The sequence below is a fragment of the Bubalus kerabau genome, chromosome 3 (genome assembly GCF_029407905.1).
Source record: "Bubalus kerabau isolate K-KA32 ecotype Philippines breed swamp buffalo chromosome 3, PCC_UOA_SB_1v2, whole genome shotgun sequence".
NCBI classification, from domain to species: Eukaryota; Metazoa; Chordata; class Mammalia; order Artiodactyla; family Bovidae; genus Bubalus; species Bubalus kerabau.
In genome coordinates, this window is record NC_073626.1 from 24,113,155 (window position 1) to 24,232,933 (window position 119,779).

General features: G+C 45.6%; 6 protein-coding genes and 1 pseudogene across 14 annotated transcripts; 5 read left to right on the forward strand and 2 right to left on the reverse strand.

Moving 5' to 3' along the window:
* Nucleotides 1-1,559: 1,559 nt before the first annotated feature.
* LOC129645688 (BOLA class I histocompatibility antigen, alpha chain BL3-7-like) lies at nt 1,560-39,879 on the reverse strand. 4 transcript variants are annotated; one of them, XM_055571006.1, is made up of 8 exons: nt 39,546-39,879; nt 11,240-11,536; nt 8,998-9,273; nt 7,903-8,106; nt 7,691-7,786; nt 7,240-7,290; nt 6,841-6,879; nt 1,560-6,336 (listed from the first exon to the last, which is right to left on the reverse strand). In XM_055571006.1, the coding sequence occupies exons 1-7, from the start codon at nt 39,652-39,654 to the stop codon at nt 6,875-6,877; spliced, it is 1,038 nt and encodes a 345-aa protein (XP_055426981.1). In that variant the 5' UTR covers nt 39,655-39,879; the 3' UTR covers nt 1,560-6,336; nt 6,841-6,874. The 4 variants fall into 4 exon arrangements, with proteins under 4 accessions (XP_055426981.1, XP_055426979.1, XP_055426982.1 ...); XM_055571004.1 differs by having other exon boundaries at nt 7,903-8,178; XM_055571007.1 differs by having other exon boundaries at nt 7,903-8,178; nt 39,353-39,879.
* LOC129645690 (mitochondrial import receptor subunit TOM20 homolog) lies at nt 15,315-15,951 on the forward strand (annotated as a pseudogene).
* A 228-nt stretch (nt 39,880-40,107) lies between the features above and the next one.
* Nucleotides 40,108-55,712, forward strand: TRIM39 (tripartite motif containing 39). Of its 3 annotated transcripts, none has more exons than XM_055571001.1 (7): nt 40,108-40,246; nt 42,382-42,841; nt 44,743-44,838; nt 50,761-50,991; nt 52,176-52,198; nt 52,771-52,886; nt 53,701-55,712. In XM_055571001.1, the coding sequence occupies exons 2-7, from the start codon at nt 42,389-42,391 to the stop codon at nt 54,246-54,248; spliced, it is 1,467 nt and encodes a 488-aa protein (XP_055426976.1). In that variant the 5' UTR covers nt 40,108-40,246; nt 42,382-42,388; the 3' UTR covers nt 54,249-55,712. The 3 variants fall into 3 exon arrangements, with proteins under 3 accessions (XP_055426976.1, XP_055426977.1, XP_055426978.1); XM_055571002.1 differs by having other exon boundaries at nt 40,241-40,354; XM_055571003.1 differs by lacking the exon at nt 40,108-40,246 and adding an exon at nt 40,438-40,807.
* A 1,439-nt stretch (nt 55,713-57,151) lies between these two features.
* Nucleotides 57,152-59,280, forward strand: RPP21 (ribonuclease P/MRP subunit p21). Of its 2 annotated transcripts, none has more exons than XM_055571009.1 (5): nt 57,152-57,309; nt 57,380-57,480; nt 57,576-57,658; nt 58,873-58,998; nt 59,141-59,280. In XM_055571009.1, the coding sequence occupies exons 1-5, from the start codon at nt 57,253-57,255 to the stop codon at nt 59,236-59,238; spliced, it is 465 nt and encodes a 154-aa protein (XP_055426984.1). In that variant the 5' UTR covers nt 57,152-57,252; the 3' UTR covers nt 59,239-59,280. The 2 variants fall into 2 exon arrangements, with proteins under 2 accessions (XP_055426984.1, XP_055426985.1); XM_055571010.1 differs by having other exon boundaries at nt 57,162-57,309; nt 57,404-57,480.
* An 18,330-nt stretch (nt 59,281-77,610) lies between these two features.
* GNL1 (G protein nucleolar 1 (putative)) lies at nt 77,611-89,550 on the reverse strand. The gene is made up of 12 exons (XM_055571011.1): nt 89,412-89,550; nt 88,825-88,990; nt 88,330-88,466; nt 88,012-88,163; nt 87,824-87,895; nt 86,665-86,872; nt 86,412-86,507; nt 85,821-86,015; nt 83,299-83,477; nt 83,060-83,222; nt 82,680-82,820; nt 77,611-82,296 (listed from the first exon to the last, which is right to left on the reverse strand). Exons 1-12 carry the CDS (start codon nt 89,482-89,484, stop codon nt 82,055-82,057), a joined length of 1,824 nt encoding a protein of 607 aa, XP_055426986.1. The 5' UTR covers nt 89,485-89,550; the 3' UTR covers nt 77,611-82,054.
* Nucleotides 89,551-90,533: 983 nt separating this feature from the next.
* PRR3 (proline rich 3) lies at nt 90,534-95,662 on the forward strand. The gene is made up of 4 exons (XM_055571012.1): nt 90,534-90,748; nt 91,451-91,513; nt 93,806-94,096; nt 94,375-95,662. Exons 1-4 carry the CDS (start codon nt 90,646-90,648, stop codon nt 94,479-94,481), a joined length of 564 nt encoding a protein of 187 aa, XP_055426987.1. The 5' UTR covers nt 90,534-90,645; the 3' UTR covers nt 94,482-95,662.
* Nucleotides 95,663-102,705: 7,043 nt separating this feature from the next.
* ABCF1 (ATP binding cassette subfamily F member 1) lies at nt 102,706-115,594 on the forward strand. 3 transcript variants are annotated; one of them, XM_055571018.1, is made up of 25 exons: nt 102,707-102,939; nt 106,594-106,640; nt 106,833-106,916; nt 107,078-107,204; nt 107,352-107,389; nt 107,475-107,585; nt 108,295-108,369; nt 108,448-108,561; nt 109,364-109,465; nt 109,700-109,822; nt 110,179-110,279; nt 110,380-110,465; nt 110,767-110,906; nt 110,992-111,140; nt 111,417-111,500; nt 111,646-111,770; nt 111,955-112,067; nt 112,190-112,361; nt 112,463-112,537; nt 112,651-112,721; nt 114,041-114,073; nt 114,156-114,324; nt 114,526-114,590; nt 114,678-114,750; nt 114,892-115,594. In XM_055571018.1, the coding sequence occupies exons 1-25, from the start codon at nt 102,867-102,869 to the stop codon at nt 115,056-115,058; spliced, it is 2,517 nt and encodes an 838-aa protein (XP_055426993.1). In that variant the 5' UTR covers nt 102,707-102,866; the 3' UTR covers nt 115,059-115,594. The 3 variants fall into 3 exon arrangements, with proteins under 3 accessions (XP_055426994.1, XP_055426993.1, XP_055426992.1); XM_055571017.1 differs by having other exon boundaries at nt 102,708-102,939; nt 107,075-107,204; XM_055571019.1 differs by lacking the exons at nt 114,041-114,073; nt 114,156-114,324; nt 114,526-114,590; nt 114,678-114,750; nt 114,892-115,594 and adding an exon at nt 113,668-113,957 and having other exon boundaries at nt 102,706-102,939; nt 107,075-107,204.
* The last annotated feature ends 4,185 nt before the right edge of the window (nt 115,595-119,779 follow it).

Consider the following 119,779-nt stretch of genomic DNA (forward strand, 5'->3'; position numbering starts at 1 on the left):
AAGAGATTTTCTTTCCCCCAATACTACGACCAGTATATTTTTCCTTATACTGACAATATCCTCCTCATTCACTTTGATCTCTGACAAACTAATCTATTTTGTTTTATTCCATTTCTTAGTCCACATTTTCATTTTTGTTCACATTTGTTGCTAATATATTTGTTTGACATTTAACCTATGTTACATGTCAAAGAATTTACACAAATAATGGTGCAAGATAAAGGAACAGCTGGGAGCAGATGTGTAAGTACAAGTGGGCAAAAGACAATATGATTGAGAACCGCAAGAAACAACAGATAGTACATAAAACTTCAATATTTTAAATTGTAAAACATAGAAAATAAGACAACCCAGATATTTTGTGTAAAGAGAAAAATGACAAGCTTGAAAATGCCATCATGGAGCATTAAGAATCAGATTTACTCTCTTGTCTTACACAATGACGAATTCAGATAAACATATGAAACAACAGTATTCAGACCCTGGACATCAGGCAGCACAAGCACTGTGGCTTCTACAAATAAGAAAACGAAAGCGGCAAGGCCTACAATTGTCCAGTTTCCTTCCTGGAGAGAGCTTCCAGGACACAGTGTGGGAAGGGAGGAGCCCTAAGAGAGCCTAGCAGTCCCAGTGAGTTAAGGGGACAGAGTTGAGAATTGCAGAGACCAGGATGTTAGAATTAGCAGAAAGTGACAATAAAAGTTACTATAGATTATTATAGGACTTCCCTGGTGGTCCAGTGGTTAAGACTCTGCCTTCCAATGCAGGGGCCATGGGTTTGATCCCTTGTCAGGGAACTAAGATCCCATACATTGCACAGTGCAGTCAATTAAAAAAAATTACTATAAATGTATTCCTTATGTTCAAAAAGTTATACCAGAGACATGAAATATGTTTAAAAGATCACAATTAAAAGTCTAGAGATGAAAATGTCTGAGATAAAATACACTGGATGTGTATTGGTAGACTGGTAGATTATGTTAGATGTGTAATGGTAGATTTGACATTGCAGAAGAAAAAATCAGTGACCTTGAAGACATAAACATAGAAACTTCCCAAAATTATATGAAGTAATAATTATTAAAGTGTATTATTAAGTTTGGAACATACGTTCAAGCAACATTATTCATAACAACCAAAACATAGAAATAACCTAAATGTCTATGAACACATGAATGAATAAATAAATAAAAGGTGATATGTCCACATAATGCAATATTATTTGACCATGGAAAGGAATGAAGTACTGATTCATGCTACAAGGGGGATGAACTTTTAAAGTATTTTGCTTTGTGAAGGAAGTCAGTCACCAAAGACTGACATTGTATTATTCCATTTATCTAATGGGTCCGTTTCTTCGAAGAGTCAGACACGACATGGTGACTGAACAACAATGGGTCCTTAATAAGTGAATCTATAAAGACAGAAAGAAGATTTGTAGTTGCCTAGGGCTCAGGGAATGCTGGGCAGAAATGGGGATGACTGCTGAGAAATAATGGATGTGTGGTGATGAAAATGTTTTTGAAAATGTTTTTCAAACATTTGTGATGTTTGAATGTTCTAAAATTGATGTGTGGTATTTGTTGCATTAGCTCTATGAACATAGTGAAAACTACTGAGTTTAAATGATTGAATAATATATGTGAATTATATCTAAAAGAAACTGTTCTAATGAAAGTGATGGCTCAATTAAATGAAATACAAATGCCAGAACTGCCATGGCAGTTTGTAGAAAGAAAGATGAAAAGGTTCAGAGAAGGGGGCATGCTAGTCTGAATCTACGCTATAGAACTGGAAAACACACAGGTGACTGTTTCCTTGGAGAGACCCAAAGGATACTGTTTATCAGGCAATAAGGAATGCACACTTAAGGGGAGTATCAAGCTCATTGTGTCTGTCCTTGGCGAGCTGGGGCTGACTCTAGGAGATAATATCACAGAACTTAGCATTAATGTCTCCTTAGCATTAGTGGGGATAATAAGATCCCAGAAGCCAGAGGACAGGTGACAGCAAGTAAGAAACCAAGTGAGCAGAATCGTCAAAATAGCCATCATTGTCAGAATTGAAACCAGAGAAATTCTGACTGTGAGGAATTTTGGAAATGGGTAACAGACCATTATACTCCTTGGGGCAAGATAGAAGGGCAGCTTACAAGAGTGTTGCCTAATATTTGAACCAGTAGAAGAATGACAAATAAGCTGAAGGCTGAGATAAACGGCCTCAATAGAAAGTTATGATTCCTTGACCAGTTTCCAGATCTGAGCCAGATCTCAGACCCAGAATCCATTAATTAGATAGTTTCTGTAACACTATAGCAGGTGTGGTACATTAGTAATTCCCCAAGTCCTTCACTAAAGGAATCAACGGCCACAATACACTGAAAAAAGAAAACGCCCAGATCTTTGCTAGGCTTATTAGACACAGAGTCCAGTTTGACACTCTTAGAGAACCAAAGCACCGCCATGGACTCCCATTAGAAGAGAGGTATGAGGACTCAATGGACTTGAGTTTGAGTGAACTCCAGGAGTTAGTGATGGACAGGGAGGCCTGGCGTGCTGTGATTCATGGGGTCCCAAAGAGTCGGACACGACTGAGCGACTGAACTGAACTGAACTGACTGATACGAGGACCAGGAAACAGTTTGTGTCCTGTCTCAGGTCCACCCATGTCTCAGTGGATTCTCTGTGTCCACACACACACACACACCCCTCCCCCCGCGTTATTATTTCCCCAGTTTCCAAATGCGCCATTGGAATGGCCATGTTTAACAATTGCTGGAACCTCACATTTGTTTAACCTGTGCAATAAAAGCTTGGTGATAATATAGGCCAAGTGGAAGCCCATGAAATAGCCTTTGAACCTTAGCCAGGATAGAAAATTAAAACAATTTTATATCTCAAGGGTAATGAAAGCGCTTAATACCTCTCTTGAATACATAAGGGATGTGGGGTGGAGTGTGGTCCAAACATACTACAAACAGTGAATTTGCCAGTCTGGTTCCAGCAAAAATTGGATGGATCATGGTAGATGACAGTGAACTTCTAAGAACTTAACTCGAATTAGCTTAATTGCAGCAGATATGCCAAATGTGATTTTTTAAATTAATTTATTTTTTACTGCACTGCTGGGCTTTTCTCTAGTTGCGCCAAGCAGGGCTTACTCTCCATTTGTTGTGCGCGGGCTCCTCATTGAGCGGGTTTCTCTTGTTTCAGAACACAGGCTCTAGGGGGCGCAGGCTCAGTAGTTTTGGAGCATAGGCTTAGCTGCTCTGCACATGTGGGATCTTCCTGGACCAGAGATGGAACCCACGTCCCCTGCATTGGCAGGTGGGCTCTTAACCACTGGACCACCAGAGAAATCCTGCAATTGATTATACTGTTACTCTTCCATCCTGGAAATATAACGGATTGATCTTGATCTGGGCTGACTTGTATTCCAGGTAGGATTCTTTCTGCCCTTGCTTCCCACAGAGCATCACTCAGAACTATTATCCAAGGGCTCACATAGTAATGTAAGTATAGATGTTATACTTCTAGTCATTGGAGCTGAGCGATGGAAAGAACACTAAATTCTACTGGGCCCCCATTAAAAATAACAATATTTGCCTTTTTGGAGGTTCTAGCAAGGGAGTGCAGCTACTCATAATATCCTTGACCAAAGACCAGCCCTCTTCTATCAGGGACGGTCATCCTGTTTGGCCATGCATGCAGCTTCGAGAGGGATACACATGGAGCAATGAGGGGGGAAGGGGACTCCTGCCTAACCAGCCAGATCAGCTGAATCAACCCTGGCGATAAACGAGGTGACAGATGTTGGAACTGGATTGCCCTCACATCCAAAATAATATCAATATTCACATTATTGTGGTAGGACTCTTTCAGTCACAAGTTAACAGTTTTAGCAGAAGAGATTAAATGTGTTGATTTACCTGAGAGGGCAAGGATGGGGCTGACTTGAGACATGACTGGATCCAGGGACTCCAACTTGTCGTCAGATCTCTTTCTCTCTGTTCTTAGGGAAAGTACCCAAGGTCGTCTCTAACCTGCTTCACACTGCCCCGCTTAAACAACTTAAGCAAAAAGATAAATCTCTTTCTCACTGTGTCCATACATAAAGGACCAGAGACAGTTATCCTTGGACCAATCCCTGTTGCTAGGCAGATGTGGTATAATGTGGTTACACCCTGATTGGTCAGGTCTGGGTCATGTGCATCCCTTGGTACATAATAATACTTTCTAAGTTATTTAAGGTCATACTGATTATTAAACCATGTCACTATTAAATAAAAATACCCTTGAGAATTCTTTGATCCATGAGAAAAATGAGAGAACATTAACTATTAACAAAGTTAGCTTTCTTTTCATTTCTTTACCTTTAGTTTCTAGCTAACAACATTTGACTCTTTTCATCACAAAAGTACTGGGTGGTAAATGGACAGACTCTTGGGTCTCCTGCATTGGCAGGCAGATTCTTTGCCACTGAGCCACTTGCACAGCCTGAAAGTCTGGGTGTCCTCTTTCTCACAACTCAAGACTTAATCCTTTAGGAAATGCTGTAAAGTCCATCTTTAGATATATCCAGTTCTAGTTACTCTGTAATATTTTTCCCTGCCCACATGTGATACAACCACCAACATTTCCAACCTGGACACTGCACTATTTCTACAGTCTCTACTACCGCCTCGTTCACTCTTCACTTCTCAGCTCTGTCCCCAGCACAGCAGCCAGACTGATGCTTCTAAATAGAAGTCACACCGGTCCCTCTTCTCCCAAAACTGTCTCGGAGTGCTACGTCTTCCTCAGAAAAAAGTCAATCCAATATTCTCAAAGCCACATGATCTGCGCACACATGAGACCTCATCTCAGTTCTTCGCTCCACCAGCCACACCTGCGTCCTCTTCACTCTTCCTTGAACACAGATGCTCTCCTGCCCTTGTGCATTTTCAATGAAGCACCTCTGCCTGGACAGAACTTCGCCCAGACCTCCTTGTGTGCATTCCCTCATGTCCTTCACATCTTCACTCAGAAGTCACCTTCTCAATGAGGTCCACTGACCACCCTAGTAACACAGCCACCTTCCCTGTCCCCACACACTCATACTCTGGGTCACCTTCCTCAGAGCACTCACCACCTCGAAGGGAAAACACTCCCTCACTTACTAGGCTCATAATGCACACTCTGCCTCTTCTCACTAGAACAAGCTCCACAGGCCAATAACTTTGCCTGACTTTGGTTTTCTGAAATTTCTTAGATGCAAAAATAATGTGTGATGTATCTGACACAACACATAGATCAGGTGAATGAATGATAAGTGGACAGCACCTCTGTATTCTGTTGGGCTCTGTGCAACCTCATGGACTGTAACCCACCAGGCTCCTCTGTCCATGGGATTTTCCAGGCAAGAATACTGGGGAGTGGGTTGCCATTTCCTTCTCCAAGGGATCTTCGTGACCCAGGGATCAAACCCGGGTCTCCTGCATTGTGGGCAGACTCCGTACCATCTGAGTCACCAGGGAAGTCCATATTCTAAAGGCAGTATCTTTATTAACGTAGCCAGGGCCACATGCTGTCTTGCGGCAGCTACAGCACAACGTTTACTCTGACTGGTGTCAGTGCTGCCTTGCTTTTCTCACAAGTGCTGCTCTCCCTCCCTCCCCCAGCAACCCTCCTGCACACCACAGCACACAAACTCATGTCCCACTCGAGAAAGCGATGGTCCTTGACCTATGGGTCCTATTTCCCAAACCACGGCAAATCTAAATTAGACTCAGCTTTATAAACCCATGAGTCTGGATTTGAGCCACCACTAGCACTTCTAGAGCTAAGAGCACAGAAAACAGCCCTGGAAGAGGGGTAAGAGCTGGATGACTCATTTCTTTAGACCACAGACACTACAGTGAGCAGGGGCCCCCTGAGCCTTGTGGGGACAATGACAGGCAAAAATTACTCCTGCTCCTGTAGCGATGGGGGACACCTAGAGGAAATTAAGACTAGAATCCATATGCAAGAGCAAGAAGAGTAAGGCTCTATAGAAATAAAGAAGAAAAAAAAAATCAACACCTAAAAGATGAGGACTGAGGACCAGACCCAGTCCTGAGCCCTGGTTGACCCGGCCACATAAGGTCCTCACTGGCCACAGTCCAGAAGACAAGACAAGGTTCAGGTGATGTCTCAGCCCTTGTGATCACGGGTCCTGGTGAGACAAGGTTCTACTGAAGAGACAAGGACAAAGGAGTTGAATGATGAGAACAGCAGCGACCATATCAAAGTCCATGATGCTCTGACTGGGCCCAGGCCCCGTCCACACTCAGCTCCTCACAGCCTTCTCCTGCCCCACCTGCAACAGAGTCAGCATAGCAAACACTTAGATTTTAAAAGGTTCTCAGCACTTCCAATCATTTCTCGCACAATTTAAGAATCTTCCTAGCCTTTAATTAACCCACCAACCCCACCTCATGACAAGAATCAGAAAAAACAAATTCAGGACTCCCCTGGTGGTCCAGTGGTTAAGAATCCGCCTGCCAATGCAGAAGACACAGGTTCGATCCCCGCCCCGGGAAGATTCCACACGCAGTGGAGCAATTCAGTCTATGCGCCACTACTGCTGAACAGAAGCCATTGTAACGAGAAGCCCCTGCGCCACAACTAGAGAAAGCCAGCGGCAGCAACAAAGACTCAGGGCCAAAAATAGATAAGTAAATAGAAAAAATGAATTCATATCCAGATTCCTACTTTCAATAAGGAGTAAGAAGTTGCAACTCAGTGTAACATGGAGTTAAGACAAGGATAGAGACTGCCCAGCCCCACCTCGTCACAAAGGAGGGTGGGGGCATAAACAAACCTTGTATCACTCAGTTCCAGACAAAGCCGTTCTCTTAGACTGTGAAAGAAAATAATCATGAACAAATTCAGGTCAGTCATCACAAAAGGTCATTCCCAACAGCCCCCCATGTTCTCAAACGTCTCATCAAAGAATCTCCATCACCCAGTGTGTCCCCTCTGCCCCAAGTTCTCTCCCACGGTGGGTCCCGTAAGAGCCTCACTTTTAGGATCAGTGAGAGCATCAGAGCCCAGAGCACTGTTGCTGCCTGGGGGAGAACAATCCAGAACCTGGCGGAAGTCCAGAGATGGGGCTAAAGAAGGAATCACGGGGTGGGTGAGCTCCCCCATTGGCTCCCATCTGCACTATTCCAAGGGTCTCAGGGTTTGCCACCAGACCCTACCTATGCTTGGTACTTACTTGCAGTCTGAAAGTAGGTTCTATTTTTTCCATTTGTAGACTGATAATATCCTGTGAGAAGCCAGGCAGAAGACAGGTCATGAGCCACTAAAGAAACCACCTAGTCCCACACCCCAGGGAAGTTTCCCAAACTGTGACTGAAAACCCAGGGCGGGACCAAAACCATGAAGAAAGTAGGTATGCAGGGCCTGAACCAACCACCTGCCCAGAGGCCTGTCCTCACAGTGACCTTCCCTGACCTTCAATGTCCCCATCACCAGATTCATCACGTTGATACTGGTCACTATTTTCACATGTGCCTCACAAAGAATAAGTGCAAGCAAAAAGCCCCAGACTTACCAAGCACAAGTGTGTGGAGGTTACTTTCCAGTAACGAGGCAGGCAAACTTCTACCTGGGCTTGAAACCCCCAGTGAGACAAGAAAACTCAGATCCCTCCCTCCCTTCCCTACCTGAGAGCTTCTTTATCCAGATCACAGCTCTAGTGACCACGAGGAGAACCAGGACAACAATGATGCCTGTGATGGGGACGGAGGTCTTCAGAGGTTCTGTGGAAGAAAGGAAAGGGGCCCTGACCTCAGGCATGAATCCTAACCTTGCTGAAGTTCTCCTGAAGGCTCCTGATTACCTGATAATAAGGTTGACCATCCATCCCCCTCCTTACCCCATCTCAGGGTGAGGGGCTCCTGAAGCCCCTCGTGCTGCACACGGCACGTGTATCTCTGCTCCTCTCCAGAACGCACCACCAGGGCCGCCCACTTCTGGAAGGTTCCGTCTCCTGAAGGCCTGGTCTCCACAAGCTCCATGTCCTGCGTCTGGTCCTCTCCCTCACGTTGCCAGGTCAGTGAGATCTCCTCAGGGTAGAAGCCTAGGGCCCAGCACCTCAGGGTGACCTCACGGTCAGAGATGCGGTGATGAGTCATGTGTGTTTTGGGAGGCTCTGTGGTACACAAAGCAGGGAGGGCACAGGCCAGGTTTGTTGAGTAGCATCGACTCCAAAGACCAAGCCACCACAACTCCTGATGGCTCATCTGCCAACCAGTGGGAGAAAGGGAACTTCCTCTATCTGAGGGTAGAGGGACCCACAGTAAGCTGAGCCAGCTTCAAGTCAAGGGTGTGGGAACTCAGTCTAACGTTATCCTCCAGGATAAGAACCCCTTCAAAGGCTCTCGACTCGTTTATCAAGTCTTTGGTCAATGTTTTCTAGATACAGGTGTGTATCTAGTGGGAAAGTGCCAAAAGGATGAGAAATCTTCAAGACTCTATGAAGCAGCTCTGTGTCCTCCTGAGAGTAGTTTCCTTGGCACTAATAAGAATGAGTGGCTCAGGGAACCTCCCTGGTGGTCCAATGGTTAAGACTCCATACTTCCACTGCAGGGGGTTTGGGTTCAATTCCTGGTCAGGGAAGTAAGATTCCACATACCGTGAGGTGTGGTTAAAAAACAGAAACAAAAATCCAACATTGTGAATCAACTATACTTCAGCAAAATAAATTTTAAAAAAATTAAAAAATAAAGAATGGGTGGATCAGATGGCACTGCCCAGGAGACTCAAGATAGGAAGTCCCCCCACCCCACATCTGTGGCTTGTAGGGAAGTCATCATCAGCACATTGGCCCTAGCCGTCCCATGTTAAATATCTCACACCCCTGTGCTGGGTCAGTTCTGGAGGAGACACCCTCACCCACACTCTGCAGAGAAAATGGCCCAAGCCGGGGATGGGGGAAGGGCTGAAAGGGTGGGCTGTGGGAAGTCATTACCAGTGCGGTTCAAGCTCTCCCCTCCAAACTTCAAGTATCTCCGCAACCACAGGATGCATTCCTTCTCCAAGTAGTTCCTGTCTCTCTCTATGAAGTTCCCACCGGCCTCCCATTTTTGTTTGGTGTACTGAGCAACGAATGTGGCTGCTGTGTATTGCAGAGGGTCCATATGCAAGCTCAGGTAGTCCTCACCATCATAGCCATACTGCCAGTGCCACGCAGTCCTGCCATCCTCCAGGAGCTCACAGCCGTAGGTGAACTGGAGGGTGTGGGGGCCTGCCCAGCCCCAGGACAGTGGTGTCAGCCAGTGTCAGTTGGGCACAGTCTGCCCCCAAGGCCTCCCACCCAAGGTTCCAGCCCCCCCATACCTTCCCATCTCTTATCTTCTCCTTAGAGGACATTCAAATTCCATAGACAAACTAGTTTTGCCCTAATAACGATCTCTTTTCATTATAGTCAGTTCTGCTGTGAGGAATGGTCTATGGTTGGTTCCAGGAGGTATTGAAAAGGCCATGGATTGGGAGTTACAGATTTGAACTCTGCCATGAACTGTGTGATCTGGGCAAGTTATTCATTCTACATTTATCTTGTATAAATGGAGGGTTAGATTGTGACCTAACAGGTCTCTTCTAGGCTAACAGCCTCAGAGTCTAAGCTCAAGTTCCTGAGAACTGGACCACACTTCACAGCATTAACACAGGAGGGGACAATGTACTGAGTAGTTTTCCTTGACAGCTATGGACCAAATTTTATCCCTCCAACATTCACTATGTTGAACCCCTAACCCTTGATGTAACTATATTCGGAGATACTAGGAAGTAATTAAGTTTAAATGAAGTCATGAGAGTGGCGCCCTAATCCAACAGGGACAAGAGGGGTTAAGGAGCTCTCTCCCTCACTCCATGGGCACACACCAAGGAAAGCGAGAATGTGGCTGACTGCAAGCCAGGAAGTGAGCCCTCACCACAGAGAACCCTGCTGAATCTTGCCCTTGGACCTTCCAGTCTCTAGAACAGTCAGAAGATAAATTTCTGGTGCTTAAATCATGCGGTCTGTGGTATTTTGTCATGGTAGGCCAAGCAGACTAATATTCATACTGTTGTTGTTTAATCGCTAAGTCAGGTCACTTGCTGTTTAGTCACTAGGCTGTGTCCAACTCTTTTGCAACCACTTAGCGACTAAAGGACAACAACACGAGACACTAGAGAAAGCAAATAGCATCAACAAGTCCAAACTGCTGAAAAATTTCTCAAATGAATTTCAAAGTCAAATATGAATAAATCTGAGATCACTGCAGCCTGGGTTCAGCACACACGCTTCTAGGTTTCCACAGATTCCCAGCTCAAGTTCCTAGTCTAACAAACTTGCATACTCTAACTTTATTGTGTACCATCACTCTCTTCTTATACTGTGAGCCCTTGAAAGGCAGAGTCTACATCAGTGCCTGTAAAGTAACCATCGGATAAACCTTTGTTGAATTCATGTTCCTAGAAGGATCAACTGGTAAAAGCTGAGCAGCCTCAGTATTCAGCTTGAATTATACTTCTCACTGGCTTATGCCTTGATTGGGCTTCAAGGCCCTTTACAAACTTGTTTCAACAGACCTAAACTCTCAAGAGCCATTAACTAGAAATGATTAAATTTCAGTCCATCCCTTGAGCTAAGACAAATCCTACCCCATGACTTGCTCCACCCTAATTTCCTACTGCTTGGAACATCTTTTATGTTCTTCATAGACCTAAGTAATACATATCCACCAGGTTCTATATAAAGTTCTGCCTCATTCATGAAACTCTGACCACTGGGGTATCTCATCTATGAATCTCAGTAAACTATGGCATTCAAAGAGGTTCCTGTTTTTGACATCTCTGGGTATGCAGTGAAGGGTCAATAAACTTTTCACAGAAGTGTGAGTACCTTCCCATATGAATTATAAGCTCTTTGAAGACAAACATCAGTTTATACTTTTCTGGGTCCCCATTTCTAGCACTCAAAAGATGTTCAGCATATATCCATGACCCAATAAAACTGCTTAATTAATCTATTAATTATTAATTCTCGTCACACAGACCCTACACCATTGTGATCAGACCAGCTCAGCTTTCATTCTCAAGTGATAACTTGTACATGTTCTTCTGCCCCAGCCTGACCCTATGGGAACACTTGTCAAGAGCCTTTCACCCCTGGGGATTGGTACGAAGTGACAAGCACCACTTCCCTCTGCTTTCTCTGAGGCACCTACTTGTTTGCTTTAGTGCCAGCGCTCTGTTCAGACCATCCTCCTTGGTTTGGTTGTAATATTGCTGCACATTCCTCAGATTTAAGTTGAAAATCTTCATCCGACTTGTGAAGATCTTGGTCTCATCATCAAAGTAACTTGGCTCCTCCCTCAACCAATGAACACAAGACTTTGCCTTCATCTCTTCACTATCATAGCGAATGAAGGGCTGGTTGTCCACGAAGCCAAAAGCCATAAATGAAGAGACTCCTGGACCCGGTTCAGACACAACTGAGTAGAAATACTGCAGAGAGTGTGATCCTGAGGTGAGAACAAGCGACAGTGGGTCAGAGCGAGCTCCAGAATTTACCGTGTGAGGATCTAGGGAATGAGCGTGTGTCTAATAGGAGACATGGCCCACAACATAAAACAATGAAAAGACAATTATACTCCTCTGCATAAGTGAATATATACAGGGTAAGATTGATTTACTTTAAGGAATTAGCTGGCAAGCCCAAATCTGCAAGGCAGAGCTGCATGTTGGATACCTAAGGAAGACACGATATTGCAGCTTATGTCCAAAGGCAGTCTGAAAGTAGAATTCACTCTTCCTCAGACCTGTCTTCCCCTTAAGGCCTTCAAATGATCAGATAAGGACTACCCACATTACCAGCTAGGGCAGTAGTCCAGAACCTTTTTGGAACCAGATTCATAGAAGACAGTTTTTCCATGGCCCCATGGTGGGGGGGATGAGAGCGAAGTGCAAATTTTTAAAAACTGAAGTACAGTTGCTTTACAACATTGTGTTGGTTTCAGGTGTACAGCATAGTGATTCAGTATTCTGAAAAATTATATTCCATAACAGATTAAAGATCATGCATATAATTTCCTGTGCTGTACAACAAATCCTTGTTGCTTATCTACTTTACTTAGTTTGTATCTACTAATCCCGTATCCCTAATTTGTCCCTCCTCTGTTCTCTCCTCTTTGTAATCTCAAATTTGATTTCTATGTCTGTGAGTCTGTTTCTGTTTTATAGGTACATTCATTTGTATTATTTTTCAATTCCAAATATAAGTAATCTCAAATAGTATTTTTGTCTGACATTTCACTAAATATAATATTTTCTAGGTCTAGTCACACTGCTATAAATGGCAGTTAAAATACATACATTTTAGTTTATACATTAATTTATGAAGTTATATTGAACATAATTCCATGTTTATCTGCCAGTTGAATTCATTCTTCTGTAAATTATTCATAGCGTTTCTGTTTTTAACAGCATTGTTCTTTTTTCAGAAGAACCTCTGCACTTCTACCCCTTGACATGGGCTCCTCCTCTGATGAATAAAGTCCCTCTCACTGTGAACTGACTCTGACCCCACTCAGATCTAGACTCCATTGAGAAGCACCTACTGAGTTCAGAGGTCGTTCCTGAGGACCCAGTGGACACGCAAGCCAGCAGTCCCTGTCTGCTCTCTGCTGATCCCTACTGTGACCCTGCACCTAACAGGGGCTATGCAGGGAGCAAGGCTGTGGTTAGATGTTCGGAGACACTGAACTCCAGGGAGTGATTGTGGAGAGGGAAAACAACAAAAACAAAAGCAAAAGGAAGACACTGAGCACAAACTCCCCTTTATTCTAAGGCTCAGCCAAGCAGCCATAGCTGGATGACTTTCCATTCAGGCAGATAGGAAATGTATAAATATGGAAATGTTTACACCATAGTCCTATTAAAGCACTCACACCACTGAACGCCTGTTTCCTAAAAATTATCATTGTGCTGGAGCATTTCCTCTGTGATCTGCCGTTATTTAATTATTTTAATGACTGTATGAAGTAGCTGCTTAAATTCCATGTTAGAGGTGAGAAAACTGAAGCTTAGTAGCAAAGCTTTATTTAGAACCCATTTCTCAAAAAAAAAGAACCCATTTCTCCTCCTCTCTTGCTCATAAATAGGTAAGACTTAAAAAAATTCACCCTGCCAGATATGTTTCAGATATGTCAAGAATTTGTTTCATTTTCCATGAGTTGTTACTTGTTGGTCTGGAAACATTTTACCCAGTAATTAAGTCATGAGTCTGGCTTTCCTTCTGGCTTTCTTGGTACACTTCTAGAGTCTGGAGCGCAATAATAGCTGCTGAGAAACTGTGCTAGGAGACCTGTGGCTGGGAACAATGGTTTTGCAAATAACCTGCATGTAGGAAAATGCAAAAATTGTAGCTTAGTGGGTGGTGAGAGTTTTGCATACTGTCCCTATGGGGTTTTCCTGGATGAGCCATATTTAAACAAACACTTCAGTGAAGCCCTTTCGCCATATGAATAAAAGATGAATGTGTGTGCTACGTTATTTTCTTTCAGTTCTGTCATTAATCAAGCTTGTGATCAATTTTTTTAAAGTTATTTAAAATATTTTATCTCATCTTTTTGGATTTGTTTCTGTAAATTCGTATACTCAACATAATGTACGGCTATAATGGAATATGCACATACTTTGTAAATAAATAAACACACTCTAAATTGTAAAGAAAGATGATCTAAAACCTTGAATACCATCCATCCCAAATTTTTGCTTCTGGCTGTGCCTTTGCCCTTGCAAAGACTTCAAAAGTAAAAGCGCAAGTGTTAGTCGCTCCCTCCTGAACGACCGCATAGACTGTTCAGTTCAGTTTAGTTCAGTCGCTCAGTTGTGTCCGACTCTTTGCGACCGCGCATAGACTGTAGCCTGCCAAAATCCTGGGGGATTCTCCAGGCAAGAATACTGGAGTGGGAAACCAGGAACATCTATTCTGAGCAAGACTACAGAATTATGACTTCTGACCTGGTTCAGAGATCTGCCAACTTCTTTCTTGTTTACGCTGCTGCTGCTGCTGCTAAGTCGCTTCAGTCGTGTTCGACTCTGCGACCCCAAAGAGGGCAGCCCACCAGGCTCCTCCACCCACGGGATTCTCCAGGCAAGAATACTGGAGTAGGTTGCCATTTTTCTCCTCTTGTTTACACTAGCTGCCCTTATTGACAGAGCCCGCACAAATAAGCCAGTGACGGCCTGCACCAAGATTTTGGAAAGTCACCACTAAGCTTCCAGTGATCTGAAAAATTCCACTCTCGGCCGGTTTCAGCTTCTTCCACTCTCCCAGCCCGCCACCCCTCGCTCCCAACTCACGGGTTTGTGTCTCTGGCAGGTATGCTAGGAAGAAATGCAAGAGGACAGGGCCCCACAGCATCGCCTTGGCTGTTCCGATTGGCCCCAAGACTTCCGGGCACGGCTGTGGCACACAGCTCGGAGACCACAGGCTTCACTCGAGCTCTGGACCGCATTAGGGGTGGCGCCTTACGGGAACTGAAACCGCTTGAGAGCGCAAGAAATAGTCGCGGTGGGAGGCGGAAACTACTACAGAGCACCAGTCACTCAGCGATAAACTGGTCAGGAACACATGTGCGGAACTGAAGCTGAATTTGGAGAAAACGAAAGCCCCAGCATATGGCATCCCGCATAGCCAATGCCACAGCAAGTCAGCCAGTAGCCCAGGACAGGTCTAGATGGGACCCACCAGCTTGGACTTCAGATCCTAGCCGGGCCTCTCCGCTTCGGAGCCTTGGTTTCTTCCTCATCCAAATGCAAATAAGGTTAATCTGTATTTGGAAAACTAGGGAGAAGTTAAGAGTGACTAGCAGGACTGAAGCGACTTAGCAGCAGCAGCAGCAGCTTGGAAAAATGTAGCCATATATATGTTAAGTGGGGGAACGTGATAAACAAATAATTAAAACTGAATTGATAGCCATGTCAAAAAAAAAAAAAAAAAACAAGGAGCATTAAGGCATTCCCTGGCGGTCCAGTGGTTTGGACTAGGCGCCTTCCCTGCTGAGGACCGCGGGGCAAGGAAAAAAACAATTACGTGTTTAGGGAGGAAATCGACAATAAAGACACAAAAATAAGGTTCTCACTTGGGGCGATTTATGGTGTGAACTGCCACTCATTTAAAATGCCCCATTAGGTCCCTCGCGGCGGGCGGCGGGCGTCGGGACTGAGCCGCGCACTCGGATCCGAGGCTTCGCGGTCAACGGCTTCTTTGCGGGCCCCGCCGCAGCCGACCCGGCTCCTCGGTAGAGAGAAGATGGTGGGCCGAAACAGCGCCATCGCCGCCGGCGTTTCCGGGGCCCTTTTCATCGGTTACTGCATTTACTTCGACCGCAAGAGACGAAGTGACCCCAACTTCAAGAACAGGCTGCGAGAACGAAGAAAGAAACAGAAGCTTGCCAAGGAGAGAGCTGGGCTTTCCAAGTTACCTGACCTACTAAAGATGCTGAAGCCGTTCAGAAATTCTTTCTAGAAGAAATACAGCTTGGTGAAGAATTACTAGCTCAAGGTGAATATGAGAAGGGTGTGGACCATCTGATAAATGCGATTGCTGTGTGTGGACAGCCACAGCAGGTGCTGCAAGTGTGGCAACAAACTCTTCCACCACCAGTGTTCCAGATGCTTCTGACTAAGCTCCCAACAATTAGTCAGAGAATTGTAAGTGCTCAGAGCTTGGCTGAAGATTATGTGGAATGAGAAACAAATGTCAACATAATGATCTCAATTAAAACATATTTTTAAAATCTTAACTCAGAAGATGATCGGCTCTGGGGGAGTAAGGGCAGATAAGCTTGTTATGGACTGTCCTCCACAGTGAAGTCTACCAAAGTTAATTTTTACTTTGTGTAGATCCATTTGTCTGTTTTATTTATTTTTCCCAGTGAAAAGTGTATTTTGATAGCTTTTCATTTTATAAATACACTACGAATTACTGAAATATGCATTTTGTTTATTCTTAAAATGTGTGATTAGAATGTACATATAACATCCCGTCACTCACATTAAAAATACCCGGTGCTTAGTTTTGAAAGATAGGCCCCAAAAAATGTAGAAGAAAACTGAAGAATATACTTGTTTTGCTCTACATCAGAAAGTTGGCTGGAAACTTGTGATCACAACTGAGCATTAAGAGATTATTTCTTTCCATTTAATCTCTTAAATATGTGTAATGTGCTGCTATGCTATAATAACAACTTCACCCCCTCCCTTGAAATGTTTTCTTTAAATCAATGGGTTTGATGTATTCTGGATATTTACCTCCTTGTATTTTAGATACATGTAGTTGCGGATAGCACCAGGAATTGGATGTCTATACCTTAATCTAGCTGAGTAAGCTTTACGTTAATGTCTGCCCACTTGCCTCATATATAAACTGAGGAAATGAGTGTGCTAATTCAGCTTCTAATTCCTTTGGTTCTGTGCAGCATTTTCAAATCCCTCTTTCTGACGGAAATACCTGTTTGGGTAGCCAGCCCTTGCGTTTTTTTATACTCTGAATTTCGCATGCTTGCCTGACTTAATATTTCTGGTTTTTTAAAAGGTATAACGTGTTGATTTTCACTGAAATCATGGTTCTGTCACTACTTTTGTAAATTAACCTGAAACGTAACCTTCACGGTAACTGGGACAATATGCTTGTAAAAGTGTTTGTTCCCTTTTGCTTTTATCCTCAGTGTACCTCCTTAATCCCCTACCAACCCTTATCTTGTATGAGAATAAGGTGTAACTTTGTGGCTGAAGACTTGAATGAAGATAATGGGACCTTTTATTCTCTAAATAGTGACATATTATCTGCAGCCACAGATTAAATATCAGACCTAAGAATAAAGATCCTTGATACCTAAAATAAAATAAAAAAATAAAATGTCCCATTAGTCACACTGGCAGTCCTGTTATCAGTACAAACATATATCAAATCATCATTCCTCCACGTTTAATGAATATGTTATACGTTAATTTTATCTGAAACACTGGAGGGAAAATAAAATGTTCAATTAAAATAAATCCAGCAGGATTACTGTTTAAGCCAGAAACTACTAAGAGGAATTTGGAAGGGGCGGTTCCTTCCCCTGCTCTGGAGGAAATGAGACCACCACTGAGTCAGAGTTGCCTCAGAGTAAGCTCTTTTCCATGGCTTGGCAGTTTAAGGGGAGAAGGTTCAAACCCCCACATTAGGGTTGAGGCAAGGACGTGGAGCCAAGAGAAAGATGAAAAAACAAAGTACATCGCCTTTCTATCTCCTCCTGGCTTTTTGTCATCTGGAGAGAATTTTTAAAATAAGCCAACCCTGGTTCCTCTTTATCTCTTTCCTCTCATGTTCCTGTAACATAAACAGGAACAAGCAGCACCAACTGTGCTCAGAAATCTCCTTAGCTATATAACCAGTTTCATTTCTTACAAATTCTCCAGGAGATAATTTAGCTAAGCTTTCCACTACTATCAATACTTAACAAAGATTTCCCCCTTTTCTATTTTCCAATAAGATGTTCCTCATTTTCTTCTGAACTCTCACTGGCAGAGTTCTCAAAGCCCTGGTTTCTACCAAGTCTGTTCACAGAAACGTAGGCTTTCTCCAACAGGCTTTTCTTTTGGCAGCACAGGAAGGCTTGCAGGATCTTAGTTCCCCAACCAGGGATCAAACCCAGCAGTGAAAGCACAGCCAAAAAATAAAAATGTTAGAAGTCTGTCGTGCTTCAGTCCATGGTGTCCCAGAGCTGGACACAATTGAGTGAGTGAACAACACGATATTAGTTATAGGTTTTTCATAAATGCTCTTTTATCAGGTTAAGGAAGTTCCCCCTGTGGCAGACAGACTCTAAGATGACCCCCAACGATCTTCTTCTAATAGTTATGACCTTTTATCATCCCCCACCTTGAGACTGTCTCTGGGACCTTTGAATTGTTTCTAACCAAGAGAACGTAGCAGGGACTTCTCTCATGGTCCAGTGGCGAAGACTCAGAGCTCCCAATGCAGGGGGTCTGGGTTCCACTCCTGGTCAGAGAGCTGGATCCCACATGCCACAACTAAGACCACAGGCAGCCAAATTTAAAAAAAAAAAAATTTGTTTTTTTAGAGAATATGGCAAGTGATAGGATGTCATGCCTATTATCACATGACCAGAGTCTGTTTTGCTAGTAGACTTTCTTAAGATATCCTGCTGTGCTGTCTTTGAGGAAGTAGCCATGTTGAGAGCCCCATGTGATAAGGAACTGAGGGGTGGCCGATAGGAGCTGAGGCAGCCTCCAGTCAACAACCAGTCAAGTCCCTCAGTCTTATGATATAACCACAGGGAACTGAATTCTACTGATGTCCTTAGTGAGTGTGGAGGTGGATCTTACAGTCAGTCCTCCAGATAAGAACACAACTGACATCTTAATTGAAAAAAAAAAAAAGGCTTGCAGAGACTCCAGTTAAGGTATGCTTGAAGTCCTGAGCCACAGAAATTATGAGATAACAAATGTGTGTTGATTTGGGGTGCTAGGTTTTAATCACTTATTATGTACCATAGAAAACTACGTTTAATCCATTCACATTTATTATGAGTGGATATGTTTACCATTTTTCGTTTTTTCAGTGTGTTTCACATCTTTTTCTCTATTCCTTCCCTTACTGCCTTTTATTAAGTATTTGCTATGACCCATATAAATTATTTTGTTCAATCTCAGTGTAATTTTGAATTATAGTGATTTCTTTAGAAATTATAATCCTCACCTTAACATATCATGATATACTTTGGAAAAATACTAATTTAATTCCAGTAAGCACAGAAAACTTGCTCTGATAAAGTTTTGTCTCCTCTGTGTTATCATATATATTACATCTATGTATATATTATAAAGCTGACAATATAGTGTCATAAATACTGATTTATATCAATTTCTTTTAAAGAAGTTGAGAAAAGAAAAAAAACACACTTGAGACTTTCATTTTAAACTTTGTATTTAGCATTTCCAGTCCTCTTTCTTCTTGTGGATTCAAATTAGCACTTTTGTCATTTCCTTACTCCAAGAGTTCCATTCCCTCCCCCATCCTTTGTCCAATTATTCACATGAATATATATCTGTAGGTGTTATAAGCTCAATACAATAAATTCATTGTCTTATGTAATTTAAGTCAGATAAGATAAAAATACATTTATTTTTCATAATTACCTTCATCTTACCTTTCCTGGTGCTTTTTTTCATGTGGATTGGATAATCTGGTGCCATTTCTTTTCAGTCTAAAGAACCTGACTTTAATATTTCTTGTTAAGACAGCTCCATTTTTTGAATTAATGTAATTGGAGGATAATTACAATATTGTGATGGTTTTTGCCATACACCAACATGAATTGGCCACAGGTATACATATGTCCCTCCCATCCTGAACCCCCCTCCCACCTCCCTCCCCACAGATCTGCTATTAATACCAATAAATTCTCTCAGGGTCTTTATCTGGGAATGTCTTTGTCTTCAGTTTCAAATCATAGTTCTGCTAGATATAGGATTCTTGGTTACCAGGTTATTTGGTGGTTTCTGTGTTTTTAGCTTTTCACTTTGAATATATCAATGCTTTCTGGCCTCTGTTTTTTCTGATGAGAAGTTAGCTGTTATTCTTATTGGGCGTAGGTATGTATATGTTTAATATGCATGTTTTCCCTTATTGCTTTCAAATTTTTCTTTGTCTTTTGTTCGTAATCTTTTGACCTTAATGTGTCTTCGTGTGGATCTCCTTGTGTTTATCTTACACGGAGTATGGTATGTCTCTTGGGTGTACAGATTAATATTTCTCATCAAATTTGGGAAGTTTTAAGCCTTTATTATTTTTTTTCTGCTCTTTTTTTTTTTCCTTTCCTCCTTTTCTGAGACTATTATGCATATGTTGGTATACTGATGGTGTCCGACAGTATCTGAGTCTCTGTTCGTACATTTTTTATCCTTATTTCTTCCAGTTCTTCATACTGCATAAACTCTTTGAACTATTTCAAATTCTTTCTTCTGCCAGCTCAATTCTGCCATTAAGTCCTTCTACTGAACAGGTTTTGGTTTTTGCTTTATATATATGTATTTAAAGACTTCATTGTCTTAGAAAAGTTTTAGGTTTTCAACAAGATTGAGAGGAAGGTATGGAGGTTTTCCACACTTACATCGTCTCCCCCAATTATCAACACCATTCACCAGAATGGTACATTTTTTACCAAGGATGAACCCACATTGACACATCATAGCTACAAAGTCCACAGTTTTCTTTAGTATTCACTCTTGATGTTGTACATACTATGCTTTGAACAAATGTATAATGACATATATGTCTTCCCAGGTGCCACATGGGTAAAGAATCCGCCTGCCAATGCAGGAAACACAGGAGACAGGGGTTCGATCACTGGGTCCGGAAGATCTCCTGGAGTAGAAAATGGCAACCCACCCCAGTATTCTTGCCTGGATAATTCCATGGACAGAGGAACCTGGCAGGTTACAGTCCATGGGGTTGTAAAGAGTCAGACATGACTGAGCAACTGAGTACGCACGCACATGACATATGTTCATTATTATTACAGCATACAAAGTATTTTCATTGCCCTGAAAATCCTCTGTGTTCTGCCCGTTTATCTCCCTACCCACCCCACCAGCTGCCACTAGGTTTTCTTGTCTCTGTAGTTTGCCTTTCCCATGTCATATAGTTGCAATCAGCCCTGCATCGTTTATACTCCCACCTAGTTCCCCCCAGTAGGTGCAGAATATTTTAAACAAAATTATAAATATATCATTTCACCTGTAATATTTTTACTATATCACTAAAAATAACTTCATAAATTTCATAATTATAACATTTCTAAAAATAATAATTCTTACCATCATCAAACATCTAGGGCGTGTTCACACTTTTCTAGTTATATTATTATTTTTTCCTTAACAACTGAGGTGTTAAACCAAGATACAAAGAGACGTGCTTATTGATTTTGATTGCTTTGTCTCCTAACTTACTAATTTTCTCTCTTTTGCATTTTTCCCTCTTGACATTTATTTGGTTAGAAATCAGCCTTCACTCCTACTACAGCTTACCTACAGCTTCCTGTCTCCTCCCCTTTGAAGTCACAAAATTCTAAGTTAAGATACTAACATTTTCTTTGAAATTTTTTTCTCTAATTATTTGGTGCCTTTAACAACTCTGTCTTCAAAGTTAGGTTTCAAGAGTCTAGGAAAACATATCCCTTCATAAGGGGGTTTATAACCCACTATCCTAACTTCATTAACTCACTCTAGTGAGTTAATATTATCTTTGTATTACAAGAAGCAGAACTGTCTGAAAATAACACTGAGCACTCGTGGGTAGCCTGAATAATGAACCTGCGGTTCCTTCTCCCAGTGAGTGGAGCTGCAAGAAGTTACTTTCTGGGACTTCCCTGCTGGTTCAGTGGTGAAGACTCCACATTCCCAATGCAGGGGGCCTGGGTTCAATCCCTGGTCAGGGAACTGGATCCCACATGCCACAACTATTAACAAGATCCCACATGCTGCAATGAAGAACCAGTACAAATAAATAAATAAAAATAAATATTTATTTTAAAAAAGAAGTCACCTTCTAAGGGGATCAATGGTGTTTTTAACACTTGGCAGAGGAGACTGTAATTTGCCATGGGCCCCCAGGTCTCCAGTTATCGGGCAGTTAACATTTCCAAACACCTGCAACGTATTATCTCCTGCTGCTGCTGCTAAGTCATTTCCATCATGTCCGACTCTGTGTGACCCCATAGATGGCAGCCCACCAGGCTCCTCTGTTTCTGGGCTTCTCCAGGCAAGAATACCGGAGTGGATTGCCATTTCCATCTCCAGTGCATGGATGCATGCTAAGTCACTTCAGTCGTGTTCAACTCTGTGCAACCCAGAGGGTACCCCACCAGGCTCCTCTGTCCCTGGCATTCTCCAGGCAAGAATACTGGAGTGGGTTGCCATTTCCATCTCCAATGCATGCATACATGCTAAGTCGCTTCAGTCGTGTTCAACTCTGTGCGACCCTACAGACAGCAGCCCACCAGGCTCTTCTGTCCACAGGATTCTTTAGGCAAGAATACTGGAGTGGGTTGCCATTTCCTTCTCCTGTATTATCTCCCACTACATAACAAATTACCCCAAAACAAGAGGATTGAAACAACTCAAAGCATCTCAGAGTTTCTGTTGGTCAGCAACCCAAGCACAGCATAAGCTGGGTCATCTACTTTAGGGTGTCTACAAGACTGCAATAAAGATGTTGGCAAGAGTGGGGCTCATCCGGACTCAACTAGGAAAGGATCTATTTTCAAACTTACATTTTTTTTTTTAGCAGGATTCAGTTCCTTGAGGGTGGTTGTACTGAGGGCCTCAGACCCTCACTGGCTGTTGGATAGGGGAGACTTCTCAGTTCTTCACCACATAGGTCTCTCCAACATGGCAGTTTGCTTCATCAAAGACAGTAAAGGAGTTTCTTAGCAAGATGAAAGTCACAGACTTTTATGATCTACTCAAGGAAGTGATGTCTTTTCCCTTCACCATAGTCTTTTGGTTAGAAGTAAGTCACTAGATCCAGCCCACACTCAAGGGGAGGGGATTTCACAAGTCTGTGAATACCAGTGGGGGATCATTAGAGGACACTGCAGGAGTCTGTTCACCACATCCTGTCAACAGCTGACACTAACCCAGAGTGCTTGGTGCCTAAGCAGTTTGTGTCTCCTCATTGATAAGGTGGCTTCCCCCTCTCTTTTTTTTTTTTTTTTTTTTAAAAAAAAGGGGATTTGGCTGCACTGAGTCTTGGTTACAGCATGTGAGACCTAGTTCCCTCACCAGGGATCAAACCTGGACCCTCTGCATCAGGAGCCTGGAGTCTTAGCCAATAGACCATCAGGGAAGTCCTGGTAAGGTGGCCCTTGCACTGCTTGCCTTATGATGAGAGCAGTAATGTGGCAGGATCCCTCCACTATCCCATGCTCCCACCCTGCCTACCCAGAAGGGTGCCCAGTTTGCTTGTTTATGGAAAGAAGAGGAGGAATGGGACTTGTGCCCACTTTTTACTTGCTGACGCTGAATTGAAACCTATTTCTTAACCTATGGCATATGGTACTGTGGTTTTCTGTTGAGTCCTGGTGAACAGGTGGTGACCCTAAAGGGACCCACTCTGCATGACAATTACATCTGATTTTCCTCTCTCAGCCTTTTTGCTTCCTGAGTCGTTTCACCCCTGAACACTGCTTTCTGGCTGTTTTCATGGCTTCTGTCTGTAGCTTGAAGGACAGATTCTGCCCACCCTTTGCTCACCAGCCAATTCTGAAACCCTAGTCTAAGCACAAGATGTCTAGGAGCATGGTTCTGACATTATCAACTTTCTTCCACACCACCAGCACACACACAAGTGCGTGCATACACACACACCCACGCGTTCTAGTGGGAACTGATAGCTACAGTCCTATGTATATACCCCGTTAAGTACACACACATGTATCTAACAATATATACATCAAACAGTCTTCATGGTTCCCTATACTCACTATTAACACACAAACTAAATCAGGCATTCTTCCTTAAGATAAAATCTCCAGCTTTATTTTTCTATTGTGCACACCATGCAGTATTCAGAATCTTAGTTCCCAGACCAAGGATTGAATCTGTGACCCTGCAGTGGAAGCAGAGTCATTTGTTTGGGCAAGGGTGGGCCGGGGCAAGGGGTGGGGGGGGTGGGGGGGGAGGGGTCGATTTGTTTTCAATATGCTTTTTGTATTTTTATTTTTGGCCACCCTTCGTGCCATGTGGGATCTTAGTTCCCCAATCAGGGATCAAGCCTGCACCCTCTACATTGGAAGGCAGAGTCTTAACCACTGGACCGCCAGGGAAGTCCCTGTTTTGTTTTTTGGTATGAAATCTTAACCACTGGACCACCAGGGAAGTCCACTTAAATTCAGTACAGTACCTGACACACAACAAACACGGAATAGATGTTTAGCTCACTTAATGCTCACAACAACAGTAAGTAGTTACCGTTGTTCTGTTTCAGGGTGAGGAAAATGAGACATAGGTGGCAACTGAGGAACTGAGTACACTAATATATTTGACTTACTGGATTAAATATACTAAAATTATTTTCGCCTTTTTTTTTCCACTGAATAAATATGGCTACTACAAAATTTTAAATTGCACACATATGCATTCTACTTCTATTGAACTGTACTCATCTAGATAACACAAATTGCCCACATCTTTACGTAATTCAAAATTTTCAACTTTGATTAATTTCAATTTAAATTCTAAATGTATTAATAATTAGGGGTGGGTGCACTATGCAGCTTGTAGGATCCTAGTTCCCTGACCAGGGATCAAACCCAAGTCCGGCACTGGTCTAACCACTGGACCACCAAGGGATTCCCTAAATGTAAATTTTTAATTTTTTAACAGCTTTCTTGAGATGTAATTTACATACCATATAATTCACCCATTTAAAGTGTATAATTCAACACATTTTAATAAATTTACAGAGTTGTTTCAACCAGCACCACAATTTTTGAAGATTTCCATCAGCCCCCAAAGAAAGCCCTTATCCATGACCTTCCCCCACCTAAAATCCCCCAATCCTCTGGCAACCACTATTTCCTATTTCCATGGATCTGCCTATTCTGGACATTTCATAGAAATGTCATCATTTCTATGATCATTTGTCATCTTTTGTGTCTGGCTTCTTTTACTCAGTATATTTAAGACTCAACTAGGCTGTAACACTTATCAGTACTTGACTTTTTATTACAGAGTAATATTCTATTGTATGAATATATCATGATCATTGCTTAAAATTTATATTTTAAGGCAGGACAAGAAAAACTAAACACTAAATTTTGTTTGGATCTCCACCCTCCCCTCCCTAACCACATTCTAGAAGTGTGAGAGAACCTCCTCTCTCATAACATGCTATTTTCTAAGTGTGAAATAACTTGCAAGAATGACAGTGAATCCCAGTCTTGCACTAAGCATTTAATAACATCTAGCTGCAAAGAGGAGAGTGAAAAAGCTGGCTTGAAACTCAACATTCAAAAAACGAAGATCATGGCGTCTGGTCCTATCACTTTGTGGCAAGCAGATGGGGAAACAATGGAAACAGTGACAGACTTTATTTTCTTGGGCTCCAAAATCATGGCAGATGGTAACTGCAGCCATGAAATTAAAAGACGCTTGCTCCTTGGAAGAAAAGCTATGACCAGCCTAGACAGCATATTAAAAAGCAGAGACATTACTTTGCTGACAAAGGTCTGTCTAGTCAAAGCTATGGTTTTTCCAGTAGTCATGTATGGATGTGCTAGTTGTACCATAAAAAATCTGAGCGCCAAAGAATTGATGTTTTTGAACTGTGATGTTGAAGAAGACTCTTAAGGGTCCCCTGGACTGCAAGGAGATCAAACCAGTCAATCCTAAAGGAAATCAGTCCTGAATATTCATTGGAAGGACTGATGTTGAAGCTGAAGCTCCAAAGCTCTGGCTACCTGATGCAAAGAACTGACTCATTTGAAAAGACCCTGATGCTGGGAAAGATTAAAGGCTGGAGAAGGGGACGACAGAGGATAAGATGGTTGAATGGCATTACTGACTCAATGGACATGAGTTTGAGCAAGCTCCAGAATTGGTGAGGGGCAGGGAAGCCTAGCGTGCTGCAGTCCATGGGGTTGTAAAGAGTTGGACACAACTGAGTGACCGAACAACAACAAACAACAAAACTGCAAATTATTACATAACCACCAATACCCAGGCCACCTCATCTGACTTTAAAAATAAAGTGAAGACACTTTCTCATTTTTATTCAGTCTATCTGTTTATTCAGCTAAAAAGAATCAGAAAAAAACAGAAAGACCATACCCTCCCCTCACTCCACAAGAGCCATGCATTAAAAGCAAGTATCCTAACTCTTGAGGCCCCTTATTAGTGTAATTTCTAAATATGCCCCACCTGACTTCCAAACCTAACCAGCTCAATACTCAAAAGTCATGCTGTTGTTTAGTTGTGTCCAGCTCTTTTGCAACCCCATTGACTATTGCCCACCAGGCTCCTCTGGCCACAAGAGTTCCCAGGCAAAAAGACTGGAGTGGGTTGCCATTTCCTTATCCAGGGGATCTTCCCCAACCCAGGAATCAAACCCACATCTCCTGTATTGGCAGGTGGATTCTTCACCATGGGCCACCAGGGAAGCCCCTAAAAGTCATAGTAGCATATTAACTAATGTTCATAGCCCTCTAGAGTATTCTGCTCCATACCGGTATTCAGTTAGTATACACTAGTAAGCCATCAGAGAAGGCAATGACACCCCACTTCAGTACTCTTGCCTGGAAAATCCCATGGACGGAGGAGCCTGGTAGGCTGCAGTCCATGGGGTCGCTTAGAGTCGGACATGACTGAGCGACTTCACTTTGACTTTTCACTTTCATGCACTGGAGAAGGAAATGGCAACCCACTCCAGTATTCTCGCCTAGAGAATCCCAGGGATGGGGGAGCCTGGTGGGCTGCCATCTATGGGGTCGCAGAGTCGGACATGACTGAAGTGACTTAGCAGCAGCAGCAGCAGCAGTAAGCCATACTGCTTGCTAAAGAAAACAAAATAGCAACTGATAAACAGTAAAATAAGTGATATAAATCCCAACATATACTCATTAGCAATGTCTAGGTTAACACAGGATCTGTCAACAGAGGAGATCCTGTCATTGCAGGAGACACGTTCGTGGTACCAATTGCCAGTTCAGTCACAAGCTCTGTGGCTAGGGTTGTACATTCTTCATTCTACATTTATAAAAATCATCTTTGTTAAATCCTCATACTGCTAAAATTTCTAAACAATATATTTGTTTGGCTTCTCCTTTGTTCTTATTGTTACTGTACTGCTATTCTTGCAGTAAACAGCTGTGCAGTGTTTTCGTATCTATGAATGCCAAGAACTTAAAATATGAGGAATAAACGGAATGAAGCGAGGAAGTCTGGACACACTTTTTTGTATTTATTTTCATTATTTTTGTTTATTTGGCTGCACTGGGTCTTAGTTTCAACCAGGCATCAAACCCAGGCCCCCTGCATTGGGAGCCCCCAGGGAAGTTCCTGGATACATTTTTAACATTGCTTTTAAATCTTATAAACATTAATCTCGTGGATCTGAGAGGGAACAAGGAAACAATGACATGCATCACAGTCTGAAACACATGATACTGTACAAAAACTATGACAAGTAGTAATGCCTTTAATACTGTGTAAGATTCAGTTCAAAGTAAACAGTAATTGGCTTTTCTAATACCTAAAACAAATGATTTTGACAAAACTCACCTGTGGCTTATAATCGTTACCAATGTAAATACTGGTTCTAAAGCTGTGTGAAAGTTAAAAATACTCAACATATTGTCAGTGCTCAGAACTCAAAATTAGCAATGATCACAAAGAATTTAAAGAGTACTATGAATCAGATTCACACAACAAAGTATCTGCTCTAAAACTCTTGAAATAAATTTTATCATAAAATCAACAAAACATTGAAAAGGTGCCATAAGAGTCTTAGTCCAACTTTTTAACTTTACTGGAGTATAGTTGATTTATAGTATTTTATTAGTCTCAGATGTAAAATAGCAAAGTGAATCCAAGTGAAAGTGTTTTTTGCTCAGTTGTATCCAACTCTTTGTGACCCCATGGCCTGTAGCCTCTGTCCATGGAATTCTGCAGGCAAGAACACTGGAGTGGGTAGCCATTCCCTTCTCGAGGGGAATCTTCCTGACCCAGAAATTGAACCCAGGTCTCCCTGATTGCAGGCAGATGCTTTTTCTGTCTGAGCCACCAAAATCCCAAGCTCCTGATTTATCCTCCCACCTCTAACATTTCCCATTTGGTAACTATAAGCTTGTTTTCAATATCTGTGATGATTTTCGTTTTGTAAAAAAGTGCATTTGTATAATTTTTTAAAATTAGGTTCCACATATGACTGAAATCATCTCTGACTTATTTCACTCAGTATGATAATCTCTAGGTCCATCCATGTTGCTGCTAATGGCATTCTTTTGTTCTTTTTTATGTCTGAGTAATGTTTCATTAAATATACATGTACCACATCATCTTTATCTATTCCTGTCAATGGACACTTAGTCTGCTTCCATGTCTTGGCTATTGTAAATAGTGCTGCAATGAACACTGAGGTGCATGTATCTTTTCTAATTATGAGTTCTGTGGAAATATGGCCAGGAGAGGGATTGCTGGATCATATGGTAGTTCTATTTTTAGTTTTTTAAGGAACCTCCAAACTGTTCTCCATAGTGGTTATACCAATTTACATCCCCACCAGCAGTGTAGGAGGGGTCCCTTTTCTCCACTTCCTTTCCAGTATTTATTGTTTGTAGCCTTTTTTTTTTTTAAGAACTAAATAATTTGTATTTTATTGGGTATGTATTCACTTTTTTATTTTACCAATTACCCTTTATTGGCATCTTCTCTTTTTTCATGTCCCTACTTTTTTTTATTTTTAACTGGAGGATAATTGCTTTACAACACTATGTTGTTTTCTGTGCTTATAGACTTTTTGATGATGGCCACTTGTCAGAATGGTATGAGGGAGTACTTCCCTATAGGTTTGATTTGCATTCTCTGATAATTAGTCCTGTTGAGCATCTTTTCACGTGCTTTTTTGGCCATCTATATGTCTTATTTGGAGAAATGTTTATTTAGATCTGCTGTCCATTTTTTGAAAAGTACTACAGAAGGAGAAAGATGCTAGGTCTTATAAGGTAGGTAAATCCTTTGATTCTTTTGTCTAAACTAGGTATGAACCTTGGGATGGCTTGCTCTGTTACTTTTGCATAGTTACAGAAATATTAACTACTGTATTCTAAATACAATTTTAAATGCAACAAAATAGCTTTCAATCCTGGATTATGTTGCTAAGAATTATCTGTGAATGCATACTATAGTACTTCACTTCTAAAATTCCCAGGCACTAGAGAATTGAAATTTCTCTACATGCATGACACAGAAACATTAGTGTTACTGTAAGATTTCACATTACTCTCCAGAATCCTCTAGAGGATTCTGGGTGTGAAGAAAACATCACCAGACGCAAAGTTGAAAACAGCAACAAAGCCCTGAATAGATAGGAAGATTCTGTCAGAGGTTCACAGGAGAAGCAAGTAGGGTAGGGTGAGAGATGGTGGGGAGAACGGGAGAGACTGCGCAAACTGGACTGTATCCAACAGTGCTCTGAGACTACGGAGGGAGAGGCCTGAGTGGAGTCAGGCGCTGCAGAGAAGCCTAGGGAAAGGCCTCTGAGGACCCCTGGACGACAGTGTGAGAAGAGGGGCATTCAGTGGCGAGAAGAGGGATTGCAGAAGCCAGAGAGGTGAGAACTGAGGAAACTAAAACGTATACCATTTCTTTCATTGCAGCAAAGGGAAGACTGTTGCTACAAAGGTCAGCAGAGTCAATAAACGCTTTGTTAAATGCTGATTTGAAAGCAAAAAAGAGGAAGCACAAGAGGGACTAATAATCTTAAGAAAAAAGAAGACTATGAAGACAGTAACTCTAAAGGAGTTATGATCAAGACAAAAGATAGTTTGGAACTGGTTATATCTCCAGAGAAATACTTCAGAACTAGCTGTCTGTTTTCCAAGCTATGAGCACAGATTCCTGAAGGGAATATGTCTGTCTTGTTCACTGGTATCCACGTGACTGAGCACAGTGCCTAACATAGTCTTTTAATAAAAGTTTGTTTCTGATGGACTCTCTTTTCAGTATTTTGGGAGTACATGCTTAATGAGTGTCCTCAGTGGTCTGTGGCCCACCTGTTAGTACAAAGAGAAAGAGTAATTTCCATGAGCAGTTTGCAAAGATCTTGGTTTCCCTAGAAAGTACTCAGTTTGACAAAAGAGAAGGATCCCTTTGCTTCTTTCATCAGCTAAAAAGAAGACTGTAGAAAGACTTTCTCTCCTCACATTTTAACGGGATCACACATGGAATCCCCAAAAACCTAAGTGCACAAAGATGCAATTGTCTATTTCTCTGCAAATGGTCTGTTCTTCCTCACAAATCCCCCATCTATAAACTTAGGACCATCCACTGGACAAGATCATCAAGAGCCTTGTAAGCCATTCCAAAGAGATTTAGATTTTACCCAACAGGTGAAGGATAAAAGTCATCATTAAAATGACTGAGTAGTCAGATGACAAGAGTTTTGAGTCAGAAACATCACCAAAGACATAGTACAGAGGAAACACTGGGAGTGGGGCAACGGAGTGAGAACAAATGCTCAGATAAAGGTAGGGAGTCAGCGGCCACCATCTAGGAAAGACCTGAAATGGAACAAAGCGGAAATGGAAGGAGAAGGCTAAGATGTTTTAAAATGTCAGAAACTGGCAATTAATTAAATGGGAGGGATACAGGAGAGGAATAACATAATTAACAAAATAGTGAAGCACTGAATATCAATAGCAAAGAAAATACTCTTTAAAAGAAAAAAAAAGAAAAGAAAAAAAAAAATCTCATCCTGGTAGTTTCACATCCTAAGAGTCAGGCTCTTCATCTGAATCTTTCTGTGGTTCTCTGTGGGAACAGGGAGAAGACTTTAGGACTATCACTTTGGGGTCATTTCCTAAGCAGCAGAATTCTTAGGATGGGAGGGAAGACATTCTAGTTTCTCAGGGATTCACTGAGGTGAATCCTCAGGGTATGATCAATGACAACACTGTGTTGACCCCAGACCAAGGTCTGAGTATGAGAGATACAAGTTCTTAAGTCTCTCTGATAGATAAACCCATCAGCTTCTGGACCCTACCTAATCCTCCAGTCCTAATCTCCTTAATCCTACATCTGAGTTCAGTCATGCCAGCACCTGTAGAGTAAAGTCTGAGACCTCAGCAACAAGGGAAGCAGAGGTGGACTCACTGAGGCAGCCAAAGAAAAGAGGGAGAAGGAGAAAGACAAAACAACAGATCTGACTCTATCACCTGAGTAATGCCTTTTATTCTCCCGTGTTTTCCAATGATCAGATCATTTGTCATCTTCTTTTTCTTCAAGAACCAATCAGGGGATTTCCCTGGTGGTCCAGTGGTTAAGACATTGCCTTCCAACACAGGGGGTGCAGGTTCGATCCCTGGCTAGGGAGCCAAGATCCCACATGCCTTGCAGCCAAAAAAACAAAACATAAAGCAGAAGCAATATTGTAACAAATTCAATAAAGACTTTAAAAAAAAGAAGAAGAAGAAGAAGAAGAAGAAGAACCAATCAGAACTCAAATCTGCATTCCGGGAAACAGGAATTTTCAGGAAGCCCAAGGGTATCTTTTCAGGACCTTGGAGAGCAGAAGGCAGTTGCTCCTGAGGAAATCTCACATCTCAACATGCAAAGGAGATAAAGAATAAAGGGTAGTGGAGTCACCTATGGAGAGCATTCAGGTAAGGTACAAAGACTTGGAACATAAGATCCAAAAGCACCTGAACAACTCTCCTCAGCTGCTTAGCTTAAAATGAAGGAATTGAGACTTTTTCAATTTCCTTGGAAGAAACACATACAAAAAGTACCTTTGGTTGATGGTCCTAAAAAGAGCATTACAAACAAGAATCAAAATACCATAAAGAATCGCACCCAGGCAGGATAACACAAAGAGCTGCCAACTCAAGGTTAGTCCTTGGGTCTCCTGACACCTGTGCAGCGCTTTTTTCTTTATAGCTGTTGAGTGATTTAGGAGCTAGATTCTCCTTCTGGTGCTGCCATACAGCAGCTGTGTGACCTTAGGCAAATTACTCTTTCAAGCCTTGATTTCCTTCTTTGAACTAAGGCTTCCCATGTGTCAAGACACTATGAGGTGACGGGAAAACAAAGACAATTTCTGTTCTCAAGTAGCTCCCAGTCTAGTGGAGGACAGATATAAAAACATCAATAATTCAAGAACACTGTAAAAGTACAGAAATATTGCAGAGAAAAATGTTAATAACTTGGAGGTGGGAGCAAGATTAGGAGGAATCCAGAAGAAACAACAAATATCTAACTGCGAAGTAGGGCACTAGATTCAGGGAACTGCAAATAACTTAGTTCTGATGGACAGTACTTTGGCGGTGAGGAGAACTGGAGTAATAAAATCTTCCACATACTGCTGTTTTGGAAGTCAAAGGAGTCAAAGCACTATATAGGTAAACATTTAGCTATGTACTATGCCAAGAGCTACCCCATGAGGAAAAAATTCCTTAATTCAACACGCATTTATAGAATACCATCTATATACTCACTGTACTAGGAGCAGACTCTTCTTTTGGTCCCCTCCCTAAAATACAGCCAGCTTGAAAACCAAGTTCTGCACTCTTTCCTAGGAGGTAAAAGTGCCTCTTCTGTCCATATCAAGTAAGGGGAGTGGAGGAGCACTTGACAATCCCATGATTCGTCTACTGAAGTGTCACTCAGATTTGAAAAGAGGCTTTGCCTACCGACGGAAGGATGCCAGAGATGACCTCTGGTATGACCCCTTGGCACCAAGTAACCGAGCAAAGTGGTATGATGACACAGAGCCAGATGATCAAAAGTGGCAAATTTCCCAGGCTCAGCTGACAATGAGAGCATACATAAAAGTGGTTAGAAAAGTCATCTTTATGTCTATTTTCAACCTCCTCTGCTTAGTACCAATTCTCTTAGCTTCCCGCAACCAAATATGTACATATGAATGAGTAGCAGCCAAGGTTCTATTCTACAATCTGACTAGTCCACTGACCAACTCAATGTCTACACCAAGCACCTCTGGAAATTGTAATGTAGTGGAAATTTCTCTCTGGTGAAGTGTCTAGAGATACCAGTGAATTTTTAAGAGATTTATTTCTGTGTTTGGCTGTGCCAGGTCTTCACTGAGGCATGGGATGCTTTAGTCATGGCATGCCAACTCTCAGTCGTAGCAAACGGGATCTAGTTCCCTGACCGAGGATAGAACCAGACCCCTTGCAGTGGGAGCGCAGTCTTAGCCAGTGAGCCAGTGGACCACCAGGGAAGTCCCGACACCTGTGGATTTTATTTCTATTATACTGTACTGGGTTGAATAGTGCCCCCTCCCAATTCATGTCCACTAGGAACCTCAGAATGTAATCTTTTTGGAAATAGGATCTCTGTAGGTGTAATGAAGTTAAAATAAGGTCATACTGGACTAACACGGGTGTTAGTCCAAAGACTGACATTCTTATTAGAAGAGGGAGTTTTGGACACAGAAACACAAACACACACACACACACACACAAAGAACACCTTGTGACAGTGGAGAGAGGGAGACTGCCAGGGAACACAGGACTGCCAGCAAACCCAAGAGCTAGGAGAGAGGCATGGATCAGATTTTCCCTCAGAGCCTCCAGAAGCAATCAACCTGACCAACACTGATTTCAGTTTTCCTCCAGACCTGTGAGAGAATAAATTTTGTTCTTCTAAGCCACCAGTTCATGAAACCTTGTTAAAGCAACCCTAGGACACCAATATATACCCCCCAGAATACACGTTTTCCTCCTACATGCTCTAGGATTTAGGATATTTTCCATCTTCTTGGACAGAAAAGGATAGATATCAATGCTAGTAACTATCTCAGCACATGGAAAGGGGTACTGGTGAGAGCAGCAGAATGACTCAACAAATCAAAACAGCAACTTCACAGGTGACGTAATGGGCAAGGGAATTTATTTCTAAAGGCTCTATAGTGAGACATTTAATTTCTGCAGTATTTTTTAAAATATCTACAAATTCTTTGATACCCCAGAGAGGGAAAGAAGGACAGCAGTTAAGAATTTCTGGAACTCAGTAACACATTAGTCGTGAAAGAGAGGGAAAAACCTCAGGTTGTACATGTTGAGCTCCAGATGTCTTAGTTTCAGGAAAGCGAGATAAGCCAGAAACAAATTTTGAGAATCTTTAGCATACAGATTTGCAGATCTCAAATGAGCTTCTCTGGCCAAATGCATAAGAATGAGCTGGGGAAACACATGAAAACATGGAGTGCCAGTAATACTTAAACTCTACAGTTAAAAATTTACTATTAGTAAGAGACTATGATGAGGGGTCTAGATGTAAGAAATAGTCAAATATCAATTATTCCTTCCTTATCCAAGCAATGAAGCACGTGGTTTACTTATCAGAAATTGGGGGAGAAATCTCCATGCATAACAGCCAAAAAAAAAAGATAAAAGAATCTGTTTTTTAAAAATGAGGATCTTATTGGAGAAATAAAACAAGACCTGAATAAATGGAAGGCAAACCAAATTCCTGACTGGGAAGACAATACAAAAAATGCCAACTATACCCAAATTAAATTATACATTAAACCCCTTTCTGTTTAGAATCACAATAGGTTTTTTAAATTCCTTTGAGGGGAGAGAACTGTGAAAAAAAAAAAAACAAAACAACTGATTTAGAATTTATATATGGAATACATGTCCAAGAACATCTAAGAAAATTCAATGAAATAAAATCTGTGGTGTTGGTGTAAGAGATAAATAGATTAGAATCAAAAATCCAGAAACAGATCTCACTATGAAACAATTTCAGGTGTGACAAGTGTGAAATTTAATTCAACAAAAACAGGATGATTATTTAATAAATGAAGCTAGCACAACGAGCCATCCATCCAATCCATATAACACATGCTATTCAACAAAAGCCACTAGCCACACACGGCCACTGATCAACTAAAACGTGCCTAGTCTAAACTGAGATTTGATATAAGTGTAAAATACACACTGGATTTCAAAGACGTCGTTTAATAATTGTTCAAAATAAATTATATGTAAAAATAATATTTTTATATAATGGGTTAAGTTGGTGAAATAAAATGTACCATTAAGATTAACTTCACCTGTTTTTACTTTTTTTTAATGTGGCTTGACTGAAAACTTAAAATTACATAAGTATCTTGCATTCCATTTCTGTTGGACAGCACTGCTCTAGAGAAAAATAAAGATCTTCCTTTTACATCATATATTTTTAAAAATTTATTTAATTTATACAACTTTTTATTCATGGAAAATTTCAAGCTATATCATATTTTTAAAAATAAAGATCTAAATGTAAAAAATAAAAAAACATTGTAGGAAAACGTAGGAAAGTAAATTAGAATCTGGAGTCAGACCGGATTTCTTAATGAGGACAGTATGTCATGTGTGGTATGTATGTATAAATTGATAAGCAAAAGACAGACAATGCAACAGGAAAAACAGCCAAAGATTGGAAATGCACAGAAAACAAACCCCAGTAACAAATAACAACAAAAAGATACTCAAAATTACTAAGGAAGAAAAAAAATGTGATTCAAATAACCAAACATCTCTTTTCTGGCCAGAAAAAAATAAAAACATAGATAATAACCATCTCTTCTGGGATGTGGGAAACAGGAAAGCTCAAATACTGCTGTCAAGGTAAATGTAAATAATAATAGCCTTCTTAAAAATCAGTATGGAAATATTCATAAAAATTAGTACTACAGCTGTTCCCCATGGATACCAAAATCCACTGATACTCAAGTCCTTTCTAAAGAATGGCAGCTCTCCATATCCACAGATGAGGAGCCCACAGATACAGAGGGCTGATGTAAATTATAGCCTTCAACCCAACCTTTTTCACAGTAATAAATCCACTAGTACATAAGGACAAATGTTCAGAGAATCTTTTAACACTGTTTATGCAGAAGCAAAATTAAAAAAAAATTTTTATAAAGGAAATTAAGTAAATGCCCATCTGCTGAAAAAAAGGCTGGAAAATGTATTACCTACAGAACAAGATCTGTTATGCAATCATTAAAAACTTTTAATGAAATATATTAGCAAAAAATTTAAAATATGAAAACATCAACACAGGCTCCACTGTAAGCAAAGAGGTCATCTCATTACATGCTGGTGTGGGCATAAATAGGTACAACCTTATGGCAAGGAAACTGAAAAGACGATTAGGATTTTAAATTTCCATGCCTTTTCACAAAGAAGCTCAGTTTTCAGGAGTTTGTCCTACTAATAACAGATGTTATGACAATATAAAGATACATGTGCAAATATGTCAAATAATTATGTTGTACAACCTAAACTAATACAGTGTTTATACGTCAAGTATTATCAGAGTAAAAATGAGGGAAATATATATTACAAGTATGTCCACTATGGCCTTTATTTTTTTGTTTCTTTTTTTTTATTTTATTTATTTTTTTAATTGAAGGATAATTGCTTTGCAGAGTTGTGTTGGTTTCTGCCAAATATCAACATGAATCAGTCATAAGTATACATTATATGCCCTCTCTCTTGAACCTTCCTCCCACCTTAATCCTCATCCCACCGGGGCTCTGCTTTTTGTTTTATTTGTTTTTTTCAATTTGCATTTTATTTTGGACTTTAGGGCTTTCCAAGTGGCTCAGCGGTAAAGAATGTGCCTGCCAAGCAGAAGACATGGGTTCATTCGTTCCCTGGGTTGGAACGATACCCTGGAGAAGGAAATGGCAATTCACTCCGGCATTCTTGCCTTGATAATATCATGGACAGAGGAGCCTGGCGAGCTACAGTCCATGGGGTTGCAAAACAGTTGGACACGATTTAGCAACTACACAATCAACAATACACAGTGTTGTCTTAGTTTCAGATGTAGAGCAAAGTGATTCAATTATGCATACACATGTATCTATTCTTTTCCCAATTATTTTCCCATTTAAGTTTTTTTTTTGTTTTTTTTTTTTCAAACTTTACAATATTGTATTAGTTTTGCCAAATATCACACTATGGCCTTTAATAAGACTTGGGGGATATTCCCTGCCAGGCCAGAGGTTAAGACTTAGCGCCTTCACTGCTAAGGCCCGGGTTTGATTTCCAGTTGAGGAACTAAGATCCTGCAAGCCGCGTGGCCAAAAAATTAACACCCGGAAAGGCCCTAAATGTCTTATTTAAACAAATGGCTGAATCAATCATATGGCTACACAAAGAAGTAATAATGTAGACTTGAAAAAGAACAAAGTAACTCCAATGTTACTGAACTGGAAAGATAAAAGCCAATGTAACCTATAAAAAAAGACTGTAATTTAAATTTTTTATAACTAAAAAAAAAAAAAAGGTGGGGAAAAATTAGATGCTTTGCCTTTTTCTGAGTTAGAATTTCAGAAGTATGGACAGCTGAACTCTCCCTCCTCAACCTACCATATCGTATATCCGACCTCCACCAGTTTCCTACCTGCAGTGCTGCTGCTGCTGCTGCTAAGTCGCTTCAGTTGTGTCCAACTCTGTGCGACCCCACAGACGGCAGCCCACCAGGCTCCCCTGTCCCTGGGATTCTCCAGGCAAGAACACTGGAGTGGGTTGCCATTTCCTTCTCCAACCTGCAGTGCTAATACCCGCTTTTCCTCTATATGACTCAGCAGTTCCACAAGATTCTCTATATAAAAGATATTGCAGATATATCGTTCCCTGATATAAAAACAATATTAAAGTGTATATTTAAAATTTTTGAATTATCCTTCACATTACTATTATTTTTGCATAAATTATAATAATATAGTAATATTTACTATATAGTAATTATTTTTACATAATAGTAATAATATTTTACTATTATTATTCCAGCATATTCCTGTGCTGGAAATCCTTTGGTCTAAATCAACACCACAACTCGATGTTATTCCACCTCTCCTGAACTACAATCCCTTTTTTAGACAAGGAATACCTTTTCTTGTTTAAAGAATGTACTTGTATCTTATTAGTATATTCATAATTCTCACATGATCAAGTTTCACAGGTCATAACAAATACAAATTTGTGTTAAGATCTCAAATTTCCTTTATTATTTTGTGTGTTATCATATAGACAGATGAAAATAAGAGATCATAGCACTGGGATCACCCTCTTTCTCAATTATTCTCTCTTGAAAAATACCGAGTACTTCTTTATTGTTCTATGTAAGGCGTCAGCAAACTATGGTCTTCCACCTGTGTTTGTACAGCCCACAAGCTAAGAAATGTGTTTATATTTTTAAATGATTGGGGGTAAAATAAAAAAGAGAATAAAATTTCAAAACAAGTGACGAATTTATATGAAATTCAAACTTCAGTAATGCTCACCATTTAGTATAATCTGATGCAATTTTCATACCACAAAGACAGTATGGGCAATAAAGCCAAAAATATCTACCCCTGGCCTATGACATACTATAATGCCCTTCTAAACTGTATTTTTATAATATAATAAACTTCTAAACTATAATTTTATAGTTTCACCTATTCTTCCCCCCTTTTCTTCCGTATTTGGCATGAAAGTTAAGTAGCTCAGTCATGCCCGACTCTGCAACCCGTGGATTGTAGCCTACCAGGCTCCTCCCTCCATGGGATTCTCCAGGCAAGAATACTGGAGTGGGTTGCCATTTCCTTCTCCAGGGAATCTTCCCAATCCAGGGATCGAACCTGGGTCTCCCGCATTGCAGGCAGACGCTTTAACCTCTGAGCCCCCAGGGAAGCCCTATTGGGCATGAAGTCCCCTTAAAAATCTATTACTAGAGGCCAACACATTCTTCATACTCCTAGGCAATGTTCTTGCTCCTGATAATTTCCTTAGTACCACATCTGTTTTTACAAACAGAAAGCCAGAGTAAAGTGCTAGCCAACACCTTAAAAGTTACAAATCATAAACCAGAACCAAACCTCACCACTCTCCCCATAAAGCAAGGCTAAAGAGGCTGACCACCTAGTTAGTGGCTTTCACTACATTGGAATTGAGGCAGTCCGTAAAATAGAAAACGTACTGCTTCTAAAATTCCTAACAATCAAATAACAATGGGGGTGGAGAAGAGTTAATGTAATTTTATCGAATTTAATCTTCAACCACCGGCTACTGAAAAAAGAAAAGTGAACAAAAAGCAAAGAACAGTGAAGAAAAAAAGCAGATCAACTGTACTTAGCATGTCTGACTCTAAATCTTTATACCTCCCATATTAGATATTTTCTGCAAGTAAATAGTTCCTGGCTCCCAGGATGCTCTGAGGTTAAACACTGCACAGTGTTTGTAAACAGCATCACAACTTACACAGGAACAAGCTGGGCCATATGGCCATTTCCCCTCGAAGGGGACACCAAAATTTGCTTATTTCTTTCAGTCAGCAGTCTGTATGCCAAATATTGGGGGAAGAGGGGAAGTGGGCTGCCTTTTCTACCAGCCGTGTCTGCGCTTAGAGCACTAACTCCTACCCAGCCGCATCACCCATTTACCCAGCACCCACCCTCCGCAGCTCCATCAACTCCGCACCTCCTCCCAGTCTCATCACACCTCCATCAGCAGACTCTTCCAGCCTCATCAACTCACCCTCGTCCTCCAAAGTCACAGACCCGTGAAGCTTCCAGCAACAGGAGAGGAAAGTAAGGAGGTAATAACGCAGGAGTCTGGAGTCTCCATACAAGCACTATCTACTCTTGAGGAGAAACTCAAGTCATAGCTCCCAAACTGGAAAAAGACAGGATTCTCTCGCATTCAGAACCCGAGTTCAAGGCGCGCTCACCGCAGTCGGGCCCCGAGCAAGGAGCCGAGGATGCAAAGGTGAGCAGCAGAGTCGCAGTACTAGCTCTTTTGAGGCTCCCACTCCAACGGAGACAGCAGGTAATTTCCATAAAGCCCGCCTAGAAGGGACAAGGTAAGGAATATCCGAAGCCCACGACAGGACTGAGCTAATCCTTGAATGTTAAAAGCCTAAAACTCAACTAGTCGGAAATGACGTGCCAGCTGAGACCAGCAGGACCGCCACATTATTGGCCGCCGACTCGGCGAGCCACCTTCTCCCGCGACTGGCCAGGAGAGAGGAGAAGTGTAGCTCAAAATCCGCAACCCGCCCCTGCTCCGCCCTCGACGGCTCCCAGCGCCACCTGGGACCAACCGAGCCAGGCCAGAGTCCGGGCGCGGACCCTGGGCGGGATAGTACCGCTTGCCCCGGCGCCCGTAGGCGCCCTGAGGGCAATGGGCTTCAGCGCTCCACCACGCGCATGCGCTGCCGTCTTTCTCCAGCGGATTCCTCGGGTCACCTGGACGACCGCATTCCAGCCACCTGCCCCTCCGGGTCTCCTCTTGCCCCTGACTCCTCCAGCTGGTTCTCACCTCCAGCCCCCCGCCTTCTTGTTCGGCAGGCACCGCTAGGCCCTCCCGCTGTCGCCCGCCGACACGCCAGCTTCCACTGACACGAGCCTCTCGGCGCGGCTTCCGCTTCCGGCGAGTATTGTGTGTCGCGCTGCGGGGCGGGGGCGGGGGGAGGAGGAAGGAGGGAGGCAGCGCTCCGGCGGCTCCGCGCCCCGCACTCCCGGACCCGAAGCCGGGAAGGTAGGTGCTGTCCCGCCGCCGCGCCGGGACCCTGGGGCCTGCCCCTGCCCGCCGGCTCCGCACGCCGCGTCCTAGCGCCCCGCGACTGCGTCACCGGCCCCCCGCACGTAACCACAGCTGCCTCCGCCCGTTTCAGGCCCGGGCGGACGTTTTGCCGCCCCGGCGACGTCAGCGCGTCCGGCGTTGCTTGGCTACCCCGCCGTTACCCCGTCCCGCTGCCGCTCGCCTCCCCGGGTGAAACTGACGCCGTCACCGCGGGTCTCGGCTGCGTCATAGCGGCGGGCATCCCATCTTCACGTCACACCTTCTCACCTGGACACGCATCCCTCCCTCCCTGCCAACAACGACGTTTCCTCTCCCCCCTCTCCAGCCCCCCTGCGCCAGATCAGGCGGGAGAAGATGGAGACGGGGGTGGGACCGAGTTGTGGACCACGCTCAGGAAAGGGGCGCAAGGTGGGACCCCCCGACAGTGGTAGAAACACAATGAGGACCTCTCTGAAGTTTGCCCTTCTACTGAGACACGAGAAATAGGGGGGAAATGACCCAAGGCCTCACTAATGCTGTAGCTCCAAGCCCTCTCCCCATACTTCCCTAACCTTTTCCCCATCTCTCTCTAACGCTACTTTTTCGCCAGTCTAGATCCATCCTGGTCCCTAACTCAGCATACAATTCAACTCATCTCGGGTGAGGCGACCACCTAATTTCTAGATTAGGAAAAGGGAAGGGGTACTGGTCGAAGTTGGATTCCTGTAGGTAGAGAAAAATCATCTAACTGAACTTCTCTCGTGGTTGAGGGAGAAATTCAGGTCCAAATATGTTATCAGTTCCTACTCCAAATTAAACACTTTTCACGTTTGCCATCAGTATATACAGAAATAATCATTGTTAACCCAACTCACTACATGGCCACTTCTCTCCTAACACATAGATAGACCTATTAAATTTTCTTTTGTTGGGTTCCTTAGAAAGAGAGGTTAAGGGGTAGAGAAATGAAATATTTCATGGATAATAGTGGTTATGTTTTAAGGATGGAACAGAGGACCAACCTTCTGCTTTATACATCTCTCAGGGCATTTCCAATTCTTTTGAGGCTTCATTAGAGTTTTTGATTGCCACTTTACTTTTCCCTCTTAATTCCCGACCACCCCAGAACCTATTAGTTGGAAGTACAGTATATCCAAGGAATTAGTTATCCACAACTATTTCAAAAGACTCCAGTCAGCACTGAATACTTAGAATAAATTTGTCAACTCTTCTTTTCAAGAAATTATTGCCCTGGGCTCAGTAATAAACTCTTTGGTATAGCTGCTGTAAATTTATCACTTTAAAGCAGCTCCAAACAACCAAATACACACAAATAGGAAACAGTTGTGTGAATCGTTTCATTCCATGATAAGTGCACACTTCCTCTAGGCCTGGTAAAGGGAAGCATAATGTCACACTTTTCTGAAAAGAAGAGGTTGTAACCCTTGCCTAACTCATTCCAATATCTACCATTTGAAAGACTGAGGGAACAGTGGCAGAGAATCAAGCTTAGGCTTCAGTGGGCTATTGCAATAGAACTCTTCTGTAGCATTCAACTTAAAAATATACTTGATTTAAGCAATCTTAATGCTTTGACTCTTATGGCACTTTTCACTTTCCCATACTCTTTTTTCATCTATTAGAAAAAGATGTCAAACTAAGAATACATTTTTCTGAAACTGTTACAATACTAGTGGAATGAACCTGGATCAGGATGAATACTCTGGGCTAGACTTCTGCTTCTAACAAGAGAAGGCAGTGGTGAAAGACAAGACTGAGGGTTGTGTGTCAGTTTGCTCATAGCTGGGAGTCACAATTTTTGGAAATGGAAAAACCAAAGAGATTGACTGGTGGAACAGAAGATGTAAAAATACCAAGACAGTGCTAAATCTGGAGTTAGGATTTAACATGGGGTAAATGTCAGGCCAGGGATGCAAAAAAATTAACCCTCCCAACTAACTTTTTTTTTTTTTTTTTTTCTGTTCTCTCTTCTTAACCTCAAGTTAAATAATGGCAGAGACAAGTCTCTTAGAGGCCGGGGCCTCTGCAGCCTCAACAGCTGCAGCTCTGGAGAACCTACAGGTGGAGGCAAGTTGCTCTGTGTGCCTGGAGTATCTCAAGGAGCCTGTCATCATTGAGTGTGGGCACAACTTCTGCAAAGCTTGCATCACTCGCTGGTGGGAGGACCTAGAGAGGGACTTCCCTTGTCCTGTATGTCGAAAGACGTCCCGCTACCGCAGTCTCCGGCCTAATCGACAGCTGGGCAGTATGGTGGAAATTGCTAAGCAGCTGCAGGCCGTCAAGCGGAAGATCCGAGATGAGAGCCTCTGCCCCCAGCACCATGAGGCCCTCAGCCTCTTCTGCTATGAGGACCAGGAGGCTGTGTGTTTGATATGTGCAATTTCCCACACCCACCGGGCCCATACCGTCGTGCCACTGGACGATGCCACACAGGAGTATAAGGTAGGGAACCAGACACTTGATTTCAATGCAGGGCAAGAGGGAGGGGCCCAGAGAATGGGAGACTCCCTGGGTAGAGAGTCATAAGTTCCTGAGGGCAAGACAGTCTCTGGTCCTCACTCTGTAGTCCCCTTGGAGCAATGTACTGGGCGGGTGGGGGCGGGGGGTGGTGGGGGGAGGTGGGGGTGGGGAGGTGGGCAGAGCGCATAGTCCCGTCTGATTGGTTGTCCTCAGGCATGAAGAAGAGCAGTAAGAAGTACCCCCCAAATTTCTCTCTTGACTTTTGTAACACATTTGAGTATGTGTGGTCTTAGAATGTATCCTATTTTTCATAAATGAATGAAACCACACAGAGAATCTCAGACTTAAGAAGAACTAAAAAATGGTCTGGTTCCTTCATTCTGTCCCCCTGCTCAGCACACCGCTTATTTACCCACTGGTATTGGGAACAGGTAACATCATTTTAGAATGATCCCAACCAAGCTAAGCTAAACCAGCCTGTTTTCATCTTCCCCAGCTAATGGGTAACATGACATCTGGTTTAACTTACTGCTGAGACACAGGGTAAATGTTTGAGTAATAGGAACTAGAGATTTTACTGTCTTAGCACTTTATCAGATAGTTTGCCTAATTATGTTAATGAAGTCTTACAAACAAGACTTTATGGTAGTTCACAGAATAATCAAGATTTTATTTTATTTGCAAGTGGTTAGAGTTGTATAGGAAAACAAATTTAAAAGGATATCAGGGACTTCCTTGGCAGTCCAGTTGTTAAGACTCCATGCTTCCAGTGCTGTAGGAATTCAATCCTTGGTCAGGGAACTAAGATCCTGCATGCCATGCGGCCAAAAACAGAAGAAGAAGGATATCAGGGTACATAAGGTCACTGTCGGTACAGGCAGTTCCTTCAGTTAGAAAATGAATAGGGCAGGGAAGAACGGAGAGTTGGTGACAGCTGGGCACAGTGAGATTCAATGAAAGTTTTGCAAAAGCAGGGAAGGCTTGGCGACAGGCTGGTGGCAGGAGGAGGGACCTATAGGAAGTTGACACTTCATGAGCAAGGAACGGAGTTGGATTAAGAGGTGGTCAGATGAAAGAGGAGAGTGAAAAAGTTGGCCTAAAGCTCAACATTCAGAAAACTGAATGGCATCTGGTCCCATAACTTCATGGCAAATAGATGGGGAAACAGTGGAAACAGTGTCAGACTTTATTTTCTGGGGGCTCCAAAATCACTGCAGGTGGTGACTGCAGCCATGAAGTTAAAAGACGCCTACTCCTTGGAAGGAAAGTTATGACCAACCCAGATAGCGTATTCAAAAGCAGAGACATTACTTTGCCAACAAAGGTCCATCTAGTTAAAGCTATGGTTTTTCCAGTGGTCATGTAGGGATGTGAGAGTTGGACTGTAAAGAAGGCTGAGCGCCGAAGAATTGATGCTTTTGAACTGTGGTGTTGGAGAAGACTCTTGAGAATCCCTTGGACTGCAGGGAGATCCAACCAGTCCATTCTAAAGGAGATCACTCCTGGGTGTTCATTGGAAGGACTGATGCTAAAGCTGAAACTCCAGTACTTTGGCCACCTCTTGAGAAGAGTTGACTCATTGGAAAAGACCCTGATGCTGGGAGGGATTGGGGGCAAGGGGAGAAAGGGATGACAGAGGATGAGATGGCTGGATGGCATCACTGACTCGATGGACATGAGTTTGAGTAAACTCTGGGAGTTGGTGATGGACAGGGAGGCTTGGCGTGCTGCAATTCATGGGGTCACAGAGTCGGACACAACTAAGAGACTGAACTGAAATGAGATGAATAGGAAGCAAGTAGTTTAAAACAAATGGGTTAGGCTCTGAACATAGGCTGTACCAGCCAACCACAAATATTGTTCTCCTACTTCACACCTCTCAGGAAAAACTGCAGAAGTGCCTGGAGCCCCTGGAGCAGAAGCTGCAGGAGATCAGCCGCTGTAAGTCTGCTGAGGAGAAGAAGCCTGGCGAACTCAAGGTAAAGGCAGGCAGTCCCATTTGGCCTGCCCTACAGGCAGTTAACTGAACATTGTTAGTCACTCAGTCATGTCCAGCTGTTTGTGACCCTGTGGACTGTAGCCCACCAGGTTCCTTCTCTTCATAGAATTCTCCAGGCAGAAATACTGGAGTGGGTTGCCGTTCCCTTCTCGAGGGGATCCTCCCGACCCAGGGATCAAACCCAGGTCTCCTGCATTGCAGGCAGATTCTTTACCATCTTAGCCACCAGGGAATCCCTGAACATTAGCCACACATTATTTAACTGAACATTATTTAACTAAACATTAATGATGCATTATTTAATCCACCATTTTTGGTTTATTAAAAAATGCTCTTCTCTCAAAAATAATATTGTATTAAGCTTGATTGTCATTAAACATTGTACTTAAATTACTTGCCATGGATTAAAAATTGAGGAGAAGGATGTAAGGGGTGAAGGATTTGGCGAGTTGAGGGAGTTCATGGCCTCTGGTCTCCTTTTCTTTGTAGAGCAGGAAGGAGGCTCTCTGCTGGAGAATGTGGAAGGTGCACTGGGGAGGAAGGATGAAGAAGCTGCCTGAGAGCTCCCAGAACCCCCCAGCCACATTAGGACCACATTCTCTTAATTCACATAAGCTTGAGTATGCTAGGTAGTATGGTTTCCTAGAATGTTCTTCCCCTTCCCATCTTCTACCTATAGGACCCTGTCCATCCTAAAATGAAAACCATTTACTGTGTAGCCTTTCCTGACCCTTCAGAAATTCGCTTTCTTAATTGTCATACAATTTCACATCTTTTCTATAGTATTATCATATTTGTAGCCTGATATTTTGGTATCTTTTCATACTGTTTTCATACAGTACGAAAAGGCAAAATGATAGGATACTGAAAGAGAAACTCCCCAGGTCAGTAGGTGCCCAATATGCTACTGGAGATCAGTGGAGAAATAACTCCAGAAAGAATGAAGGGATGGAGCCAAAGCAAAAAGAATACCCAGCTGTGGATGTGACTGGTGATAGAAGCAAGGTCCGATGCTGTAAAGAGCAATATTGCATAGGAACCTGGAATTCAGGTCCATGAATCAAGGCAAATTGGAAGTGGTCAAACAAGAGATGGCAAGAGTGAATGTCTACATTCTAGGAATCAGCGAAGTGAAATAGACTGGAATGGGTGAATTTAATTCAGATGACCATTATATCTACTACTGTGGGCAGGAATCCCTCAGAAGAAATGGAGTGGCCATCATGGTCAACAAAAGAGTCCAAAATGCAGTACTTGGATGCAATCTCAAAAATGACAGAATGATCTCTGTTCGTTTCCAAGGCAAACCATTCAATATCACAGTAATCCAAGTCTATGCCCCAACCAGTAACGCTGAAGAAGCTGAAGTTGAACAGTTCTATGAAGATCTACAAGGCCTTTTAGAACTAACACCCAAAAAAGATGTCCTTTTCATTATAGGTGACTGGAATGCAAAAGTAGGAAGTCAAGAAACACCTGGAGTAACAGGCAAATTTGGCCTTGGAGTACGGAATGAAGCAGGGCAAAGACTAATAGAGTTTTGCCAACAAAATGCACTGGTCATAACAAACACCCTCTTCCAACAACACAAGAGAAGACTCTATACATGGACATCACCAGATGGTCAGCACCGAAATCAGATTGATTATATTCTTTGTAGCCAAAGATGGAGAAGCTCTATACAGTCGGCAAAAACAAGACCAGGAGCTGACTGTGGCTCAGACCATGAACTCCTTATTGCCAAATTCAGACTGAAATTGAAGAAAGTAGGGAAAACCACTAGACCATTCAGGTATGACCTAAATCAAATCCCTTATGATTATACAGTGGAAGTGAGAAATAGATTTAAGGGCCTAGATCTGATAGATAGAGTGCCTGATGAACTATGCAGTGAGGTTCGTGACACTGTACAGGAGACAGGGATCAAGACCATCCCCATGGAAAAGAAATGCAAAAAAGCAAAATGGCTGTCTGGGGAGGCCTTACAAATAGCTGTGAAAAGAAGAGAAGTGAAAAGCAAAGGAGATAAAGGAAAGATATAAACATCTGAATGCAGAGTTCCAAAGAATAGCAAGAAGAGATAAGAAAGCCTTCTTCACCGATCAATGCAAAGAAATAGAAGAAAACAACAGAATGGGAAAGACTAGAGATCTCTTCAAGAAAATCAGAGATACCAAAGGAACATTTCATGCAAAGATGGGCTCGATAAAGGACAGAAATGGTATGGACCTAACAGAAGCAGAAGATATTAAGAAGAGGTGGCAAGAATACACAGAAGAACTGTACAAAAAAGATCTTCACGACCCAGATAATCACGATGGTGTGATCACTGACCTAGAGCCAGACATCCTGGAATGTGAAGTCAAGTGGGCCTTAGAAAGCATCACTACGAACAAAGCTAGTGGAGGTGATGGAATTCCAGTTGAGCTATTCCAAATCCTGAAAGATGATGCTGTGAAAGTGCTGCACTCAAGATGCCAGCAAATTTGGAAAACTCAGCAGTGGCCAGAGGACTGGAAAATGTCAGTTTTCATTCCAATCCCAAAGAAAGGCAATGTCAAAAAATGCTCAAACTACTGCACAATTGCACTCATCTCACACGCTAGTAAAGTAATGCTCAAAATTCTCCAAGCCAGGCTTCAGCAATATGTGAACCGTGAACTTCCTGATGTTCAAGCTGGTTTTAGAAAAGGCAGAGGAACCAGAGATCAAATTGCCAACATCCGCTGGATCATGGAAAAAGCAAGAGAGTTCCAGAAAAGCATCTATTTCTGCTTTCTTGACTATGCCAAAGCCTTTGACTGTGTGGATCACAATAAACTGTGGAAAATTCTGAAAGAGATGAGAATACCAGACCACCTGATCTGCCTCTTGAGAAATTTGTATGCAGGTCAGGAAGCAACACTTAGAACTGGACATGGACCAACAGACTGGTTCCAAATAGGAAAAGGAGTTCGTCAAGGCTATATATTGTCACCCTGTTTACTTAACTTCTATGCAGAGTACATCATGAGAAACGCTGGACTGGAAGAAACACAAGCTGGAATCAGGATTGCCAGGAGAAATATCAATAACCTCATATATGCAGATGACACCACCCTTATGGCACAAAGTGAAGAGGAACTAAAAAGCCTCTTGATGAAAGTGAAAGTGGAGAGTGAAAAAGTTGGCTTAAAGCTCAACATTCAGAAAACGAAGATCATGGCATCTGGTCCCATCACTTCATGGGAAATAGATGGGGAAACAGTGGAAACAGTGTCAGACTTTATTTTTGGGGGCTCCAAAATCACTGCACATGGTGACTGCAGCCATGAAATTAAAATCGCTTACTCCTTGGAAGGAAAGTTATGACCAACCTAGATAGCATATTCAAAAGCAGAGACGTTACTTTGCCAACAAAGGTTCGTCTAGTCAAGGCTATGGTTTTTCCTGTGGTCATGTATAGATGTGAGAGTTGGACTGTAAAGAAGGCTGAGCGCCGAAGAATTGATGCTTTTGAACTGTGGTGTTGGAGAAGACTCTTGAGAGTCCCTTGGACTGCAAGGAGATCCAACCAGTCCATTCTGAAGGAGATCAGCCCTGGGATTTCTTTGGAAGGAATGATGCTAAAGCTGAAGCTCCAGTACTTTGGCCACCTCATGCAAAGAGTTGACTCATTGGAAAAGACTCTGATGCTGGGAGGGATTGGGGGCAAGAGGAGAAGGGGACGACAGAGGATGAGATGGCTGGATGGCATCACTGACTCGATGGACGTGAGTCTGGGTGAACTCTGGGAGTTGGTGATGGACAGGGAGGCCTGGCGTGCTGTGATTCATGGGGTCGCAAAGAGTCGGACACAACTAAGCGACTGATCTGATCTGATGTGATCTGATTTTGGTATCTGCCTTATTTCTTCTATTGGACAGTGAAACATGTATGAATTTTAACAGTAAAAATAACTAGTATTTATTGATTCCTTGGCATTAATTCGTTAGATGTTCATGACATTCCAAACTTCAAGTATTGTATTAGTTCTTATGCTTGGTTCTGCCCAGTTTTAAGTTCTAAGAGGTCAGGCTAGACTAGGCCCCAGTGGAACATAGAGAAGGTACAAGAAAAGGAGAAGGGAGTCCAGCAAAGCATAGTAGGCAAGAGTGACCTTAGATACCCTATAAGGTAAGTCTTGTTATCCCCAGTTTACACAGAAGGAAACAGAACTTGGATCAGTATCTAGTCCAAGATCATACAGCCATTATGTGGCAAAACCAGAGATACTAATTCTGCAGGAATCAATAAATATTTATTTAGCTTAATGGCACCCCACTCCAGTACTCTTGCCTGGAAAATCCCATGGATGGAGGAGCCTGGTAGGCTGCAATCCATGGGGTCGCTATGAGTCGGATACGACTGAGCGACTTCGCTTTGACTTTTCACTTTCATGCATTGGAGAAGGAAATGGCAACCCACTCCAGTGTTCTTGCTTGGAGAATCCCAGGGACGGGGGAGCCTGGTGGCTGCCGTCTATGGGGTCACACAGAGTCGGACACGACTGAAGTGACTTAGCAGCAGCAGTAGCATAGGCCACACCCTGTCTTTGACACCGGGCCATTGATGACCAAAAACACGGTCCTTGCCCTCCTTGAGCGTAATGTCAGGTAGAGAAAATAGAAACAACAGACACAAAAAGCACAGCTGCACATTCCCAAGAATATGGCAGAGAAACTCAATGTCATTAAAGCCTTCCAGAAGGAATAAAAGATTTAGGGATTACCAAAATCTAAACACAGGTTTGACATTAGTGAAAACACTAGTGTGTGTTTGTTTTTTAACAATGACAACATTTCAACAGGAAGCAAGTATTATTACCTTAGTCCTTTATGCATTTTAAAAACAAACATTTGAAATTTTTAAAAGTTGAACTAATTTTGATTGCAAAGGTAAACTTTAAAAAGTTATTGTCTTGAAACACTTAAAATCTGTGAAAATGAAGCTTATTCCTAATCATTAGCTTTTCTCTTCCTATTGATCACATTCTTAAGGGTAAAGGATGGAGAAGGAAATAAAAGGTTTAAAAACCTGCTAAATGCTTGAATAGAACTGTGGTGTGGGGGTTTTTTTTATGTAAATTATCATTTCAGTCTCAGAAACTGTCACCAATCACCAGCTTTGCTTCAGTGACCTTTTGAATTCTCTTTCTTCCCTCTCCCTCATCCCCACCTCCAGACCCAATGCCCCTTTTATTTTTTCACATCTATAACCCATTCCTGGGGTGTAAACTGTCAGTCTCTGAAGTGACTTGAAACTTTAGCAGGCTCAGCCCTGAAATCTAAATTTATATTTTATAACAGTCCATTACTAAAATCTTACTGATTCTGATACTTTTCCAGTTTTTCCATCTATGGTTTTTATCAAGTAGATGTCTTGCAGTGTACAAATTATGACAATCTCTAACTTTCCAGTATTTGTGCTTTCCTTATCTTGACAATTTGCGTTAGCTAGAACTTAGAGTAGGAGGTAGCAGAGGCATCTCTGCTATTAGTACTTGTCATATTATTGCAGCGGTATTACTGCGGTATCTCTGTAATAGTACTTGTCATATTATTGAGTTCTTATATCTTGAATTTTTTTACTACAACATAGAAGTATAGCTTTTTTAGAAGTTAATTTAGTAAATAAAATAATTTTTGCAGCATTGGTTTATTTTTTTATCTCAATGATCTTCATCCCAAGTTATCAGTAAGGGTGCTAATGGGGATGGAGCCGTTCTTTACAGAAGGAAATATCAATGGAGAGAAACATGAGTGTCCTTTTAAACTCTTTCCAATGACACTTGAAGTCTGTGAATTCATACACATGATGGGTGAGGAAGGTATCCTATGCCCCACTGACCCTGTTAAACATAACACCCACCCTCTGTTCTCAGAGACTGGTGGAAAGTCGCCGACAGCAGATCCTAAAGGAATTTGAAGAGCTTCACCGACGGCTGGATGAAGAGCAGCAGGTGTTACTTTCACGGCTGGAGGAGGAGGAACAGGACATTCTACAGCGCCTCCGAGAAAATGCTGCTCACCTTGGAGACAAGCGCCGGGACCTCGCCCACTTGGCTGCTGAGGTGGAGGGCAAGTGCTTACAGTCGGGCTTCGAGATGCTTAAGGTTCGACCTTTGCCCCTGCATAGCCACTCAGGCCGAGCACAGTCTAGCTTTGCACAGGTCATTCTGTCAGCCTGCAATGCTCACTCCTCCACTCTGCCTCTCTAAATCCAGTTCCTTCTTCCAGACATGCTCAAAGGATCTTTCTCTACAGAAAGCCTTCTCTGATTTCTCACATCCCCTTTTGATCACTTCTGTGTTCTTATGTCTTGTCAACAATTACGTGCTTAATTTGTACCAAAGAAAAAACTCACTTTTTTGAGAGGAGGGCAGTCTAGTCTAAATTAGTGAAAAATCTATGCATTAAAAATTGTGTAAAATGCAGTAACTGTTACTTTTAAGTCCTGGAACTTGATTTACCTAGTGCTCAAAGAGAATAGAAACATAGTGTGATGACACTTGAAATAATGTATAGTAACATGCTGCTTTTGATATGTAAATAGTGCCTCTAAAATGTTTGAAATAGTCTGTTTTCTTAAGCAAATGAATGGTGTTAGCAAGATTCCAGGAAACATATTTCTTATCTTAGAGATCACATTACCAGCATTTGAATCATTGAGGCTTCACTGTATATTTATCTGCATGTTATATATTGCTTGGTATTTATTCTCATGTCCTTTCATGTATGTGTGTTCTGCCTTCCACATTAAACTGGGAAATCCTTGGCGGGGCAGAGATTTGTCTTCTTTGTCTTCTGGACCCCAAGTATTCACAAATCAGGATTGGCACGCACTTATTAATATTTATTAACCAATACTAGACAAGGGATACCAAACCACAATGGGAGAGAGTGATTCATTCCTATGCCAGCAGTCTAGAACTATCTCTACTGATTCTCGAGGAGGCAGGTGTGTGGTTGGTACTTGGGGGACAGAGCAAAGAGCAGACACAATCCTATCCCTGGCATTGAGCTCCTGGTGTTCTTGAGGAACAAAGACAAACACACAGGAAACTATTTGGAAGTGACATCAATTACCAAGTTTCATGATGACTGAGAGCTGAAGATGGGGGTTAGGTTGGGAAAGATGTACTCAGATCCCTCTGGAGTTAGTCCCCTTTGCACTGTGACCCTTAGTTTGTCCTGTGCCTGTTTAATAGTTCTAGAACTTTGGGGAGGAGGGGAACCTTTTGCCTGTAGGGCCCTTGACTACCAGGACCAATATTGCTTTCTTTTCTCCTTCCTCTAGGATGTCAAAAGTACCCTGGAAAAGTAAGTGATTCTTGTATCTCTTCGAGTGAGTTAGGTCTTGGCTTAAAGAGTAGGGGTGCAGTAAGGAGCTGGGGGAGTAAGAATGAGAAAGTCATGCAGTGTCTGGGTAGAAAAAGGGACAAGGGTTTTTGCATCCATGAAGCCAATTACAGAGCAAATGATTGGGAGTACTAGTCTGTTCCCCTTTACCGTTTGAGCGTCAGGACTTCTTGGTAGGGTAGATACCAACATAATGTAATAGAACCAGATTCTGCCTGGGCCTGTGGGTAGAATCATGTCCAAACAAGATGGAAGGAGGAATGGGTTGGGGAGTAGGGGTGGTATCTCTTTGCATGAAATATAACAATACCTCCAGAAAGTTCTAAAACTCATTCTTAAGGATTTGTCCAAGGGACCATCTCTCTTTCCATAGATAGGCAAAAGAAAGCAGTGAGTACTTATCTTGAGAGAGGAGAAAGTACGAGGATGAATAATTTTAGTTTCTCCCTAAAGATGACAGCATCTGAATAGTGACTAAGCTGGAGCTTCCCCTGACCCTGCCCTTTCTTCCCCTATCTCCCCATCCCTCCTAGATGTGAGAAGGTGAAGACCATGGAGGTGACTTCAGTATCCATAGAGCTGGAAAAGAACTTCAGCAATTTCCCCCGACAGTACTTTGCACTAAGGAAAATCCTTAAACAGCTAATTGGTGAGTTGTTCCCAAAAGGAAACTAGCAAAGGGAATCAACAGAGAGAAGGAAGTCTTTAGGTCCTACTTTATCTGGACTTCAGTTATCCCTGCTGTCGCTTTTCATGCCTGTATCCACATCCACTCCTTTACCTGGCTTCTAATCTCACTCTGAGTTGCAGAACTCAAAGTGAGAAGCCTCAGGTGTCATCTGCTCTTGGTCCCACATTTTGTAAATAGGGACCCAGAGAGGTTAAATAATTTGCCAAAAACTGGTCTCCTCTTAGTCCCACACTTTTCTAAATAGGGACCCAGAGAGGTTAAATAATTTGCCGAAAACTGGTCTCCTCTTGAGAATGAAAGGGAGTCTCATTAATACTTACTCAGAAAACAGGCATAAGCCAGACTGTTACAGGAAAATAGACACATGGTCACCGTATTGCCAGACTGTAATGCTCTCTTGCTCTGTATCCTTCTTAACATTTTTCATTGTTTCTGGCCCTTGGTCTGTGCCTTGTACTTCTCCACCCAGTGAGATGCATGATGATATCAGAGGAATAGAGGGAGGACCAGGCAGGAGCCTCAAGCACCAGCCCTTGCAGAGTCAAGAGATCATTACCTGTTTATTTTAGGGCCAGGGTGAGAAGCCGTTGTTCCCTTCCCTCCCTACCTCTCCCCTCCCTTAGGTGACACTGAGGATTGAGAAGGTTAACCAAACCACGGGGTTCTAGGGGCTTTCAGGGGACAGGCTCTAAAGGCAGGCTGAAAGAGTGAGGCGGGGGCGTTTAGCTATTCCCATCCTCATCTAGCTCCCCACTGTGGCTTCTTCCGCCAGCGGATGTGACCCTGGACCCTGAAACTGCTCATCCTAATCTAGTCCTGTCGGAAGATCGTAAGAGCGTCAAGTTCGTGGAGACAAGACTCCGGGATCTCCCTGATACACCACGGCGTTTCACCTTCTACCCTTGCGTCCTGGCTACTGAGGGTTTCACCTCGGGTCGACACTACTGGGAGGTGGAGGTGGGCGACAAGACCCACTGGGCAGTGGGCGTGTGCCGCGACTCCGTGAGCCGAAAGGGTGAACTGACCCCGCTTCCTGAGACTGGCTACTGGCGGGTGCGGCTATGGAACGGGGACAAGTACGCAGCCACCACCACGCCTTTTACCCCTTTGCACATCAAGGTGAAACCCAAGCGGGTGGGCATATTCCTAGACTATGAGGCCGGCACACTGTCTTTTTACAACGTCACAGACCGCTCTCATATCTACACCTTCACTGATACTTTTACTGAAAAACTTTGGCCCCTCTTCTATCCAGGCATCCGGGCCGGTCGGAAGAATGCTGCACCACTCACCATCAGGCCCCCAACAGATTGGGAGTGACAGGTCGGGGCATGGGAATCATCAGGGTGAGGCAGGGTCAAGAGCTACAGGCCTTCCTTCCTGTGACCTGCTGGAATGTCTTCGTGTCTGCCTGGTTCTGGTTCTGAACCATGTGGGAGAACACCTTGGTTTCCCGAATGGTTTATGTGGAGGAGTAGGTAGGACTGGACTAGGTTGAGAGCACTGCAGTGTCTCCCTCCTGACAGGGTGGAGAGCTAGTCCTCAGGGGGTGGTCTCCCCTGAAGTCCATCGGGTTTGCTATTGCACAAGGACCGGTTGGGAAGGAAGGAGAGACTTTTCCAGAAACAACAAGTCTGTGGAAGGGTCTGACTCGCTCAAACCAGAGAAGGAAACAGAAACCCCTGTACAGCCTTTCAGGGGGTTCTTTGACCCAGAATAGACTTGTTTTGTTTTTTTTTTTAGGAAAATCACAGGGGTCTTTGTACCTCTAATTGAAATAAAGGTGAATGACAGTTGTTCTCACGGGTCTAGAAGTTGAGGAGTTATTTTCAGGGCAGAGATTGGGCATCAAGAAGTTTAGAACGAAGGTCAGGAAAGAGAGCTAAAGGAACCGATTCCTAGAGACTAATGAAAGAGAGAAGGGTTTCTTTGGTTCCATTATGAGTAGGATTGGCCAGAGGTAGGAATGTGAGGAGGAGGGAGTAGGAAGAAAGAGAACCCAGGTCCCTGCCTCCATCTTCAGCAGGCCTGGCTTATCGCCTGCCTTCTTGTAGTTGTTTGTCTCCAAGAGCTGTTACCTTGCTCATCTGGAGGGGCAAGATGCAAGAGATCATGCAAGACATGTCTACCCTCTCACTGCTTCCCCAAGGGAACTTGGAAAGGAGAGAGTCAGGTATTAGAGGAAAGAGAAAAGCATTCCTATCCAAAGCCCTGGCCTTAAAGAATGGCTCCAAGTAGCTGCTCCCAAGTTGTCAGCCTTGTTACCTGGCTAAGGTATCCAAGCCTGACAGGGAGAAAGAAACTGGTGTCTTCCTTACCCTGGGGACAGGGTAGAAGAGGGTAGTATGTTTAGGGGAGAGCCAGACAGGCAACTTCCTTTGGCCTGTGTGCATCTGGCCTGAAACTAGTGTTCATAAGAGCCGGTTTTTTGTTTGTTTGTTGCCATCCTTCACGTTTTGCCATTTCTCCTATCAGAGAATGTAAATCATTTTAATGTTAGGACAAAATAAACAATTTATAGGGTACATATGTTACAGAAAAGGTAACGCAATGCATGCCAAACCAAACTAAAATGACTGGATTATCTGCTACTGGCTAATCAGGGGTTCACAGAAGACTGGGACAAGAAACTGAAGTTTATTGAGGGCATTTCAGCTCCTCCTACCACCTCAACAGGACTTCATCCAGACTCTCCTCTTACCTTTGTGCCTTGACTGTGGTTCTTTGTGGCAAGATGCTTTGGTTGGTAAAACATAATATGGAACAAAGGATCCACTGAAGTAATCTTTGTGTCCTGTGGTAATTTGACAATAACCTCTGTTGATGTGTTAGAAACTTGAATGTTAAAAATGCATGTTCCTTGGAATTCCCTGGCAGTCCAGTGTCAGCACTCCACATTTTCACTGTTGGGGGCCTGGGTTTGATTCCTGGTGGGGGAACTTTAGATCCCACAAGCCTTGTAGTGTGGCCTCAAAAAAAAAAAAAAAAAAAATATTCCTGGTGCCTGCCCTCAGTGATTGATTGAGGTCTGGAGTGGGCCTGGGCATATCTGCTTTTTAAACATATACCTTATTTGAGTCTGGAGGCCCTTGTGAAAGTAATGAGAGGAAATTTCAGCCTTTTCTTTCAAACTGGAGTCCTGATTGGGGCAAGGTGTGGGGGGCGGTAGTTGAGAGAGGAGAGAATTCTCATCCTCTGCTGACATTGCTACTCTCTCCCCATCTCAGGGTTTATGCATATTCTGCCCCTCTACTTCTAACCTCAGGAAGGAGTGGTATTAATTATGAAGCAGAAGCAGGAGGTCAAACAGCAAAGGAGAGGCAGAGATCGAAGGGAGGGATGTGAAGTACTACAGGGGATGTTTCTTCAGGGGGAGGGGATGCTGTTGAAAGGTTTCTGTGCTCAGTTCCTAAGACTAGGGGTTAGTGAGGATCCCCTACTGTGGCCAGCACTGCATCTGGTAAGTGGAAAAGATTGGAAGGAAGCTGTGCTTTCTAAGGGCCAGGAGCCCTCTTCCCTCCCTCCACTATCCTCATGATCCTTTCCAGCGTCACTCCCACTGGAACCAGTGCCTTTTTTTTTTTTTTTTTTTTAAAAAGGGAGACCTGCTGCTTCTGTCTGTAGGTCTTCCAGGCATCTGCCTTTGTCTTCAGGAGCATAGGGCAGAAAGTCTAGCTGGGTATAAACTGCACCTAACCATCTCCCATCGGAGAAGGCAATACCACCCCACTCCAGTATTCTTGCCTGGAAAATCCCATGGACGGAGGAGCCTGGTAGGCTGCAGTTCATGGGGTCACGAAGAGTTGGACACGACTGAACGACTTCACTTTCACTTTTCACTTTCATGCTTTGGAGAAGGAAATGGCAATCCACTCCAGCGTTCTTGCCTGGAGAATCCCAGGGATGGGGGAGCCTGGTGGGCTGCCGTCTATGGGGTCACACAAAGTCGGACACGACTGAAGCGACTTAGCAGCAGCAACCATCTCCCAACCTATCTGCCTAAAGAAGAGTCTTCTGTCCTGACGATGTTTAGGGGTTTAAGACTTCTGCTCAACTAACTTCTCCAGTCTCTGCCTAATATAATTATTGGCTTGAGATAGACTAGGAGGAGGCCCCTGGGCTCTGCAGAGGCGGGGTGGATTTGCAAATAGTTGGGTCTGGGAGGCCACAGGGTGGCGCCAGAGAAAGGAAGGCTAGAAAGAAAGGAGCGCACATGGCTCCGGGAACTACAATTCCCAGGAGGTCTTGCGCGGACGCTGGGGGCGTGGCTAGCCTGGGGGCGGGGCCTGTGGACGGTCGCGTGTGGAGAGCTCGCGCGGCGCGGATGGCGGGGCCGGTGAAGGACCGCGAGGCCTTCCAGAGGCTCAACTTCTTGTACCAGGTGAGTCCACAGCGCACGCACGGCGGGGAGCCCAATGCGGAGAGCCCCCAGTGACGGCTCACTCCCCCAGGCCGCCCACTGCGTCCTCGCTCAGGATCCAGAGAACCAGGCGCTCTCGAGATTTTACTGCCACACGGAGAGGACCATAGCGAAGCGGCTTGTATTACGGCGGTAAGAGGGGTTATGGAGCCCGGCAGCGAGCGGGACGGGGGAAGGACTAGAGAGGGAGAGCGGGCGTCCAGACCACCACCTGCCTCCGCCCCCAGGGACCCCTCGGTGAAGCGAACTCTCTGCCGTGGCTGCTCTTCCCTCCTCATCCCGGGTCTGACCTGCACCCAGCGCCAGAGACGTGAGTACTCCCTCTTGCTGAGGTGGGATGTATGAGGAACACTTGTGGGCTGGGGAGGGGACGGGTAAGTGATCCCTTTCTCGAGGCAGACGCGTGCCAGGTGTGGGATTTGAGTCGGTGGCTTTCTCTGAGTTGTTAACTCTGCTTGGACAGACAGATCTGGGCAGTAGAAAAATGATGTTGCCCTGAGAGGCAACCTCGCCCGGCCATGATAATAGATGTTATTTGACATCATGGAGGATGATTCCCATCTTCATTCGTTCACTCAAGAATTATTTTTCTGAGATGTGTCAAGGATTTCTCTAGAATCAACATTCTCATTGAAATATGGTCTCATGGGATGGACTAAGACAGGAACAATTAGAATAGCCTAGAAAAATGCTTCGGAGAAGGCGATGGCACCCCACTCCAGTACTCTTGACTGGAAAATCCCGTGGACGGAGGAGCCCAGTAGGCTGCAGTCCATGGGGTCGCTCAGAGTCAGACAGGACTGAGCGACTTCACTTTCACTTTTCACCTTCATGCATTGGAGAAGGAAATGGCAACCCACTCCAGTATTCTTGCCTGGAGAATCCCAGGGACAGGGGAGCCTGGTGGGCTGCCGTCTATGGGGTCGCACAGAGTCGGACACGACTGAAGCGACTTAGCAGTAGCAGAAAAATGCTTCAGTTAGGGGAGTAGAATACTAAGTTATTTAAACCAGTGATGGTGAGGTTCATTATAAGGGCAGGGGAGTAGGAGATGGAAGTCTTTGCCATTTGTGAGGCCTCAGGAAAGAAAATGGCAACCCACTCCAGTGTTCTTGCCTGGAGAATCCCAGGGACGGGGGAGCCTGGTAGGCTGCTGTCCATGGGGTCACAGAGAGTCAGACACAACTGAAGTGACTTAGCAGTAGCAGCAGGAAAGAAAGCCTGTGGTGCTGTCAAGGAACTGAGAGTTCAGGAGGCAGGCTTTGAGGTGGGCAAGGGCAAGACCTGAGGTGGGAGAGGGAAACAGGGCAGATCTTGAAGAGTCTTGTTAAGGAGTTTGGACTTCGTCTTAAAGGGTGCCAGGAAAATGATAGACTTTGTTCAGGGACCTGACGCCATCAAATTTGCGTTCAAGATGGGGAGGGAGGAGAATCCCTACTAGAAAACAATGGAGGCAACACTGGGTTCAGGAGACCTTTTCTTCTCCTAAACCTGGGCACTGTCTTTCTCCCACATGCATTCCAGGCTGCAAGGGTCAGCGCTGGACTGTACAGACCTGCCTGACATGCCAGCGCAGCCAGCGGTTCCTCAATGACCCGAGGCATGTGCTCTGGGGAGACCGGCCCGAGGCCCAGCTGGGGAACCAGGCAGGTGAGAGGTGGTTGAGAAAATGGGGGTTAACCCAGGGAGTAGAGACAATGGGTAACGGAGAGCTGCAGAGGACAAATGGGTGAGTTTTGGGTTGGTGTGAAAAGTGCCAGTCTTCAAAAACTAACTCTACTCATCTACTTAGATCCCAAACTACCACAGCCCTTGCCAAACACAGCCCACCCCATTCCAGCCCAGCTTCCTGAGGAGAAAGTGCAGCCTCAGAGCTCCAGTCACCAATGATGGACTCACCCTGTCTTCCAAATAAATTTTAATTCTGCTTAATTTTGTGTAATTCCGTTCTGTGAATGTTTCAGCTCTTTCCTGTTTCTGTTGCATTTCTCTGTCACCAGTTAACCACTTCTTTGTCCTTTTTGTCTTTTGTTGTTGTCATCCTCTTAGTCCCACCATTCAGGAAGATCCCAGTTACCACTTGGCCCTGAGAAGTAGCTCTCGTTTCCAGGACCCTGCCTCCCAAGTGCCCCTCCACCCTTGCCTCCTTGGTGCAATACCATGGTTGGAACTCAGGCTCCAGGGATGTTTGCAAGGCCCTGAGCTTAAGATAGTCCATTTTCAGGTAGCTTTGACTGTTGACTAAAGGGCTGGACAGACAAACTGCTGATGCCACTGATGCTGTTTTTTGTTTTATTTTGTTTAATATCTATTTATTTGGCAGCACTTGAACTCTCTAGCTGTGGCATGCAAAGCTCAGTAGTTGCACCCAGGCGTGGTTTCTTCGTGGCATGTGGGATCTTAGTTCCCTGACCAGGGATACAACCTGCATCCCCTGCATTGCTAGTCAGATTGTTAACCACTGGACTACCAGAGAAGTCCCTGATGCTGTTTTTATTTTATTCTTTTTTAAATGTTATTATTGGAGTATAACTACTTTACAGTGTTGTGTTCGTTTCTGCTGTACAACAAAATGAATCCGCTATGTGTATACATGTATCCCCTCCCTCGGGAACCTCCCTCCCACCCCCTTATCCCATCCCTGTAGGTTATCATAGAGTACCAAGCTGAGCTTCCTGTGCTATACAGCAGCTTCCTCCTAGCTAGCTGTTTTACACATGGTAGTGTATATATGTCAGTGATGCTGTTTTTAACAGAAGAAAAGAAGTTAGGGTGGGGTTGGCGGAGGGAGGGTTCAGATTCTGAAGGCCACTTTGTGTTGGGTCTTTTCCCAATCTCTATTTTCTTCTATAAAATTCTAACAAGAGACACTGTTCAACCTGAACTAATTAAAGTCAAAAGTACTAACAGAAGGACATTGGCAGATATTATACAATAAGTTCTGTAGGTAAACCTTCAAGGTTTTGTTGAGAATCAGTAAACAACAAAAATTGTTTTATTTGATATCCCTGGACAGTTTACTTGAGGACAGAATATCAGACTGACTTCTTTGCTGGGTGCCAGCTACTCAGCTTACTCCGCTAAGCCGCTAAGTCACTTCAGTCATGTCCGACTCTGTGCGACCCCATAGACGGCAGCCCACCAGGCTCCCCTGTCCCTGGGATTCTCCAGGCAAGAATACTGGAGTGGGTTGCCATTTCCTTCTCCATTGCATGAAAGTGAAAAGTGAAAGTGAAGTCGCTCAGTCGTGTGCGACTCCTAGCGACCCCATGGACTTCAGCCTACCAGGCTCCTCCGTCCATGGGATTTTCTAGGCAAAAGTACTAGAGTGGGGTGCCATTGCCTTCTCCGTCATCATCTCCTAGAACCCAGCAAATCTCAGCGACATAGAGAATCAAACTCAATTCTCCATATAACTAAATAACTAATGCCACAGAAATCTCATTTTTCAGAACATCATAATGTCCCCTAGATGAGAGTAAATCACATGGCCAAGTCCAGGTTCAGTGTGGAAGGGGCTACGCTGGGGTGTGAATACTGGGAGGTTCACTGATTCCCTAACGACCACCAGTATAGCAATCTGCCACATCCTCATTTTGCCTTTGTGCCAAACTCATTCTCTCCACTGATTCCCTCACATGTGGATACATTATTTGCTTGGAAAATACTAATCTCGGTGCAAGTAACTATTCTGAGTTATTCTTTAACATTTATTTCTGGAGATAGTGCCCAAGGAGTAAACTGTAGCAGCCAACAGAAATGTGTAGCCTGAAGGTACACTCTCTGCAGGCCTGGACCCTTTGTGGCCTCAGCTCACCTTCCTTGGCTCCCTCCTTGTCATTTCTGAGCTGGTTGGTTCTGGCACACTAAATCTGACTCTTGGCCAAGTGATTTCAAGTGTGATTTATGAGGACACATGACTGAACATGTCCACAGTGAGATAGCAGTGGGGTCCCTCTCACTAGAGATCATAGCCTCGTCCTCCTTCTAAAACTCTGTCCTTTTTCATGTTTACTTATTATGACACAATAGTCAATATGTGCAAAAGTGGGTTTCCTGTAACAAAGAGGAAATCAAAGCCCTAGTATGCAGTAGTCAGCTTTCTTTAATGTGCTTTCTTTAATGTTTCTAAGCAATTTAGTAGTCCAAAATCTGTGCTCTTTTAGGACTTGTTAGATAAAATTAGAGGAGAGGAAACTTATATCATCACAATTGGTTCAAGAAAACAAGGTCTGAGAATTCCTTGGCAATCCAGTGGTTAGGACTCAGCGCTTCCACTGCAGGGGGCACGGGTTTGATCCCTGGTCAGAAACTAAGATCCCAAAAGCTATGCAGCACAGCTAAAAAATAAATAAGTAAACAAGGTCTTCCAAAAGCCATAGAAACTGAGACTTAATTATTCCTGAACCTTAGATATGCTTAGCACTTTTTAAAACTGGTAAAAAAAGAGTATAATTATTGTCAGGGGACAGAGAGGAGTTGAGAGACTGTTCTGAATTTAGAAGGGAATGCAAAAATTACTTAGATTCTCAACAAAGGGAATAGTAAATAATTTTAGCTTTATGTGACAAAGTTGCTTTACCTATCAGATGAGATAATATATGTGGTGACACCTTGAAAACTGAGTATTAAGGGGACTGCAGTAGAGTTTAATTAGTAATCAAAATTATACTATGATTGTAATAACAAGCAGCAAAGTATGTTAGAAAAGACAGGTCCTGGACATCAGTGAATCTGAGTTATTGTCCCCACAGTACACATTTGTACATGAGGCAGTTTGACTGTGTTCTTTTCCTAAAGCTTCTTCCAACACTGAAGACCAACAAATGAAGTTATCCAGTTTTCCCACTAGGTATCAAAAAGCCAGGATTTCCTGCATTTATTTAATAACTACTTTGTGAGGGCCTACTCTATGCCAGGCCATTTGGTTAGGAATTAGGATATACGTCAATGAACAAGAGTCGGAAGTAAGACAAGAAAAAAAAAAGCAACGTATGACAATAAATTATGTATTCTAAAGGGATACGTGCAACAGAAAAGGCCAAGAGAGCAAAGAAGCTATGGAATACAGGTTCCAGGTTCAGTTAGAGCAGCCCAGGCAGGCAGCACTGAGAAGGTGTCCAGCAGACTCTGAGGGTGCCTCTTCCATACCCTCTCAGACAACCTCAGACGAGGTTACCTCCGGCAGATCCTTCCCACCTATGACAGCAGCTCTGTCTCAGGCCGAGACTATTATCTGGAAACAAGCCATGCAGGGTAGGCCCAAACTGCCAGGGAGTAATATTCCAGGGAGCAACTCCAAACAGTGAGGGATGAGTATCGGTGGGTAAATGTTCTACATAGTCTCAGGGCCTCCAGCAGAGTGGAGCCCTGGTGGCACTATTATCTAGACATGCCCTCTATACACTTTCCTCCCTCTCTCCTTGTTTTACTCCCCACTCCCTCACCATAGTTTCTGGGATCATCTTCCAGGTAAACTACCTGCACCCAGGTCTTCGTCACTGAGTTTGCTTTGAAGGAATCACAACTAAGAGTGCCATTTGAAAAACAAGATTTGGGACTTCCCAAGTGGTCCGGTGATTAAGACTCCATGCTTCCACTGCCCAGGGCCAGAGTTCCATCTCTGGTTGGGGAACAAAGATCCCACATGCCATCAGCTGCGGCTAAAAGAAAAGAAAAAGACTTGAGGGAGGTGAAGGACCTAGTTGTTGGTTCAAAACCTCCAGGGCTTCCTCAGTAAACCCTGAAAGCAGCCCCCATTCACAGAGGGCAGGGAGAGATGAAAGAAAGGTAGACCACTCCAGGTTGGTAGGTGACAGGTTTAAAATAAGCAAGGGGACTTATCATAACAATTGAAGCTTATTCTGGACAGCAACAAGAGAAGTAGATCTCCCTACTCACCCACAAGAATCTTTATTCTATAGAGGCCTTGACAGGCTTCAGTCACGCCTTTAGTCCAGATGATCTCAACCACACCTCGCTCTCAAAGCTGTGTCCTCGGAACAGCTCCCACTGTGGGAACGGTGGGCAGAACCCACACTTGAAGGACAGGGGAGGGCTTCCCTGGTGGTCCAGTGGTTAAGAATCTGCCTGCCAATGCAGGGGACACGGGTTGATCCCTGCTGCTTATGCCACAGGGCAACTTAGGCCTCTGCACCACAACTACTCGGCTCGCGGGATCTGTCATAACACTGATGGGTATGTCATTTAGCATGCTAGTATGTTACAGTGAGTGGGTACTGAGGCTTAAGATCTACTGCAAGTTGACTTGTCTGCCATCTTGGACCTAGTTCGTTCTAACCAGTTTTTGTCATGTCCTATTGCTGTGTCATTTTTGTAAAGGTTGTGCCCTGCCCCCTTCCCTCCTGTTTCATATCCACTTGTTTCTCTCAAGGCCTCTTGCCTTCCAAGATGGCCCACACTCTGGGGAGTGTGTTTTTCTCTAAATAAATCCACTTCTTTGCTACCACTTTGTCAATTGCTGAATTCTTTCTGTGATGAGACATCAAGAACCTGAGCTTCATTACGTCCTCAGAACAGGTGTGTGATCTCCGTCAAAAGATCATGGTTTCAAGTCCCAGTCTGAGTTGCACGATTTCAGTTCCTCACAATCAAGCAGTGTTCTGGCCTCTTAAAACAATTGCTGGGACCTCCCTGGTAGCCCAGTGGCTAAGACACCACGCTCCTAATGCAGGGGGCCTGGGTTTCCCTGGTGAGGGTACTAGACTCCACATGCCAAAACTGAGAGTTGGCATGCTGCTGTAACTAAGACCTGACACAGCCAAATAAATAAATAAAATATTTTTAAAAACAATTGCTCATGTAAGAAGCACTCAAGATCTCAAAGTTCTGTCTTGAGTTTTGTTTGTCATTTCTTGCATCATTGCTGTTTTCCTGATGTGTTTCAGCACTTATCTCATTGTGTCTAGTTTAGTAAGCATGTGATTGATCCTTGAATTTCTGTCTCAGCTGCTACATTTGGGTTCTGCCCTTTCTGTTGTATTATACAAGAATTAGGAAGCATTCCCTGAATACAAGAATTTTCTGTCATCAGGATTGAATATGAATTGCTGTTAACATCTTGGGTGTTGTGCAACCAAGCCTCTTAAACTTGCAAGCTCTCCAAGGTTATCTAAACCACAGTGTCCAATTTCCTCCAGTGTGCAGGAGGAGCTGATAACATCCCATTCCAGAGATGTGTTTTTGCCAGAGTGAATGATCCTGAACTGTTTTGAGTTCTGATAAGCATATAGCCAACGTGGATTCCATACTGACTGCAGGAGTCCTGATCTCTTAATAGTCTTGCATGAAAAATCACCAGGAGCTATGACTTAGGCATTTACAGGTTTCTTGGGTGGCGGCCTGAACTTGTCTCAGACACCATCAGTTTCTTTCTTCTTCGGGCGTTGTTGGGGCTTCCACTTGGCAGAACCTTGCCAAAGCAGGCCAGGGCTAGGGACTGGGAGTGGCAACTAGGAGTGACTCCCCCACCCCCACCCCCCGCCGCCCCGGGCAAGTAGCAACGGAGCCCCGAGGTGCATGGGTCTGCTTGCAGCTGGCCGTGGTGCCAAATCCGTGTCACCAGATCGATGTCGCTGCAAGATTTCCTGAAGTTCTGTACCTGCACAGTCCAGCATTATGGCTGGTAGGTAGAGGATGTAAAATAACCATTGATGTAAGGAATAAGCGACACAGCAATGCATCTGAGCTGCACAGCCAGGAAGCTGCAAACACTCCCGGACCACGTCAGGGTCTGGCTCTTGCCCAGCTGCTGAGATTCTTACTTTCCATTTCACTTCACTTTCGCTTGGAGGTCCAGCTGACTCCCACTTGAGAGCTTCCACAGGTCTCTCCCTATTGTCATACTTCATAGACCCCGTACCATCCCTGCCACATGCACGGATTTGGGATCCTGTGTCTTGCAGTTTCTTGGTTCTCCCAGCTCAGATGTGTTCCCCAAACTTCGGTGTGCCCTTTGCTTCCCAGAGATGTAGGTGTAAAAGAAGAAATTCCACTTTATCCTTTGAGCTTCTTGTGTCTGGGAAGTGTGGGAAGCTGGGGGTTAGTGAGAAACGTGGAGATTCAAGGGACAGGATTCACTGCCCTTATTGTCCCTTAACTCCGGGAGATGGTGGAGGACAGAGGATCCTGGCGTGCTGCAGTCTATGGGGGTCGCAAAGAATCGGACATGACTTAGCGACTCAACAACAATTGTCCCTTATTGGAAATTTGCAATATCTCAATAGGAAGATTTTTCCTCAATATAAGAGAAAACGTCAAATTGTAGAAAGAACCAGGAGGAAGAAGAGAGGATAATGGGCTCCAATGGTTCACAAGAGACCTAATACAGTTGAAAAAAGAAAAAAAAAACAAGTAAAAGTGTCTTTCCTGAAGTTCCTCTGCAGTTGCGTTGGTCACAGGTTGTCAGCGTCCCTCGCCCAGAGTCCGCTCCTTTAGCGCCACCTTGTGGCAGCTCCATCCCCCGAGTATGCTCTTATTCTCAGCTGATGTGCATCCCTGCCTTCATTCCACCTAGCACCACTCATTCCAAGTCCACAAATACTTAGCACTCAAACCCAATATACCTAACAGTGCCTCAACTCAGGAGATCCATGTCCCTTGGAACCTCTGACTCAGCGTGGGCAGGCTTCTACCAAGTGCTGCCCTGGAATCTGGTTCAGCCTTCCCTCCCACCTTTTGTGGCTGCTTCGTCCCAGGCGTTTGACCCTGGCAGGGATGCCAGTCACAGTGTGTGGCCACTGCCCTAGCTGAAACTGTCATTATCTGTCCCTGAGATTCTGCCAAATTTTCCTAACACATTTCTTTGCTTCCAGTCTTCCTGTCCTCCAAAGGCACTGCCAACACACAGAGAGAGATTTGTAAAGCAAAATGTCATTTGGTCCTTCCTCTTACAATTTTCAGTGGCCCCCACAACCATTTCTAGAAAACATAGCTCCAAATTGCATAGTCTTGAATACATATATAGCAAAATCTATCGATATGTAGTATACATCTTTAAAGCATTTTAATTGCAGAAAATATATCCCGAAGTCATAGTAAATAAGACTGCACTGCAATAGGATGTCAATAATTCGCTTCCCTTTAACCATTTTACTTACAAATAATTAATCCTACCAGTAGCAGACTGAATAAAGGCCCCTAATCATATCTTAATCCCTGAAAACTGTAAATAGTGCCTTAAATGGTAAAAGGGACTTTCCAGATGTGATGAAGTTGAGGCCCTTGGGGGAGGGTATCATGAATTTTCAGGGTGGGCCCAAATGTAATCATAATGGTCCTTATTAGCTAAGGAAGGAGGAGTCAGAGACGAGAAGGCAATATGATGATGAAAGAAGAGATTGAAGGGATGTTGTTTGAAGGTGGAGGAAGGGCCTACAAACCAAGAGACACAGGCAGCCTCTAGAAGCTTTAAAAGGTAAGGGAATGGGGTTTTCCTTAGAGCCTCCAGCGGGAACCAGCCCAGCTCACACCTTGACTTTAGCCCCCTGAAACTGACTGTGGACTTCTGACCTCAAAACCTCCAGACAACAAGTGTGTTTGCCCCTAAGATTTGGAAGACCCAACACAACTTTTCCAATTCAAACATGTGGTTCTGTTCTGACTGGAACAATGGTCTTCCAGGATCTTTCTTTTTTTTTTCCAGACTGTTCAGCACAATTTATTTCAAACAGACCATGTGTTTCAGTGTAGCTGGGAGCAGTCAATTAAAGGGATTAAAGGCAGAAAAGCTACTGCAGCAAAAATATTTTAAGTTTTTGTTCTTGTGCAGCTGTGCTTTCTCCACTTCGCAGAAATCGGAATTCCCTCACTCAACACTTTTTCTGGCTGTTGGAATTGAATGGAAGACCCTTCTTTTTCTCCTGTTGTTCAGTCACTAAATCATGTCTAACTTTTTGCAACCCAATGGACTACAACACACCAGGACTTCCTGTCCTTCACTATTTCCCAGAGTTTGCTCAGATTCATGTCTTATCGAGTCAGTGATGCCATCCAACCATTTCATCCTCTGTCGTCCCCTTCTCCTGCCTTCAGTCTTTCCCAGCATCAGGGTCTTTTCCAGTGAGTCAGTTATTCACATCAGGAAGCCAAAGTATTTGAGCTTCAGCTTCAGCATCAGTCCTTCCAATGAATATTCAGGGTTGATTTCCTTTAGGAATGACTGGTTTGATCTCCTTGCAGTCCAAGGAACTCTGAAGAGTCTTTTCCAGCACCACAATTTGAAAGCATCAAGTCTTTGGTGCTCAGCCTTCTTTATGGTCCAACACTCACATCCGTACATGACTACTGGAAAAACCATAGCTTTGACTTACACGAACCTTTGTTGGCAAAGTGAGGTTTCTGTTTTAATACTTTGTCTAGGTTTGTCATAGCTTTTCTTCCAAGGAGCAAGCATCTTTTTTTCTCCTATGTATACATTTTTTAAAAGAAATCCTAGGGTCACAGATTTACATATTTTCAATAGCTATATTATGCATATGGTCTAAGCATAGGAGTGGGTTTGTTTTTTTTTTTTTTTTTTGGTCTAAATTCCCTTAGCATGCCTAAAGAACTCATCCCTCTTCCCAGTTTATAGCTGAGCAAATGAAACTTGAAAGTTCTCCTAAAACACTGTAGGTTATGCACTGTCAGAAAAAAAAAAATTGAACCTTTGTTTCCTATTCTGTTGACCTCTCCAAACAAATCACATTTCAATTCTTGTTGACTTAACACTAGAAAGTATCAGGGAAGTCATTCCATTCTACCTCTTCCTGGTACTGACTAAAGCTCACCCTGGGTAATGCCCTTCCCAAAGTCTAGTGGTCATAAAACTTCTGGTCATCAACTGAGTCAGCAGTTTGATCCACTGTGAGTTAATTTTTGTATGTAGTGTGGAATAGGGATCCAGCATCATTGATTTGCATGTGGATAGCCAGTGGTTCCAGCACCATTTGATGAAAAGACCCCTGTTTTACCCCCACTTAATTGTCTTAACATATTCTTTGAAAAATCAATTGATCATAAATGTGAGAGTTATTTTTAGACTCTCAATTCTCCTATTTTATTCTTGGTGGTGGTATTATGAATTGTCTTCTTAATACATTTTTGGTTTATTCACTGATACTATATAGAAATACAATAGATTTTTGTATGTTGATCTTGCATCCTGACAATTTGCTGAACTTGTTTTTAGTTCCAGTGATTTTTTAGTGTATTCCTTTGGATTCCTATGCATGAGATCATATCATCTGCATATGGAGATAGTTAATCTTCTTTCTTTCAGATATTGATAACTTTAATTGTCTTGCTCATGGTAGTTTTGTAGTTTTTGTTTTGTTTTATTGGTTTTGTTTGGGGGGGTTGTTTATTTGATTTGTTTTGTTGCCATGCCTCACTGCTTGTGAGATCTTAGTTACCCAATCAGGGATCATACCTGGGCCCTCGGCAATGAAGGCACTGAGTCGTAACTGGACTGGTAGGGAATTCCCATTGCTGTAGCTTTTTGAAAATGAAATGATTCTATTCAAAGTGCCCTGCTCTTTGCTGTTTTACATGTACAATATCATCCTGCCAGTGGTATCTCATTATAAGTTTGACTTAAATTTCAAATTGGCCATTGTGCCGGTGTCACAAAGTAAACTTTAATACATCATTTTTAATACTATTCTGTAGTATTATAGCTTCCCTAGTGGCTCAGATGGTGAAGAGTCCACCTGCAATGCAGGAGCTGCGAGTTCAATCCCTGGGTCGGAAGATCCCCTGGAGAAAGGAATGGCAACCCACTCCAGTATTCTTGCCTGGAGAATTCCATGGACAGAGGAGCCCAGCAGGCTGCAGTCCATGGAGTCACAAAGAGTTGAACATAACTGAGCAACTAACACTTTTATCATATTATGTTTGCAACTACTACCCTATCAATAAATATTCAGCAGGTTTCCTTTATTTATCACTACAGTGAAAGCTCTGTACATATATTCTTACACGTATATCCTTACACAGCCGTCCCAAAATCTTTTGATTTTACGTAATACTAGATTGTGGTAGTTAAACTGATGATCTGACTGATGACTGACTGAAATCCCATTTCTGCTGTGTATAACTTAAAAATAATAACTATAGGACTTCCCTGGTGGTCCAGTGGTAAAGAATCTGCCTGCCATTGCAGGGGACACAGGTTTGATCCCTGGTCCAAGAAGACCCCACATGCTGCAGTGCAACTAAGCCCTTGAGCCACAACTACTGAAGCCCATGCACCTAGAGCCCATGCTGTGCAACGAGAGAGGCCACCACAGTGAGAAGCCCATGCACCGCAATGAAGAGCAGCCCCTGCTCACTGCAGCTAGAGAAAGCTCGAGCACAACAGCGAAGACCCAGCACAGTCAAAAATTATTTTTAAAAAACCGTAACTACATCTGGAACTCAGATTCTCTACACCCAGCTACACTTGATCTTTCCCAGTCTCAGAGTTTCCCTGTCTGCCTACTTCTCTGTCCCTGAAACTGCCCTTGTTCTGCAGTCCAAGGAGTGGTCTGCTCCTCTAGTCCTTGTTCTACCGCTTGTTAGTTTACTTACATCGCTTGAGATGGGAAATAAGGATTTTTATCTGCATTCACTTCAAATCTGGTTATCAAATCTCAATATCAAACGTAGCTCACACAAGTTGAACTGAAAACATGTTTGTTTTTCTCTTGCCACTACACCCATAATTATACACTTTTTCATACCTTAGACCTACTCAAAGATTTGTAACCATTGTCCAGATAGCATAAATTCCTGGGCATGCATGCTAAGTCACTTCAGTGTGTCCAACTCTGCAACTCCATGGACTGTAGCCCGCCAGGCTCCTCTGTCCATGGGATTCTCCAAGCAAGAACACTGGAGTGGGTTGCCATGCCCTCCTTTAGGAGATCTTTCTGATCCAGAGATTGAACACACATCTCTTAAGTTTTCTGCATTGGCAGGCAGGTTCTTTACCATTAGCACCATTTGGAAAGCTCCCTGGGCTCCTCACACCCTACCAATCCAGTCCACCTCCTACCTTAAGAATATGTTCCTGCCGGACCAGTCTCCTTGGTATTCCCTAATCCCCATTCCTTAATTATATGTGCTTCTGGACCTTTGGTCTTTCCAACCTTCTTATCAATTCTCAAGAGTTAGCAGTGACCTCTACTTTCCAATGTAATGGACTTTTCTGCCTTCATTTCCCTCAACCTCTCTAGGGTTTTTTACAGGGTACAGTTGTCCTTCTTGAAGTGCTTACTTTCATCTAAATTCTGTTACTGTAGGCTCACTGTAGATGGGCTGCCTGGCAGAAGAAAGAAACTCAAGTGATTTACTGCCCCTGTGATTCACTTCCTCTTCTGCACAAACAGGCTCTTCTGTTATAGTGACATCATGGTTAATGCCATGTTAAAAGTGGGAGAGATTCAGAATTTGAGATTATGATTAATTACTGTGTTTAAAATCACAATTTCATGACCATTAAGGTTTTCCTTAAACTTTCCTCTCAGGTATGCCATTGTGTCCAATTGAGAGAGAACTCCAGCTCCATATACACTGCATAGAGTCCATAGACCTATAGATCTGTCCAGGGTACTGAAAGTCTTAAATTGGCAGGTTCCACCAACTCCATGAATAGTCTTCTTACTGTGTACAACTGCTCTAAAAATGAATTTATAATTCATAATTTATAGGTTTAGATTATCTGAGTTACTGAACAACCCAGTAATAAGTTGAGAGGACAACATACAGAAAGATCCACAAAAGAGTGTCTTATGCCCTATACTGAAGTGTATAGAATAAAAGAAAAATAGATGACATAATGAGTGAGAAGTTAACCTTTAAATTTTTTATCAGACTATAAAGAAATTCAGTATTGTTGTGGAGGAAAGAGATAAAGAAAAGGTACTACCAGTACCTTGCTGGTAGTAAAATATGATCTCTCCTCCACTTCCTCCCAACCATTCCCAGGGCAAGCAAGGGCCCTGAGGCTGCTGCAATGTCAAAGGAACCAAGAGGAGACTCTAACCTTCTGACCTGAGTGGGTTGGTACACTCTAGTGCCCCTCGTGGCTCCAATACTGGAGTTAATGTAACAAATTGCTTCAAAATTCATCTACTTGAGTGGATTCCCCCCACATAACTTTACATCCCTTAGCACCACCATTTCCTAGAAGGGTTGTTCTACACATTGTTCATTGATTTGTTTTTGCCAGCTGGAGAGACAAAGGATAGAAGGGAAGCCCACCCAGCAAAGCCAGAGGGAGGAAGCTCCAAGGACCTACTTGAGATGCACAGTGAGATTTTTCAGCTCTAGGGAAGACATCTCCTGCAGGTCCTTATTTCACAGAGAGTGCAAACCAATGGGAAAGCATAGAGAAAAGCAAAGAGATTACGGCAGAAGATGGAACCATGTTTCTTTTTAACTTTTTAAAATGTTCATTCATTTATTTATTTTCAGCTGTGCTGGGTCTTCATTCCTGCACACAGGCTTTCTCTAGTGGAGCTACTGTCTAGCAGTGGTGCACAGGCTTCTGATTTCGGTGGCTTTCTCTTATTGCAGGACATGGGCTCTAGAGCAAGAGCTCGGTAGTTGTGGCACATGAGCTTAGTTGCCCCCCCTTCCCTGCCCCAAATGTGGAATCTTCCCAGATCAGGGATGAAACCCATGTCCCCTGCATTGGCAGGCAGATTCTTTTTTCCTTTTTTTTTTTTTTAAAGATTTATTTATTTTATTATTAAATAAATTAAATAAATCTTAGGGAAAAAAAGATTATTTTTGGCTGTGGTGGATCTTCATTGCTGCACACGGACTTTCTCTAGCTGCTGCATGTAGGCTTCTTCTAGTTGTGGCAAGTGAGGGCTGCTCTTCATTTCAGTGTACAGGCTCCTCATTGCAGCGGCCTCTCTTGTTTTGGGGCACTGGATCTAGGCACATGAGCTTCTCTAGTGACAGCTTGTGGACTCAGCAGTTGCAGTGCCCAGGCTCAACTACTCTGTGGACTATGGGATCCTCCTGGACCAGGGATTGAACCGTTGTCCCTTGCATTGCAAGGCGGATTCTTGCCACTGGGCCACCAGGGGAATCCTGGAACCATGTTTTGACAGTGAGGTTTCAATGGGGAAGGGGTATTGGAACTTCCTGGGCATTGACTGAGGTTATAAATCTTGACTGGGAGATAGATTTAATAGAATTACTAAATGAAGATTACATATATGTTCCTGTTGTTGTTTAGTTGCTCAGTTGTGTCTGAGCAACTCCATGGGCTACAGCACGCCAGGCCTCCCTGTCCTTCACTACCTTCCAGAGTTTGCTCAAACTCATGTCCACTCAGGCACTGGCACTGTGACCTGGTAGATGCCTAACCCTTTCACTTGCAGTTCCTTCTCCTGTAATGAGACTAGCAATGGCCAGGACAAGAGGTGGATGATGGAAGGGCCCCAGGTGAAGCCAAGTCAGTGCCTAAAGATGTGAAACCCCAGCCTAGCCAGGTAGAGGGTCTCGATCTCCAGAAAAAATAAAATTTTTACCCCAACTCGGGTTTTCCCCCCTCAAATCCCCAAGTGCTGAGGGCCAAGACCAGTTGGAATGTCATCATGAGACTACTTCTTGGCTCTGGGACCTCAGCTTTCCCCCTTCTTACTTCAGACCCCCAGATCCATGATACCAAGTTTAGGATCAGCATGAGTACTGCTGATGTGGGGAAACTTTTGGTCCAGCCTCCTCTGGAGGGCACCCACCTTGTTCTTGGCTGACTTGCTGGGACTAAGGGAGGGAACAGCCTTCCCTGGTGGCTCAGACAGTAAAGAATCCGCCTGCAATGCAGGAGACCTGGGTTTGATCCCTAGATTGGGAAGATCCCCTGGAGGAGGACATGGCAACCCACTCCAGTATTCTTGCCCGGAGAATCCCCACAGACAGAGGAGCCTGGTGGGCTACAGTCCATGGGTCTCAGAGTTGGACACAACTGAACAACTGAGCACAGCACACGAGGGGACTGGGCTGGGACAGAAGGGCTGCTGTTATAAAATCTCCCCACTGCAGGCTTACTTGGCTCTGAACAAAGAAAAAACCTCTGGGTTTATCAAGTCACAGTGAAAAACTGCAGCCACCACAAGCCAAAACCCCAGATGTTTTAAAGCTGTCTACTTGGTTTCAGGGGCTAGCAGTAGGGGAAGAGCAGGTGAGACCCTGGCCATCCAGGATCCCAGGGGCTCAGGGAACAGGGCTCCTGCTCCTTCTCTCTCCAGTGGAGGAGACTGCAGCATGAGCAAGCCTGACCTTGGGCTCCAGGACATTCTTATGGCTCCAAATCCAGGCTAGCCAATCCTGGAAACCCTGCAACTCAGCCAGACCAGATTGACAATGAAGGTGAGTAGGTAGAGACAAGGTGCTCAGGGACCAGGTAAGCCCAGCCTGGAAGGGCCTGGACCATGTTGGTTGCAATCACTGGGTGGAGCCTTCCATGCCAGGCTACCCAGTCTACCCTCCCTACATGGCTTGGGGCAGGACTGGGCCAGTTGGGTGCTGTGAGGACAGGATCTGCGTTCAGCAGGCTGGAGAAACACTCTACGCTTTGAGGGTCCACACCCAGCTTCCCTGGGAGAGTCAGCGCTGTGACAGGGGAGACAGATGGGGCAGGGGTGGGGGGTGGCGTGGGTGGAGCGGGGCTCTGGCCACACGTCCTGGCCATTCTGTTTCCTATCTCCCAGCCTTTCAAAATAGCGACCTCAAAAGGACTGGGATTCTGCTGTTTCTGTCCAATGCAGGCCCCTTTCCCCTTTTACCTGAACATGAGGGTGTCACTTGGGGCAGGCCTGGGTGGAGGTGAGGTTTCAGGGGATAGCATGGAGCTCAGAGCTGGGGATTGTCCCCAGCGACAAAAATAAATACTCTTGACCATTGTAGTCAAGATGGACAGCATAAGCTAAATTTAAATTTCTCAAAGATCAGTTCGAAGACAAAAAATGTTTAGTTCACCCATGAGAGCCCCCCTTCCACTCTTCCTGTACCTCCTAGCTTCTCAAATAGGGGTCTGACTGGCTGGGGCACCTGGAATGAGTCCTTTGAATGTCCAAAAAACATCTATGGGGACAAGTGAGACTAGACATGAAGAATGGGGAAACTTGGGACTGAAGGGTCGGGCTCCTGGAAGAGATGAGAAACCTCCCTCGACTCCACCGAGGGTGACCAGGCCATGGGCACCACAAGCACAGGAACACCAGGGCCCAGTTGGAGCCTCAGAGGCACAGTTTTATTCTGTATCCGAGCATCCAAGGATCAGCAGCTCTGTCCTCAGTAAGTTCTGGCTGCTCTGGGGGAGAGCTCAACTTGATACTTTATTTCCCTGGAAGAACAAGGTGTGGGACAGACCTCTCTGTGCCCAGACAACAAAGCCTTTGAAAATAGTTACACAGAGAAAAAAATGAAATTCATTTTTCTTTGCCCTACTAACTACAGCTTGCCTATTAACTGGTCCCAAGGGAGACAGTGCCTGGACTAAAACTGAGCTTCTGGGTTTCCATCCAGTGCCCCTCATAAAGCCGGGTCTCCCCACCTCTTCTTAGGAATAAGTGACCATCCCCCACCCCACCCCACCCCACCCCACCCCCCAGGGATCTCAGGCCCCAGGCCTCCAATTCAGCCTTGGCATGCCCCGCACCCGCCACACTGCCCAAAAGTGGAGAAGCACACCTAGCAGGGATTGTAGCTCAAAAAGCCCTGAACTGTGCTGTGGGGCGGTGAGTGCAGAGGGTACAGACAAGTATTGGGCTCCCAGGGACCGGCTGGCACAGACTGTCCTGCAACTCCTCACAGGCCCATTTTGGAGCAGGATCGCCCAAGGAAGGCAGGAGAGGCTATAGGCTGGTGAGTTTGAGGCTGCCTGGACTTTCCATATAACGGGGGATGGAGGTGAGAGGTGAGGAACAGTGACCTCGGCATGGAAACCTAGACCACGGTGAAGTAAGGGAATGGGTGCTTTGGCAGTCTAGCAAGAAAAGCAAGGGAGTGGTGGGGGAGGTGGGGGAAGACCTGGACTGCAGACCCTGCCTGCATGTGGGATCTAAATGGTACCCCCTGCTTTGGAAGCATGGAGTCTTAGCCACTGGACTGCCAGAGAAGTCCCTCAGGTGACATTTGAATACATGTACATCCTTCATGGTAAATATTCTAAAGACTAAAAGAACAGCAAATAAAAATATTAAATTTCACTTAGTTATTTTATTGTCAGTAGTATTAAACACTAATTTTGAAACTATTTTATGAATATTTTAGGATAAAGCAAATAGATAAATGTCAAGCTTATTAAAATTTTAAATTATCCTGATGAAAGACATAAAATACAACATCAAAAAAGTTAAATTACAATATAAAATTTGAATTGGAAATATCAATATAAATTTATGATTTTTCTTAACATTAAAAGTGTCTTAAAGTAGTGATACCCCTGCAGTAATGAGCTCTCCCAGCATCTAAATAGTGGTTTCTATACAACATTTTTCATGAAAAGAACCAGTACTCCCTGGAGAAATGGCTAATTCCATGTTTGGAGCTTGGGAAAGTAAAAACTGAGCCTGGGACATCGTCATGCCAGGAGCAAGAAAGTAGTCATGGACAACTTTGGAGCATGTCAAAAGGGCACAGGAGTCAGCTTAAAAGGGCTTAAAAGGGCTCCTACTGTACACATTTGGTACAGTTTGAGAACAAAAGGAATAATGGCTGTGATTGGAAAATACTAAATGGATAAAACCCGGGAACCTATAGGTTTTTTTAAAAAAGACTAACTTTCCAGTTGATGAAGGAAAGCTCCCCTCTAGATAAATATCTCCTTATAAACAGAGTAGTGGGAGAAGTAGAAAAGCACCATTTTGTAACCCTTGATGAAATAACTCATTCAGGCGAGGGTCACTATGGATGCCAATTATTGGGTGAAAGTTTTTTAGAATATTTACAGTGTCAGGAACTTCCCAGCAGCCTATTGGTTAGAACTCCAGGCTCTCACTGCCAGGGGACTGGGTTCGATCCCTGCTCAGGGAACTAAGATCCCACAGGCTGCAAGATGCAGCCAAAAAAAAAAAAAAAAAAAATCACAGTGTCAAAGAAGCATGCATATAACTTGCTAACTGCAAAGGGGAACACTTTACTTTCATAGGACAGTCATTACACTTAGCATCACTGGCTGTGGGATGACCTGGTATTATGTGCATTCCAATGTGAAACAGTGTGACAAATGCAGCACTTCTGAAGAATTAGTCCCCAAATTGGGTAACTAGAATCTAAATTTTTTAATAAAAAAATATGAGCTAGAGGAATAGTTAAATGGCAACACGGAAACAATAAGACAAATCCAGAATGTAGTATATTCTATAGAAGAGACTGGCCTAGTCTCCTCAAAGAGTCAATTTTATGAAGACTGGACTGTTCTGGATTAAAAAGAAAAGGGGAGGGACCTCCTGGCAGTCCAGTGGTTAAAGCTTCTCTCTCCCAATGCAGGGATGCAGGAGTTGAGGGTTCGATCCCTGGTCAGGGAACTAAGATCCCACATGCTGTGTGGTGTGGTCAAAAAAAGAAAGAAAAGGGGAAAGAAGAGGACATAATCACAACAAAGAACAATGTGTGGAACTTGATTCCTGGTTTGTTTCTTTAATGCTGTAAAAGACATTTAAATTGGGAAAGCTTGAATATGATATTAGGTTACATTAGGAATTCACTGACGCAATGGATTTGAGTCTGAATGAACTCCGGGAGTTGGTGATGGACAGGGAGGCCTGGCGTGCTGCGATTTATGGGGTCTCAAAGAGTTGGACACGACTGAGTGACTGAACTGAACTGAACTCATTAGACATGGTAAGTCTAGTGTGGTTGTGCAACACATATACTGATGACTTAGGGATGAATGAGCATGTCTGCAACTTGCTTCCAACCAGTTTAGGGGACAAAAAAATAAAAGATAAGTAGACAGACGGATAAACAAGATAGAGACTAGTGGCAAAATGTTAGGATTTGTCAAATCCTTGTATGAGTGTTTGGGTGTTTATTGTCCTTTTTTTCAGTTTGTGTGTTAGACAATTTTCAAAACGTTGGAAAGAATTTTGAATTTTTTTTTTAAAGGAAAGAATTTTGATCTTTTTTTTTTTTTTTAAACATAGTAACAGAAGACATCATGAGCAGCAGCTCATGAATATTTCTTCTTTGTTCTCCCGTGGAACCAAAGCATTCCCATTTATGATATTTCTGAAGGCACATCAAGAGACATATTCAAACTTTATCTCTTTATTCAAGTTTGGCTTTAATAGTTTATTAAAAACTCTTAAATTTGTAAATATTAAAACACTGCTATTTACTACTGATGCAAGAATGACAATGTACTAGCAAGAAAATCAAAGCAGAAGCTAAACTATTTAGAAGCAATAGCAACTCCATAATTCAAAGATAATTTGAACAGGCAATTTTAAAGAGTTTAATAAGGCTCAAAGCAGCCGCTTAGCCTGCAGTGACGCTACCCCACCGGCAGATGGCGCTGCAAAGCGTCTCAGGTACAGCGGGAAGCCCCTTTTGCCAATGGCTGTCGCGGTCTCTTACACTTGAACTGATGAGTTCATATTATAATGTATCTTATTAATCATTTTTACTGCTTATTGCAGTTACTCTTATACTACTTACTAACTGGTACAGAAGTGTTTTAACAACTGGTTGAACAGTACCAGTGCAAACCGGCTGAATGTCAGCGCTGTCTCCTCCGACTAGGACAGAAGCCACCAGGCTCCCGTGGGAGGGTAATCCCTGCGCCGGGACTGTCAGTGCCGCCCCCGCCCGCTCTCCAGGGCTTGTTCCATCACTAATCCCCACTTTCCTGCATTTTCAGCCTTTCCTCCTCCACTCAACCCTTCTAAACAGTATGTTAAAGCGTTCAAAACTTAAAAGCAAATTTTTTTTTCAATTTTATATACGCTGCTCTCTCCATTTTTCTCTCCTTCCAAACACAATCAAACTTCTTTAAAAATTATCTCCTTTTCTCCACTGCCTTCACTTCTTTCCTCCAAATTATTCTCAATCCCCTGACATCTGGCACTTCTGATCCCACCTGTCCAATGCAGCTGCTCCCACCAAGACCAGCAAGGCTTCTTTTTACTAAACCCAGTGGACATTCTTCCTTCTTGTCATTAACCCTCAGCAGCATTCACTGTGCCCTTCCTTCTTCCTTCCTTGGCTTTCAGTGCACCACACTTCCAAGGTTTTATCCTGTCTGCTGGTTCCTCTTTCCCTGCCCTCCCTTGTATATTCTCCACATTCTTCCTCAGCTCTCAAGGATCTCAGCTACCCTCTTCCCACCTCTATGCTACTGATGCCCAAATCCGTCTGCAGCCACACCTCTCTTCCCCCAAGCCCTTTAATTTAATTCTGGTTTCCAGTCTTTCTCTGGGATCTCCGCAAAAGTCTCTGATCACTCTCCCTTTTCCAAACCAGTCTCCACAGTGCAACCGAACTGACATTAAGGCACAAATCTCTCCTCCTTGGTCTTAGGCTTGAAGTTCTTCAGTGCCGCTCTGGATGAAGCCTTCATCTTTAGCATGGCTGATGAGGCCCAGGAAGAGCTAACCCAAGCCTACCTCTCCAGCTTCACCTTTCCCCCCTTGCACCCTCTGCCCCAGCCATGCTGAACCAGTTAGTCTTCCAAACTGCCACATGCTTGTTCCTATCCTTTGCTTTCCCCTCTGGAATGCTCTTTCCCTCTCAATGCCTGGCTAACTCCTGCTCAGTTTTCAGGCCTCAGCTTGGACCTCTGTCCCTCTAGGAGACTTTTTCTGACTCACCAAGACTGGCCCCTGTTGGGTGTTCCCACAGCAATTCTTTACCACAGACCACTGATTTTTTTTTCCCCCAGTCTTATATAACTTGCTGTACAATCACAGCTTCCAGCTCTGTCCTCCACTTCTTTCTAGCAACATCACAAGACCCTTCTACATGAAGCCACCACTACCCCACAGAGCCCTGTACCACCCTTCTCACAGCACTTATCACACTTTTGGGGTAATTATTAAATTGTTTTCATATTCTAATAAATTGAGAGCTCCACAAAGGACTAGTTCTGTATCACTTACCACTTAGCAGTGACTGACAAACAGTAATTGTTGACAAATGGACAAATGTTCAATTGGTGAATGGATTCTTGGGGTGATTATAGTTCTAGACACGTTAATTAGTTACAATTCAGTACTCACGTACAGCAATTCTTCTATAATTTACATGGTGACATGGAGTAGTATCATTACTATCTGGCTGTTCTGTTCTTGGAGGGTACGGTCTACGCCTGTACTCAGTGTTTTTGTCCCAGAACTCAGCATGCCTGACACACATTGTTTTCAACCAATGTTGTTGATGGTATCAATGATCTACTCTGGACCACACACAGCTACTTTGTCCCAGAACCATGACTGGAAGTCAGTCTAGAAAAAGGGAAGCTCAGAAGAACTTGCTCAACATCTAGATGGAATTACAGCATGAATAAGAAGTACTAGTTTCTGGCCATCAAGAGACGAGACTGGCCAGCTGTGCAAACTCCCAGCGCCTGAGACCACCACAGTCAAGTGTCTCCACAGTGGATATGTCCCAGGAGGGGTGTGAGCACAGGAGTCCTGGGTATTTCAGAACTGGACCCCTGGTTTCCTTTGTCCCCTTTTAGTCAGTTTCCACCTCAGACACTGGTGTTGGGTTATTATTTATCCTTCTCCTTCCAAATCTGTTTGTTGCTAAGATAGTTCTTTTCCCAGTGTCACTTTCCTACAGAGTGAGTACTGATTGGGAAGAATCATTTGCCATCTCTAGCCTCTTGGGGATGTTAGCACTGCTTCCATCCAGGTCTTCAGCATAAAAACCCTCTTCCTTGGCTTCCCCTCCAGCATCAGGTCTCAACTTTCACCTCCACCCCCAGACCTCCCAAATGCTCCTGGTGAAACTCATAAGATAGAACAAGATAAAGACAAGTGAAGAGACGTGGCACAGAGACAAGGGCTTAAATAGAAATCTGATTTTTCTCACTTTTCTCCACTTTTTGAGACAATTCCAATGTCCCCATCCCACCTCCAGCAGTAGAGAAGTCCCCTGAGCTTCCTGACCATTACGAACCTTCACAGGATGCTCAGTAAGGGTCCCCCTTTTTCTGTCAACAGACCTAGCCCTGAGGGTACAAAGTGCAAGATGGGAGACAGATGGGTTTATCTCTCCACTGAAACTTTTTCTCTTTTACAGCACATTGTGGGCAACTTTTGCACACATTCACATGCTGTATTTAAACTTTGCACTGGAATGCAAATTCCAGAGCTTATGTCCTCACTGGGACCAGAGGAGGAGGGAGCTGGAAGAAATGACCCAAATATGGGCCAGTTCACCTCAGCCCCTTTTGCTCCTGGGGTGACTGGGTCTCTGCTGGAATGAAAAGTAGCCTGAGACCCAGAACCTGAACAGAACGCTTTAGAGAGAGGAATCATATGCCCTCTTCTCCTCACCCCTACCCCTGATGGCTAACCTATCAAATAACACTTTTTGCTACCACCAACCCAGACAACATTGTGGCAGCCAATGAACCAAAGCTCATTCTTCCTTTTCTCCAAGAATGAAATCTAGGAGTCCAGCTGCTTGCTTATCAAAGGGGATGTACAGCAAGGCCTAAAGCGCCCTGACTCACAGAAGAGCTGACCTCTGCTGAATTGCACTTGATATCATAAGACAGCCCAGACCATGCACTGGGTCTCCTTGGCTCCATCCCAAACCAGGGTAAATGGGATTCAGGAGGCTGGGTGTGTGTCCTCCCGTTTGAATCTAGCAGATCCTTAGTGTTAAAGCTCTATAATGAGACTTAATACTGCACTTACAGGGCTCTTCTGCTCAGATCATAAATGTGCACCCCACTTGTTTGCCAGTAATTAAGACTACTCGTACACATTTAATTAACATTTTCACAAGCATCAAGTCTTAGCTAAGTATCTCCACCAACAGGAAGTTCTAGAATTATACCGTATGAGCCCTAAGGATTTGGAGAACATTATACACCCATCTTAATCCAAAAAGTTGGGTGCCTGATTAATGAGGTCTTGATCATGGCCAGGCTGTATATTTAGGTCAGGCCTGTTTGTGCAGCTTTATATGCTCAGTGCTTAGCATAAGTCTAGACACAGACCTCAATAAATATTTGTTGAATTTGAATAAATCCTGTTAAAAAATCTCACTTGGAGACATCAGCTGTGACATCTCTTACTGCTGCTTCTCCCACAAGTTCCTGGTATAACCCAGGACTGACAGCAGGGGGCGCATGGGGGTTGTTCCAACACCAGAGGGACCAAAGGGGATTGGACTTTGACCAGGCCTCAAAAGCCTGAAATGACCTCCCCTCACCATGTTGATGACACAGTTCCTAAGGTACAAGTGGGAGCATGAACAGAGGGAACGGTTTTGGGCCTCAGAACCCACTGAATTAACTCCTAAGAGAACTCTTCTTTTGCAAAGAGAATGCACAAAAAGAGAAGGGAGAAGAGCAGCCAGCCTCCCACAACTGTCAGCCTGAGAGCTGCTCTCACCTCAGTCCATCTAGGGAAGGGGCTACAAAGCAGACAATCTTTATTCACAACTGGGGCAGCAGACGGGAGAGACCCCCGGGTCAGTCCAAAAGCAAAGATACTGGGGAGGTGGGGAGATGGAGTAGGGCAGGGACTCAGCACTCGTCCTCGCCCAGCAGGGCATAAGGGTTTCGGGCGGCCAGGCTGGACCCTGGAGCCGAGGTTGGGGTGTCCTCATCCCCTTCCCCCTCCTCATCCGCATCCCGGTCCTCCTCTCCCTCCTCCTCACAGGAGCTGCTCAGCTCTTCCTCTTCCTCCTCCTCCTCGTCACCCGCTGGCCCCACCCTGCCCTGCAAAACCACCAGCTCCATGGTCTCTGGATGGGACTCCCAGGTGCCTGGGGAACCAAAACAGAAAAAGAATGGGGGAGAGTTTTGAGCAAGAAACTAACGCCAGGCAAAGATGGGGAAGAGGCAAAGACTAAGAATGACAACCATTTTTATAGCTGCTGGCATATATTGTGCGCTCATTCATTCACCCTCTCCTGTGCTGGGCACAGAACAGAAGCTTTGCACACATTAACTCCCATCTTGCCACCTCCTTGCCAGGAGCAACTAAGCACCCTGGTTTTGTAGATTGGAAAGTCATCTCAGACCTACTTAGTCACACAGAGCTGGCCGATGGGGGCAGAATCCGAATCCTCACACAGTGTGGCCACAAAGCCCACACCCTTCTGCCTCTTCTACAGCAGGGGCTGGGGAGGATCACCGGCTGACTGACCTTTCTGCTCATTGTAGCCTGGGGGATGAAAACACAGGCTGAGGCGGCCATCCAGCGCCAGCCGCAGGAGGCTGTTGGCCGCTCTGTACACATCGTTTCGGGCGGCCTTGGCTGTCTTGTAACCACGTTTCTCTGCCCAGGCTGGAGGGAGAGAAGGATGGGGATGGAAGACCATCAACTGGGCCCAGTCACCATCATCCCACACCCCTAATACAGTCCTTCCAGTTTCTCCCAGAATATTCCAGGCCCAAGATCTTGCTGGCCCTGAGACAGGGTCTATGGGTGACCAGCCAGCTGCCCCATCAGGATGGCAGGACCTCTGAGGAAGGACAGAAGAAGAGACAGGGCCAGGGGAGGAAAGCCAGACACGTGGAGCCCACCTTCACAGATGTCCCAGGCACACCAGGGGTGTTCTGCAGAGGGGTCCTCGGCCTCTGGGTGGCGCAGATGGAGCAGGGCCTGCACGGGGATGCGGGAGGCCAGGTAGCCCACGGCGGTGTACGGCTCCTGGATCTGGGCGATAGGGTAGATCCCCGCCAGGACCTGAGGGGAGGTAAGAGCATTCAGCACCTGCCTCGATCTCCTGCCTTCTCCCCACTGCTGGCCCTCTGCCCTGTACCTGCAACTGCCTGGGCAGAAGCGAGGGGAATATGAGGCCGGGACAGTCACAGAGCTTCACGGAGGGAGTGAGAAAGTAGGTCTGAAAGTATCGGGTGTGGCCCGGAGTTCTGGAGACACTCACAACCTTTCGGCCTACCAGCCCGTTGATCAGCGAGGACTTGCCCACGTTGGGGAAACCTAAGGAAGACAAGGAAAATTAACACTGACAGATCCTTACTCTGTGACAGGTAGGACATGGTGCTGTAGCTATAGATGAATGGGAAACTAAGGCGCAGAAAGGAAGGACAGAAGCGGTACAACATCACAAGTTACAAACCAGGCTCTGGCCTCCCAGCGCCAGGATCTCCCAGATGTTTCCTCCACCCCGCTCTGTGGTCTTACCCTGGGCCTGTCACTTCACACCTTCCAAATCCCACCTACAAGCACCTCTCTCTCTGCCTGACACCTCATCTTTCCAGCTCACTTATTCTGGATCCTCTATTCCAATGAGCCTCTGACCCTGACCAACATGGGCTCATGCCCTCACCTCCCTTCTTATTCAACTTAGATTCCACGGTCCAGCGCAATAGCCAGTCCCTTTCAAGGAGCTTCAACTCCCTGGCCCTGCCTCTCCCCTTCTTAGTCATCTGGCAAAACTCCAGCCTCGTAAAACGCAACTCTGCCCGGTCAGCAGCTGACTGAGGCCAGGCAGAGATGCACCCTGGTGCTGACTGTGCTCTCTTTACAACACACGCACGCACAGCTGGTATATCCACAGGTACCAAACTCCAGGGAGGCTCAGGTCCCTTATATAAAACGAAACAGTACAGCTAGCCCTCCCTAGCCATGGGCTCCTTGATTATATTTCCTCTCGAAAGGGGCTGGGAGACAACTCTCCTTTGACAACTCCATTCTTCTCTCCCCTTTATAGTAAACTCCTTAAGACTTGTCTATTTTTTGCCACCACTTCTTCACACCATCTTCTTTGTGACTATAAATTATAACACACACACAAAACACGTAAAACATAAACATGCCTGATGAACCCCCACGTCACCCTGAGCAGAGAGTGACTCACTTCCTCAGAGGCCCCATCCATTCCTTCTTGATCATAACCCTCTCCCTGTGCTCATGGGAGCCTGATCCCAAGGGGTACAGAATTCTGCTTCTTCACTTTCCTTTCAGTTCTGTGGCCTGTGAATCCTGAATGGCTGGTGGAGTTCAATTCTACAGCTTTGGAGCCTTACACAAATGGGATTGTACAGTATGGATGCTGTTGTGTCTGGCTCCTTACTCATACAACATTACCATGTCATTCCCCATCCTCTCGTCCGCCACCCTAATCTGGCTTTCTCTTCTCCACCCACGAAATCGCTGATCTCCATGTTGCCCAACTTGCTGAGCAAGTCTCTGTTCTTACCGCTCTTGACCTGTCAGCGACAGTCAACACGACTGAGCCCTCCTCTCCTCTCCAGACTTTCTTCATTTGCCTGTTGGAACACTCTTGATTTCATTCTGCTTTGCCCAGCCTCTAAATACTAGCCTAGTCTCTTCTCCATCTATCTCCTCTCCCACATCTCATCCCATCCCATGGCTTTAATCACCATTTATGTACACTACTGGCTTCCCAAGTTTAAATCTCATTCAAATTCAAATCTCCAGTTCTCTCCTCTAAGCTCCTGGCCCACTGCCTAGTCAGCGTCTCCACCTGGGATATTTAAAAAGACTCTCAAACTTAATTTGATTCCCTTCCCCAATCCCTCCAAATCTGCTCCTCTCCCAGTCTTCCTACTTCAGTGTTCCCGCTGCTCAGTATAAAACTTTGTTTATGCAACCCAAGTGCAACTCCTCAGCAATCTTGTGTTTTCTACCTTCAAAATATATCCTGACCTGTCTCCCCACCTCTGCCTCTGTTCTGAGCAAGTCTCATTTCTCCCCTAAACTGGGACTGCCTCTGACCACACTCTCTGCTTTGTCTTGCCCATCCCTACCATTTACATTCCTTTATCCCCCACTGAGAGCAGAGACAAAGCTCTTAATTAAGAGAAGATTCTCTTTACAACAGACTAAAAGAGTTAAGACCAAGAAGGAACCTGATACTTGCTAAGCTCTTGCTATGATTTATGATGGACTAATTATTACAACTAAAAAACTTAATATGTAAGTTACATAACAGTGACCACTTCACATCAAGCATCACACAATTTTAACAATTATTGTTATTACTATTATCACTATTTGTCAGACTTTGTTCAGCTCTCTCTATACTCTTCTCCTGCTTCCTTCCATCCATTCTTTTAACTGAGCATCACTGTCCTCATTTTTCAAATCAAATTCACTGAGACTGAGAGTTGGTAGATCCCTTGCTCGAGATCAATAAGCTAAGAAGGCAAACTTAACTCAGGTGTCCTGTGATCATTTGGCCATGGCAGACAGCCTCCTCTGGCCTCAGAGACCCTGGAGCCTAAAGGGACCTGACCACCTTCTCTATTTCCCAAGTACTGAAACCCTGTGCCTCCTAGGCAGCCGCTACTTCCTTACCCACGCAGCCGATGGTCGCCACCCCGTCCTTGTAGCGCTCCCGCGCGGGGCCTGTCGGCTCCATCGCGGAGTCAGTCTGCTGCTCCACCAGGACGGCCGGCCCGTCCTCCTCTTCCTCCTCCTCCCCAGAGCCGCTACCCCAGGTGGCCCCGGCCACATCCCGGGCAATCTTCTCCCGCCAGCTGCTCAGGTCCACTGTGCAGGGAAGGAGAAAGAGGAGGTAGTTCTCCCCAGGGCCGCTGCCCATGATGGCGGAGACAGTGCTCTGCACAGTCGAGGTAAGTGGCTCCCTCTGGATCTCGCAGAGCCAAGCTGCATAAAAGCAACCTCCCCAGCCTTCACTTGACCCCACCCTGGAATCAGGTGCATTTCTGAGTCTCTAAAAAGCACCAGCAAGACTGAAGGCAGTCAGCCACAGGGGCTCCTGCCTCCCGGCTGCCTCCCTTGTCCTACCAAGTCAGGCAGCTTCTTCTCTTGGCCCTCCCTGTGGCCTCTTGCCTGAGTCGATACTAGAGGAAAGGTATGCAAAATGATTTGGGGCCCTGGGTCCCCCCCACTGGCCCCCATGCTTCGCCTCGAAGGGGCACATACCTTTCCCCGCAGTGATGGCTTCACAGGCTCTCAGCAGCTGCTCTGGCCCCAGAGCCCGAGTCCATCCTCTTCCCCGCCTCCGACTCTTCTTCAAGACTGAGATCAGAGGGTGCAAAAGCATGAGCTCACCCCATGGGGCTCAGGTACCCCCTCCCTCCCACCACCCTCAGACCCCAGATCAGGTCCTCCCTTTTGTCCCCTGCCCCCCGCCCCCGCCACATCTCCCACACTGCCCTCCTCACTGCCCACTCACCGCTGCTAGGGTCCTGTGGGGTGCGGGGATCCCGAGGGAAAGAGGTGAAAAGAACAATGTGGAGCTGGGGATAGTGTTGATGGAAATAATGCTTCCAGGCAACCACGAGAGCTGGGGGGGCCAGATCCACCTTGTTCAGGACAAGCACCAGGGCCAGCCCAAGCTCTCCAGTCACGTACTCGTAAAGTGCTGGTGGGAAATTCACAACCTGGAACAGGATATAGGAGGAGGGAGTGATGCAAGGTCAACCCAGAGTTCTCTGCCTGCAGCGCCCTACTCACCAGGCACAGCTTGGAGAGAAGAACCTGGTGGTAGCAGATTCTGGGGCAACAAGGACAGATCAGCCAAACTGAACTAGGGAGACAAAGCAGCGGTGAGCATCACCTGTATGTCTGTCTCTGGGCATTCCCTGTGGGCCCGATCAGGGATGGTAAATAGCTAAAAACAAGGAAGCAGACCTAGCAACGGGGGATAAATGCTAGAATCACTCACAGGGATGAGGGCTGGGATAGAAATTAATATCTAGTTTTACACACACATCTGTCTGCATGTGTACACAAGCTTATGTGCCGGCATGCACGTATGAGGTTTGCATTGAGCATGTGTAGCTGTTTAAGTGAGTGTGTGAATGCACATGTATGTCTCCGACTACGTAGGGGGTACGTGTACATGTTAATGATCTCCAACCTAAATATCCACACAGACTTTAGACCTCCCTTTCTCCCCCTAGAGAACAACAGTGAAGCAGCACAGCCAGATCACAGGAGAGCCATCCAGCAGCTTGTCTAGAGCCTTAACCACTACCCTAGCATCCCAAGTGAGGCTGAGTTCTGTAGAGACTCATATGGCAGGGAAGCCCACTTCACAGACTTCCCTGGAGCTCCACACTGAGACTTCCTATTAGCCCTGGTGTGCTAGGAAACAGGAACAGTTTTCCATCAAAGGGTTAAAGAACAGGAGGGGCGGTTGGCCAGAGGAGGAGTGAAAGGCTCTGACACTGATGAATAAAAACTGAGTTCCCAACTGCAGACGTCAGCAGGGTAGAGGAGACTGGAAAGGAAGGGATTACCTCTTTATCTCCCAACTAGTGCCTCTGCCCTTTACCCCACCAGAACCTCCCTCCCTCCTGCCCCTTGCCCACTCTCATCCCAGGACTCACTGGATGTCGGATATCAGTAATCAGCAGAACAATATCAGACATCTCTAACACTCGCCACAGCTGCCTCCATGTCTGAAAAGACAAAATCAATGAAAGAGAACTTGAGCCCAGAGTCACTCTCCTGCCTGACTCAAACCAATTTGGCCATGGGTGACTATGCCCCACTCCTGTCCCCACTCTAGTCTCACCTCCAGATTGTGCTCAAAGTAGCTGAGTTTCTCAGAGGTGTAAGCCCCATGAATCTTCCCAAGATACTCCTGGAAGCTCCGTTCCTCCTGGCTCATCAGTTGCTCCTTAGACATCTCATAGCTCCAAGGTGGGCGTCGGGGAAAGTCCAGGACTGAATAATCAAGAAAAAGTCCAAATAAGTTTCAGAATAGTTTTAAGACTAAAGCGTGCATGTCTCCCAGACCCCTTCTTTCTCCCAGTAGGCTCTTAACTCTTCCAAACTCCTTTCCCCAGCCCACTGCCTGTCCCAAGCATCCAGGCGCTGGGCTCTCACTCACCAGAGCCGGGCTGGTAGACCTCTTGGATGTCCAGCTCCAGCAGCTCAGCACTGATGGGCTGTAGCACTTGCTCCCGGGCAGCTCTCTTTCTCCTCTCCACTTCCTCCCGGCTGTCTCGCTCAAAATGCAGCCGGTATCTAACAGGGAAGGGACCACAGCATCCATCGCAATCCTTGGCCACAAACTCTTTTCTCCAGACTTCAAGTCTCGCTTCTCAGTCGGCCCTCCCCCAAATCTCTTTCGTGCAACAAAGGGCCTTCCCTAAGTTTCGTCCAGAAAAAGCCAAACTCTCTCCAGGTTCTGCGGAAGGGAAGATTGTGGCCCGCTCCACAAGCTTCCCTTGTGCCCTAGCGGCCCGTGGAGAACCGTGGTATCCCAGCCCTCCCCCATCTCCTCCAGTTTCAAGCCTCCACCAGCAGCAGCCTGCTTTCCCCCAACGCTCTGACTTCCGGGTAGGCGGGGAAACCTGGGCCAGAGCCCCCCGCCCACTCTCACCGATTTGGGTCATAGCCTCGCGGGCCCAGCCCTTGGGAAGGTTGCTGGTTGAGCCTGCGGATGTGATGGGTCACAGACTCCCCGTCCGAGGTGTCGGTTTGCTCCTCCCGCCGCTCTCGGCTCCCGCTGCGGCTGTTGGAACTGGATCGCAGCCCATCTTGAAGCCCTGCGGGGAGGAGCCGGTGACGCCAGTGCTGGCCAGTTCTCAGGGGCCAAAAGACCCCCTCCCCGGTCGGCCTGGCTCCTCCCCACACTACCGCACTTCTTTTGAGACCGGGCCCTCCCAACTACTATGCCCAGGACCCTTCCGGATGTGCGTGGGGGGAGGCACTCCTCCTCCTCCAGGGATCTGCGGGGATGGCGCCCCGTTGGAGCTGGAGGGATTCCCCTCCCCCAACTCTCCATCCTTCCCCACCCCTTCCAGATGTAGGGGGCTGGGGTGAGGGAATCCCCTCCGCGGTCGCCCACGCGCGTCGGCACGCGGCCGCCACCCCCTCCCACGCCTCCCAGAGGTGAGGCGGGCACACCCCTCCTTCCAGATGTGCGGGAGTCCGAGCCCCGCCCCCTCCTCCGGCTCCCGCACTGACCTCGCTTCCGCTCCCGCTTGTCCTGCAACTGCTTTTTCTTCTGCTTCACGCTGAAAGGCTTCTTCCTCGGCATGGCCCGGACCAGTCACCTGGCCCGCCCTCCGCCGAGCTCCCGCCGCCTCAACTGACTCCCACCGGGGCAGCCCCCGCCGCAAGGGCCCGGGACCCTGGAGGGGGCGGGGCTGGAAGGTGACGTCAGCGGGCGGGCCCGGCCGCTGCGCCCGGGCGGCCCGGGTGGAAGACAACGGGGAAATACAGCCACTTCCCAGTGAGAGCGAGGCAAGAGGATGATGCAGGGTAGGCTACCCGCACGTGAGAGCCAGTGGCACTGAGAGGGCGCTGCGGCGGCGAGGAAGGAGGCGCGCGTGGGAGGATCGGGCTAACTTCGTCACGGACGCTACCAACTCGCCTTCAGAGGAGGGGGGACGCGTGTCATCACTACCTTGCGCGCCGGGGAGAAGCTACCACTCACCTGGAGGGGGCGGTGGAGCGGAGGGCGGGTCCTACCACCTGGGGAGAAAGGGGCGTGGACACGCCTAAGCTACTTTACCAATCCTCCAGCTGGGCCTTAGAGGAAAGGCGCGACTGCGCGTCCCGGGAAGGCAGCTGAGTTACTGAACTACACTGGGGGCCGGGTCAGAGGTCTTGAAGGGCGGGTGGCGGTATGGAGAGCCCTGGGCAGAGCCCTGCTGGGACCCAGATTCCTTGTGGGAACGATGATAAGGAGCAGGCTTACAGATCATAAATGCAAGCGCCGCCGAGGAGAGAAACCCAGATGGGGCAAGGATTTTTGGAGGGAGGTCATAGGGCACCAAGTTGTACCTGCAGCTGTTACCATAGAAACCGGGGACCGGATATGGCGATCTCAGGATGCGACAGCCTTCTCTTCTCAGGCCTTCTGGCCCGAGAGTCTGTCGACTCTATGGCAGACTGTGAGGAGCAGCCGGTTGTGGATTTTTTTTTCAGCGAGGGGGAGGAGCTAGCAACTTTTTCAAAGCGTTTATAGCAACGCAGCAACGGAAAGGTTTGAGATTGCTGCCCTGCCTGGCAGAGACTGCGGGAGGCGGCTGATGCGAGAAGAGCCGCACAAAGATTCCCCGCATCCTTCCGGAAGTGAAATGGCGGGAGCCTCAGCCTCAGTGTCCACCGCGCCCCCCGGAAGCGGAAACAGAATCCCAGCGTGCCCCTTCCTCACTGCCCTCCAAATCCCGCTGCAGCCATTGCCGCAACCACGATGCCGAAACGAAAGAAGCAGAATCAGCAGCAGCAGCTGCAGCAGCAGCCCCCACTGCCAGAGCGGGATGAGACTGGAGACGAGGAGGATGGGAGCCCCATCGGTGAGGAGCCCTGGAGGGGTGCGCACATGCCTGTCAGCCTGTCGAGGCGAAGGGTTAGAGCTGAAAAGATGCGGGGGAGAAGGCTATGACGGGAGGAAGGGCGCACGCGCTGGGGCGGGGGCTTGGGGAGAAGCCTGTGTGGGATGGAACACTAAATGAGTTCTTTTACTTGAATCTTCAACTTCAAACTGGCCTCTAAACCTTTCTAAAGAAGGGAGAGGAGATAAAGAACTTATGTGCGCAGCCGCAAAACGTCAGGGGGAGAGGGGCCCTAGAGAAGTTGCAGATTGCGATGACTGGGATGACAGTTTGTGACCACACTTGCATGGGGAAGGTGGAAGTAGAGCTTTCTGTGAACTCCTTGCGGGTAGGGTTAGGGGAGAAGTATCTGATTGGCCAGTTAAAGAGAGGGATTGGTTTTACCTCTGGAATCACTTGGGATCTATTGGATAGCAACAATGTAAGGGAGAGAGAAAGTTTGTAGGTATCGTTTTCTCATTATACGCCGTGACAGGGCTGAGTCTCCACTTTGCAAATCCTGAAAATGCTTTGGAAATAGATGGGCGTCAGAACCCATAACACTGTTGAGAATATATCTGGCTTTACTGGTTAAGAAATGAGTAATAGAAGGAAAGCATATAAGAACAGGATTATCAGTTTTTTAGTCCATTCTGATGACCATATTTTCATGTCTACTCTTAGGACCACCCAGCCTTCTGGGCCCTCCCCCCATGGCCAATGGAAAGCCTGGTGACCCCAAGTCAGGTGAGAAGAAAGGGGCTCTGATCCTTTGATTGGGTCCTGAAAAGGGAGCAAGGGAGGGACTAAAACCCACAAGGGATTAAAAAAAAAAAGATCAAGAATTCTGTACTTAAATGAAAAACTCAATGTTATAAAATGACAGTTCTTCCAAAATTAACCCATAGGTCCATTGCATTCCCACTTATAATCCCTACAATGTTTTTGTAGAAATAAGCATTCTACATTATTGTATGGAAATGCAAAGGATCAGGGTGAGAAATTGCAAAGACAATTTTTTAAGGGGAAGGGCTTACTCTGAATATCAAGACTTATTTTAAAGCTGTAGCAATTATGACAGTGTGGTATTGGCCCAAAAATAGACATATAAATTAACAGAATGGCATAAAGAGTCCAGTAACAGGCCCACACACATATGGTTATTTCATTCTTGAAGATGGAATTGAAATAATGGCCTTTTTAGCAAATCATGGTAGGTTAATTGGATATTCATGGGTAAAGAAGTAATTTTAGAAAACAAATGTATTTCATAGTCTTAAAGTAGAATAGAGTTTTTAAGCAGACAAGCAACACACTAAGCATAAAGGAAAAATAAAGTGAATTTCATTAGAAAATACGAACTTCTATTAATCAAATCACACCATTAAGAAGTTAATAGGAAGCCATAGAGTAGAAGATACTTGAAACAAACATAACCAATAAAGAGTTAAAATCTTGAATATATAAAAAACTCTGACAATCTGTTAGAAAAGTGGGCAAAAGACTAGAGCAGCCACCTAATAAAAACTGAGATCTAAATGGACAAAAACATGAACAAGAACACAGCATCATTAGTCATCAAATAAGGACAAGATAAAAGCATATAACTTGGAAACCAAACCCTTTGTGTACTGTTGATGGGATTGTAAAGCGGTGAAACCACAGTGGAAAACAGTATGGCGATTCCTGAAAAATTAAAATAGAACTACTATGTGATCCAGCAATTCCACTTCTGGGTGTTTACCCAGAAGAATGGAAAGCAGGCTCTTGAAGAGGGAGTCACACACCCATGTTCATAGCAGCACTATACACAGTAGACAGGATATGGAAGCCACCAGATGCCCATTGATGGATGAATGGATAAACAAAATGTGGTATAATCATGTAATGGAATATGATTCTGCCCCTCAAAAGAAGAAAGTCCTGTAGCAGGCCACAGCACCGATGAACCTTGAGGCTAAGCCAGTCACACACAAAAAAGTGCTGTATGGTTCCACTGATCTGAAGTATATAAAGTAACTAAATTCATACTAACAGAAAGTAGAATGGTAGTTGCCAGAAGCTGGGGGGAGGAGAGGGAAAGAGTTATTTAGAAGCTACTAAGTTTCAGTTTTGCAAGATGAAAAGTTCTGGAGAACTGTTTTCCAACAACATGAATTTACTTAACACTATAGAGATACACACTTAAGTACTAAAGTGGCAAGTTTTATGTTAGTTACAATCACAGTTTCAAAACAAAAGACCGCTTTTCACACCCACCAGAATGGCAAAAATGAAAAAGATCATTACCAAGTGTTGTCAAGGAATAACAGCTTGTTTGTGGTGGTGGTGGGAGTGTGAATGGGAACAACCCAAGTTTCTAATTTCTTAAACATAAGCATACATATACTCAAGGATCCAATAATACCTCTACTACGTATATGCTCAACAGAAATGCATCCATGTGTGTACCAAAGACTTAAATAAAAATGTTCATAGCAGCATTTTTTTTTTGTTATATCCCCACACGATAACAAAAATGTGGAATCTAGTAGCATGTCCACCATCAGTAGAATGGCTAAATCAGTTGTGCGTACATGCGGTAGAATACTACACTGCAGTGAAAATGAAGGAACTCCTGCTACGAGCAACCTGGATGAAGCTCATAAACACTATGTTGAACCAAAGGATCCAGACAGAAAAGAATGCAGACTGTATGATTTCCTTTGCACAGAGTTCAAAAACTAACCTATGGTGCTAGAAGTCAAGACAGCTTTTTGGGGGAGGAGGGTGGGATAGTAGGCAAGGAGGGGCACAAGAAGGTGGGGCTTCTGAAGGGCTAATAAGGCTCTGTCCCTTCTCTAGCCTGTCTTAGTGGGAACATAGGTGTGTTTACCTTGGTAATAATTGAGTTGTGCACTTAAAATTGTGTATTTCTGGTGTATATATTATACTTCAATAAAACGTTTTTAAAACAAAATCAGGGTTTCATTATCTGTATTAATCTGGTCATTGATCATCTTCCCGTGTCTCTCTCTGTCTCTGTCTCTGTCTCTTCAGCTTTTCACAGAGGTCCTCCGGGATCAAGGGGACCAATGATCCCACCACTGCTGAGTCTCCCACCTCCTCCCCGGGGCAGAGGCCCAATTCGGGGAGGCCTAGGCCCCAGGTCTGGCCCATATGGTCGTGGTTGGTGGGGGGTCAATGCCGAGCCTCCTTTTCCTGGACCAGGCCACGGGGGTCCCTCCAGGGGAGGCTTTCACAAAGAACAGAGAAATCCTCGAAGGCTCAAAAGCTGGTCTCTTATCAAGAATACCTGCCCACCCAAGGATGGACCCCAGGTTATGGAAGGTGAGGTCCATTTTTTTATGCCTGCACACATTTAATACCCATCACTCCCAGAGCGACCTCATGCCTAGAATCCCCGTGACTCTTGTGCTTTGGGTTGTCCTTTGTCCTTTTGAAGTAGGAGTAGCCCTGAATGTTTTTTCTCCCGCGAGAAAGACTGTCATTCCATAATACCTGGAAATGGTAGCAAGCAGGAAGTCTGACCGCCTTCTCTATCTCTGCTTTCTGTTAGATTTGTTCGTTCTTACATTTTAAACTGCCCGATTTTCGCTTATTCACAGACAAATCTGACCGCCCCGTCTGCCGACACTTCGCCAAAAAGGGCCACTGTCGATACGAGGACCTCTGTGCCTTCTACCACCCGGGCGTCAACGGGCCTCCGCTGTGAGGCCGCCTCCCCACCCAGACTGGAAGGGGTCCCCGGCCTGGCGGCCACGTTCTCCCCTGCAGCCCTGTGCTGGCCACCATGAGGCTGTTGCTCGCACCACCCCCAGTCAGTGACGCCCACCCCCTCACCGCCCCCTCCCACTGGGGGTCCAGAGTTGTGTTCCATGACTGGTGTGCGGCGTGCACTCTTCTGATCCAGCCTCCAGAGACGTCTCCAGGACCATCACTGCTCCATTCAACTGCCTCCTGGCTCCTCTTCCCCCTCGCCGGCTGACTGCGGAACAGGAAACCTCTTTGGTGCTGTTTCTTGTGCATCTGTCCACCCAGCCCCGGGTATCGCCCTGGATTCCTGAGAGCCCTGGAGCAGTTTCCTACCATTCCCTCCTCGCTGCTTGTTTTTAAGTCCTTTTCGTGTGACACCCCTGCCCCAGCGTGATCAGCGGCCCTGTGACGCTCACCCGGTCGGCTGACCTGGGGTCAAGTGCGGATGACTGGTGCAGAGTCAGTCCCTGAGAGGCCACGCTCCCCGCTCTTGGATCTGGTAGTTCCTGCATCAGTAGCATGATCCCCACCGCTGTGGTCTGTGGTCACTGTGCTTTGTGAAACTCTGCATTCCCCTGCCCCCGACCCCCGTAGCCTTTCTCAGTGTCCGTGGCATTTTCGTGACTTCCCAACACTAGAGTAGGTTTTTCCGCCAAAATGGGTGGGGCCATTGGTGCCCCCTAGACTTTCCCCACTTCCCAACGAGGAAGAACTGTGAAACTTCACAAGACCGCCTCCCTGGTCGTCTCACCCTTCCCGTGTTGGTTTCTCGGGATTGACACAGGCCCGAGCGATGTCGTCCAAAGGCTCAGATGGGCCTCTCCTCTCTCCAGCCTATTTTAGTTAGACTGCATCATTGTGAGGCCACCAGCCGTTTCATTTGAATTCTGTGAATCTCCACCTGGCCAGTGGGTGGAACTCGGACAGTACTGTCGCCCTCTTCCAACCTTCTTCCCCTGCATCCCTGGCACTGGTTGTTTTCTGTGAAAACGGCAGTGAACAGTTTCAGTTTTGAACTGGCCCTGAGGAAATGGGTCAGGAGTTGTGTGGGCAAGAGGGAGGGATGAGAGCTGTTGGAGAACTGAGAATGAATTTTTTTTTAACATTTTTTTATATTAGTAATAAATGCAGTGGAAACAAGCATTTTCTTTAATCCCTGTGTTGCAGCCATCTCTCAAAGTGCAGAGGAGGCTGGGAGTCAGTGTATGCTTCATTTAGAATGTTGACAGATGTTTCTCCCAGTCTGAAGAAACCAGCAGGGCCCCTTACCCTGCGGAGATCAACTGGACCAGCTGCATTATATTCAAGGGCTAAGTTTTGTTGGAGAAAGGAATGGCCTGTCCATGGAGTCATTTTTAAACATTTTACCTGTGTTTATGGTTATAGAGTGGAGGTGACAAAGCAATCTTTGAGCAAATACTGGTAGAGTGCCTGCGGGCCAGGCAGCATACAAGACACTGTAGAGATAACGGAGAGCCAAAATCAATGAATTTAAAATCTACAAGAGGAGACACGTTCATCAAGTCACAAATATGTGTAAAGTACCTGTCAAAAGTGCTGTAAAGAAGCGAGACGTGGGGGAATACGAAATAACGAGTCTGGGGAGGTGATAGCTGAGACAAGCTCTGAGGACAAGCAGGAGGCGAGGTGGGAGAGCAGAATCCAGGCAGAGGTGTTGCTAAGAGGAGATGGGGAGAATGGGAAGTCAGGGAGAAGGGAGAGGAGCTAGCACTCAGGGCCGTGCAGGATATAAGGATGTGGGTCATAAGACAAGCCTTTGAAGAGCCTGTGATACCTGCCTTTTTAGGCAGGTGAGTATCATAGATTGGTTTTACAAAAAGATCACCTTTGTATGGAGCTGGCCAGCTTGGAAATGGCATTAGCAAGTTGAGTAGTCTGAGTGAGTTGTTGGTTTGGACTTGGGTAGCAGAATGGAAGAAAAGTGGACATTTGGAAATAGGTCAAAATGAAAGTATTTTAGATTTCTGAGGGTTGTTGGCTTACATAACCAAGTGCTGTTCGAAAAGAAAGTTAGTGGAAGAAACAGGTCAAAGGCCACAAACTTGCTTTTGGAATGGTTAAATCTGAGCTGCTTTTTAAGACATCCAAGGAGAGAGACAAAATAAGTAGTTGGATATACAGGTTTGGTACTCAGATTAAAACTAGAGACATTAATCTAAGTTATCTGCATTTGGGTAGTGGCTGAAGCTATGAGCATCGGTCCACTGGTTCACTTTGTAAATATTAAGCACCTGGGATGGCCCAGTGTATCAGTTTTAAGTTCAGTTGTAACAGAAACCAAAATTAGTCTTAAAGCAACATAGTTTATTTTTCTCACAAATCAAAAGACAGTGCAAAGCATGTATGACAGTCATGCCACCAGGCCCTCTGGTATTCATTCAGAACCCTTGCTCCCCCCACTTCTCAGCACCATGGTTCTTGGGGCCAAATCCTCCTATTCACAGTCTGAAATGAAGCTCTAGCTCACTTATCCATGTTCCAAGCCTCAGGATGGAGGAAAGGCAAAGGAAATTACCTCCAAGCTAACATTCAGCTCTCTAACTTCTATGTCATTGGCCATAAGTCGATATGTCCTGTGGCCTATAATACTCAGCTCCAGCAGCGAGGCTTGAAGAGTACTCTTTATCCAGGCAGCCAGGTACTAACCAGCAAACTCTTGGCCCTTCAGCAGGTGAAAACATTAGGGTAGGGCAAACATCCTCTGCCAGCCCCTCCCTGCTAGAATTAGGGCTGGAGATAGAGAATGGGACAGTAAAAGTGTCAGTGTCCTCCAGCCAAGGACCAAACAGGAACCACCTCTAGTTAAAGTTTAACTGCAGAGTTCTTATAAAAGAATTAAAAATGACAGGATTAAGGTTTGTGTTAGGTGATTTGGGGGAAGATTCAAGGAAGAGGGGGATCTAGACTGAGCACTCCCAGGAAGTGGGGACAACTCTATGATTGCATATCTTAATACCACTTTAATACTGTTGTCTCTCAGGGTATATGGGGCACTGGTTCCAGGACCCCTTTATGTGCCAACATCCAAGGATGCTCAAGTCTCTTGGCTAAAATGGTATAATATCTGCGTGAAACCTGCACATATCCTCTCCTATACTTTGTCATCTCTAGATGATTTATAATACCAAAAATAATGTAAGTGTCATGTAGATGGTTATAAATTCAATGTAAATGCTATGTGAATAGTTGCAAATGTGCAGCAAATTTAGTTTTGTTTTTTGGAACTTTCTGGAGTTAATTTTCTCTCCTAATATTTTAATTCTAGGTTGCTTGAATCTGAATATGTGGACCCTGCAGATACAAAGTCTCCTGTTGAGGGAAGAGATGAAATATGGCTGAAGCTGTAATCAGCAAAAAAAAAATAAAGCAGCCACTCCTCATTTTAGCTGAGAGGTACTTGTTCAGAATTTATGGTTTCCACAGTAACCTTGTTTTTGTCTTCGATTAGACAAGATGATAGACTTTATCTTACTTCATCACAGTCACAGGTTGACCTTGCCTGACTTGGGTGTTCTGTGAGTTTATGACCAGTGAGAGAGCACCATGGCCTAGATATGAGGGCCAGACCAGCTCTTAGCAACACCAAGGCCTACCTTCCAGGGTCAGGCCAGTTTCCAGTTGTCAGGCACTGTTCCTCAAAAGTAAACAAATGAGTAATTACAGGTTGTGGTTAATGATATAAAGAATATAAATGGGGCACTATATAGAGAATAATGGTTGGGAGCCAGTGGTGGTTAGGATAGACCTTACTGAAGAATCTGTAGCTGAAATCACCTGGAGGAGAGTGTCAAATGGGAAGAGGAGAGGGCCCAGGACTTAGCCTAGAGGACAGCGACTTTCAACAGCCAAGAGAAGAAGGACAAGAATGACCTGACGAGGAGGGATGGCCAGAGAGGCGGGGTGAGATCTTAGAATGTGTCATTGTCTGGTTGCTAGCCCTGCGCCAGGTACCATGCTAAGTTCCCGATATGTATTATCTTATTTAAGCCTCACGTTCATCTAATGAATACTTAGTGCCTACTCTGAGCCAGGCACTGTTTTAGGAGCTCGGGATATATCAGTGAAAAAGGCAACATTTCTGCCCATATGGTGTTTATAGTCTGGTGAAGATGGTAGACAATAAATACGTATATAATTTTAAGAAATATTTTGAGGACAAAGTGAAAGGAGAGGTTGGAGAGTGACAGGTGGAAGAGAGGTCAATACTACAATAGGTAGTGGTTCTTAGAGGAGATAGTCTGTGAATAGAGGCAGAAATTAAGTGAGGAAGCAACCATATGAATATCCTGAGGAAGTGCATTCCAGGCATAGGGAACAGCAAGGGCCAAGGCCCCGAGGCAATAGTGAGTTTGAGGGATTTGAAGTAGAAATAGAAGGCCAGTGGGTCTAGACTGGGAGATGAGACCAGGAAGTTCAGCAGGGGCTAAATGATACAGAGCTGCGGCAAAGCGTTTGGATTGTGTGTGTGTGAGGGGGGTGGGCTGTGCTGGCTCTTTGTTGTGGGCTTGGTGGCCTTTCAACGTGTGGAATCTTAGTTCCCTGACCAAGGATCAAACTGGAGTCCCCTGCATGAAAAGTGGATTCTTAACCACTGGATCATTCTGCATGTACAGCACCGACCCCGACCGCTCTGGAAGTCCCAGAGTGTTCTGGGAAAATGATTTATGTTTTAAAACTACCATTAACTGTAGGTTGGAAGGATAAACTAGAGAAGGAGAATGACAGCAGGAGAACAGGTAGGAAGCCACTTTGGTGGTCCAGAGGAAAGAGACGATGCAGAGGTGGAGAGAAGTAGGAAGATTTGGGATATGTTTTAAAGTCTCAGTTGATAGCATCTCTTTCTAGTTCACACCAGAAGTCTTGAGGTCATCCTTAGTTGTTTGGTTTTTTTTTTTTTTTTTTTTTTTGGTCACACCTGATGTCTAGTTCATCAACAAAGCCTGCTGGCTCTTTTTGTCAAATATATTCAGAAACCAGCCATTTTCACTACCTCCAATCACAACTATCACCCTGGTTTGAATCTTCACCACCTCCAAGAGGTCACTCTGCTTCTGCCATTTCTCCCATCTCATGCCCCTCCGTCAGTGTGAACCCAAAGTCATCCTTCTAAAATATAGGTCAAATCAGGTCACTCCTCTGCTCAGAACCTTGTAATGATTTCCATTTTAGTCAAGAGTAGAAACCCAATGATCTGAAAACCCATTTCCAGTTCACAGCCTGCTTTCCTTTTCCATGTGCCTCTCCAGCAAGCACACTGCTTCTACAAGGCACCACACTAGCTGTTCCTTCTGCCAGAATGCTCTTCTGGAAGTCCTTGTGGCCAGAGCTCTCACTGTCTTCAAGAATTTGCTTGAATTTCACATCACTGAGGCCTCATGAAGTCTATTTAGTGCTGAAACCTGCCTTCCTGATACTTTTTACCTTGATGTATATTTTAACATAGCAGTAACTCCTCTGCTAGAAATGTAAGCAGAGATCTTCATTTTATTCAGTGATATCCCGAAGGCCTAAAAGAGTGCCTAGCACATACTATGCACTCAGTATACTTTTGAATGAATGACGCCTGAGGCAGACATGGCTTGCTGATGAAGAGCGGGAATGGAAAAAGGATGACGTTTTAGTTTTGGCCTCAGTAACTAGATGAAAGATAGTGTGATTTCTTGACATGGGGAAACCTGGAAAAGATACAGCCTTGCAGAATAAACATAAGAGCTCAGGGACTTCCCTGGTGGTCCAGTGCTTAAGAATCCGCTGGACAATGTAGGAGTTTGCTCCCTAGTCCAGGAGGATCCCACATGCGACAGGGCAACTACGCCCATGCACCACAACTACCGAGTCCCCACAACTACTGAGCCTGCACTCTAGAGCCTGTGAGCCATAACTACAGAAGCCCACGTGCCCTAGAGCCTGTGCTCCACAGCAAGAGAAGCCATCACAATGAGAAACCCGTGCACGACCAGGAAGAGTAGCCCCCACTCGCCACAACTAGAGAAAGCCCTCACGCAGCAACAAAGAGCCAGTGCAGCCAAAATAAATAAAATTATTTTTAAAAATTAAAAAAGTAAAAGCTCAGTTTTGTGCATATTAATTTGAGATAGCTATAAGAGATCTCTCTGGTGGGCTGCCATCTATGGGGTCGCACAGAGTCGGACATGACTGAAGCGAGTTAGCAGCAGCAGCAGCAGCAGCATAAGAGATCTCAGAGAGGATGTCCAATGAACAGTTGGATTCATGAGTTTAGGGTAGAAATTTGAGCCAAAAAGAGAGATTTGGGGATTTTCATCAGTTTTGGATGATATTTAAAATTATGTGCATGCGTGTGTGTTTAGTCGCTCAGTTGTAGCCAACTCTTTGTGACCCTTTGGACTGTAGCTTGCCAGGTGCTTCTGTCCATGGCATTTTTCAGGCATGAATACTGGAGAGGGTTGCCATTTTCCTCCTCAAGGGGATCTTCCCAACACAGGGATGTGTAATAAGTCTAGACAAAAGACAGTTGAGCCTGGAGGCACTTCAATATTTAGACTTCAGGAGGAGAAGCCAGGAAAAGAGAAAAGGGAGTAGCCAGGAAAGGAAATTTGGAAAACAGTAGTGCCTCTGAAGAAAGCAAAAGGAGAAGGGAGTGGCCATCTGTATCAAGTGCTGCTGAGAAGTGAGTAGGATAAAGACAGAGAACTGGCCCCAATCCATTGACCTTGGAAAGAGTAGTGACCTTGCCAGGGAATGGTGAGGACAAAAGCAAGACTGTATTAGTTTAAGGAGAGAAGGGAGCTGGCAGAGCTATGGGAGCACTTTGGTCCCACACCTATTAAGCGGTAGAATTCGAAGTGTCCCAAATATTGATTTTGGTGGTGACTTAAGATCATGGCATACGGTCCCATCACTTCATGGCAAATAGATGGGGAAACAGTGGCTGACTTTATTTTTCTGGGCTCCAAAATCACTGCACATGGTGATTGAAGCCATGAAATTAAAAGACGCTTACTCCTTGGAAGGAAAGTTATGACCAACCTAGACAGCACATTAAAAAGCAGAGACATTACTTTGGAAACAAAGGTCTGTCTAGTCAAGGCTATGGTTTTTCCAGTGGTCATGTATGGATGTAAGAGTTGGACTATAAAGAAAGCTGAGCACGGAAGAATTGATGCTTTTGAACTGTGGTGTTGGAGAAGACTCTTGGGAGTCCCTTGGACTGCAAGGAGATCCAACCAGTCCATCCTAAAGGAGATCAGTCCTGGGTGTTCATTGGAAGGACTGATGTTGAAGCTGAAACTCCAATACTTTGGCCACCTGATGCGAAGAGCTGACTCATTGGAAAAGACCCTGATGCTGGGAAAGATTGAGGACAGGAGGAGAAGGGGACGACAGAGGATGAGATGGTTGGATGGCATCACCGACTGGATGGACATGGGTTTGGGTGGACTCTGGGAGTTGGTGATGGACAGGGAAGCCTGGAGTGCTTCAGTTCATGGGTCGCTAAGAGTCGGACACGACTGAGTGACTGAACTGAACTGAACATGTCAAAACTTATAGCATTCACTTTGCAGTTTATTGGTTATCTTTTGTATTAATATATAAAGTTTACCTTAAGTCAGTTACACCTCGGAAAAGCTGTTACCAAAAAAAAAAAAAGTGAACCCAAGCCCCACTGCACTGTGATTCCTGTTTGTTAGGCTACAGTTCCTTGTTTACATCTCTACACTTCGGGGTTTTGTGACACATCTCAACACTAGACCGACAAAGCCTCCTCCTGAGTTAGTGGACTTTGCTTTTCTGCTCCTTACCAATCAGAAAGGACTGGTAACAAGGTAGCGTTCAGTTTGTTTTTTTTTGTTTTTTTTTTTTTTTTTAAAGACTTCATGGGGAAGGAAATGGCAACCCACTCCGGTACTCTTGCCTGGAAAATTCCATGGCCAGAGGAGCCTGGTAAACTACAGTCCATGGAATCGCAAGAGTTGCACACGACTGAGCAACTTCACTTTTATTCAAAAAAAAAAAAAAAGACTTCACTCTTTCATACTAGTCGGAAATGATTATGTTCTGTCACTTAGTCACGCGGCGTCGTAGAGTCTTTGGGGTTCCTCGACTGCCTTAAACCTGCTGTCGCGACCCGAGTGGGCGGGCACCAGCCACGCCCTGTCATTTTAGGGCCACGCCCCCACCAGGTCTCAGGCACGCCCACTACAGGACGGCGCGGCGCGCACGTGGGCCGTCCGGGGCGGAGTCGACAGCCCAGACCTAGAGAGCAAATCTGGTTCCGGGCCCCACGTTACCGGAAGCGGAAATAGCACCCGGCGAAGCCAGAGTTACCATAACTGCTACCGCGATGCCGAAGGGGCCCAAGCAGCAGCCGCTGGAGCCCGAGTGGATCGGGGACGGAGAGACCACGAGCCCCACAGGTAAGGCTGGCAGGCAGAGGAGAAAGAAGATAGAAAAGAGAAGAGAGAGAAATGTGCGCTGGGTCCTACGAGAGGGTGGCGGGCGCGAGACTCACCGGGCCGTTCGGGGGGCTACTGCGCATGCGTGCAGTGGGGCCGGGAAGAGTTTGCCCTGGCAGGAGTGCTTTTGGGATGCCGGCGAAAAGAAAAGGTGTCGGGCTGTCAGGCACGAGCTTCAGTAACACCGGGCAAGAGACGGGGAAGAGAGTATGGGGGACTTCCCTTGGTGATCCATTGGTTAAGAATTGACCTGCCGATCCAGGAGGTGCGGGATCGCTGGTGAGGAAGCTAAGATTTCCACAAGCCTCCTGGCCAAAAAAGACAACACATAAAACAGAAGCATTATTGTAACAGATTCAGTAATGACTTTAAAGAGGGTCCGCGTTAAAAAAAAAAAAAAAACTTAAAAGATTATTCCAAGAAGAGGATATGGTAGGAAGAAGAGATGGTGGAAATGAGAAAAGCCCTGTTTTCTTCTTCTCTTTTGGATATCTCGGTCACACCGTATTCCACAACCGGCATGAATATATAAGCTGTGCCTCGACCTATTCTGTGCCAGCGCAACTCGTACTCACCTGGGGTCCCATCTGCTTCTCAAGAGAGGCTGATTCCTTCATGGAGTCGTGCCTAAGACAGCTTTCATAAGACACCTTTTTGACTCAAGTGGAGCAAGAAGGTAGATACTGGGTGTTGGAATGGAGGATTAAGTTTTACTTAAAAACAGCTAATGTATGTTGAGCCACTTGTTTTTAATTATGCACTGTGCTTTGGAGAAGGGACAAAAAAATATGAAGACCTTCTCCCAGACTTGAAGGTACTTCAAGAGGCAGATAAGATGGATGGAAATAATAGTGGGTAAACAGTGACTAATTTTACAGAACTGGAGATGTAGGGATGAAAAGACTTGCCTATGGAGAAGGGGCAAGTCTAGTGTAGGGGACAGAGCTTTAGTCAGGGAATGTGCTTGAGAATGCTGTGGGACTAGAGAAGACAGGGGCAACATATAGGCAGATGGGAGTGTCAGCAAAGCCTCCCAGGAATATGTGATAGCTGAGTTCATTCTCGAATGATCATTATGAGTTAGCAAGGGGAAGAAGGTTCTAAGCAAGCAGAGGGTACAGTTAATGCAAAGATAGAGATGTAGTTGAGCCTGGCTGGTTCCCAGTATTGTATTGACTCAGGTGATGGTATTGAAAAGATGTGCAAGACAAGACACTGAAAGGCTTTATACTATTCCAAGGAATTTAATCCTAAAGACATTAAGAAGGAAGACCCATTGAAGTGCATAGAAATGATTTGAGTCAGGGAGATCATTTAGGAGGCTCTGGTAAAGAACCCTGTGAGAAGTTATAAGAGGAAGCCAGGGCATTGACTAGAGCTGGGAACCAACTAAGGGGAGAAGAATTAAGGCTGACACTCACTTGAATAATTCCATGGGTACTAGGCTCTTAATTGAAAGCTGTAATGGGCTATGGGTTGGGGAGCAGGAAGAGGTAAGGTCAGCTATTGAATGCTAAATTGGAGATTTCTGAGACGGCAAGGAGAGAGTTTGTTCGGTGGCCGTGGAGAGAGCGGTAGACTGGGAGTGAAGACACATGTGTAGTTGAGCTGTTGGATCCTGGGAGTCCCCTAGAGAGTGTCTGTGGATTGAAGTGAAAAGAGGTCTAAGATGGGAACCCAAGAGAACGTCAACAATTAAGGGAAGACATATAGGGAAGGAGGCTGAGGAGATGAAACTAAGAAAGGCGAGCAGCCAGAGAAACTAGAGGCAGACCATCAGGATCCCTGACGCTAAGTAACAACAGGAGAGAAGAATGAAAGTGATGAGGGAATTAGCTTGGAATGTTGCTGAGTATAATCAAGCAAAATAAGGACTACAAAAAAACCCCCACAACAACAGCCCTTTTTGAATTGAACAACTAAGAGGATGGTGGCAGCTTTGACAAAAGTAGTGTTCATTAGAAGGTAACACCCAAGTCAGATTGTGGAATATTCAAAAAGGAATGGGAGACGGCGGGGGTGGGGGGGGGCTAGTGTGGACTGCACTTTTGAGACTCAGTGAAGACAAGAATAGAAACAGTAATTGGGTGGGGGGAGTGTAAGTTTTCAGAAAGTGCTTCACTTGGCTTTGAAATGAAGAACCACTTCAGTGGTGGCCTTACTAAAAGCAGGAGCTGTTGTGGTGGGGTAAGACGTGGGGGGTACAGGGTAGCTTTAGCCACACTCAGCCTTTTCCTGCTCCTGGGTGATGATACTTCTCACACTTGAACCAATGGTCAGGAGGCATGGTTGTATTAGTTCATGGAGAGAAATTAGTGCCTGAGTCACTTCTGAGTGTTGTCAGAATGAGCTGATCGCATCATTCCGGCTTGTGTACTACATTGGGTCCTCCCGTTTAGTGGCTTTAGGATTAGAGTCCTCAGAATAGCATATACAGGAAGTCTTTCATTATTTCTCCACATCTTTTTGGTTCCATCACACTAGTCACCCCGTACAGGTATCAGATTTTGAAGTGTGTTCAGGGTGGAGGTCACCGATTAAGCAAAGACAGGCATAAGCATGGCTGGGAGTTACCAAGGAGCAGAGAAAAGCCAGTGTCCACAACATCAGTATGGATTAGGGAAAGAGGAGAAGAAATAGGATACGCCCTTCTCTTTTGTGAGGCCCTAAATTATAGGGCTTGACCTTCATTTTATCCACTTTTTGACACTGTAGATGCTCAGCATCTGAATAAATGATTATTGTGAACTCGGTGGCATTCTGGTCTGAGAATACTTAATGTGGTAGATAGCAGAAGGCTTTGTTTTGGTTTGGGGATGGGGGAAATTAAGTGACTCCAGGAGTGCCTTTGGATAGAATCAAATAGCCGTAGGCGATGGGATGGTTGGGGGTGAATGTGATGGTGGATAGGCCTAGGAGTGGCGAGAAATCACAAGGCTGCTGGCTGCCTCCCCATCTTATGTTGGAAGGAGTTAGACGTAACCCTCCATCTTCGGGGAAAAGGAGATGGACAGAAAGGAGAGGCTGGAATTTGTCAGTGACCTTTCAACTTCCCACTTTGCTCCCTGGGAACACGAGCTAAGCAGTGTCTCAGGTCACTCTGGGATGAATGACCGATGCCCAGTGAAGCCTAACACAGCGCGGTTTGTGCCGGAAGTGCAAGCGGAGCAGGTGTGGCATAGACCCAGGTGTTTGTTAACTTAGCAGATGGCTTTGTTTCCATGGCCTGCAGGTTCTAAAAATGACATATAATACTTTGTCCTACTTTTTTCCCCATGGGTGACTGGGGTGGGAAAAGGTCTTTCTCTCCCAGTATATCCTGAGTTATTCATGGTACCACTAGCTCAGCTAATTTTGCCACTTAATAACATTGGCGTCATCTCTGAATACCGTCTTACTTCCCACCTCTGCCATCACCTTGTGGATTCTCCTTTTCTGCCTCCCACTGCTCCCCTAGACCAGCCACCATTGTCTGTCTCTTGGGACAGTGTCCAGGGAGGGAGCTAGAAAAACAGTGACTAGGGAGGGCAGAGTCCATTGAGGGTTGGCAGGTGAGATCAGGGTGGCTTTGAAATTTGCAAATCATCATTCACAACGTCTGCTTAACCCTTCTAGACAAAGTGGTGAAGAAAGGGAAGAAGGACAAGAAGACCAAAAAGACGGTGAGGCAGTGAGGGGTGAGGAGAGAGGGGTGTGGGTGTTTCCGAGCAGAAGGTGGCCCTGTGAAGTCGGTGAGGGCAGGAGGGAGGGGAAGAGGTCTTGTCGGGAGAGGGAGCAAGGCGGGATGGTGTGTGTGGCAGGTCCCTGGGTACATGCGTGGTGGTGAAGGGCTTAGATCTTAACTCCTGTTGTAGTTCTTCGAGGAACTGGCAGTAGAAGACAAACAGGCTGGGGAAGAAGAGAAAGTGCTCAAGGAGAAGGAGCAGCAGCAGCAGCAGGTACGGGTGTCAGCAGACCAACCACTCCCTGGAGGCATCTTCGGTCCGCCAGCCCCTCCACAGCCCACGCTGGTTCACTCAGCTGACTGGGAGTGTTCTCTGGGGCAGAGATACAGCAGCGGCCCAGCCTTCATTCTCTCACCCTGTTTGGCTTTCAGCAGCAAAAAAAGAAGCGAGACACCCGAAAAGGGAGGCGGAAAAAGGATGTGGATGATGACGGAGAGGAGAAGGAGCTCATGGAGCGTCTTAAGAAGCTCTCAGTACCAGCCAGCGATGAGGAGGACGAGGGTAAATGCACTGAGGGGAGATGGGTACCTGGAACCCTTGAGTCAGGAAGAGTCAAGGGTTCATTCCTTGATCTTGGAGTTGGAGTAGATTGAGGAGTGGACATGGTCATTCTCTTTCCCAGCTCACCTTCTCCCCTTGTCATTTCAGTACCCGCCCCAGTACCCCGAGGAGGGAAGAAAACCAAGGTAAGCCGTCTGTCTCAGTGGTAGACAGAGACCCCAGGGGTGCAGCCTTGACCATCCTACTGACTTCTGCCCTTTCATTCTTCAGGGTGGTAATGTTTTTGCAGCCCTGATTCAGGATCAGAGTGAAGAGGAGGAGGAGGAGGAGGAAAAACATCCTCCTAAGCCGGCCAAGCCAGAGAAGAATCGGATCAATAAGGTGATATGGCTGTGCTAGTCCCTCCCACCCCATGTGGCACCTCTGGCTACAGTGTGGTGATTCCCTGGCTTCTTTTCCTGCTTTCAACTAGCTTTTCTAGGCCAGGCCAGTCTTGCTTATACTGTCAGTTTATCCTGTCAAAGTCAGCTTTTTTAAAAGTATTATCACTCTGAAATTTACAGCGATTCTGTTGCTTTCAAACTCAAAATCTAAACCAAAGACTTTCAAGTCTTTGCCCTTCCACCAGGACCCCCTCTGCAGGATTGCTTGGGACTTGCCTTGTATACCGATCAGCCTCATCACGTTTTAATCCGGCCTGACTGTGTGCTGAAGCCTTTATTTTTTACCACTAAGCCACCAGAGAAGCCTGAAGCCTTTATTCTTTATGCTTTCTCTTCTTCCTAGAACACCTTCTCCAAGCCTATGACCATTCTCTCTTCTCAGCATTTGCCATCTGCAGGAAGCCCTCCAGTGTTAGGGCCATCCCATCTACGTGGCTCATTTGCCTACTCGCAGTCCCTTAGCTTCGCTGTTACTCTCTTCTCGTCTCTTCACTGTCTGTCTGCCGCTGGAGGGCAGGTTTTTTCTGGGTCTCATTTTCTCCCTGGCAGACTTAGTACAGTTAACTGCTACTCCTGGACTACCTAGAAATTCTTGTCAAGCTACAGGATAGCAAATTAATTTGTATGTCTGTGTGTGTCTTTTCCAGGCTGTATCTCAGGAACAACAGCCAGGGTTGAAGGGCAAAAAGACAAAGGAGGAGAAGTCAAAGGGGAAGGCCAAGGTGAGGGAACATTGGCGGGAGGTGGGCTGGTCTCAAGAATCAGAGCATTACATCTGACCTGCTGGATTTTCCCTGTAGCCTCAAAATAAATTTGCTGCTCTGGAGAGTGAAGAGGAGGAGGATGAAGAGGAAGTAACAAAAGAAAAGGAACCGCCCAAGCAAGGGAAGGAGAAGGCCAAGAAGGCAGAGCAGGTGTGTGTTTTGATGTTGGGGGGATGTGGGCTGAGGGGATCAGCCTTGGTGGCCCTTGGGCCAGGGGCAGGACGTGAGCTGTGACCTGGGGTGCTCTTACTCCCCAGAGCAGGGGTTGGCAAACTTTTGTAAAGGACTTCCTAGTAAATACTTTGGACTTACAGACCGCATACAATCTCTGATACATATTTTTCTTTTCTGTTTTTGGAAAGCCTCTTTGAAAATGTAAAAGCCATTCTTAGTTCAAGTGCCCTAATTTGCACCTCTTGATCCAGAAGAGGAAGGGACATGGCTGGCACCCTCAGCCCAGGTTCTGGCTCTGCCACTCCCTGTGTGATCTTGAGTACGTCTTGCCACCTCTTCAGGCCTCACTCTTCTCATCTGTGTCATCGAGTGACCTCTGAGCTCCCCTGTACCGCCAGCACCTGCTAGTTCTCATTCTGTTGGCTCTGCACAGGGCTTCTGGACCTCTGCTTTGCATGTTTACCTGCAGAGAAACTCGTGTGATACATGAGGAAGAGAACCTGTTCCTTTTGTTTTACCTTCAGTTACATTGTATTGACAGTTACATAGGTATAGGTACATACACATCTTTACATTTCATATATACATACATAGGTATCTTCCTGGTGGCACAGATGGATACAGGGCTACAAGGAAACCAGAATGGGTATGAGAATGTGAGCACTGCCAAGATATTTCAGGATTCTGGGAGAGAGACAGAGCTGACTGTGGACCTGGCAGTGGATGACATGAAGTTCTCAAAGGCCCCCTTGTTTTTACCATTGCCTGGTTCTCACAGGGCTCAGAGGAAGGAGAAGAGGAGGAGGAAGAAGGGGAGTCCAAAGCCGATGACCCCTATGCTCACCTTAGCAAGAAGGAGAAGAAGAAACTCAAGAAACAAGTAAGACCTTGGGTTCTTAGTGGTCAAAGGCAGGAGAAGTTTTTGTTTAATGCTTAAAGTAGGGGACATGTGAAGGGAGAGCTTTGGGAGCTGGGTTGAGTACAACAGCTGGAGTAAGGAAACAGTTGTGTTCTGTGAGCACAGTGTCATGGTGTCTGGTGATATGGGTCTGTGTTGTGGCAACAGGAAAGTGGCAGGCAGTGGCCTCAAATGTGATCTTCCCTTCCTTCTCAGATGGAGTATGAGCGCCAGGTGGCTTCGTTAAAAGCAGCCAATGCTGCTGAAAATGACTTCTCTGTGTCGCAAGCAGAGGTGTCTTCCCGCCAGGCCATGCTAGAAAATGCCTCTGACATCAAGGTAAGGTGCGAAGGAGCCCCTCCTACCAGCTCAGCCAGGGACCTGCCACTTCTCCCCTTCCCCTGAGAGGCCACGGTGACCAAGGAAGTGGGTAGGAGGAGGAGGTCCATTGGGAAAAAAGCTGGGAGACGTTCTCCACATCTTGAATTCTCCCAGCCTGTGCAAGAAGTTAGAAGAACCAGCATAGGAGTCCAGCTTTGGAGGGAAGCAGGTTGGGACAGGCTGGTCGCGCTTAGGGTGTGGACTCTGATTAGAGGCAGTGGATGGGGAGGGGGCTTCCCTGCAGAGAAAAAGGTGCAGCTGCTAGACATACGGAAGGGAGTTCTAATGTACTCACTCTTTGCTGACCATCGCAGCTGGAGAAGTTCAGCATCTCGGCCCACGGCAAGGAGCTGTTCGTCAACGCAGACCTGTACATCGTCGCCGGCCGCCGCTACGGGCTGGTGGGACCCAATGGGTGAGGAGAGGAGGGGCTGGAGCTGTGAGAGGGGAGGGGCCAGAGGGAGAAGAGACTTGTTCTGGGAGGCAGCCTGGTCCTCAAAGCTCTCATTCCCCAGCAAGGGCAAGACCACTCTCCTCAAGCACATCGCCAACCGAGCCCTGAGCATCCCTCCCAACATCGACGTGCTGCTGTGCGAGCAGGGTGAGGCCGCTAGTGGCAGAGGGACTGGTGGGGAGGGGGAAACTCAGGGGCTTGCGAGGGGCTGCCACTGGGGTATGTGAGCCAGCCAAGAACAGACGAGCCCATGGTTGTGGAGTTGGAAGGGTTATGTGGGGAGACTGGGGACTGGGAAACGGGTGCCACAGAAGTAGGGGGTGCAGTGAGAGGCTGGAACAAGTGCCGAGAGCTGGACAGGGTCAGGCAGTCCAGAAACGGAGCTGCAGAGAAGAGGGGGTGGCAGACTTGGCCCCTGGGCACACCCTGACTGCTCCCCGGCCCCTAGAGGTGGTAGCTGATGAGACGCCAGCCGTGCAGGCTGTCCTTCGAGCGGACACCAAGCGCTTGAAGCTGCTGGAAGAGGAGCGGCGGCTTCAGGGACAGCTGGAGCAGGGCGACGACACAGCTGCCGAGAGGCTCGAGAAGGTAGAGGAGATGGCGCAGGGGACATGGGCTAAGACTGGGGGCTCCCGGGACCCCCCAACATGTGTCCTCTTCTCCCTCCTCCCAGGTGTACGAGGAATTGCGGGCCACCGGGGCGGCCGCTGCAGAGGCCAAAGCCCGCCGGATCCTGGCCGGCCTGGGCTTTGACCCTGAGATGCAAAATCGACCCACGCAGAAGTTCTCGGGGGGCTGGCGCATGCGTGTCTCCTTGGCCAGGTGGGCTCCCACCCCCTGCCCTCCCGGCCTCTGCCCACCCTTCCCTTCTTCCTGTTCTTCCAAGGCTGTCTTCTCCCTCCCGTACTGTCTGACTTGTCAGATTTGGAGGGCTTCTCTCCCTGTCTAGGGGTGTGTTCTCATCTGTCTCAGGAACTCTCAGGAGAAATTGGGAAGGAGTGTTCATGGTCTCAGGCTCCGCTTAGCAGAGGCTTCTGTGGGTTGTCTGAGCAAGGGTCTTCCTCCCACTGACCCTGCCTTCTGCCGCCCACCCTCTAGGGCGCTGTTCATGGAGCCCACGCTGCTAATGTTGGACGAGCCCACCAACCACTTGGACCTCAATGCTGTCATCTGGCTCAACAAGTGAGTAGCCCTGGATTATAGGTTTGTATCACTGGTCTCCAGTCTGCCCCTGACAGCTCTCACCCCAGCCTCTCTCTTTCGCTTCCTGCCCCTGTCTGCACTCTAACCTGGAGATTGTGACATTTCCACACTCTTTAAAACCCAGCTACCTCCAGGGCTGGCGGAAGACGCTGCTCATCGTCTCCCACGACCAGGGCTTCCTGGATGATGTATGTACCGACATCATCCATCTCGACGCCCAGCGGCTTCACTACTACAGGGGCAATTACAGTACGTGGGACGTACGAGGGCGAGGAAAGGGATAGTTCCTGGAGAAAGGCCTGGGAGGGAGGGACACAGGGACGCGGTGATAATTCTGAGTATTTCAGAGTTCTGGACATGATCCCTGCCCCCCCTTCCCCATCCTGCTGGGGACAGGGACAAGCATTGATGACCCCCCATCCCCTTGCCCCAGTGACCTTCAAGAAGATGTACCAGCAAAAGCAGAAGGAACTGCTGAAGCAATATGAGAAGCAGGAGAAAAAGCTGAAGGAGCTAAAGGCGGGTGGCAAGTCCACCAAGCAGGCGGTGAGCGCTGGCTCTTCCTGGGCAGGGATTTTCTCGGGAGAAGGAGCGGGGCTCAGACCCTGCCTGCCATTCAAGGCCTCCCGTCCAAGGCTTGGATGTCTCCCTTTCCCCGTTCTCCTCAGGAGAAGCAAACCAAGGAAGCCTTGACTCGAAAGCAGCAGAAGTGCCGGCGGAAAAATCAGGATGAGGAGTCACAGGAGGCCCCCGAGCTGCTGAAGCGCCCCAAGGAGTACACTGTGCGCTTCACGTTCCCCGACCCACCGCCGCTCAGCCCTCCAGTGCTGGGCCTGCACGGTGAGCGGCCGCGGTCCTGCCTCACCGCCCCACCAGGGCTCTCTGGTGCCCTCGGGGGACTCTGAAGAGAAAATAAAGTGCTGCTTTTCTTGCTTTCTCAGGTGTGACCTTTGGCTATGAGGGGCAGAAACCACTCTTTAAGAATCTGGATTTTGGCATCGACATGGACTCAAGGAGTGAGCTGGGGGGAGGCTCGGTGCAGGGTTCGGGGTGGGACTCGGGCTGTGGAGCAGGAGCCCCAGGGAGTTTCTGGGGACCTCCCCTTTGACCTCTGTCTTCCCTCTGGCAGTCTGCATCGTGGGCCCTAACGGCGTGGGGAAGAGCACCCTGCTGCTGCTGCTGACAGGCAAGCTGACTCCGGTGAGTCCAGGAGTCAGGGAGGGGCGTGGTGGTGGGCGAGCAGAGGCATGAGCACATGGCTGTTCCCTGGAGGCTCCAACTGGGGAGCCGTCTCTTCTGTGGAGAGTTAAATACAGAACTCGTCATGGATGGTTCTTTCCCTTAAGAGGTGCTGTAGAGGACAGTTTAGATCAGTCAGGGATACAGACCTGGAGAAGTGGGCCCAGATGAAGGGCATGCCTCCCCCATCCCGCTTGTGTGTTCTGGTTATATAAGAAATAGATGCCCATTGTAGAATCGTTAGAAATTGTGGGAACCAGGGAATTCCTGGCAGTCCAGTAGTTAGGACTCAGGGCTTTTACTGGCATGAGCCCGGGTTAGATCCCTGATCCGGGAACTAAGCAAGGGACAGATGAAAAACAAATTGCATAAGCTGGAGAAAAATCTAGAGATAACCTGTATTAATTTTAATGGATCGCTTTCCTTTTTTTTTTTCTTACAAGCATATATGTAATTATTTTTCTTAACAAAAGTGGGTTATCCTGTTAATTGTTTTGTAGCTAGCTTTTTTCAGATAACGTATATTAAGCATTTTTTTGTGCTTGTAGTCCTATATGCATTTTTCTCATGGATCTATTATAATTTATTTGACGTCTGTTGTTTAGAATGTTTCTGGTTTTTCACTGAAGGACAATACTATAGTAAAGAGTCTTACTGTACTTGTTCATGAATTTAGTTTTTCCTTAAGGTAAATTCCCTAGAATTGCTTTGGGGACTTTTTCAGTATATGTAGTGCTGCTGCTGCTAAGTTGCTTCAGTCGTGTCCGACTCTGTGCAACCCCATTGACAGCAGCCCACCAGGCTTCCCCGTCCCTGGGATTCTCCAGGCAAGAACACTGGAGTGGGTTGCCATTTCCTTCTCCAATATGTAGTGCTAGTTGGTTGTAACCATCTGTCTGCCCTCCAGGCAAGTGTGGAGAAGGCACATTGCCTCACACCCACAGAGTAGATCTTTAGAAAGGTGTCCTAGATCCTCGCACAAACTCATTCCCATCTGAGGTGGAACCCTGAAAAATTCTGGCTGGAAGGTAGGGACGGGGTTTTTCTGCTCGTGGTCAGCCTGCTCCTGGTTCTGAATCTCCACTTACCTCTTCGCTTTTCCTCTTGCCTCTGATTTCCTGGCCTGCCGTGGTCATGTCAGGGACACACATGTATTATCTTTCTTGCGCTGGCTCGTTCCCGGCCGAGTTCTGGTGTTCATTTCCCTTCAGAGTTAGGAGGTGGAGCTGTGGCTCCTCTCCGCCCCGCTTACTCCGCCCCACCTTGCTTTTTCCTTGCAGACTCGGGGTGAAATGAGGAAGAACCACCGGCTGGTAAGTGGCTTTGGGAATCAGGTAGTCAGAGGCCGAGAGGAAGTCTGACTTTCATTGACTACCCTCCTCTCCTCTTGGGCAGAAAATTGGCTTCTTCAACCAGCAGTATGCAGAGCAGCTGCGCATGGAGGAGACGCCCACCGAGTACCTGCAGCGGGGCTTCAACCTGCCCTACCAGGATGCGCGCAAGTGCCTGGGTCGCTTCGGCCTGGAGAGCCACGCCCACACCATCCAGATCTGCAAGCTCTCTGGTACCGCGGCCCGGGCAGGCGTCCCCCTCCTCAAAATTCCCTCCCGCACACTGTCCCTCAAGGCGGGAGGGAAGAGGAACCGGAACTTGGGGGACCTCAGCGTGCGCGCATGCACCTGCTGCACACACAGGCGTTCAGGGCTCACCTGCAGCCATGTCAGGTGGTGGAAGGTGCAGTGGTTCTCCCTCCCCTTTGCTCCAGGTGGGCAGAAAGCCCGAGTTGTGTTTGCAGAGCTGGCCTGTCGGGAGCCTGATGTCCTCATCTTGGTGAGTGAATGGGCCTGTGGGGCAGGGCTGACACCAGGAAGGGTAGGGGTCGTTAACACTCGGTTTCGGGACACCTCCTCCCTGTAGGACGAGCCCACCAATAACCTGGACATCGAGTCTATCGACGCTCTAGGGGAGGCCATCAACGAATACAAGGGTGGTGAGTCAGCTCGGGCCTGCCCTCCTCCTGCCCCGCTTGGGGATGGGACTATGGTGTCCTGGGGCTGGGCACCCTCCTCGCAGGTTTTGATTCCCCTCTTCCTTTCTGCCTGTCCTCCATTCTCGCTGTCTTGCCTCAAAGCTGTGATCGTCGTCAGCCACGATGCCCGACTCATCACAGAAACCAACTGCCAGCTGTGGGTGGTGGAGGAGCAGAGTGTTAGCCAGATTGACGGTGACTTCGAAGACTACAAGCGGGAGGTGTTGGAGGCCCTGGGAGAAGTCATGGTCAGCCGGCCCCGAGAGTGAGCTTTCCTTCCTGGACGTCCCCCGTCTCCTCTCCACTCGGAAGCTTGCTCTGGTCTACAGCCGGCGTGGCAGCTGCTCGGACGTGTGAAAGCGGAGTGTGGTCTTGATGTGACCAGAATATTTGATTGCTTCTTTTTCTCTGAATGACTCGTCTGTTCTGCTTCTCTTGAGATAACTGAGTGGTCCTTGTCCTTGAAGTCCTTCTGTACAGGCAGAGGTGACATTTGTCATCATGGGGTTCCATCCAGCCAGCTCACGCAGCCAGTTGTCTGAGCCTCTGTCCTCACGGGGAAGCCTGCCTCTGGGCTGCCCCAAGCTTCGGGTGCAGCTGCCGCCTGGTCTGAGTGGTACTGCACTCCTCTGGTGGATTCAGCGCTGACCTAATGGATACCAACAGCTGCTGCTGCTCCTGCCACCCAGGATCTGGTGCCTGCAGTATCTGGTCTGATGGGGGAGTTGGGGACAAGAAAGGAATGCTGCTGAACTCGAATCGCCCTTTACAAGGGGAAGAAATAAAGTAAAGGAGTTGCCGCCGCCTTGTTGCTGTTGGGAGATTCGTGGGAGCTGGAACTCTTCTGAATCTTGATTTGCTGTGTCCGCTTTTCTAGCAGTGGGTGGCAGCGTCTCTTCCCCACCGGTGCAGGCGGGTGTCACTTGCAGTCTTACCTCACTTTAGGTAGTGCTCGCTGTTTGAGGAGCCTCTCCCTTCCCCCAGCCCTTCAAATGAGTGCAAGGGAAAGGGAGTCCTCCCTTCTAGGTAGGACTAGGACACTCAGGTTTCTCACTATCCAAGCTCCACCCTGGGGTCAGAGACCAGAGTGTCTATCCCCGCAGAGTTACTGTGTAGCACTGTGGGGTATACGGGAAGGGCGCAGACGTGGTCTGCCTTCATGCGTAATCTAGACAGAGAAGACTTAGAAGATGTGAGTGTACAGCATTGATACAGGTAATTGCCAAATGTGCAGAGTTGTAGATTCTAAGTGGCCTTGAGCTCATAGATGAGAAAGGTTACTCAGAACTTGGTTTTGTGACAGGATCACTTGAGGGAGGACCTTGAGAAATAGTAAGGCTTTTAACCATGAGCAGGGAGCCATTTTTGAAATGTAGGAAAAAGAGCGGATCTAAGGAAGAAAGAACTGTTTTGGGAGTTAATAAAGAACATGGCTGGTGTGGCCACTTTTTTTATTAGTGTTAGATTGGAGAGACGGGTTTGGAAAGTAAAACCCAAGTGGCAAGTGGTTGGTTGGTGATCATTTCAGTGAGTGATGGGTGAGGTGGACTATAGAGACTTAACAGGACAGGCCCCAGAAACTTCCTAGCGCGGATGAGGTGATACATCCTGAATTAGGATGTGAGAGAGGGGTGGAAAGGACGGACAGATGGATAGAGCCAGGTGTGCAAATTGGAGAGAAAACAGGTGCATCCACTTCTCAGGGGCACTTGAAGAACCATCTCAAGGCTTCCTGAGGTGGAATGTCTTGACTTTGGGAAGTTACGTTCTGGCCGGAAATACTACTGGACCGCAGTTACAAGGTTTGTACTGAAAGTTAAGATTTGGTATGAAGATGGTCACAGAGGTAGTACCATCAGGTACGTGTCCAGCCAGATTAGAAAGGATCTTGGAATTCGAGGGGAAAAAATCAAGGTCTTATGCCAAGTAAGGTGTTACATGTTAAAGTAGTCTCCATAGTAAGGTCCTTTGTAAAACGATGAGAACAGACTTCAAGTCCATGACTAACGGAGTGACCTTGGACTTAGCCTCTTGGTACCTGTTTCCTCATTTGTGACATGAAGGTGATAAAACGTACATGCCTCACAAGGTTATTAAGATTTTAGATAAGTATTTATTATAAAGTGTTTTTTTTTTTAGTTACATGTATTTCATGTACAACTTAACACTTTGCACTTCAGTTCACTAGTATAGATGAGATGATATATAAAACAGGAATGTTATTTATAAGATGAACACCAGAATTTTGCATTTCAAGTATTTGATGCTAATTTCACTACAAATACTTCAGATACTGAAAGTAACTTCCATCCACAGGCAGAAGTTCTGTTTGTTTTCTCAATATATATACTGTTGTAATGCACCTAAATCTGGACAAAAGAATGCGCTCCTCCAGAGAGGGGAGCCTAATACAATACAGTGTATGGCTAACCCAAAGCCTGAAAAATGAAATTTCATTAACAAAATTAAATATTTGTATTCATGACAGTCTTTGTCACCTACAAATCAGGCACTAACGTGGTTCATAATGAGCACTTTGGAATGGTTCAAAAAATTCCTGATTATTCTGCACACCTTCCCAATGAGGAAACAGAGACCCTGAGCTGCCCCTGGCCACCCAGCCTGGAGGAGACTGTTCCTGCGACGGCGGCCCTTGTTTTCTGACCCCAGCACCCTGGGCATTCTCCCTTGGCTGTAGGATGTGGACAGATCCTTACTATTTCTCAAGGTCCTCCCTTACGTGATCCTGCCAAATCATCAGATTCTGGGTAATCTTTCTCTCTTCTGAGCTCAAGGCAACTTAGAATCTAGAACGCCACACATTTGGCAATGTGGACAAGGTGACCGAAGGATGAGTCCTCAGAGGGCACGAGAGCCAGGACAGGTGTTTTAGGGAAGACTGTCACATCAGCACTACAGTGGGAAAGGGGGACGCCAGGGAGGAGCGCCGCGCGCGGCCGTGAGCGCCGTGGCCGTGCAGGACTCGGAGGTGGCCTGGGTACGTGCGAAGTGGCCCTGGTGAGGCCAGTGCTGATGCAGCAGCTCAGATGCTTGAACTGGCTGCTCTAGAACCGTGGTTCTCAACGTGTCCTAGACCAGCAGCAGCAGCAGCACCCAGAGTTTGCTAGAAATGCCAAGATAGGGTTGACACAGAGGTCAGAAGTTACAAGGTTATTTGGGGGGTGGCGGTGGAAATGGAATAAGAAGGAAGAAGAGGTCAGTTGGAACAGGAGAGCTGTGCCTGCAAGGCTTGGTGAAGAAGCAGAAATGGGCACAGTAGCACCTTTGGAGTTAGTCACAGGAAACGGTATTAGAGTGGAAGGTAGGGTCGCCTTTAGTTTGAGTGATAAGGGAAGACTTCTCAGGAAGTAAAACACTAAAGACAAGGCCTGTAGGTGGAAAGGAACCCACTAGATGGATAAGAAAGAGCCTTCATGGAAGGGACCAGAATGTGCAGTGGCTCAGAAGCTGGAAAGAGCTGGTCCTGGAAAATGGCTTGAACTTAGAGCTTGAGCAGCAGCTAGGACACATGAGGCCTTATACACCTTGATAGGGAGTTAGGATACGGTTCTAGAAGCATTAGAAGGCCATTGGAGTGTATGCAGAAGTGTGAATTTTCACAAAATTGTTCTGGCTGCTGGGTAGAGTGGTGGGTTGGGGGTGATAGGGAGAGGAGATGCCAGGAGTGCTGTTAAGATACTCCTTTGGGCAGGAGAAGATAACCTCCCTCCTCTAAGAAAGGAAGGGAGATAATGTGAACGCAGATATTTCCAGGTGAAGAGAAGCAGCGGTGCTCACTTGGGATGGGGCTGACTTTCTTAAGAGGATTTGGTGCCAGAGAGTCTGTAGGAGTTAGGAAGTTTGCCAGCCAGCTGTGAATGTTGAAATCAGTGCTAGTAATTTGTACTGGGCCAAGATGGTAGGATTTCATGATTTTTCAACATTAGGTGTACTGCCTGGGAGCAGGAATGGGAGAAATAGAATAATGGTGATTCAGAATTGGAGATGGAACCAGTGTGCTTGGGGAAGGGTTGACAGAGGAGTCAAAAGGTAATTTTGGGGCTGGGGGTGGAAATGGAATAAAAGAGGACGAACAGACCACCTGAAACAGGAGAGATGTGTCTGCAAGGCTTCACTTCAGTCTCTCAGTCGTGTCCGACTGCGACCCCATGAACCGCAGCACACCAGGCCTCCCTGTCCATCACCAACTCCTGGAGTCCACCCAAACCCATGTCCATCAAGTCGGTGATGCCATCCAACCATTTTATCCTCTGTCGTCCCCTTCTCCTCCTGCCCTCAATCTTTCCCAGCATCAGGGTCTTTTCAAATGAGTCAGCAAGGCTTAGAGAAACAGAAATGGGTACAGTGGGTACAGTGACATGGACCAGATGAAACTCTCAAGTGACAGGTTATTTTGGATTTTCATGGAGAATTTGTAAGAAAAATGGCTGAATTTAGTTTTTAAAATAGAAAAAATGAAGTTCTCTTAAAAGGTTTTTGTGGCCTGTTGCAGGAGATGGAAGAAGGGGAGAAGCAGGCAGTCAATGGAACCAGAAGCACAAGAATTTTAAACTTTTTTTCACTTGAGCTGTGTACTTCGTTGGTTATTTCTTAGTGTGGCCTTCGTATTATGTCTTCTCAGGTTCTATCCCAGTGCACAGAGCAATAGGATGACTGAACACTCTCCCGAGAAGGGGCAAAAGGGTAAAATCAGCCAATGCAGGTGGCACGTGGGAAGTTTAGGGAATTGCTGTCCTCTTGTGGCCAATCCTGGAAACAACAGCCAAGAAACTTGTGTTCTAGGGCTGTGTCCCTAGTGTTTTCCAGATCAACAATCAGCAACATTTGGGAATATGTTAGAACTATAGAATCTTGGAATTCATCCCAGACATACTGAATCAGAAAATTTGCTGAACCCCATGCCCAATTCCGATGCTGCTGAAAGGTTGGAAACCACTGTTCTCAACCTATAGCCCCAAATCCCCACCCT

What these genes read in the sequence shown, in the direction of transcription:
- LOC129645688 (XM_055571004.1), bottom strand. Translation starts at nt 39,654, where the DNA reads ATGGAAATTACCTGCTGTCTCCGTTGGAGTGGGAGCCTCAAAAGAGCT. An exon ending in TTGCTCGGGGCCCGACTGCG is followed by an intron (nt 11,537 to 39,545) that starts GTGAGCGCGCCT and finishes TTCTCACCTCAG; the next exon opens with GATCACACTCTCTGCAGTAT. An exon ending in GCCCCTCACCCTGAGATGGG is followed by an intron (nt 7,787 to 7,902) that starts GTAAGGAGGGGG and finishes TTTCTTCCACAG; the next exon opens with AACCTCTGAAGACCTCCGTC.
- TRIM39 (XM_055571001.1), top strand. Translation starts at nt 42,389, where the DNA reads ATGGCAGAGACAAGTCTCTTAGAGGCCGGGGCCTCTGCAGCCTCAACA. An exon ending in CGGGCTTCGAGATGCTTAAG is followed by an intron (nt 50,992 to 52,175) that starts GTTCGACCTTTG and finishes TCCTTCCTCTAG; the next exon opens with GATGTCAAAAGTACCCTGGA. An exon ending in AATCCTTAAACAGCTAATTG is followed by an intron (nt 52,887 to 53,700) that starts GTGAGTTGTTCC and finishes TTCTTCCGCCAG; the next exon opens with CGGATGTGACCCTGGACCCT.
- RPP21 (XM_055571009.1), top strand. Translation starts at nt 57,253, where the DNA reads ATGGCGGGGCCGGTGAAGGACCGCGAGGCCTTCCAGAGGCTCAACTTC. An exon ending in GGCTCAACTTCTTGTACCAG is followed by an intron (nt 57,310 to 57,379) that starts GTGAGTCCACAG and finishes TCACTCCCCCAG; the next exon opens with GCCGCCCACTGCGTCCTCGC. An exon ending in CCAGCTGGGGAACCAGGCAG is followed by an intron (nt 58,999 to 59,140) that starts GTGAGAGGTGGT and finishes TCATCTACTTAG; the next exon opens with ATCCCAAACTACCACAGCCC.
- GNL1 (XM_055571011.1), bottom strand. Translation starts at nt 89,484, where the DNA reads ATGCCGAGGAAGAAGCCTTTCAGCGTGAAGCAGAAGAAAAAGCAGTTG. An exon ending in ACTTTGAGCACAATCTGGAG is followed by an intron (nt 87,896 to 88,011) that starts GTGAGACTAGAG and finishes TTGTCTTTTCAG; the next exon opens with ACATGGAGGCAGCTGTGGCG. An exon ending in TGCCTGGGACATCTGTGAAG is followed by an intron (nt 82,821 to 83,059) that starts GTGGGCTCCACG and finishes CTCTCCCTCCAG; the next exon opens with CCTGGGCAGAGAAACGTGGT.
- PRR3 (XM_055571012.1), top strand. Translation starts at nt 90,646, where the DNA reads ATGCCGAAACGAAAGAAGCAGAATCAGCAGCAGCAGCTGCAGCAGCAG. An exon ending in GCCTGGTGACCCCAAGTCAG is followed by an intron (nt 91,514 to 93,805) that starts GTGAGAAGAAAG and finishes CTGTCTCTTCAG; the next exon opens with CTTTTCACAGAGGTCCTCCG. An exon ending in TGGACCCCAGGTTATGGAAG is followed by an intron (nt 94,097 to 94,374) that starts GTGAGGTCCATT and finishes GCTTATTCACAG; the next exon opens with ACAAATCTGACCGCCCCGTC.
- ABCF1 (XM_055571017.1), top strand. Translation starts at nt 102,867, where the DNA reads ATGCCGAAGGGGCCCAAGCAGCAGCCGCTGGAGCCCGAGTGGATCGGG. An exon ending in AGGAGCAGCAGCAGCAGCAG is followed by an intron (nt 106,917 to 107,074) that starts GTACGGGTGTCA and finishes TTTGGCTTTCAG; the next exon opens with CAGCAAAAAAAGAAGCGAGA. An exon ending in CATCAACGAATACAAGGGTG is followed by an intron (nt 114,751 to 114,891) that starts GTGAGTCAGCTC and finishes CTTGCCTCAAAG; the next exon opens with CTGTGATCGTCGTCAGCCAC.